Raw genomic sequence first — 127,116 nt, forward strand, 5'->3', positions numbered from 1 at the left:
AGTAGGACTACTTTACGCACGGGATTGGGAGTTCATATGAGAGCAAATTAACATTTGTTTGCATTTCCATTGTTTTATTAATTTAATATTGAGTTATTCACGTTGAGCGCAGGCTCAAAACTCTGTCTCTTGTTCCTGGTATTTGGTTCAGCCGGAGCCGGGGGTCTGTCTTGGCTCCAGTTGACGGGAATATTGACGGACGGATGCGGTGGGTACCAGCTAACAATAGCTCAATGAGCGGCTCTTAAGACTGTTGCCATTCCACTGATACGCGAGGAATGAGAACTGTCAACAGATGCTTCTAACACATGATGACGTCCTTGGGATTAGAATGAATGCTATATCTAATTTTAACTTCGAGACCAAAAGGCATTATAGTAGGTTAATCCAGTGTCCTTAGTGTGGAACTATTTTGTTTATAGAAACCACAAAATACTGTTCCAAGCATCTGAATATTAGGCCCCCAACTCAGTATCCGTCAACTGGTCTCAAACAAAAGGTTATTATGTCTTCCTTCGAAATGCTCATCGCAGCGGGAAGAAGGGGTGCTGAGGGTGCTGCAGCACCCCTGACAAATCACAATTTGTAACCTTTATTTAACTAGGCAAGTCAGTTAAGAACAAATTCGTATTTAAAATGACGGCCTACACCGGCCAAACCCAGACGATGCTGGGCCAATTATGTGCCGCCCTGTGGGACTCCCAATCACGAGTGGTGCAGTGCTCTAAGGCACTGCATATCAGTGCAAGAGGCGTCATATATGTGATATATATATACACACCTGCTCATTCAAGGGTTTTTCTTTATTTTGACTATTTTCTACATTGTAGAATAATAGTGAGGCATCAAAACTATGAAATAACACGTAGTAACCAAAAAAGTGTTAAACAAATCAAAATATATTTTAGATTTGAGATTCTTCAAAGTAGCCACCCTTTGCCTTGATGACAGCTTTGCACACTCTTGGCATTCTCTCAACCATCTTCACCTGGAATGCTTTTCCAAAAGTTGAAGGCGTTCCCACATATACTGAGCACTTGTTGGCTGCTTTTCCTTCACTCTGCGGTCCAACTCATCCCAAAACATCTCAATTGGGTTGAGGTCGGGTGACTGTGGATGCCAGGTCATCTAATGCAGCACTCCATCACTCTCCTTCTTGCTCAAACAGCCCTTACACAGCCTGGAGGTGTGTTGGGTCATTATCCTGTTGAAAAACAAATGATAGTCCACTAAGCGGACACCAGATGTGATGGCGTATCGCTGCAGAATGCTGTGGTAGCCATAATGGTTAAGTGTGCCTTGAATTCTAAATAAATGACCGACAGTGTCACCAGCAAACTCCCCGCACACCATCACACCTCCTCCTCCATGCTTCACGATGGGAACCACACATGCGGAGATCATCCGTTCACCTACACTGCGTCTCACAAAGATAGGGCGGTTGGAACCAAAAATCTCAAATTTGGACTCATCAGACCAAAGAACAGATTTCCACCGGTCTAATGTCCATTGCTCATGTTTCTTGGCCCAGGCAAGTCTCTTCTTATTATTGGTGGCCTTTAGTAGTGGTTTCTTTGCAGCATTTTCGACCATGAAGGCCTGATTCACGCAGTCTCCTCTGAACAGTTGATGTTGAGACGTGTCTTTTACTTGACCTCTGTAAAGCATTTATTTGGGCTGCAATTTCTGAGGCTGGTAACTCTAATGAACTTATCCTCTGCAGCAGAGGTAACTCTGGGTCTTCTTTTCCTGTGGCGATCCTCATGAGAGCCAGTTTCATCATAGTGATGGTTAGTTTTTGTGACTGTACTTGAAAACTTTAAAAGTTCTTGACATTTTCCGTATTGACTGACATTCATGTCTTAAATTAATGATGGACTGTCATTTTTCTTTGCAAATTTGAGCTGTTCTTGCAATAATATGGATTTGGTCTTTTACCAATTAGAGCTATCTTCTGTGTACCACCCCTACCTTGTCACCTCACAACTGATTGGCTCAAACGCATTAAGAAGGAAAGACATCCCACAAATAAACTTTTAACAAGACGGATCCCAGGTGACTACCTCATGAAGCTGGTTGAGAGAATGCCAAGAGTGTGCAAAGTTGTCATCAAGCCAAAGGTTGGCTACTTTGAAGAATCTCAAATATACTTTTTTGGTTACTACATGATTCCATATGTGTTATTTAATAGTTTTGATGTCGTCACTATTATTCTACAACGCAGAAAATAGTAAAAATAATGAAAAACCCTGGATAGAGTAGGTGTGTCCAAACTTTTGACTTGTAATGTATATACAAAAATAATAATATTTGTGCACTAGGCCTTTATTACTACTGTATGAGCGGGTTGAAAAATACTTGTCAGCAGAGCATTTCACCATTTCCCCAAACTTTATTGCTATGGAAGAGGTTGAACTGTTCCTCAAATATCTTGGTTTAATGAGGCAAAACAAATATTTATTTTAGCTGCATGCTAAAGAAGACCTACAGTTGAAGTCGGAAGTTTACATACACTTAGGTCGGAGTCATTAAAACTCGTTTTTCAACCACTCAACAAATTTCTTGTCAACAAACTGTAGTTTTGGCAAGTCGTTTAGGACATCTACTTTGTGCATGACACAAGTCATCTTTCCAACAATTGTTTACAAACAGATTATTTCACTTATAACTCACTGTATCACAATTCCAGTGGGTCAGAAGTTTACATACACTAAGTTGACTGTGTCTTTAAACTGCTTGGAAAATTCTAGAAAATGATGTCATGGTTTTAGAAGCTTCTGATAGGCTAATTGACATAATTTGAGTCAATTGGAGGTGTACCTGTGGATGTATTTCAAGGCCTACCTTGAAACTCAGTGCCTCTTTGCTTGACATCATGGGAAAATCAAAAGAAATCAGCCAAGACCTCAGAAAAAAATGTGTAGACCTCCACAAGTCTGGTTCATTCTTGGGAACAATTTCCAAATTCCAGAAGGTACCACGTTCATCTGTACAAACAATAGTACGCAAGTATAAACACCGAGACTACGCAGCCGTCATACCGCTCAGGAAGGAGACACGTTCTCTCCTAGAGATGAACGTACTTTGGTGTGAAAAGTGAAAATCAATCCCAGAACAACAGCAAAGGCCCTTGTGAAGATGCTGGAGGAAACAGGCACAAAAGTATCTACGTATATCCACAGTAAAACGAGACCTATATCGACATAACCTGAAAGGCCGCTCAGCAAGGAAGACTGCTTACTGCTCCAAAACCGGCATAAAAAAGCAAGACTACGGTCTGCAACTGCACATGGGGACAAAGATTGTACTTTTTGGAGAAATGTCCTCTAGTCTGATGAATCAAAAATAGAACTGTTTAGCCATAATGACCAGCGTTATGTTTGGAGGAAAAAGGGGGAGGCTTGCAAGCCGAAGAACACCATCCCAACCGTGAAGCACGGGGGTGGAGGCATCATGTTGTGGGGATGCTTTGTTGCAGGAGGGACTGGTCCACTTCACAAAATAGATGGCATCATGAGACAGGAAAATTATGTGGATATATTGAAGCAACATCTCAAGACATCAGTCAGGAAGTTAAAGCTTGGTCACAAATGCGTCTTCCAAATGGACAATGACCCCAAGCATACTTCCAAAGTTGTGGCAAAATGGCTTAAGGACAACAAAGTCAAGGAATTGGAGTGGCCATCACAAAGCCCTGACCTCATACCTATAGAACATTTGTGGGCAGAACTGAAAAAGTGTGCGCGAGCAAGGAGGCGTACAAACCTGACTCATTTACACCAGCTCTGTCAGGAGGAATGGGCCAAAATTCTTATTGTGGGAAGGCTACCCAAAACATTTGACTCAAGTTAAACAATTTAAAGGCAATGCTACCAAATACTAATTGAGTGTATGTAAACTTCTGACCCACTGGGAATGTGATGAAAGAAATAAAAGCTGAAATAAATCCTTCTCTCTACTATTATTCTGACATTTCACATTCTTAAAATAAAGTGGTGATCCTAACTGACCTAAGACAGGGAGTTTTTACTAGGATTAAATGTCAGAAATTGTGAAAAACTGAGTTTAAATGTATTTGGCTAAGGTGTATGTAAACTCCTGACTTCAACTGTATGTGCCTACTGAGGGCCTTCTGCCTGGTATAGTTGGATAGCAATTTTGAACACGTGGGATTTGTTTCAGTTCTCAGTATCTTCTCTGGCGTCTTAGGTAGGACTCTATATTAGCTTTCCCTAATAATTTCCCTTAACTTTAATCCTATTACCCAGTAAGAGCCACAGGGGAAGACAGGGCTGCCCTTGAATAAGACCTGCTGACACCCTGAACTGTTCTTACCTTTATCCTAACATGCCCATTAGGCTACAATGTTGTAGCACATGCTAGGTGTTCCACCTAACACAACCAGGTATGCCACCCACTGATTTGGCCTGGTGTCGTGAAAATAACCTTGGCACATAAGACATTCTTGGAATCAAGACTGAAAACAATGAAGAAACAGCCTCAGGTGTTTGAACAAGTTTGAAATGATCTAGTAAAATCACCTATTTTTCTTTTATATAAAAATAAATGTAGGATTCTTAGACACCTTACAAAACATTATTGAACTTAGATTCTTTACCTCCGGAACACACCCCATAAAGCCACAAAGGCTCAGCTACTTCAATGACGGGTGGTCCTCATTGGACATGATTCATAAATATATTTAGCTCTGATCGTCAGGGCTGATGGAGGGGGGAAAAGGGGTGGGGGGTCGACAACTCTGGCGGGATCGGGTCTGGAGGGCCAGCCATGTTCTAAAGAGGAGGCAGCCGTTCAATGTCACATACACTTTGGTCTCTTTTGTCATGTGGAATGCGGCCCTTATTTCAAAGCCTCTAATATTCCTAATTAGGACAGTCATTCCCCCGGGCAGCCTCTCCAGATGGGTGACATTAACCCACAGCCTCTGGGGGACCAGGCTATGTGCTATAAGAACTTAAGGGCCAGAGGATCACTCTCCCAGTCATGCTGTGTGAACTGGAATGGCTTGAAAACACAGCATGTCAATAAAGCCTACAAACATTCCCTGTGTTTACACACAGTACCGTCAACACTGTAGATGGAAGCTGGAGGCAGATTTAGAAATCACATTCCTGGTTGTTGTAAGGAGTCTAATTGAGGCTGATCCACTGAGGCCATTTGAGAAGAGATGTTCAAAGTATCCAATTCAATTTACTTTAGATCACTCCCAGTTCGTGACACATCCAAGAAATTACATATTTAGGTGTTTCAATTTAGTCCCATAGCCCTCCACCCGTTTTAGCCTCTGGCCTTTCGGTATTCACATACCTGGAAGGGCTGGATAGATTGGGAAAGCAATATGGCAATAGCTCCACTTAGCATTTTTTATTTACCCAACAGTAGTTAACATTTTAGTAAAAGTGTGTCTCTTTTCTTTGCAAAGAGAAACAAGTGAGAGAAGAATGCACTGTTTGCATGTGGCATTTTCATCTCATCTTGATATTCAGTGAAAATGTTTTCTCCCTGTCTCTTATCACTAGGACCACGAGAGCATGCTAAATTGAACACCTTATATCCTCTGGAAAGTGAGCTGGGGTCTGCTCAGGGCTTTCAACTGTACAGTGTTGATTGCCTTTGCGTTCTGGTTGCTGTTTTGAGAACTTAATATAAACATAGCAGGAGAGAGTGCTCATGTTGAAGTCTTGCATAATAATACAGTACAAAGCATGAACACATAATTCAAATCAAATTCCTGTGTATGTGGGAGCACAAATTATTTTATCCTTTACAATAGGCGCTAGGTTGGTTGGAGGGAAGGTGTTATTTTAAACCAAGGGGTTTGCTGACCATCAACAAATAGGTTCATCTCAATATGTGGCACTTGCCATAGGTACCAGAGTCATCACAATTTATGACCTCCGGCTAAGTCCTGCTAAGCTGTTCTCTTGTATGTTTACAACCAGGCTATATACTAGAGCTGGGCGATATGGACAAAAATCCATATTGTGATGAAAGAAATTGGGGAGGTAGCTACTTTCATAACGTTGGTTGGCAAACACTTTCAAATGGGAAGCGTATATGATCCTTCCAATTGGAAAAGGTCATGTCAAATTCACTGTTCAAGTTTTAAAACGTTGTGGAACATTCTACTTTAGATGAATAAGACCATTAATGGAAAACTCACTCAAGGTTCACTGATGAGCTCACAGGAAGTCTCTATCATCAATGCTCAACCCCATCCTAATTTGAAATCACTGCATCAAAGTTATGTGAAGATTAAATTGTACTATTTGTATTTTACTCACCAAAATAAAATTTCCTTTGTAGACCTTCACAGCTTGGTGTAACTCCCACCTGAGGAAAGCAGGAACACAGATTGAGAACATTGAGGACGACTTTAGGAATGGCCTCAAACTCATGCTTCTCTTGGAAGTTATTTCAGGTAATGTTTGTTGAATATATAGTTGAATACATTGATTGGTAGTCATTACACTGAGATTAAATGCTGTTTGTTTCTCCCAGGTGAGAGGTTACCCAAGCCTGACAGAGGGAAGATGCGTTTTCACAAGATTGCCAACGTCAACAAAGCCTTAGATTTCATCACCAGCAAAGGAGTGAAACTTGTCTCTATTGGAGCTGAAGGTGATGTTTTATTCAGGCAGTACTTCATGTTCAGGCAGCTCAGTATCTTTTGATTTATTTGATTGATCCATTCATTATTTTATATTTTAGTCATTTAGCAGACACTTTTATCCAGAGTAATTTACAGGAGCAATTAGGGTTAAGTGCCTTGCTCAAGGAGACAACGATAGATTTTTCACCTAGTTGGCTCATGGATTCGAACCAGCGACCTTTCAGTCACTAGCCCATCACGTTTAATCGCTAGCCTACCTGCCACCCCATTATCTTTTTGCAGTTCCCACTCTAATTATGTGATGGATCTGATGGTAATTGGATGTTTTCCCCTCAGAAATTGTGGATGGTAACATTAAGATGACACTTGGAATGATATGGACCATCATCCTCCGCTTTGCCATCCAGGACATCTCTGTAGAAGGTAAGATACAACAATTCAAACAAAATAGGATACTTAAAAATATGCCTTTATTACCATTGTATAATAGATTATGTCCTGCATATGGATTCACAGTGTTTTTATACTGTAGCTACCTTCTTGGCCAGGTCTCCCTTGAAAAGAGATGATCTGTATTGACTTCCTGGTTTAATTAAATAGAGATCTCACTGGGGAATAGCGCTGTTGAAGAACTATTTATCTCTCCTCTCAGAAACCTCTGCAAAGGAAGGCCTTCTCTTGTGGTGCCAGAGAAAGACTGCCCCCTACAGGAACGTCAATGTCCAGAACTTCCATGTTAGGTGAGAACACTTTTTAGGCTTTGACTAATATGTATTTTTTCTATTTTATTATATTCTGTACTAATGTGTTAGTACTAAGTGATAAGACAGGCAAAGCTTGCAAACACTGTAGCTCTCTAGGACCAGCACTGGTAAACTCTGCTTTACTCAGTTATCATACCACTCTGACTTCTGACCTCTGACCTGGTTATCTCTGCTGCCTGCTGGTGAAGCTGGAAGGACGGACTGGCCTTCTGTGCCCTGATTCACAGACACAGGCCTGACCTCATCGACTACGCTAAGCTCAACAAGGTCTCTTGTGTGCCCCAAACACTAACCATGATGGTGTCAAGTGCCTCCCACATACTAACAGAGAAGGAAAGGTTCCCTATGTCCAGAGTAATAACTCCAGTCTTTTCACACAGCGTGGATTAACAGAAAGTTATTGACTTTAGAGAATCAGATATTAGAGTGCTTTGTTATGTTTAACTCGCCCAATTTCTCCTCACTGATGTCTGCATTCACTGTCTTAATGACATGCTCACCTGGCCCACCATTGTATAAAGCTGGAAGGACGGTTTAGCCTTCTGTGCCCTGATACACAAACACAGGCCAGATCTAATCAACTATCACAATCTGAAGGTATCGTATGTGTAAATAAAAAGTAGACGATGTTGTGTGTAGAATTGCGTGTCCACTGTGTAGTTGTATGCTGTTCTAGGCTTATCCTTTGGTAGACTGGGTCACTGTAGTGCGTTCATTAGAGTTCAAGAGTATATTGGTGTATCGGTGTTCAGGTGTTGTGTATAGACACATTTTGTCAAATAAAATGTGTAAGTGTAAAGAGTAGGCCACAGTGTGGAATATACATGTTTCTCCTTACACCTTGTAAGCTGTGGTCTTTTTAATAGTGACTGACATTTACATCTCCATCCTGAACTGACTTAGTCCTGACTGGGAATAGACAGAGAAATGTGAGTCACATCCCAGGAGAGCCCAGGGTTGACCTCAGCTGTGGCTGGCAGATACCTGTGCCTGGTACTGCTCTTTATAGGGCAATCAATCTATTCACGGTTGTTTGGAAATAGACAGGAAAATGGATAGATCTGTGGAACCCAAATCTTTTGGAAAGCCAGAGGCTTTGGGTTTCAGTAGAGGTGTCCCCCCTCTCTCGTACATATGCACACACACACACACGCACGCACACACGCACACACCTATATCAGAATCACCTTTATATGCCCCTCTGCCCCCCCAACACTCCCACGCGTGCATTGAGCCTAGACAGACCCTGTCAGCTGTCATGTCTGGCTCCAGGTGAGCGGGCTCAGTAAGCCCTGAGTGTTAGCTTGCTGAAATGGCTCCATGTGGGGAACAGGCCCATGGGTATCTGCCCGCCCTGGATCTCTGCAGCTGCCACTGTCCTGTAACAGGCCTTTTCCCCTCGGCCGGCATCAGTGGAACAGACTTAGGACAATAGCAGCAGCATGAGCCCTCTCCTCCCACTAAACACACTGACTCACCCTACCCCATTAGTGAGGAGGCACTTACTGACTGTCTGTCACCTGTTTGGTTAATTCCATCACTGGATACACGACAGTTTGTAAACTGGTTTCAAATACTGTACACATGCACATGTTTTCTCATATAAAAAGTAAATGAGAAGATGACTTTGTTTATTAGTTTAATTGGAAAGTATGTTTCTATAATATTTATACTTTTCTAGGATGATCCTATGGGGAACCTGAACCTGGCATTTGACATAGCAGAGAAGCACCTGGATATTCCCAAGATGCTGGACGCAGAAGGTAATGTCTTCTAAGGAAACAACGTTTTGAAAATCGCCATTAGCTATAGGCATGTCATTCTGCTCATTATGAAAACATAAACCATCTTATCTGGTACTGTAATGGTGGGAGTCAGACTGTGGGTTTTGTTACAGGATTGCCTGGAAGAGATTGCCAGGAAGATTGTCTGTACTTGTATGCACATTGTAATGATGAAGTCCTATGTGCCTGGTCTCCCCACACAGATTTTATAAGCGCAGCCAGGCCAGACGACAGGACTGTTATGACCTATATGTCCAGTTTGTATCACACATTTGCAGTGGTACAGAAGGTGAGGGGACATTGATGCTGTGTAGTCCTAGTGTCAACGTGACCTGGTCCTTGTTTAGATCTCTTTGCCATAGACCCCCCCACCTTCCCTCCAGGATAGCCCTGCGCTACGATGTTCAGGTTTGGAGTCGATCTTTGGTCCTTTTCCTCTGTCAGTGTTCTTGTGTTTCCTGTTCACCACCTTCCCTATCTTCCTCCTTTTGTACTTGTTGTCTGTCACCCTCTTCTGTCCCTCCCTCCCTCTGTAGACATCTTTAACACCCCCAAGCCTGATGAGAGAGCTATCATGACCTATGTGTCCTGCTTCTATCATGCATTTGCTGGAGCCGAGCAGGTATACAGCTTGCACCATGAACAGTTTGAATTGCGTTTGTGAATGCAATGTGTTGTGGGTACAATACCTCCAAAACCAATTGATGATGATTACCATATGTCAATCACTCCTCTCTAGCCTACGAGTTGTTTGAGGTCATAATTCTATTAAGTTGGCAAATTGTGAGTTTCACTTTGAAATTAATGTTTTTGGAACGATGCACACAGATTGCGTTAAAAGTATGACTTAAATGGTGTGCGTGTTGGGGGTGGGGGGGTGTACTGTATGACGAATTGTATTGCATGAGGAATTGCATTAGATATGAGACAAGAACCACCTCACCTCTCTTTCCCCCCTCCCCTCCCCTAACCTCTCTTTCCCCCCTCCCCTCAACTCTTTCCCCCCTTCCCTTACTTCTCCCTCCTCCTCCCCTCACCACTCTTTCCCCCCTCCCCTCAAATCTATTTCCCACCTTCCCTCACTTCTCCTTCTCCCCTCCCCTTCCATCCCCTCACCTCTCTTTCTCCTCTCCACTCACCTCTCTTTCCTCCCTCCCCTTGGTAGGCTGAGACGGCGGCTAACAGGATCTGTAAAGTGCTGGGTGTGAACCAGGAGAATGAGAAACTGATGGAGGAATACGAGAGGCTGGCCAGCGAGGTAAAGCAACACAGAAGCATACATTTGGACATATGCTTTCATATTGGTAAACTTTCTTAGGAGAGCTACTTCTACCCCAATCTGAATACTCAAAAAGTCCATTGTCTTACACAAACTTGTAGGAATAGAATTTCCCAGTATTTAAATAAAATTCAATGTCGAATTCCTACTTAACTGAATTGAGAGGAATGACAACAAATGAACCGCAAATGAAGCTCCACCCCATCATCACCCACTGTGTTCCGTAGCTACTGGAGTGGATCCGCCGGACCACCCCATGGTTGGAGAACAGGACTGCAGAGAAGACCATGGTTGAGATGCAGAGAAAGCTGGAAGATTTCAGAGACTACCGCCGCATGCACAAGCCCCCCAAGGTGCAGGAGAAGTGCCAGCTGGAGATCAGCTTCAACACCCTGCAGACCAAGCTGCGCATCAGCAACCGTCCCGCTTTCATGCCCTCGGAGGGAAAGATGGTGTCTGTAAGTGTAAACACCCAGCATTCAATGATACATCATATCAAACTGATGAAACAGTCATCAGTCAAATCACAGTAGTTGTAGATAGCTATGGATATAGATCATCCAAAATACCAAGGTAAACACCAAGGCACTTTTGCCAAAACCCTGATAGAGTTAAAAGCCTTTTTAATAGCATATCTACTGAGCGTGGTGCTTTGCTGGTTTTGACCCGTGTCTTTGTGTCTCGATGTGGCTGTAGGACATAGCCAGTGCATGGCAGGGGCTGGAGGGGGCAGAGAAAGGCTACGAGGAGTGGCTTCTGACAGAGATCCGAAAGCTCGAGAGACTGGACCACCTGGCTGAAAAGTTCCGCCAGAAAGCCAGCACCCATGAGACCTGGGCTAATGGTATGTCTGGGATAGGATTGTCTGTCTGTCTGTGGAGGGTTCACTTATGTTTCTGGTTTTTCTAGAGTTTGAAGTTTGAATGTAATTGATTAGCTCCAAATCCTTAGAGATATGTCAATGGGAAAATGTCAGTAAATCTTCAACATTTGTTTTGGCTAATGTCTCAGTTTCTCTCGCTGTCTGTGTGTATGACCCAGGTAAAGAGCTGATTCTATCTCAGAAGGACTACGAGACGGCCACCCTGACAGAGGTGCGGGCGTTGCTACGGAAACACGAGTCGTTTGAGAGTGACCTGGCTGCTCATCAGGACAGGGTGGAGCAGATCGCTGCCATCGCACAGGAGCTCAAGTATGGATCCTTCCTTTAATCTTCAGGCTAGGCGTCCCGCTAGCGGGACAACTTCCGGTGAACCTGGAGGGCGCGCAATTCAAATAAATAATCATAAGAATGATGGATATTAAACATTTAGGTACATACAAGTGTCTTATATCGGTTGAAAGCTTAAATTATTGTTAGTTTAACTGCACTGTCCGATTTACAGTAGGATTTACAGCGAAAGCATGCCATGCGATTGTTTGAGGACGGCACCCCGCATCAAAATATTTTTCCACCGGCACAGGTTTCATAAATTCACAAATAGCGATTACATATTCACTTACTTTTTGAACATCATCCTCTGATTTGTCATCCAAAGGGTCCCAGCTATAACATGTAGTCATTTTGTTAGATAAAACCCTTCTTTATATCCCAAAAAGTCAGTTTAGTTGGCGCCATCGATTTGAGTAATCCACTCGTTCAATATGCCAAGATAGGAATCGGAAATCTACCCCTAACCTTTGTTTCAACAAGTCAAAATACATTTCTATTTAATCCTCAGATACCCTAAAATGTAATCAAACTATAATATTTCATACGGAAAGTAATATGTTCAATAGGAAACCAATATTAGCAGGTGCGTGTTCTCTTCATGGCGCGCTCACACACGGAATTCCAAGACTGTGTCCCTGTAGTTAAACTCAGTATTCTTACTCGTTTTGGAAGAAACAAGCCTGAAGCCTTGAACATTGAGTGCTGACACCTAGTGGAAGCCATAGGAATTGCATACTGGGAGCTAGATTTAATTATTTCCCTATACGTTCCATTGTAAGAGCATGGGCTCTCAAAAAAAAGAATTCTGGTTGGCTTTTCTTTGGATTTTCTCCCACCATATCTATGGTGTTATAGTCGCCTACATTATTTTAACATTTCTACAAACGTCAAAGTGTCTTCTTTCCAATGGTGCCAATTATATGCATATCCTGGCTTCAGGGCCTGAGCAACAGGCAGTTTACTTTGGGCACGTCAGTCAGGCGGAAATTGAGAAAAAAGGACCCTCTAACCCTCCTAACCATCATCCCAACCAAGTCCTATTCCTAAAATCATGGCTTTGACAAGGACTACGACTGGAATTCTTCTTAAATAATACCAAACAGTCTGAAGTTGCTCTTCATTGACCTGTATGCTTCCTGTGGTGTTGTGCAGTGAGCTGGACTATTATGATGTGGCTGCTGTCAACCAGAGGTGCCAGAGAATCTGTGACCTGTGGGATCAACTTGGTACACTGACCCAGAAGAGGAGAGAGGCTCTGGAGGTGAGTGAAGGGGGTTGAAGTTTGGGACATGACATGTTATATTCCCAGCTAAGGTAAACTGGCTAAACTGCTGTGCCAAGTGAAAAGTAAGCCAGCACAGTACAGCTTGGTAGTGTGGGAATAAGAACCAGTTCCATCAATCCAGAAGAGAGCTGAAGAGGTAAGGCCATGAATGACGTTACCTTGGGGTGGGGTGGATTGTTCACAGGACAACTTAACCCATAATAATTCTAAATCTCATGTATATTATATTGAGATAGCTAAGGGTGAGATATGAATACACAGCTGATTGAGGAGGGTGGGGTAATGTGTCCAATTAGTCTACTGATGGCACATTTACAGTGCCTTCAGAAAGTATTCACACCCCTTGACTTTTCCCACATGAAGTTGTGTTACAGCCTGAATTTAAATGATATTATATTGAGATTTATGGTCACTGGCCTAAACACACAATAACCCATAATGTCAAAGTGGAATTGTGTTTTTAGAACTGCTTACAAATAAATAAAACATGACAAGCTGTAATGTCTTGAGTCAATAAGTATTAAACCACTTTGTTGTGGCAATCCTAAATAAGTTCAGGAGTAAATCATTTTCTTATCAAGTCACATAATAAGTTGCATGAACTCAGTTTGTGTGCAATAATAGTGTTTAACAGGATTTTTGAATAACTACCTCATCTCTGTACCCCACACATTCAATTATCTGTAAGGTCCCTCAGTTGAGCAGTGAATTTCAAACACAGATTAAACCACAAAGACTAGGCCGGTTTTCCAATGCCTCTCAAAGAAGGGAACCTATTGGTAGATGGTTAAAAATGTAAATAGCAGATATTGAATATCCCTTTGAGCATGGTGAAGTTATTAATTACACTTGGGATGGTGTATCAATACTCCCAGTCATTGCAAAGATACAGCCTTCCTTCCTAACTCAGTTGCCATAAGGCCAATGGTGACTGTAGAACAGTTACAGAGTTTAATGGCTGAGGATGAATCAACAATATTGTAGTAACACAATATTAACCTAATTGACAGAGGGAAAAGAAGGAAACCAGTACAGAATAAAAACATTCCAAAACATGCATCCTGTTTACAACAAGGCGCTAAAGTAATACTGCAAAAATTGTGTCAAAGCAATTCACTTTTTGTTCTGAATACAAAGTGTTATATGTTTGTGGCAAATACAATACATTACTAAGTACCACTCTGCATATTTTCAAGAATAGTGGTGGCTGCATCATGTTATGGGTATGCTTATAATCGTTAAGGACTGGGTAGTATTTCAGGATAAAAAAGAAATGGAATAGAGATGAGCACAGGCAAAATCCTAGAGGAAAACCTGGTTCAGTCTGCTTTCCACCAGACACTGGGAGATGAATTCACCTTTCAGCAGGACAATAACGTAAAACACAAGGCCGAATCTACACTGGAGTTGTTTACCAAGAAGACAGTGAATGTTCCTGAGCGGCTCGACAACACATTTGACAGAGCTTGAAGAATTTTATAAAATAATGGACAAATGTTGCAAAAGCTAGGTGTGGATGGTTCTTAGAGACTTATGTAAATTAGGTATTTCTGTATTACATTTTCAATAAAACATGTTTTCACTTTGTCATTATGGGGTATTGTGTGTAGATGGGTGAATTCAGGCTGTAACACAACAAAATGTGGAATAAATCAAGGGGTATGAATAATTTCTGAAGGCACTGTATGTAGATATGGTTACCGGTCCAGCATCTGGCTGGCAGGATGCCCAGTCCTTTTCCTCTGATCCACACTGGGCACTCATGACCTACAAATGTGTCAAGAAAAACAGCCAGGCCTGGGATTAGGGTGACTGACATGGGCTGCTGTCTGCCCCCTCTCCCTGCCCAAAGGAAGGGGTCTAATATGGATTAGACCCCTTCCTTTGGGCAGGGAGACCACCTTGCCAATTCAGCGGTCAATTGGGTCATGTCAATGTGATGCATCCTGGGATTAGCAGTCCAAACAGGCAATGTTGATGAATTGTCAATGAGATTAATGACAAGTGTTTTTTTCTCTCCTATTTTCCAGAGGACAGAGAAGTTGCTGGAAACCATTGATCAGTTGTTCCTGGAGTTTGCCAAGAGATCAGCACCCTTCAACAACTGGATGGAAGGGGCCATGGAGGATCTGCAGGACATGTTTATTGTACACACTATCGATGAGGTTCAGGTACATAATTTTTATTTATTTAACTAGGCAAGTCAGTTAAGAACAAATTCTTATTTTCAATGACGGCCTAGGAACAGTGGGTTAACAGGCTTGTTCTGTGGCAGAACAACATATTTTGACCTTGTCAGCTCGGGGATTCGATCTTGCAACCTTTCGGTTACTAGTTCAACGCTCTAACCACTAGGCTACCTGCCACCCCATAATGCTCGCAATAAGTATTTTAATAATTCTATGGTTGTTACAACTGTTACGTCATTTTGACACAGTGCCCATTACTTGCCATGTTCTTGTAAGTACAAGCCAACACGGCAACTTCTCCTCTCCTCCTTCCCTGCAGAGCCTGATCTCTTCCCATGAGCAGTTCAAGGCCACCCTCCCAGAGGCAGATGGAGAGAGACAGGCCATCCTGGGGATCCACATGGAGGTGCAGAAGATCTCCCAGAGCTACGGCATCAAGGCCAACCTCATCAACCCCTACAGCACCATCACCACCGAGGAACTCCTCGCCAAGTGGGACAGGGTAGGACCTCGAAATTCACATACGTACACTTGAGACACGGATGCATATACTCAGTGACTTTCTATGTCAGGTTGATGTATGTGTTGTCGTCATGTTGCTGACCAGGTGAAGAAGCTGGTTCCCCAGAGAGAAGGCTCCCTCCAGGAAGAGCTAGCACGGCAGCATGCTAGCGAGAGGCTGAGACGGCAGTTTGCTGTCCAGGCTAACCTCATCGGACCATGGATACAGACAAGGATGGAGGTCAGAGAGTCAGCCATCTGTTTATTGTCCAGGGCAGGGGTCTCTAACACTGTTCCTGGAGAGCTACTCTCTGGTTGTAACCTACAGGATGGTAGCTCTTCAGGAACAGGGTTGGAGAGCCCTGGTCTAGGGGTATCTTTGGAACTGGAACAAAAACCTGAATTGCTCATATGTGTGGTTCTGACAGGAGATTGGCCGCTGCTCCCTGGAGGTGGGTGGTACCCTGGAGGACCAGATGACCCAGCTGAAGCAGTTTGAGCACGTCATCGTCACCTACAAGCCCAACATCGACAAGCTGGAGGGAGACCACCAGCTCATCCAGGAGTCTCTGGTGTTTGACAACAAGCACACCAACTACACTATGGAGGTACTGCAGAGCACCACAGAGATACGGTCTCTGCATGCAGTCTATTAAGATTAGATGTGGTCATGGGGATAATGATGATGGATGTCTTTGAGATTTCATTGGCAGCTGGTTAATCTGCCTGTGTGTCTATATCTGTCTTGTCATCATGGTAACAGCACATCCGTGTGGGCTGGGAGCTCCTCCTCACCACCATCGCCCGCACCATCAACGAGATCGAGACCCAGATCCTGACCCGTGATGCCAAGGGCATCAGCCAGGAACAGATGCACGAGTTCCGCTCTTCCTTCAACCACTTTGATCGGGTACAGTGCTCCTTCCGCTTCCTGTACTCCCGGTTCTCTGATTCATATATTAACATTTAACCTGAATGGCATAATGTATAGGTCTATAAAAATAAAAAAAGTATTTTGATATTGGTTCCACATTGTTGTAATGCTTCATGTTATAGACACTTGCATGTGTGTGAGAGAGAGACACTTCTGAGTGTGACTAACACCCCCTCTAACACCTGGCCCCAGGAGAACACAGGCAAACTGCGTTGTGAGGAGTTCAAGGCCTGTCTGATCAGCCTGGGTCATGTGGGCAATGACCATCAGGTACTCAACCCTACTGACCTCTAACCTTTCATGATCCCTGACTGACCTCTCGCTGATGACTTGGGCTTCTTCCCTCCCTTCTAGAGTAGACCACACCTGCTGCTACCTCTCATATGTTTTTAGTTGTATCGATATTTTGACAGTTGGGCTCTACAGCATGACAATGTTGGTGGCAGCAGCTTTGGCCTATTATGACAGTTCATTTAGAATTGACTACTAAAGTATTTATTGTCTCTCTCTCCATGTCTTCTAATGTTACTGTCTTTGTCACTGTGTCCATCTGTCTGGTTGTGTCTGTGTCCATTTCTCTGTGTTAGCTTTGGCCTTCTCCCATTCCTGATCTCCACTGCTCTGCCATCCACCTTCTCTTGGTCTCCCTTCTCCTCCCTGTCCCATCCCTTCTCCTCCCTGTGCGGTGATCCACTCCCAACCTCCACCCTACGACCCTTGACCTCTGACTACAGAAGAAACACGGGGCGATGGACACTGATGACTTTAGAGCCTGTCTGATCTCCATGGGTTATGATTTGGTAGGAGTCTCAATATGCTCATGCAGAATTACAGTATGCAAACAATGCATAATAATACCAAGAGCTATTGATAATATACTGTATGTGTAATGACGCAATGACGAATAAAGATATATGTTCTTTTCTCTGATTTCTCTCTCCCTGATCTCTGTCTCTCTTTGACTGTCAGGGTGAAGTGGAATTTGCCCGCATCATGATGCTGGTAGATCCCAGTGCCACTGGCATGGTGTCTTTCCAATCCTTTATCGATTTTATGACCAGAGAAACCACTGACACAGACACAGCCGACCAGGTCGTGGCATCCTTCAGGATCCTGGCAGCCGATAAGGTATGTGTGTGCGAGAGAAAGAGAAAGTGAATGGGAGTGTGGAAATTGAGTGGACCATGTCAATCACACAGAAGGGGTGAATTCAGTATAACAGTAAACAGGCATATTATTCTGTCAGATTAGGAAAATTTGGTAGAGCGGACTTCTCTAAATGAGCCCGTTCTCTCCCCCCTACCCCTTCTCCTCCCCCCTCCACAGCCCTACATCCTGGTTGAGGAGCTGAGGAGGGAGCTCCCCCCTGACCAGGCAGAGTACTGCATCTTGAGGATGGCCCCCTACAGTGGTCCAGGGGGACCCGTGGGGGCTCTAGACTACACTGCCTTTTCCACTGCCCTCTACGGAGAGAGTGACCTCTAACTCTGCAAGATGACCCCCAAGATTGACCTTTTGACCCCAGCCAAAATATCTGTATGAAATCCCCTTTAATCCACTGTAAAAGCAAGGATTATGATTATTTAAATTTTGGGATATCTGTTTGCTGATTTGAGAGAATAGATCTGGACTATTTTAGCAAAAGCTTGATTGAAATGACAGTAAAGTATGCAATTTAAGTATCATAATAGGTTCTATGATAGCACACTGATAACTGTGTAAGGTTATCAAGTGTGCCTCTCATACTCCATTCTAAAAAGTAATGACACACATGTTGTTTATGTCAACAAAATGTACTTGTGATATAATCCTAGCACATGGTGCCTGCTCTATGCTAACTTTTCTCGCAAGTTACCCAATATAAATGAAGAACAGTTTGGCTAAAGGCTATGAGTGATTGATTGAACAATACGTTACACAGTTCACACAAAATATATACATCTCAAACCCAAAGCTAAGAGCCTCTTCACACACTTACTAGACATTTTTCGTAAACATGTCGGCTACACGTTACTCAAATGTAAACCTCTGGAGGTAGTGCACAACACTCTCTCAACAGCTGCCCCCCTTGAATCAGTGTAAACAGAATTGTCTTGTTAATTGAGCCAACACACCTACAGTATAAATGGTAATAGTAGAGCAATGTTTTTCAAACAGTTGAAATGTATAGACATTTTCCTAATATTTGAGACTGAATATTGCAGTAACAGCCAGTTACATTCTGAAATTGTTGCAGTAGCTGTCGGCTGCACTGAGCCAGGTAAAATTATGGAAGCCCATCCTCACCACCAAAAACATGTCAAATGATGGCTATGTTTTTTTATTTGTAACATTGTGTGGTGATTTCAGAGGTGGCTCCACAGGTCCCAGAGTGGTGGGAGAATTTTTTTTCCTAGGGCCCGTTTTTCATAATCTGGCAGTAGGCTAACCTAACCAACTCTGTACCCTAGTTGTAGCATTTGACATAGTAATAAATCAGCTGTACAAAAAAAAGGTTTTATATGGGCTATGATGGCATCAGATAATTTTTCTAATCAAGTCATATGTGTTTTTTAAAAGCCCCTGGAAAACTCCTGGCCCTAGGGAGGATGGAAACATTAAAACCCTTTACACAGACAAAGAAAGAACAACTGCGATTGGACAAAAACAGACAAAAAATTAACAGATCTGAGCTCGCTGTATGCAGGATTGCATCATTTAGGCCTTTGCATCTGTAATTAAAAAGATACTCATACTGAATGTCATCACTATTGTGTTGATTCATTAATTCCAGTCAATACTTGTTTTTTTAAAAAGGCGTAGGTAGCCTAGCCACCCGAAGTGTGAATATAAACCAAATATGATCACATTCACATTTTCCCAAAAGACAAATAAATGGGCCTATTTTGGGCTATAAATACATGTCTTAGGCTATAAAATCATGATGTTAAGTTTTCCCTGGCCAGGCCCAGATAGGATCAGAGCACAAAGGCTGTTTCTCTAGGCTACCTGCAGCTGTCGTTGTTATCTGTAGGCTACAGTTGAACAGACGAAAGCACAGACTAATTGTGCATGTTGGCAAATCACGATTCATACAATTAAATACAATTGGTGGCGTTTATGGGCTTCCATATAAAACAGCTCATCACGGTAAATGATCTTATACCCACGTTTTCAGTCGCAATTATTTGCTTCTGACATGTAATGATTTGCATGATTTTTTATCAAAATTAAGCCTGGTTTGTTGTAATACTGTAAGGTAGTCCTTCTGTACTTTTATATTCGTGTGAGAAGGTTAATCGTTTGTTTTTGATAGGCTAACGTTACACTACTTGATGAAGACATGCCATTATAGCAACGCCGTGATTTTGTCTTGAAGCTAAAATGTAATGAGTGTAGCCTACAGACGAGAAAATAAAAATAAAAATAAAAAATTAAATTTTTGAATTATTCAAGATTGTAATATGATTTGGTTGCATTATTCAATCGTGTAATATGTTTTACAAGAAAGGTTTCTGTCATTGTTGAATAGTTTGTGCTTACCGGCTAATGGATACCGTGATATTTAAGGTCAATTTGAGCTGCGGTCTCGGACTAAGAATGTTCTGTTGCCAGCCACAAAAAAAGTAAGCAAAGATTATTGATATACTGACAAGACACTTGTCTCTCCTCCCTAACAATGAGAGTTTTTGTCCAGTGGCACATCGGGCTGTCTAGCTCCCGCCTATCCTTTTTTTGGATTGGTGCATACATCTAATTATTTTAATACTTAAAAAAATATTCGATGAGGGTTGTTGACGTCAACCACATGTACTCAATGGAGAGCGATGCTACGCTACTAGCTTTATTTCATGAATATGCATAGGCATCTCAAGACAACTCCAATATAAAGTGTTTTTTCTCAAAGTTACCATCACGTGTCCTACTTATCAATAGAGTAGTAACAAACTAAGCATGACGTAACTTCAATTTGATCAAATAAACCTCACTTAGCAAATAAGCCATACATTTCTTCCGACGCTCATTGACGTCCATACAAAAACTCATTGGTGGGTGAAAAAAACGCCACCTGCTGGAGGGAGACAGATTTTCAGCCGAGTTGGGCCTCTTTGCCTGCTCTCTGAGGTAAAGCAAGGATTTAATGTGAATTGAAAATTAGAATTCTCTTTGCCACACACCATTTTCTTATTTGCGGACAAAAGGAGTTTGGTCACACCAAAATTAATAGCTTTGCCTGTTTGATGATATTGCTTATTGCCTTAAACAATTGCTATCAAATTCCTACATACTTTGTATCAAACCTCAGTGGGTTTAGCCAACTGGATTTCCCAGTTGAAGATGGGGAGGGAGGAGATAATCACTGTACTAAATGTGTGACTGTTTGAGACACTGTAATGTTGACAAGAGTAGTATACTTTGCGCTTTGAAGTGAATCGATTATTCAATAAACCCTTATCACTTATGTTTATTTTACTTTACATATTAAGAGAGCACAGTTAAATACAACATTGTGTTTCTCTCTTTGGGGTAGAAGTGTGGAAACTAGACTTTTTGTAGGCCTAGACTGTAAAAGCCATATTTCCGTTTCTTACAGTTGATTAAAGTTGGCTACTGGTATAAGAAACTGAAACTGAAATTCACAATTCAAACATATGAATACAGATGTAGGATCTTAATTTGATCACCCAGTTGCAGGATAACTTTCCTGTGATGCAGGAAATGTCAAAAGTTTAAAAGTTTAAATAAGCTTCCACTTTGACATTTCAGACTTGATTTTTACCTACGAAAGATGTATCAACCCCTACAAAAATGTCAATTCATTGTAATCCACATAATAAATCACATTTCCTTTTGCTGCAGGATTGTTTTCCTGCTGTAGCAGACTGGCTCAAATTAAGATCCTACATCTGTATAATCAAATAAAAATTGTCTGTAAAATCCGATGTGAATATGTCCTACATTTGATAAGATTGGTAGGGCAAGGGCTGTCAATGGTAGCATTCTTGTAGGTAGGAGCTACTGTATGCTATGCAAATCAATCTAGGCCTAGATTTATGTGGTAGTGGAGTATGGGCCTGAGGGCACACACTTAGTGTGTTGTGAATTCTGTAATGAATGTATTGTAATGTTTTTTAAATTGTTTAACTGCCTTAATTTTTTACGGACCCCAGGAAGAGTAGCTGCCTTGGCAGCAGCTAATGGTGATCCATAATAAATACAAAATACAAAATACTGTATGAGTGTGATTATGAGCCCAAAGAGGGCCATCATCATCTGTGTAGTGGTGCACCATTTCCGCTACATACAAACTATTTAATGTTGCTAAATACAGTTAGACATTAACTATAAAAATATGTGACCCACACTGAAAAACATTTTCTTCAGCGTTTATTGATGCGAATGTCACGTACAGCGACAGTTGTTAACATATTAATATCTCAGACATATTCCCTGTAGCTCATTAAAATTGTTGTCAATATCTTCCTGCCTTTTGAGACATTTTTGTTGTCAATAAAGTATTCAAGAAAAAAAATTCTTACCTGTATCTTGTCTATGTTTCCCAGGGGAGGGGTATGTTGCTTATGTGTGCATGCGCCCAGTGGAGTGCAGGTAGTAGTTTATGAATAAGCGTATACATTGTCGTGTTGCGATGGGGTGTTTACTTTGTAAGACACATATTCATTTTTTGAGTACTTTTGTGCCAACATGGCAATGTCCCACTAGGCACAGACATCAATTCAACGTCTATTCCACGTTGATTCAACGTAATTTCATTGAAATTACATGAAAACAACATTGATTCAATCATTGTGTGCCCATTGGGGTAGGACAAAAATTGTGATAACGTGGTCTAGTTACCTGACGCCACATGTTTATACAGTGTATGGGGATAGTAGGCCTATATTCCACAAGCACATGCTTTCTGACAAAGAGGAGTATTTAAATCAGTTAATTGGTTTCATCTCTTCAGATGAGAAGGCCGGGAACAGACAGATGTATGGTACGATATGTCAAGTTTGGTCCAATTTATTTCGCTACAGGTTATTTGCAATGTCACACTGAGCCCAAGTGTCTTTCTTTGGAAAAATTTTTTTTCTCCTTTAGTATTGAGCACACGAATGCAATCTGAATGACTAGAAATGTAAGTTTACATTAAGTAAAATATTGTGACTTGCTTCAGCTCTTTAAAAGTATTTTTGTGTTAGTTGAAGAAGTTTAAAATGTTTTACTCAAGTGAAGCAGTGAAATATATAGTTAAAGTTAAATATATGAAAATATCTGGTCTGATTACTTTGACAGACTACTATATCAACCTTGGTGTCTCACCTAACTATCTTAAGTTGAATCCACTAATGTAAGCTCTGCTAAATGACTAAAATGTAAAAATGTAACCTTATAATTTTTGGAGTGTTGGGCAGTTAGATCACATATTTCATCACAAACAACTACACTCAGAATACTACACATTTAATCAAAAGGAATTAGAAAAGGGGCACTTACTCTGGTACAGTTTCATTGCCATGGCCATTCATACTGTACTGAATACTGAATATCCACTGTTAATGTGGATATATTCAATAACAACCCATTTGTACTCTTTCTCTGCTGCTGATTAATTTCCTAGTATTTTTCTCACTTCCCCTATGTCATATTGTTACAGTATTACTGCTGCTCTACTTACTGTATGGTTTGAAACTTAACGTATACATTTCTAATTATAATACACTAATTATTCTGTAATAATAACCAGCAACATACACAGTTAAATTATTCCCCAACTTTTTTTTTTAAAGGTCAAACTGACACAATTATCCCAAATAAAATATCATCATGGCTGCCTCTGCATGCATGCAATACATCCTCCAGACTTATGCTGCAATCATTTCATCAGAGATTATATATCAGTCCCCCCGAAATTTGGCAGGGATTTTTGTTATATTTGCGGGCAGAAATTCTTGATTTTGCTGCTGCAATTCTGAAATTTTGCATGGCAATATGCAATGATTTTATCCAATTGTTGCGAAAATGTGCTGACGAGGGAAATAGTTTGTTGATGTGTGGCTTGATTGAACCATATATGATTGAACCATTATTTTTGTACTGCGGTGATGGGTCAGTTTTGTGCAATAATATTGAGATGATTTGACTGTTTTATGCAGAAATAGTGTAAGATTGGTAAAAATTTGCAAGCCCTCGCATTGAGATCGCAGAATCGCAGAATCCTGGAGGCACTGATATATGATAATTCCGATTGATTCATACTATGACAAATCATCATTCTATGAACTCTATGGGTTTGGAGAGGCACTTCTCACTATCATGCCTGTTGGTTTGTGGGCTCTCTCTCTCTCCCTCTCTGCCTGTTTGTCTGTTCATGATAGCAACAAACAAAGTCTTAACACATGGAACACACCTTCATGACCCATAATTACTGTGATGAAGTTAAAGACCTTTAAAGCTGTTATGCTGGTGAATGAGGACCCAAAAGCGACGTAATAGAAACAGAATCTTTATTCCAGAATTAAACAAACAATGATTCTCCTGGATATTATCAAAGGTAAATCCAAAACAGGAAACTGAAATCCTCTCGTCAGTAGAGAGGAACGACTGGAGACGCGACCACAGACTGCAGGTCGCATCAGGAAGGCACAGGCCGTAGCTGACATAGACACCTGCTCACACGCAGCATCTGAAGAAGGCAAAAACACGACAGGGCGGAACAAGGAACCAGAATAGCAAACATCAAACAAGAATCCGACAAGGACAGAAGCGGAAAACAGAGGGAGAAATGGGACTCTAATCAGAGGGCAAAATAGGGGACAGGTGTGAAAGAGTAAATGAGGTCGTTAGGAGAATGAGAAACAGCTGGAGCAGGAACGGAACGATAGAGAGAGAGAGCGGAGAGGGAGAGAGGGGGAGGAGAGAGAGGGATAGAAAGGGAAAGAACCTAATAAGACCAGCAGAGGGAAGCACAGGGACAAGACATGATGATCAAAGACAAAACATGACAGTACCCCCCCACTCACCGAGCGCCTCCTGCGCGCACTCGAGGAGGAACCCTGGCGGCAACGAAGGAAATCATCAATCAACGAACGGTCCAGCACGTCCCGAGATGGAACCCAACTCCTCTCCTCAGGACCGTAACCCTCCCAATCCACTAAGTACTGGTGACCACGTCCCCGAGAACGCATGTCCATGATCTTCCGTACTTGTAAATAGGTCGCCCTCGACAAGGACGGGGGGGGGGGAGGGAAGACGAACGGGGCGCGAAGAAAAGGCTTGACACAAGAGACATGGAAGACAGGGTGGACGCGACGAAGATGTCGCGGAAGAAGCAGTCGCACAGCGACAGGATTGACGACCTGAGAGACACGGAACGGACCAATGAACCGCGGAGTCAACTTGCGAGAAGCTGTCGTAAGGGGAAGGTTACGAGTGGAAAGCCACACTCTCTGACCGCGACAATACCTAGGACTCTTAATCCTACGTTTATTGGCGGCTCTCACAGTCTGCTCCTGTAACGGCAAAGTGCAGACCTGACCCTCCTCCAGGTGCGCTCACAACGTTGGACAAAAGCCTGAGCGGAGGGAACGCTGGACTCGGCGAGCTGGGACGAGAACAGAGAGGCTGGTACCCAAGACTACTCTAATGGAGATAGCCCGGTAGCAGACGAAGGAAGCGAGTTGTGAGCGTACTCAGCCCAGGGGAGCTGTTCTGCCAAGACGCAGGGTTTCGAAACGAAAGGCTGCGTAATATGCGACAATCGACTGATTGGCCCTTTCTGCTTGACCGTTAGACTGGGATGAAACCCGGAAGAGAGACTGACGGAAGCACCAATCAAACGACAGAACTCCCTCCAAAACTGTGACGTGAATTGCGGGCCTCTGTCTGAAACGGCGTCTAACGGGAGACCATGAATTCTGAACACATTCTCAATGATGATTTGTGCCGTCTCCTTAGCGGAAGGAAGCTTAGCGAGGGGAATGAAATGTGCCGCCTTAGAGAACCTATCGATAACCGTAAGAACACAGTCTTCCCCGCAGACGAAGGCAGACCGGTAATAAAGTCTAAGGCGATGTGAGACCAAGGTCGAGAAGGAATGGGAAGCGGTCTGAGACGACCGGCAGGAGAGAGTTACCTGACTTAGTCTGCGCGCAGTCCGAACAAGCAGCCACGAAACGGCGCGTGTCCCGCTCCTGAGTAGGCCACCAAAACCGCTGGCGAATAGAAGCAAGCATACCCCGAATGCCGGGGTGGCCAGCTAACTTGGCAGAATGAGCCACTGAAGAACAGCCAGACGAGTAGAGACAGGAACGAACAGAAGGTTACTAGGACAAGCGCCGGCGACGCAGTGTGAGTGAGTGCTTGCTTTACCTGTCTCTCAATTCCCCAGACAGTCAACCCGACAACACGCCCTTCAGGGAGAATCCCCTCGGGGTCGGTAGAAGCCACAGAAGAACTAAAGAGACGGGATAAGGCATCAGGCTTGGTGTCTTATTTCCCGGGCGATAGGAAATCACGAACTCGAAACGAGCGAAAAACAACGCCAACGAGCTTGACGTTGCATTAAGTCGTTTGGCAGAACGGATGTACTCAAGGTTCTTATGGTCAGTCCAAACGACAAAAGGGACGGTCGCCCCCTCCAACCACTGTCGCCATTCGCCTATGGCTAAGCGGATGGCGAGCAGTTCGCGGTTACCCACATCATAGTTGCGTTCCGATGGCGACAGGCGATGAGAAAAGTAAGCGCAAGGATGGACCTTATCGTCAGACTGGAAGCGCTGGGACAGAATGGCTCCCACGCCCACCTCTGAAGCGTCAACCTCGACAATGAATTGTTTAGTGACGTCAGGAGTAACAAGGATAGGGCGGATGTAAAACGCTTCTTGAGGAGATCAAAAGCTCCCTGGGCGGAACCGGACCACTTAAAGCAAGTCTTGACAGAAGTCAGAGCTGTGAGAGGGCAGCCACTTGACCGAAATTACGAATGAAACGCCGATAGAAATTAGCGAAACCGGAAAAGCGCTGCAACTCGAACCGTGACTTAGGAACGGGCCAATCGCTGACAGCCTGGACCTTAGCGGATCCATCTGAATGCCTTCAGCGGAAATAACAGAACCGAGAAATGTGACAGAGGAGACATGAAGGCGCACTTCTCAGCCTTCACGTAGAGACAATTCTCTAAAAGGCGCTGGAGTACACGTCGAACGTGCTGAACATGAATCTCGAGTGACGGTGAAAAAATCAGGATATCGTCAAGGTAAACGAAAACAAAGATGTTCAGCATGTCTCTCAGTACATCATTAACTAATGCCTGAAAGACAGCTGGAGCATTAGCGAGACCGAACGGCAGAACCCGGTATTCAAAATGCCCTAACGGAGTGTTAAACGCCGTTTTCCACTCGTCCCCCTCTCTGATGCGTACGAGATGGTAAGCGTTACGAAGGTCCAACTTAGTAAAAAACCTGGCTCCCTGCAGAATCTCGAAGGCTGACGACATAAGGGGAAGCGGATAACGATTCTTAACCGTAATGTCATTCAGCCCTCGATAATCCACGCAGGGGCGCAGAGTACCGTCCTTCTTCTTAACAAAGAAAACCCCGCTCCGGCGGGGAGAGGAAGAAGGCACTACGGTACCGGCGTCGAGAGAAACAGACAGATAATCCTCGAGAGCCTTACGCTCGGGAGCCGACAGAGAGTATAGTCTACCCCGAGGGGGAGTGGTCCCCGGAAGGAGATCAATACAACAATCATACGACCGGTGAGGAGGAAGAGAGTTGGCTCTGGACGACTGAAGACCGTGCGTAGATCATGATATTCCTCCGGCACTCCTGTCAAATCACCAGGTTCTCCCTGAGTAGAGGGGACAGAAGAAACAGGAGGATAGCAGACATCAAACACTTCACATGACAAGAAACGTTCCAGGATAGGATAGAATTACTAGACCAATTAATAGAAGGATTATGACATACTAGCCAGGGATGACCCAAAACAACAGGTGTAAAAGGTGAACGAAAAATCAAAAAAGGAAATGGTCTCACTGTGGTTACCAGATACTGTGAGGGTTAAAGGTAGTGTCTCACATCTGATACTGGGAGAAGACTACCATCTAAGGCGAACATGGGCGTGGGCTTCCCTAACTGTCTGAGAGGAATGTCATGTTTCCGAGCCCATGCTTCGTCCATAAACAACCCTCAGCCCCAGAGTCTATCAAAGCACTGCAGGAAGCAGCCGAACCGGTCCAGCGTAGATGGACCACAGGTAGTACAGGATCTTGATGGAGAGACTTGAGTAGTAGCGCTCACCAGTAGCCCTCCGCTTACTGATGAGCTCTGGCTTTTACTGGACATGACATGACAAAATGTCCAGCAGAACCGCAATAGAGGCAAAGGCGGTTTGGTGATTCTCCGTTCCCTCTCCTTAGTCGAGATGCGAAATACCTCCCAGCTGCATGGGCTCAGTCTCTGAGCCGGTGGGAGGAGATGGTTGAGATGCGGAGAGGGAAGCACCGTTAACGCGAGCTCTCTTCCACGAGCTCGGTGACGAAGATCTATCCGTCGTTCTATGCGGATGGCGAGTGCAATCAAAGAGTCCACGCTGGAAGAAACCTCCCGGGAGAGAATCTCATCCTTAACCTCAGCGTGAAGTCCCTCCAGAAAACGAGCGAGCAACGCCGGCTCGTTCCAGTCACTGGAGGCAGCAAGAGTGCGAAACTCTATAGAGTAATCCGTTATGGATCGATCACCTTGACATAGGGAAGCCAGAGCCCTGGAAGCCTCCTTCCCAAAAACTGAACGATCAAAAACCCGAATCATCTCCTCTTTAAAGTTCTGATAATCGTTAGAACACTCAGCCCTTGCCTCCCAGATAGCTGTGCCCCACTCCCGAGCCCGACCAGTAAGGAGTGATATGAACGTAAGCGATCGCGAGCTCTCTCTCTTGAGTACGTGTTGGGCTGGAGAGAGAACACAATATCACACTGGGTGAGAAGGAGCGGACACTCAGTGGGCTGCCCAGAGTAACATGGTGGGTTATTAACCCTAGGTTCCGGAGACTCGGAAGACCAGGAAGTAGCTGGTGGCACGAGACGAAGACTCTGAAACTGTCCAGAGAGATCGGAGACCTGAGCGCCAGGGTCTCAACGGCATGACGAGCAACAAACAATTCCTGCTCGTGTCTGCCGAGCATTGCTCCCTGGAACTCGACGGCAGTGTTGAGAGAATCCATAGTCGCTGGGTCCATCTTGGTCGGATTCTTCTGTTATGCTGGTGAATGAGGACCCAAAAGCGACGTAATAGAAACAGAATCTTTATTCCAGAATTAAACAAACAATGATTCTCCTGGATATTATCAAAGGTAAATCCAAAACAGGAAACTGAAATCCTCTCGTCAGTAGAGAGGAACGACTGGAGACGCGACCACAGACTGCAGGTCGCATCAGGAAGGCACAGGCCGTAGCTGACATAGACACCTGCTCACACGCAGCATCTGAAGAAGGCAAAAACACGACAGGGCGGAACAAGGACACAGAACAGCAAACATCAAACAAGAATCCGACAAGGACAGAAGCGGAAAACAGAGGGAGAAATAGGGACTCTAATCAGAGGGCAAAATAGGGGACAGGTGTGAAAGAGTAAATGAGGTCGTTAGGAGAATGAGAAACAGCTGGGAGCAGGAACGGAACGATAGAGAGAGAGAGCGGGAGAGGGAGAGAGGGGGAGGAGAGAGAGGGATAGAAAGAGGGAAAGAACCTAATAAGACCAGCAGAGGGAAGCACAGGGACAAGACATGATGATCAAAGACAAAACATGACAAAAGCACTCAAATTATCCAGATAGTTTGCCAGGAGTGATGTGCAGGCAGTTTCCAAGAACCTTACTTACAGTCATTTGAACTTCTTTGAATAAAACTCTTGTGCCCTCTTTCTTTCTGTTCTTGACTGGTGGCACATTAATTAGACAGTGATTGTGCAATTAATTCTGTAGCTAGCAAGTATTATTGGCTTCAAAACATTCACTATCAGTTTTTCACACAGTCAGAACTACCCAGCGTTAGCGTTAGATGGCCATTGCTCTCTGTTCTATTGGTGAATGTGCAATCACTGGAGAACAAACTAGATGAGCTCCTGTTCGAGGCTATCCTATCAACGGGACCTGAAAAACTGTAATATATTATGTTTTTTGTGGCTGATCGAGGAAATGAATATACCAGTCAAAAGTTTGGACACACCTACTAATTCAAGGGTTTTTCTTTATTTTGACTATTGTCTACATTGTAGAATAGTAGTGAATACATCAGAACTATGAAATAACATATACATAATTATGTAGTAACCAAAAAAGTGTAAAACAAATCTAAATATATCTTATATTTGAGATTCTTCAAAGTAGCCACCCTTTGCCTTTATGACAGCTTTGCACACTCTTGGCGTTCTCTCAACCAGCTTCATGATGTAGTTACCAGGAATGCATTTCAATTAACAGGTGTGCCTTGTTAAAAGATAATTTGTGGAATTTCTTTCCTTCTTAATGCGTTTGAGCTAATCAGTTGTGACGATGTCTCGCTGGTTTTGCTATGCATTGTCAAGACCGAATGGAAGACTCTGGTAAGACGAAGGGAGGAGGGGCGTGTCTCTTTGTTATCAACAGCTGGTGTGTGATCTCTAATGTTTATAAGGAAGTTTAAAGTTTTTGCTTACCTGATTTAGAATACGTCATAATAAGCTGCAGACCATACTATTTACCATGAGAATTTTCATCTATATTTTTCATAGCTGTCTGTTTAACACTACAAACTGATGCTGGCACTAAGACCACACTCAAAGAGCTTTATAGGACCATAAGCAAACAAGAAAATGTACATTCAGAGGTCGCATTTCTCATGGCCGGTGATTTTAATGCAGGGAAACTGAAATCCATTTTACTACATTTTTACAAGTATGTCACCTGGTGAACTAAACAAAACCTACAGGGGACAATGACACAACATCCCCAAAATGTCCAAAAAACGTCCTCTGGGACCAATCAGTAACTAGACAAAACTTCTAGGGGACCATGACACAACGTCTTTAGGCAACCATTTTGTGATGTGCCAGGGACGTTGTAACGACTCATTATTGCTTGCAGGGTATCGCCTGTAGCACATGTTTATAGCTATGAAATTATTTGAAAGGCTGGTCATGGTTAGTGTTTATTGGCTTATTTCACTGTAGAGCCTCTAGCCCTGCTCACTATACCATATCCAACCTCACAGTTCCACCACCCACATATGCGATGACATCACCTGGTTTCAATGATGTTTCTAGAGACAATATCTCTCTCATCATCACTCAATACCTAGGTTTACCTCCACTGTATTCACATCCTACCATACCTTTGTCTGTACATTATTCCTTTAAGCTATTTTATCGCCCCCAGAAACTTCCTTTTACTCTCTGCTCTAGAAGTTCTAGACGACCAATTCTCATAGCTTTTAGCCGTACCCTTATCCTACTCCTCCTCTGTTCCTCTGGTGATGTAGTGAATCCAGGCCCTGCAGTACCTAGCTCCACTCCTATTCCCCAGGCGCTCTCTTTTGATGACTTCTGTAACCGTAATAGCCTTGGCTTCATGCATGTTAACATTAGAAGCCTCCTCCCTAAGTTTGTTTTGTTCACTGCTTTAGCACACTCTGCCAACCCGGATGTTTTAGCCGTGTCTGAATCCTGGCTTAGAAAGACCACCAAAAATTCTGACATTTTCATCCCCAACTACAAGATTTTCAGACAAGATAGAACGGCCAAGGGGGCGGTGTTGCAATCTATTGCAAAGATTGCCTGCAGAGTTCTGTTTTACTATCCAGGTCTGTTCCCAAACAATTTGAACTTCTACTTTTAAAAATCCACCTCTCTAAAAACAAGTCTCTCACCGTTGCCGCCTGCTATAGACCACCCTCTGCCCCCAGCTGTGCTCTGGACACTATATGTGAACTGATTGCCCCCCATCTATCTTCAGAGCTCGTGCTGCTAGGCGACCTAAATTTAACATGCTTAACACCCCAGCCACCCTACAATCTAAGCTGATGCCCTCAATCTCACACAAATTATCAATGAACCTACCAGGTACCACCCAATTCCGTAAACACGGGTACCTCATAGATATCATCCTAACAAACTTGCCCTCCAAATACACCTCTGCTGTTTTCAACCAAGATCTCAGCGATCACTGCCTCATTGCCTGCATCCGTAATGGGTCAGCGGTCAAACGACCTCCACTCATCACTGTCAAACGCTCCCTGAAAACACTTCAGCGAGCAGGCCTTTCTAACTTGACCTGGCCGAGGTATCCTGGAAGGATATTGATCTCATCCCGTCAGTAGAGGATGCCTGGACATTTAAAAAATGCCTTCCTCACCATCTTGAATAAGCATGCCCATTCAAGAAATTTAGAACCAGGAACAGATATAGCCTTGGTTCTCTCCTGACTGACTGCCCTTAACCAACAGAAAACATCCTATGGCGTTCTGCATTAGCATCGAACAGCCCCCGTGATATGCAACTTTTCAGGGAAGCTAAGAACCAGTATACACAGGCAGTTAGAAAAGCAAGGCTAGCTTTTTCAAGCAAAATTTGCTTCCTGCAACACAAATTCAAAAAAGTTCTGGGACACTGTAAAGTCCATGGAGAATAAGAACACCTCCTCCCAGCTTCCACTGCTCTGAAGATAGGAAACACTGTCATCACCGACAAATCCACTATAATTGAGAATTTCAATAAGCATTTTTCTACGGCTGGCCATGCTTTCCACCTGGCTACCCCTACCCGGACAACAGCACTGCCCTCCCTCTGCTACTCGCCCAAGCCTTCCCATTTCTCTTTCTCCAAATACAGTCAGCTGATGTTCTAAAAGAGCTGCAAAATCTGGACCCTTACAAATCAGCCGGGCTAGATAATCTGGACCCTTTCTTTCTAAAACTATCTGCTGAATGTGCCACCCCTATTACTAGCCTTTTCAACCTCTCTTTCGTGTCGTCTGAGATTCCCAAAGATTGGAAAGCAGCTGCGGTTATCCCCTCTTCAAAGGGGGACACTCTTGACCCTAACAGCTACAGACCTATATCTATCCTACCCTGCCTTTCTAAGGTCTTCGAAAGCCAAGTCAACAAACAGATTACCGACCATTTCGAATCCCACCATACCTTCTCCGCTATGCAATCTGGTTTCAGAGCTGGTCATGGGTGCACCTCAGCCACGCTCAAGGTCATAAACGATATCTTAACCGCCATCGATAGGAAACAATACTGTGCAGCCGTTCATTGACCTGGCCAAGGCTTTTGACTCTGTCAATCACCAATCCTCATCGGCAGACTCGACAGCCTTGGTTTCTCTAATGATTGCCTCGCCTGGTTCACCAACACTTCTCTGATCGATTTCGTGTTCAAATCGGAGGGTCTGTTGTCCGGGCCTCTGGCAGTCTCCATGGGGGTGCCACAGGGTTCAATTCTTGGACCGACTCTCTTCTCTGTATACATCAATGATGTCGCTCTTGCTGCTGGATTCTCTGATCCACCTCTACGCAGACGACACTATTCTGTATACTTCTGGCCCTTCTTTTGACACTGTGTTAACAACCCTCCAGGCGAGCTTCAATGCCATACAACTCTCCTTCCTTGGCCTCCAATTGCTCTTAAATACAAGTAAAACTAAATGCATGCTCTTCAACCGATCGCTGCGCACCTGCCCGCCTGTCCAACATCATACTCTGGACGGCTCTGACTTAGAATATGTGGACAACTCAAATACCTAGGTGTCTGGTTAGACTGTAAAACTCTCCTTCCAACTCACATCAAACATCTCTAATCCAAAGTTAATCTAGAATTGGCTTCCTATTCCGCAACAAAGCATCCTTCACTCATGCTGCCAAACATACCCTTGTAAAACTGACCATCCTACCAATCTCGACTTCGGTGATGTCATTTACAAAATAGCCTCCAAAACCCTACTCAATAATTGGATGCAGTCTATCACAGTGCCATCCGTTTTGTCACCAAAGCCCATAACTACCACCACTAGCGACTGTACACTCTCGTTGGCTGGCCTCGCTTCATACTCGTCGCCAACCCACTGGTTCCAGGTCACTACAAGACCCTGCTAGGTAAGTCCCCCTTATCTCAGCTCGCTGGCACCACAGCAACACCTACCTGTAGCACGCGCTCCAGCAGGTTTATCTCTCTGGTCACCCCCAAACCAATTCTTCCTTTGGCCGCTCTCTTCCATTCTCTGCTGCCAAGGATCTGGAACGAACTACAAAAATCTCGAAACTGGAAACACTTATCTCCCTCACTACTTTAAGCACCAGCTGTCAGAGCAGCTCATAGATTACTGCACCTGTACATAGCCCATCTATAATTAGCCAAACACTCCTCTTTACCTACTGTATTTATTATTTATTTTGCTCCTTTGCACCCCATTATTTCTGTCTCTACTTTGCGCTTTCTTCCACTGCAAACCAACCATTCCAGTGTTTTTAGTTTTTATTTTCTTGCGTGTTGTATTTACTTCGCCACCATGCCTTTTTATATTATTCATTATTGTTTGCATTATTTGTTTGCCTTCACCTCCCTTATCTCACCTCACTTGCTCACATTGTATATAGACTTATTTTTTTTCACTGTATCATTGACTATATGTTTGTTTTACTCCATGTGTAACTATGTGTTGTTGTATGTGTCGAACTGCTTTGCTTTATCTTGGCCAGGTCGCAATTGTAAATGAGAACGTGTTCTCAATTTGCCTACCTGGTTAAATAAAGGTTAAATAAAATAAATAAATAAATGGTTCACATCAACACCATCATCCCAGACACCCTGGACCCCCTCCAATTCGTATACCGTCCCAACAGATCCACAGATGATGCAATCACTATTGCACTCCACATTGCCATCGCCCACCTGGACAAAAGGAATACCTATGTAACATGCTGACCAGACCGGACACGTCGCGTGCGCGAGCGTCGCAAAATAAATGTAGAAATCCATGTTATTCAATTATTGCTCCCACACTGCTCGCGCGCGCCAACGAGCGTCTGCGACGCCAAGGGCTGAAATAGAACTCATTCCTATTTCTGACGCAGATCGCGCTGCAAGTCCTGCCTCTCCCTTCTCCTCATTGGTTTATAGAAGTAGGTACCCACGTGCCATCTCCTCATTGGTTTATAGAAGCAGGTACCCACGTGCCATCTCCTCATTGGTTATACCCACGTGGGTGATTGAAAGACAAACTGTTTTGCTGGTAGTCGTGGTAATACAATGAAAGTTTAGATGCGATCCCCATATAATTTAAACGATGAAAAAGCCTGGAAGGAGGAGAGATGACTAGAAATGATTCGGTTGGCCGTTTTATGTGTGGATTAATTGTCGGAGTAGAGATCCTTGTGCATTTCAGGTAAAATAACAACTCAATGTTTATATCCCAGGACAAATTAGCGAGCAACAGCAAGCTAGCTAAATAGTACAAATTAACGTTAGCTAGCAAGTGCAAGCTAACTAGCTAAATTACCATACATGTTTAATGCTTTTCGACCTGTCCKCAAATTAATGTCATTGGTTCAGAGTTTGTTTTGATATTTTAACCTGCGTGTCGTGATCGCGTTTGGTGTGGGGGGGCAAAATAAATTTATGCACGATAGCGCACGATGGCGCACGCGCGCAGCCGGTTTGGGCAAGGTGTAAGAATGGTGTTGAGCTCTCCCCGTAGATTTTGCGGTGACGTGGTGTCCCCATGAGTGACAGAACACTGAGCAAATCACTGAGCAACTAGAGAACATTACCAACTCTTACACTCTGTTTTTTCTGCTGGTTGCCCCACCACCACAGAAAGCACTGAGCTAGGCTGGAACACCTGCATTTTGAAGCTGCTTAACTCAAGAAAGCAAAAACGAGACCATATTTGTATGCGACTTTATTAACTCAAAAGATTTTTTTTTGTTTTTTTTGTTTACATTGTTTGCAAACTGATATGTGACATGTATTAATTCCAAAATAACATGCAAAACAGGCAACAACAAAAAAAAACGGTGGGGCTCAAACAGGTGAGGTCACCCTGAATGAAGGGTTGCTACTGATAACAATAAATCATTTTTACAATATTTAAAGTGGGAACTCTTGCTGTGGCAAGTCTTATTCATTAGGCCTACTCTGCACTATTCAATAAATCGTCTTGCCTCATGTGGTATATATAGGGCTACCTGTCCTATCACCTCCATTGGCTGCCTGTGAGATATTGTGCGCCTTGACAATGAGAGATGTGGGTGGCCAAACTATTGAGCAACAGTAAATTTAGCAGATTGCGTTTTTAATGCACGGAATTGCGCAGGTTGGTCGATGCACGTGCGTGGTCGTGGACAATGATAGACTGTAGCCTATTTTTACCTGCCAAGCGCGCGCTGGGTCAAAAATGATAAAGCGCCATCCAATGAGCGTTGGTCAATCTCACAGATTATTTTTCAACTAGGCCTTCTACAGACAGTGAACTGCTTTACATATTCGGACATGGCTGAATCAGGAGAAAGCGAAGATGAGATCCAATTTCTACGTACGGTAAGTAGGCTAATGCTACGGAGTATTTAACTCTGGTGGCGGCATTTGCGGCAGAATTGGAAGAAGGTTGGGTTATGCAGGGCATCGATACGGTAGCCAGAAATTGAAACATTTACAGGTGTATAATAATCACTGGTACATTCGGCCACAATTGTCAGGTGTAACGTTACATGCTTTTTTACTTGTTAACTTTTTCCCACGGTCACTCACTTGTTTGAAAACTTCTTAAACAAATAAGAAAAGCCAAACCTTTGTTTTCATGATAGAGTTTAGAGTAGAAACTGTTAATTTTTTGTCTATTTGAAAGTTACTAGGCTGTATTGAATGGCCATTACTTGTCTTTAAAACTAACTGTGTGTTGGCTACCATGACATGTTTTGTTTGCTAATGAAACAAGAGTTACAGAATTGTTACTCTCTCTATTGCTCTCTTCTCATTTGAGCGAATAACAACAACCATTTATTTCTTTTTTTTGTCACTGACAAATTAATTGCTAACCTTTACTCCAAATTCAAACTCATTAACCTATTTTTGTAGAAATATATTAGTTTATTTATTTTTTCTGTGCAACTACTTGGGCTACAGTAAATTGAGCTTAAGCATTTGTTCTATTTATAACTGTATTTTCAACCACAGAGAATGATGGAGGCCTATCATTCTCTGTGGTTGTGAGTCCTCTCAGGGCTTGGTATCTCAGCTCTCTGATAAAGAAATGTCACTAGTGGAGTGCTGGTTGATGCTGTGTGGGACAGTCACATGCTTCGGTTGACTGGTGAGGGCCGTGGTGACAGGTACTGGTTCAGGCATTATGGTCTCTCAGACCATACTAAAGGTTTCTGAAACTAAGTAACTTTATGCAGTTCATTTTCAGTGTTTCCCCTATGATTTTTTTCAGCAGTGGTGGCAAAGTTGAGAGAACATTTGCCAAGGGGCTGAAAGAACATGTGCAGTTTAAAGCTAATTTCCTGCAATTCTACACATTTTGTCATGGCTTACGCGGTGTTCTTTCAGTGCCTTCAAAGTATTCCAACCCCTTGACTTTTTACACATTTTGTTGTGTTACAGCCTGAATTTAAAATAGATTAAATTGAGATTTTTTGTCACTGGCCTACACAATACCCCATAATGTCAAAGTTGAATTAGGTTTTTATAAATTTGTACAAATTCATTAAAAATGAAAAGCTGAAATGTCTTGAGTCAATAAGTATTCACCCCTTTGTTATGGCAAGCCTAAATAAGTTCATCATTAAAATGTGCTTAACAAGTCACATAATAAGTTGCTTGGATTCACTCCCTGTGCAGTAATAGTGTTTAACATGATTTTTTAATTACTCCCTCATCTCTGTACCCCACATATACAATTATCTGTAACGTCTTCCAGTCGAGCAGTGAATTTCAAACAAAGATTCAACCACAAAGACCAGGGAGGTTTTCCAATGCCTCGCAAAGAAGGGCACCTATTGGTAGATGGGTACAAATAAAAAAGGCAGACATTGAATATACCTTTGAGCAGGGTGAAGTTATTAATTACAATTTGAATGGACTATCAATACACCCAGTCACCACAAAGAGACAGGCGTCCTTCCTAACATAGTTGCCGGAGAGGAAGGAAACTGCTCAGGGATTTCACCATGAGGCCAATGGTGACTTTAAAATGACTGTGATAGAAGAAAACTGAGGATGGATCAACAACATTGTAGTTACACCACAATATTAACCTAATTGACAGAGTGAAAAGAAGGAAGCCTGTACAGAATAAAAATATTCCAAAACATGCATCCTGTTTGCAACAAGGCACTAAAGTTATAATGCAAAAAATGTGGGAAGGCACTTTTTGCCCTGAATACAAAGTTATATGTTTGGGGCAAATCCAATACAACAGATTACTGAGTACCACTCTCCATAATTTCAAGCATAGTGTTAGCTGCGTATGCTTGTAATTGTTGGGGAGTTTTTCAGGATAAAAAATAAATGGAATGGAGGAGCTAAGCAACAGCAAAATCCTAGAGGAAAACCTGGTTCAGTCTTCTTTCCACCAGACACTGGGAAATGAATTCACCTTTCAGCAGGACAGTAACCTGAAACACAAGGCCAAATCTACATTGGAGTTGCTTACCAAGAAGACAGTGAATGTTCCTGAGTGTCTGAGTTACAGTTTTGACTTAAATCGACTTGAAAATCTGTGGCAAGACAGGAAAATGGTTGTCTAGCAATGATCAACAACCAATTTGACAGAGCTTGAAGAATTTAGAAAATAATAAATGGGCAAATGTTGCGCAATCCAGGTGTGGGAAAGCTCTAAGAGACTTACCCAGAAAAACTCACAGATGTAATCGCTGCCAAAGGTGCTTCAACAAATTATTGACTCAGGGGTGGGAATACTGTATTTCTGGTTTTAGTCATTTAAGTTTACACTGAACACATTTGACCAACTATTATATTTTTTTACAGTGTTTTTTGGAGTGGTGGCAATAATTTAGAAGTGGTGGCCCGCTGCTGTTAAATTAATATGGGGAAAACTGATTTGGCTGTGGCCCTTATCTCTGTTCGTAAAGAACTTGTGATGGGCCATGTTAGCCTCTCTGCCCTGACCTGACTGACTCTGCAATGCATGATTGAGGTCAGGATCCAATTCAGACCCTTTGAAAGCTTATGGGATATTGACCTTTTTTTATTTATGGCCTGAGTGGAAATGGCATTCTTGACCTCAGCCAGCTCTGAGCCCTATTCCTTATTCAGTTAGGTCCCTAAGTGGTTCTACTGTGCAGCGGGACTGATAAAGTCCAGAGGTTGCTGATAGTAGGGTGGAATGGAGTGTGAGGCAGGGGTCAGACAACAGTGACACCTCAGTGGTGGCATCATGCCCTGGGCACTGAGAGGTGTTCCAGTCTGGCTGCTAGTCCCTCCTCTCTCCACAGTCTCTCAGCTCTCCTTATATGGCTGTGACCTGATTCCCTTGGAGTGCACTTTAAAAAGGAGTTAACCACTCACTGTTATACAATGTTGAAGTACTGTCTAAGTTCATTTTACAGCATGAAATTATTTCTGTCAGTTTCATTGAATGTTTTTCAGGTGAAAACAACTAGCTCACAATATTTATTAACAGCAATGTGGTATACTATGTGCCCCTGCCTCTGTCAGAATGATGAGGTGGTGCTGCAGTGCATCTTCACATCCCAACAGGAGCATCTGAAACTGTGCCTGGCTGCAGAGGGCTTTGGCTGCAGACTCTGCTGTCTGGAGTCCACCTCCAACTGCAAGGTATAGCTTCATCCCACAGCATGGTCTTTGGAATCAGAGAATGCCAGATCAGAGGATTGATAAGAGTCTGATTAATCAGGAGTATGTGCACTGTGTTCCCCAGAATGTTCCTCCAGACCTGTCGGTGTGTTCCTTTGTGCTGGCCCAGTGTCTGTCTGTCAGAGCTCTGCAGGAGATGCTGGCTAACAGGGAGGACCAAGCAGCAGGGGTGAGCTAACAGCTTGGGTATCATTCTAGCCTAACTATAATGGATTTCTGTGAAGTCATGGTTCATGGTTGTGTTCTAATAAGAGCTGTAGTTATGTTGTGTTGTGCAGGCTGGTCAGGGAGGTGGTCATCGCACCCTCCTCTACGGTCATGCTGTACTGCTCATACACTCCTACAGCAGGATGGTGAGCTTTCTCAACCAATCACAGTATCTGTCTGGAGAACTAAGACTTCATTTTGGTTGTGTAAATCCCATGAGGAAACCTGTGTGTTTGATTATGCCGTTTATTCCAGTCATAAGGGGTTGTTCAAGGTTTAAATGGACCTTTCTACGTTTTCTTCTTCTTCAGTATCTTTGCTGTTTGTCCACATCCCAGTCTTCGACAGATAAGCTAGCGTTTGATGTTGGTCTGCAGGATGATAAAACAGGTATTTCACATCATTTTAAAGATGTGTTCCAGTGCTTGGTGGAACATCAGAAAGTGCCTGTTTTGATGATGTTTAGATATCAATTCAGTAGGCCTATGAGTAGTATGCCCTTTGTTCTGGCAATCAACCACATTCCATACAAATTACCTGTGTGTCCAGGTGAGGCATGCTGGTGGACCATTCACCCTGCATCCAAGCAGAGGTCAGAGGGGGAGAAGGTCCGTGTCGGGGACGACCTCATCCTGGTCAGTGTGTCATCTGAGAGATACCTGGTGAGTGACCAGAGAAGTGCATGTAGAGATATAATGAGATGGCAGACAAGGCAGGTACCCTTCAAAGAGGAGATAAATAGCTAACGTGCTAATGTTTGAATAAACTTCAATAGTGTCTGAAATAGACCCCAGAAAAATAGCAGCCACTTTATGGATGGTTTATTTAGAAACGGTTTCCATTATGTGAAATCCTTGTAAATCCTGATCTCTCTTGATTCTCCATAACTGTCATGATCTTGTTAAGGCTCTTGTCTTGGTTGTTTCCCTGCAGCATTTGTCCTATGGGAGTGTGATAGACAATACGAGTGAGAGTGGCAGCCTCATTGTGGACGCAGCCTTCCAGCAGACCCTCTGGAGGGTCGCCCCCATCTGTTCTGGGAGTGGAGTTGCTCAAGGCAGGTTGCCTCTTTCTGTCAATACAGAGAACACAACCTAAATGCACATTACAACCCTGCCATTTTGGGAGTGTACTGTATATTGGATATTATTACGTGTTATTTCTTGATTGTAATCCTTGACTTTCCTTTGTGTGCTAATCGTAGGGTATCTGAAGGGAGGGGACACGTTGAGGCTGCTGCATGGACACACAGACGAATGTCTGACTGTCCCATCTACAGACCAGGGGGAGGAGCTACGCAAGTAAGTCCCAGAGTCACACCCATACACACGACCAAGCATTTTGATTATTTAAATGCTCCCAATCATTCACTCATGCAAGCCTGTGCTCTCTCATCGCTCATTCTCTTGCTCTCTCTCATGTCCTTAGGGTGGTGCACTACGAGGGTGGAGCAGTGTCCAGTCATGCCCGCTCTCTCTGGAGGCTCGAGATCCTGCGTGTTGCGTAAGTCTCTCACATCTTTTTTCCATACCCTTCATACACTGATTTTCCAAATCCACCCCATAAGATGCAGGCATGTGTATCTGTGGTCGTTAAAGATACGCTCACTTGTATTTGGTCAGGTAGAGTGGTAACGGTAAGATGAGGCAAAAATAATCATAGGATTTGAGTAAGGACAGCATTCCTCCCTCTCCTTAACGCTGCTGCCATAGCTCCATGCACTTACTGCATACTGACTGAGCTCTAACTGACTGAGCATAACAACTATTTCCAACAGCTGGAGTAGTAGCCACACACGCTGGGGTCAGCCATTCCGGCTCCGCCATGTCACCACAGGGAGGTACCTGAGTCTGACCGAGGAGAGAGGCCTTCACCTGGTGGACAGGGAGAGGGCTGACGTGAAGTCCACATCCTTCTGCTTCCGACCCTCCAAGGTCTGAGGTCAAATGCCAAATTCATAGTTTTTTTGCCTACCCCAAATACATAGACCAAATCTGATAACCAGCGGTGTCAATTGTTGATGGTGATCAGAATTACATTTCCACATCACTCTTTAGGAGAAGCTAGAATGTGGCCCAAAGAAGGACATTGATGGTATGGGTGCCTCAGAGATCAAGTATGGAGACTCCATGTGCTACGTCCAGCATGTGGACTCTGGTCTGTGGCTCACCTATCAAGCAATTGATGCCAAGTGTGCCCGCTTGGGAGCAGTGCAGCGCAAGGTAATATAATGTATTTTTCCAGTACTCATTTCTGCTGAACTTCATCACACTGTAGGCTTACTCAGTATTTGAGTCATTGCTTGGACATATGCGTAGCTTTTAGTTGTTTACTTTTTTTCTGTTAAATGTGTACTGTATTGTGTTTTATTGTCACATTGTCCTATGACCTTTTCTCCAGGCCATTATGCACAGTGAGGGTCACATGGATGACGGTCTGAGCCTGTCCCGTTCTCAGTGGGAGGAGTCCCACACGGCCAGACTCATCCGCAGCACCGTCCTCCTCTTCACAGGCTTCATCAGGTAGGCCATCACACAGCCCTCTAGGAACCTGGCTAACTGGGTTCCCCAAGTGAGGGATTTAGCTGAGGTAACAGTGTGATTGGTTGAGAGTGCAGAGTGTAAATGATGGAGCCATTGTGTAGTTTGTGGACACTTGGGCTCGTACTAGCAAGGCCTGGACAAAAAATCTTGGAAAATCTTGGAAATGTTCTATCTTCTCTCAATCCCCTCTCTTGTTTTTAGGAGACTTGATGGTCTCAGTCAGCGAACGAACACCCCCTCCTTAAACCTGCCACTAGAGACAGTGGCCCTAAGTTTGCAGGATCTGATTGGCTACCTCCAGCCACCTGGGGAGGGGCTAGGACACGAGGCTAGGCAGAACAGTGTGCGAGCTCTGAAGAACAGACAGAATCTATTTCAAGAGGAGGTAATAGTGATTTCATTAGCCTTGGGGCCCTTGAATCTATTGTCCCCAGAAGTGGCATGACAAAATACGTTTTCTGCATCTGTATGGTTCAAGGATGTTTTTGTTCGGAAATGTGCTATTTTATCTCTTGATATCTCTTTCTCTTTCAGGGGGTCATCGGTTTAGTTCTTGACTGTATTGACCGTTTACACCTATACAGCAGTGCCTCTCATTTTGCTGCAGCTGCTGGGAAGGAGGCAGGAGATGACTGGGAGAACATCCTCAACTCCTTCTATGAACTACTGGGTGAGAATGACCCACTCAGCATTAAATACTCTGTGTATAAGAACTTCATGCACTACCACCCCACATTCGACTGACTATAAAAATGATGCATGGGAAATCTGTATAGATCTACAAGTAAAAAGTCATACTTAGTTTCATCTTTGTTTTCTATTCCCCTCCAGCTGCTCTTATCAGGGGAAATCGCAGGAACTGTGCCCAGTTCTCAGGCTCCCTGGACTGGCTGGTGAGCAGGCTGGAGGGACTGGAGGCCTCCACTGGTAAGTGCATCATTTTGGAGTTCTACTTTTACCCATGACCTCTTAGGACAAGAATGGTCCCTTTCAGAAAAACTCCATGATTTCACATGTGGAAAATCACATGATTTCACGTGAAAACATGTGTTTTTGGAACACTTCACATGTGATCACGTGAAATACATGTGGTTTTTCCGTAAAGGGGTGACACACATTAGATTTTACATGTAGATGCTGCGACTAAGTTGTGTCTGTTGTGTAGGTGTCCTGGAGGTTTTACACTGTGTCCTTGTGGAGAGTCCTGAGACTCTCAACTTTATAAGGGAAGGACACATTAAATCCATCATCTCTCTACTGGATAAGCATGGGCGGAACCATAAGGTACGTACACTCTCAGTACCTTTTCTCTGTTAAATAATTGTGTTTTATTGAAATATTAACCTGATTTCTTGACATATTAACCTGTGTATGGTTTTATCCCAGGTCCTGGATGTGCTGTGTTCTCTCTGTGTGTGTCATGGTATGGCAGTGCGTTCCAACCAGCATCTGATCTGTGATAACCTGCTACCAGAGCGAGACCTGCTTCTCCAGACTCGCCTCGTCAACCAGGTCACCAGGTACACAACCATTATTCACCCTCTGACTCACACTGACATTTCCATTCGTTAATACATACAGTTGAAGTCAGAAGTTTACATACACCTAGCCAAATACATTTAAACTCAGTTTTTCACAATTCCTGACATTTAATCCGAGTAAAAATTCCATGTCTTAGGTCAGATAGGATCACCACTTTATTTTAAGAATGCGAAATCTCAGAAAAATAGTAGAGAGAATGATTTATCTCAGCTTTTATTTCTTTCATCACATTCCCAGTGGGTCAGAAGTTTACATACACTCAATTAGTATTGGGTACCATTGCCTTTAAATTGTTTAACTTGAGTCAAATGTTTTGGGTAGCCTTCCCACAATAAGAATTTTGGCCCATTCCTCCTGACAGAGCTGGTGTAAATGAGTCAGGTTTGTAGGCCTCCATGCTCGCACACGCTTTTTCAGTTCTGCCCACAAATGTTCTATAGGATTAAGGTCAGGGCTTTGTAATGGCCACTCCAATACCTTGACTTTGTTATCCTTAAGCCATTTTGCCACAACTTTGGAAGTATGCTTGGGGTCATTGTCCATTTGGAAGACCCTTTGTGACCAAGCTTTAACTTTCCGACTGATGTCTTGAGATGTTGCTTCAATATATCCACATCATTTTCCTGCCTCATGATGCCATCTATTTTGTAAAGTGCATCAGTCCCTCCTGCAACAAAGCACCCCCACAACATGATGCTGCCACCTCCGTGCTTCACGGTTGGGATGGTGTTCTTCGGCTTGCAAGCATCCCCCTTTTTCCTCCAAACATAACGCTGGTCATTATGGCTAAACAGTTCTATTTTTGTTTCATCAGACCAGAGGACATTTCTCCAAAAGGTACGATCTTTGTCCTCATGTGCAGTTGCAAACCGTAGTCTGGCTTTTTTATGGCGGTTTTGGAGCAGTGGCTTCTTCCTTGCTGAGCGGCCTTTCAGGTTATGTCGATATAGGACTCGTTTTACTGTGGATATAGATACTTTTGTACCTGTTTCCTCCAGCATCTTCACGATGTCCTTTGCTGTTGTTCTGGGATTGATTTGCACTTTTCGCACTAAAGTACGTTCATCTCTAGGAGACGGAACGCTTCTCCTTCATGAGCGGTATGACGGCTGCGTGGTCCCATGGTGTTTATACTTGCGTACTTTGTTTGTACAGATGAACGTGGTACCTTCAGTTGTTTGGAAATTTTTCCCAAGGATGAACCAGACTTGTGGAGGTCTACAATTTTTCTTCTGAGGTATTGGTGGATTTTTTTTGATTTTCCCATGATGTCAAGCAAAGAGGCACTGAGTTTCAAGGTAGGCCTTGAAATACATCCACAGGTACACCTCCAATTGACTCAAATTATGTAAATTTGCCTATCAGAAGCTTCTAAAGCCATGACAATTATCTGGAATTTTCCAAGCTGTTTAAAGGCACAGTCAACTTAGTGCGTGTAAACTTCTGACCCACTTGAATTGTGATACTGTGAATTATAAGTGAAATAATCTGTCTGTAAACAATTGTTGGAAAAATTACTTGTGTCATGCACAAAGTAGATGTCCTAACCGACTTGCCTAAACTATAGTTTGTTAACAAGATATTTTTGGAGTGGTTGAAAAATGAGTTTTAATGACTCCAACCTAAGTGTATGTAAACTTCTGACTTCAACTGTACATTTTATTCCCAAGTATTGCCATTGTTATTTAAAGAAAAACAGCTTCTGTGAAAGTGTCACCAAAACATCTTAGTTCGTTACATGTAAATTGTGACTAGTAATTTGACAGGATCTCAGCTGTCAATGATTTATGGAGTTAGTGAAACCAAATCATGACATTCTGTTGATTAACCATTTATAATTCAGAAATTATAAGGGATGTTTTTGTGGTAGTAAACTACTTTATATTTTAAAATATATATATATATTTTTTTTTATTCCTTCTCACCACCCCTCTGTTTCTGTCAATTCACCATTACTTAGGAAACCACCTGGTGAAGATTTTCCCTTTCCCTTGATATTCTCGTTTTCCATTTCAACACTTGACTGCTCTTTATCTGCTGAGCTCTCAAAGGCAGATTCACGAGCAACGTCTCTGTCACTCCCACAGCTCTTTATATTTTCACCGCTCCCCTGCTTCTTCTCTCTGCTCTTAATGCTCCCACAGCACTTGTCAATCTTCCTCTCCTTAAATGTTGTCCTGCTTTGCTTGGTCCACCTATCTCCTCTCCTTCATTTTCATTACTTTTTCTCCATCCCTGCAAGGCTCAGATGCTCCCCCCATCTCTCTCACCATCACTTATTTCTCTAGAGGTCCCAGCCTCTTCTTCTCTCATCTCCTCTGCCATTTTCTCCATTTCCAACCTCCTTTTTTCTTCTTGTACCCTTTGATCGAGGGAACTCTACATCTCTTTCTGGAGATCATCCCTCTTCCTGCCCAACTCCCTCTTTATCTTCTTCTCTCTTTTTAGTTTCTCTCTCTCCATTTCTGCCCTCTGTCTCCCTGATCTCGGCAATAGTCTCCATTTCCATCATTCTCCTTTCTTCTCTCTGTCTCTTTTCCTCTACCTTCCTCTCTCGTTCTGTCACACTTTCCTCCTGTCCCACCAACTCCTTTCTCAGCTCGTCCACCATCTACAACCGTCAGGGAGCACTCACTCTCGTAGTGCTATTGCTTATATGTTTTCTAGTCTCTATAAAATTAGAATTACATTGTGATATTGCACTGGGTCATGTTGCCATAGACACTTTTATTCTACAGTTACTTTGTCAACAATCTCATGACGTCAGTCTGACATAATGTTTGATAACCATGACTATAGTTCTGTGCAGCGGTGTACACGTCATACAAATATTTAAGGGATAATCAACAATGGTCTATGCGTTCTCTGGAACATAATGAATGACGTGGAGTGGAGCCAACCTTCCACGGAGTTGTATTATTTTCCAGAGAACGCATAGAGCCCAGAGTTGATTAGCCCTTTTATACCATAGCTATAATTGAACACATTTGCCACTAGCAATGTGTTCAATTGCAGGTAGAAATGTGTTCAACATCCACTGAAGTAGCTAACAAGTTTCTAGATAGTGACAGTTGTTGCCTTGGTTACCAAACAAACAGACCTGCTAGTTTAGCTAACCATCAATCAAATGGCAATAATGTTTTCAGTTTTACTTTTGCTTTCAAAAGCAGCATAGAACATGTATGAACTATAGCCATTGAATTGTGCCGTGCAAATATACTGTGCGTTATAGGGAAATAATGCACGCTCCAAAATGCCTTCAAGCCAATGAGAAACGAGTATTCAACAATGCCATGTTATAAAATGATGATATTATATGGTACACATATCAGAGATGTCGTTAAAGTAATGATGACCATACCAATAAAACCAATGCCAGTGACCACATACTTACATCCTTCACCATCAAATATACAGAGAAGATGAGCATTTGATTGAAATTAGTTATCATATTTTTATGATCATTTCAATATGATAATATGAAACCACGTGGCTAAGGCAATAGAAAATGCCATCAGGAAGAGAGCAGAACTGCTGTTTTCCCGTGATTAGAAGAATTGTTGTACATTGAGTGCTTGTCAGAATGCATATTTCCCTCCCTATGGCACTCGTAACTTGAATGCACCTCGAGAGGAATATTTCTCTCATAGAACACACAACAAGCTGACTAGGTAAATAGATAAACTATTCTACAATGGGGTTGTCAGATTTCTTTTATTCATTACTCGTTTTGTTTGCAGAGGAAAGGTACATGTGGACTGTTGTACCCACTTCAAAGCGCCTCAGCAGAAATATTAGTTAATGTTCTATATTTTTTTGCCATGGTGTCAATGATTTTGCAATGGCGCAGCGCCACAGCTAAATGACTGCAGCGGAAACACTGATTTTAGTATTATTTCATACCAGTGTTTGATAGTTAAATACTTTTTCAGTACCAAGTTAAATACTTTTTCAGTACCAACATGGAGCGTCTCGCTAAATATTTAGGAATGAGTGCTTACTCTATTACTCTTTGTTGCTCTGTACTGGATATTGCTAGGCTATGATAATCAGGATACATAGCTATCTTTATGGTTTCTGCTCTCTGTTAAAAGAACTGACAGAATGCCGTTTCAACTGATGTTCTCCTGAATTAGAATCTTCATTCTCTTGTGATGGCATGGTTCTTTCTAACATCATCAACTGTAATGTCATAATCAGTTGATATTGAGGTAGTGATTAAAACAGCTTTATGGCCAACAGTATCACATTTAAAATGTAAGAAATAACTATTTGTATTTCATCATCAATAAGACCTGGCTCAGTATACAGGAATAAGAAGTACTAGCCTACCACATTCCACTACACATCAACATTAAATCATTCTGATTAAAAAATCTATCTAGTTTCATCTTGACATGTTTTTATTTAAGCCCTCCACATCTGATTGCTTTTCGTCTTTAAAGTTTTCAATTGTTTTAATGTTTATTGAATAGGGCGCTAACAGTATCCCCATTACCCCTTTATTCATCCCTCCTGAACAAAAAAACAAACAATTCCCTCTAGCAAAACAAACAAACAAAATAAGAAACAAACAAACGAATTATACTAATATCTGTTAGACCAGTCACTATAAGACAAACAAGTGCTCCAGTGTCATAAGTCTTTTGTCCAGTTGCTGAAAGTAATGAGGAACTTCAACAAGCATTTCTCAATGGCTGGCCATGAATTCCACCTGGCTACTCCAACCTCGGCCAAAAGCAACCTCCGCCACTTTTCTGCTCTTTTGCACACCAGTATCTCTACTTGCACATGATCATCTGATGATTTATCACTCCAGTGTTAATCTGCTAAATTGTAATTATTCGCTCCTATGGCCTATTTATTGCCTACCTCCTCATGCATTTTGCACTCAATGTATATACACTCATTTTTCCCCCTACTGTGTTAATGACTTGTTTATTGTTTACTCCATGTGTAACTCTGTGTTGTTGTCTGTTCACACTGCTATGCTTTATCTTGGCCAGGTCGCAGTTGTAAATGAGAACTTGTTCTCAACTAGCCTACCTGGTTAAATAAAGGTGAAATAAAAATAAATAAATAAATAAAATCTCCCCTCTCCTCTTTACCAAAGCATGAGGCCCAACATCTTCCTGGCCCTGGGTGATGACTCGGCCCAGTACAGGAGGTGGTACTATGAGATGACTGTAGACCAGGTGGAGCCCTTCCTCACGGCTGAGCCCACTCACCTGCGTGTGGGCTGGGCCAACACTGAGGGTTACAACCCCTATCTCACGGGTGGAGAGGCCTGGGGGGGCAACGGGGTAGGAGATGACCTAAGCTCCTATGGCTTTGACGGGCTGTACCTCTGGTCAGGTGAGGGAACACTACGAGAAGGGAAGATTAATGAATGTTCGCTGGTGTTATTATGTGCTGGATAGGAGCAGTTTCATTGAAAAAGTCTTCACAATCATGAAGCAAATGCATCTGTCATTTCTGCCATGAACTTTTTGTGATTAGTTTATTATGTTTTATTACATACTCAGGTTACAGGGGAAAGCATTTCATACAGAATCTACGTCTGCCAACTATGAATGTAAAGTCTGGCACTCTATCTGTCCTGTACATCAGGCTGTGTTGGCCGGAGAGTGAGCTCTCCCTATCACCACCTTCTGAGGGAGGACGATGTGGTCAGCTGCTGCATTGACCTCGTTGCCCCCTGCATCTCCTTCCGGGTCAACGGGCAGCCGGTCCAGGGCATGCTGGAAAACTTCAACACTGACGGACTGCTCTTCCCAGTGGTCAGCTTCTCTGCTGGTGTCAAGTGAGAGTATTACCTATGTGTTGTTGGCATACTTTCCGTTCTTTCAATGCATCTACCTATATTTCTGGAGTGCTTTTCTGAAAACACAATTTCCCATTTCTCTATGAATGTGATCTGATTCTGTTTCAATGTCCAGGTAATAAATGTGTGGCTCTGTCTGCTCAAATCTATCTGTCTGTCTGGACTGTGTGAGCACAGGGTGCGTTTTCTGCTGGGTGGGAGACATGGAGAGTTCCGTTTCCTGCCCCCTCCAGGCTTCGCCCCGTGTTCCGAGGCTCTGCTCCCCAGGGTGAAGCTGAGGGTGGAGCCGTGTCAGGACTTCACCCAGGAGCAATACCTTCTGGGCCCCACTGTACCCCTCACCCCAGCAACCTTTACCCCTAGTCCAGTAGACATCAGCCAGGTACCAAATCCAGTAGTACTTTGACCTCTGTACTGTCTTTGCACATTTGTCCATGGCCTTTAAAGCATGTCGGTGCATACAACCTACTTTAGCTAAGTGAAAACAGACCTATCTTTCTTCCATCTTTTATCATATACCCCAACCCATGTGGTTCCTTAGGTGGTGTTGCCTGTTCAACTGGAGCATATTCGTGAGAGACTAGCAGAAAACACCCATGAGCTGTGGGTCATGGACAAGATTGACCTTGGATGGACCCATGGAGCTGTGAGTGATGCAACTACTGAATGGGTTATGGCCTTGTATCCAAATCCCTTACATACATTCCGGGTTTCTTGGTCTACTGATTGTATGGTTTCCATAGCAAGCTGCTCACAGCTGTTCATGTCAACAGTGTATATGTATTTTGACAGATGTGTATTGTGATGTAGGTGAGAGATGACAGTAAGAAGCAGGACCCCTGTCTGGTGGAGTTCTCCAGGCTCCCAGAACAGGAGCGGAACCACAGCCTTCAGATGTCCCAGGATACTCTCCGGTAAGCCTCCTCTGCCATTCACACATTCACACATTCACATCAAAAGGACCTGTCAAGACACTTATTTTGTCTTTATTCTACTTCTTTGTGAAGGACTCTCGTTGCCCTTGGTTTGCATATTGGACTGGCAGATGGCCGTGCTGATGAGGGAGTGAGATACCTGAGGCTCTCCAACAAGTATGTAGCTCTACTCTTGAGACTCTTTATGAGTGAGTGTTCCTCCTGTCTTTTGTACTAAATTAACCTTTCCTCTCCTGTCTAGGTATGAGATGCCTAGTGGGTACAGACCAGCCCCGGTAGACCTGAGCCACATCATCCTGAGTCCTGCCCAGGAGGCGGTGGTGGAGCTGCTGGCTGAGAACGATCACAACGTGTGGGCCAGGGACCGGATCAGGCAGGGCTGGACCTACAGCTCACACCAGGTAGGCTTTGATACAAGGGTAGACCTAGCCAAACTACAGCAGCGGGATTAATTAAATATCTGCTTTACCAAGAGCCTTGAAATAGAAGTCCATAAAAATGTTAGCTGGTCTTTTGATAGTGGTAAGCCTTGTTTGTAGTTGTGGATGAGATGACCTTCCTGATATGTCTTGATGAAGGATTTGAAGTAGCAGACTAGTTTGGTCTGTACAGTGAGTGTACAAAACATTAAGAACACCTTCCTAATATTGAGTTGCACCACCTTTTGCCCTTAGTACAGCCTCAATTTGTCTGGGCATGGATTCTATAAGGTGTCGAAAGCATTCCACGGGGATGCTGGCCCATGTTGACTCCAATGCTTCCCACAATTGTGTCAAGTTGGCTGGATGTCCTTTGGGTGGTGGACTGTTGTTGATACACACAAGAAACTGTTATTTAAAAAACCCAGCAGCGTTGCAGTTCTTGACACACTCAAACCGGTGCGCCTGGCACCTACTACCATACCCCATTCAAAGGCACTTAAATATTTTGTTTTTCCCATTCACCCTCTGAATGGCACACATACACAATCCATGTCTCAATTGTCTCAAGGTTTGACATTTTTTTTGTCTCCTCCCCTTCATCTACACTGATTGAAGTGGATTTAACAAGTGACATCAATAAGGGATCATAGCTTTCTCCTGGATTCACCTGGTCAGTCTAATGTTTTGTACACTCAGTGTATGTGATAGTAATATAGCGGTAATGAGTGCTAATTCATTCTCTCTGTTTTTTCTAGGATGTGAAGGCCAAGCGGAGCCCCCACCTGGTGCCCTACAGCCTGCTGGATGAGAGGAGCAGACAATCTGGCAGAGACGGTGTGAGGGAGGCTGTGTGCACCCTGCTGGGCTACGGCTACAGTCTGGAGCCCCTGGACCAGGACAGAGGTATGGATGATTTCACGTTCCACTTTAGCAATCATTTTAATCATTATTATAATCTTGTGCACCTCTAATAATTATTCAAAGGTTATTTTAATGTGCTGTGTGGTGGAAAATTTGTCATGCTATCCCGTGTTTTACTGCTTAAAGTATTGTCTCTTGTTATATGCTAGTATTCCTGTGCTGTTACTCCTTTGGATTTCAGCTGTGATGCCAGACCCATGTCACACAGCGGCTGAGAAGTTCAGGGTCTTCAGGGCAGACAAGTTGTATGCTGTGACCAGGGGGAAGTGGTACTTTGAGTTTGAGGCGGTGACGGAAGGGGACATGAGGGTAGGCTGGGCTCGTCCCCACTGCACACCGAATGGGGAACTAGGATCAGACATGCAGGCTTTTGTGTTTGACGGCTCCAAGGTGAGAAGACTGAAATGACTACTGGTGACATGCTGTCATCAATAATATTATTTAGGATACATAGATAAGCTCCCACCGTTAGAAGCGAGTCATGGATTGGACATTACACACAGCTAAGCGTGTAGCCATTGGTAAGTTTTCTTGCAATTGCTCACTTCTGTCTCTCACACACAGGCCCAGTGGTGTCACCAGGGAGGTGAGCCCCTGGGTCGGCCCTGGCAGAGTGGTGATGTGGTGGGCTGTATGGTTGACATGGGTGAATGCACCATGATGGTCACTCTCAATGGAGAGGTGCTTTTGAACGACCGCGGATCAGAGCTGGCTGCCAAGGACTTTGACATCAACCAGGGTTTGTTAATTTGGTCAAACTCTTCTACCTCATAAACACCAACTTGATGTGTTAACCTGATGGTTTTCCCTCCTTCCCCTGTTCCTGTCATTGCTAGGCTTCCTCCCTGTGTGTTGTCTCGGGGTGAACCAGAAGGCCAGGCTGAATCTGGGTCGTGACGTGGCCTCACTGTGTTACTTCACAGAGTGTGGCCTACAGGAAGGTTATAAGCCATTTGCTGTAAACATGGCCAGAGACCCAGCCCTGTGGATGAGCTGGAGACAACCACAGTTCATCCCTGTACAGACAGACCATGATAGCATACAGGTTAGTCACCACACATCCACAAGCCAACCTGACCTGAACCAGGGGGTACACTACAAAGCAGGATCAATGAGTCAGCCAGCTAACTTTGGTAAACAACCAGAAATAACTATTGATTTGATTAGGGCTGACCCCATTTAGTCGACTGGTCGATTGTTTGGTCGATAGGCTGTTGGTCGACCCAGGTTTTTTTTTGTTGAGCAGTCTAAAATATCAGTTTTTTATGGCACATGAGACACCTGTCTTATTCACGCCTGTCTCAGTGGACTTTAAAACTTCTTATGGATCAAATCCCGTTAGCGGGATCGATTAGACAACATCCGGTGAAATGGCAGAGCGCGAAATTCAAAAAAATTTATTTGAAATATTTAATTCATACATTCACAAGTGCAATACACCAAATGAAAGCTTAACTTCTTGTTAATCTAGCCACTGTGTCAGATATCAAAAAGGCTTTACGGCGAAAGCAAATTATGCGATTATCTGAGGACAGCACCCCATCAAACAAACACATGACAATCATATTTCAACTCGCCAGGCGCGACACAAAACTCAGAAATAACGATATAATTCATGCCTTACCTTTGAAGAGCTTCTTCTGTTGGCACTCCAATATGTCCCATAAACATCACAAATGGTCCTTTTGTTCGATTAATTCCGTCGTTATATCCCCAAAAGGTCAATTTATTTGGCGCATTTGATTCAGAAAAACACTGGTTCCAATGACTACAAAATATCTAATAAGTTACCTGTAAACTTTGTCCAAACATTTCAAACAACTTTCCTAATCCAACTTTAAGTATTTTAAAAGTATTAAAAAAAAATTTTAAGACGGGATAAACTGTGTTCAATAGAGGATAAAATGAAAGTGGAGCGAGCTTCAGGTCACGCGCCCCAAACAAAAGAGTACACTTGGCTATACACCCAGAAAGGAAAGGGCTACTTCTTCACTACTCAAAGGAAAAACATCAACCAATTTCTAAAGACTGTTGACATCTGTTGGAAGCCATAGGAACTGCAAGCATATTTCTATTAAAACGGGCTTGACATAGGAAAACAATGGAAAACAGATTGACGTAAAAAAAGTTTTTCCCCTGGATGGATTGTGCTCTGGGTTTCCCCTGCCAAATCAGTTCTGTTATACTCACAGACATTATTCAAATAGTTTTAGAAACTTCAGAGCGTTTCCTATCCAAATCTACTAATGATATGCATATCCTTGCTTCTGGGCCTGAGTAGCAGGCAGTTTACTTTGGGCGCGCTTTTCATCCGGACGTGAAAATACCGCGCCCTATCCCAGAGAGGTTTTAAACCTTGCGCAAATGGCCTATAGCTGTGTCTGTCTGGAGCTCACTGGAAGAGAAACTCTGAGGGCACAGAATATTTTATACAATGTTGCAAGTTTGCTAGCAGGAGCTTCAGGCCTGACCAAAGTTAATAGTTGATACAATGTTTCAAGTTCCGTGCAGACAGTCCATGCGTAGCCAATGTGATTCATAGCATGTTTATTTTTATCAGGATATTTTCAACCTGCAGGCTGCAATGTTTTTTTTTGTTGGCTTTATGTAGGCTATTTTTACATAGATGGCAATAGAAGTTACTTTTAGAATTTTGATTAACCACATGTTAATGATGTTGAAATATGAAGACTATTATAAATGAAATGAAACTGTTCCACAAAAATGTTAATATAAAAGTCATAACTGGTACGCAGATCGGTAGAAATGGTAAGATAAATTGGCACTCCAAATGGAAAAGGTTGCCGTTCCCTGGTGTAGTTTATTAGGAGCGTAACAGCAGGAGCGTAACAGCAGAATCTGCAAAAGCCAGCAGCAGTGGGAGGAACAGGTTTTTTTTCTTCTGGTTAGGCTATCTTGATCTCTGGCTCCCTCGATTCATTTGTGTGTCTTAATTATTTAATCACAGTGTGCTTAAAGCATCAGACTTTCTCAGTAGCCTACATATAGTTGATTTTATTAAAACACATAGGGTTTGTCTATATAGGGAAAAATACACGTTTAAACATTTTGACCAATCGATTGGTTGAAAGAACAAATTACTCTAGGTCAACCAAGATTTTTGGGGGTTGGGGACAGCCCTAGATTTGATACCTACTTACTAAAGTTAAACTTAAATACTGTATGTGTTTGGTTTTTCAGTCAATTAGACCATGCCCATTTCAAGCTTATCTTTCTAAAAAATGTAAAGTTATTTCAGAATATTTATTCAAGTCATTGATCTTGCTTTGTAGTATACCCCTCAGTACTGTATGGGTCAATCTCTCGACTACAAGCATGTACAAGGGAGTTTAATCTTACCATTATATTTAGTAGCATAGGTCTTATTGAAGAAATGTGAGTATAATTCTATAAGTTGTCTTGTTTTACAAGGTGACAAGAATCACTGGGTCCACTGAGAGCCCACCGTGCCTAAAGGTAACACAGAGGTCATTGGGGCCCCAGAGTTGTGGCAGTGACATGGGGTTCTACAGACTCAGTATGCCTATAGAGTGTGCTGAGGCCTTCTCCAGACCAGTAGGGGCTACTCTACCTATCAGCAGCAGTGTCTCCACAGCCAGGAAAGACCTGCAGGAGTTTGAGGTGGACTCTGACTTTGAGATGCTGCTGAAATCAGCTCATGTTTACACTGGCTCCAGGGATGAGCTTAACCACAAGGACTACAGCCATGATAAAACATCCAAACTCAAACAACGGTATGGAGAAGAGACCAGGCTATGACAAACAATACATATACTGTATAATGGTTTGGGAACATTTTCAGAGGGAAAAATGCTCGCATTTCATGGTGTTGATATGCATTTTTAAATAAAAGTAAATCTGTGTATGTGTGCTCCTAGGTTCATGTTGAAGAAACCCAAACCAGAGTTGAACAAAAGCCACTCATCTGCCCGTCTACTGCAGGAGGTTCATGCTGACAAAGATGACTATGACCATCTGGCCCAGTCCACTACGGTAATACTCTTCAACAATTTTTTACCCATTTCAGACAAAATATGTGGTATATTACCTGTACAAAAATATAAGGCAATGTTTATATGATTCCCTTTCAAACAGCCCCTTATGAACCACTTTCTTGCAGGTATACCCCTTTAATAATAATAACTTTATTTGTGTAGCGCTTTTCAATACAGGTAACAAAGTGATTCACATCATAAAATAATACAATAAAATAAAAAATACGAACAAAGAAACAAAAACAAAAGGAGAAAAAAAAGATATGTAATTAAAATCATACATTGAAATCCAGCATCTTCATAAAAGTGTCTTCAGCAGGGAGATTAAAAGAGGCACTGAATCTGCAAGCCTGATCTCCTCTGGCAGACCATTTCAAAGTCTAGGGGCCCTAATGAAAAATGACAGGTCTCCTTTAGTTTTCACACAGGCCTAGAGGTGTCACCAGGTTGGTGAGCCCCTGGGTTGGCCCTGGCATAGTGGTGAAGTGGTGGGCTATATGGTTGACATGAGAGAATGCATCATGTCATGGTTAACAGTGTCCTGGCTCGTAGGGAGATAACAGATCTGAGATTTAGGATGGAGCTAAACCAAGGCTAGCCTTAAACGTGATTAATAACATTTTAAAATATATTCTAAAAGTGACTGGTAGTATAGAGCAGCTAAAATAGGTGTGATATGGTTAAATTACCTGGTGCCTGTTAAAAGCCGAGCAGCAGCGTTTTGAACTAATTGTAGACGTTGGAGTGAGTTTTGACTGAGACAGGTATACAAAGAGTTACAGTAATCCTGGCGTGAGGAAATCAGTGACTGAGTGACTTTTATACATATCAGTGGGTAATTGGCTATTTGGGAGGGGTGGGGGGTGTTGTTAAACCATGGAGTCTGTTTGCATTTAAAATTAGGGAGGTGTTAAACAATGAAAGTGTTAATGAATTTACCTGCAGAAAGCAGAGAACCATTCACACAACCCCAATAGCTGTATTTTGGTAACCGTGTCTGTGAAAATGAAGGAATCATGACTAGGTCTTTAGGTGGGTATTATTTTTCCATGTTTTTTACCCCCTACCACTTTCTGATGTACAAATGGTAAAAAGAAGCAGGCATGGTAAAATAGTTCGATTTTTGTCTGTGTATGGAAGGGGTAAAGATAGCAAAGTCAATCGAAGGCATTTGTTAAAGGAAAATCAGTAACTCCCTGTAATCTTCCACAGTACTATTACTCAGTGAGGGTGTTACCTGGTCAGGACCCCTCCACTGTCTGGGTGGGCTGGGTCACCTCTGACTTCCACCAGCACCAGCTGACCTTTGACCTGGAAAAGATCCGCACAGTGACCGTCACCCTCGGAAATGACATGGGCAAGGTCCATGAGAGGTCGGTTCAATAAGGGACAAAGCAACATCATTTTGTGTCTACATTTTCTCTAGACATGTTTTGCTCATAATGTAAAAGTGTTTTACAATCACTGTATTATTATTACAATAATGCTTTCAGACTAAAGTTCGATTTTGACATTCCCACCTTGTATTTCTGTATGTCAGTGTGAAACGTAGTAACTGCTACATGGTGTGCGCCGGAGAGAGCACGGGCCTGGGGCAGAGCAGGAGGAGTGCAGGCCTGGCCATAGGCTGTCTGATAGACACCACCACTGGACTGCTAACATTCAGCTCCAACGGCATGGAGCTGGGGACCTTCTTTCAGGTAAAGTCAACTGTTAAAGGCAACTAACAATGTTGCAAAGACAATGTTGCTGTGACAAAGAGAAGAAGGCTCCGAAAGCAAATACATATTAGTCATTAGTATTTCATGTGAATTTGTGTTTTTCTCAATAGGTTGATTTATAAAGAGAAGTTCCTACCAGTTGGGATATGATAGAATGTGTCTCTGAGCTATTCTTATTAACTGACCAAACTGCTATCAACCAGGTGGAGCCCAGCACTAGGCTGTTTCCTGCAGTCTTTGCCAAGGCCAACAGCTCCAATGTGTTCCAGTTTGAGCTAGGGCGCGTAAAGGTAACCTAAATGCTTTATTCATTGGTCACACTGTGATGACTCTCTCAGTTTGTCCAATTTCAAATGTGTTGTTTACAATACTATACAATCCCCAATGCATGTCCATACTGTTTAAAAATATATACATGTATATATTACCATAATGGCCCTGCTACCGCATCCACAGGGCTACTTAACATTGTCATGAATGAAAAGCCTTGTGTTATTCTCTGTTCAGAACATGCTGCCCCTGTCAGCGGGTCTGTTCAGGAGCCAGAGGAGGAATGCTATGCCCCAGTGTCCCCCCAGGCTGCAGGTTCAGGTGCTGTCACCCATCCTTTGGACCCGTGTACCAGACCACACCCTGAGGGTGCAGGCTGCCCACCCTGAAGACCGCCTCGGCTGGAGGGTCCAGTGCTTAGAGCCCCTGCAGGTCATGACCCTGCTCATCCCAGAGGAGAACAGGTCAGAGGTCAAAGGTCATATTTACTAATGCCTCAGAGCTTTCCAGGAGGAACGTATTGAGTCAGGAATTAATTTACTGTCAAAGCAAAGACACATTGTAACATTGCACTTAAAAAGAAATAAAGTTGCACACTCTAAATATGCTCCCAACAATTTAATGGGTAAACCTAAGCTTTTTTTACATTGCATTGCATCTCCCCCTGTAGGTGTGTGGACATCCTGGAACTCTCTGAGTTAGGTGACCTTCTGTCTTTCCATCACCACACCCTGCTCCTCTACTCTGCCCTCTGTGCTCTGGGCAATACTCGTGTGGGCCACGCCCTCTGCAGCCACCTGGACCAATCACAGCTCCTCTATGCCATCCAGAGCCCCCGCCTCCCCGGGCCGCTCCGCTCCGCCTTCTACCACCTCCTGGGCCAGGTGCACCTCAGCACCCACGCCACGGCCCGCCTCGCTATGAACCACGAGTACATCGTCCCCATGACGGAGCAGACCAGGGCCATCACCCTCTACCCCAGCCCCAGGGCTAGTCGAAGCCCCCAGTGGGTTCCCAGAATGGGCCTCAGCACCTCCCTCAGACCCCGGATGCACTTCACCTCCCCCTGCTTCGTCAGAGGAGATGGCATGGGAGTCAATGGGGATACTTGTGGTGATGGCGTGGTTCCGACTGGGGAAGGCATCCATATAGACAGCCCAGAGATCCCACTGGAACTTCTGAAGGACCTGACAGGGAATATGCTGACTGAGGCTGTGTGGGCTGTGGGGCAGGGTGTGAGGGATCCTGAAGGGGGCAGCATTGAGCTGCTGCTGGTGCCCCTAATTCGGCTGTTCCACACCCTGCTGGTGATGGGGTTGTTTGGGGACGAGGATCTAGGGAAAGTGCTGACACTGATCGAGCCTGGGGTCTTCTCCCGACCTGCAGATTGTTCCCAAGAAGAGGAGCAGGAGGAGGAAGAGGAAGAGCAGGAGGATGAAAATGTGCCAGATAGTGATAGGGAAAGTGTGATGGAGAGGGAGGGGGATAAAAGGAGGAAAATTCCAAAGCTTCCAACAAAAGGACTGCTTCAGATGAAGCTACCAGAAGCTGTCAAACTTGAGGTACACTTTAGGAAGAAATACCTTGATTTTGGATATGATGTTTTCCTTTGTGGTACATGACTTGTCTTCTTTGTCAATAGAAAAATTGACTGACTTGACATGAGCTCACCCCCCTAACCTGGATGTTCCTGTCCCTCTCTGTCCAGATCTGCCACCTGTTCCAATACCTGTGTGACTGTCAGGTGCGTCACAGGGTGGAGGCGGTGGTGGCCTTCTCAGACACTTTCGTGGGGTACCTGCAGGAGAACCAGCGCTTCCGCTACAATGAGGTGATACAGGCTCTCCACATGTCTGCTGCCCTCACCGCCCGCAAGACCAAGGAGTTCCGCTCCCCGCCACAAGAACAGGTCAGGGGTCAGAGAGGAGACTGCTAAGGGAAATGTACACATCTGGTCTAAGTGGCTAGGATTATTGGAGGGATTAAATAACTTGAATATAAAATAGACACAGAGAGAGACTTTTTGTTCAAATAAAATCACATTTTATTTGTCACATGCGCTGAATACCGTGAAATGCTTACTTACAAGCCCTTAACCAACAATGCAGTTCAAGAAATAGAGTTAAGAAAATATTTACTAAATAAAATAAAAAAGTAACACAATAAAATTACATATACAGGGGGTACCGGTACCGAGTCAATGTGTGGAGGTACAGGTTAGTTGAGGTAATTTGTACATGTAGGTAGGGGTAAAGTGACTATGCATAGATAATAAACAGTGAGGAGCAGCAGTGTAAAAACAAGGGGGGGGGGTGCTAATGTAAATAGTTGGGGTGGCCATTTGATTAATTGTTCAGCAGTCTTATAGCTTGGGGGTAGAAGCTGTTAAGTAGCCTTTTGGACCTAGACTTGGCGCTCCTGTACCACTTGCTGTGCGGTAGCAGAGAGAACTGTCTGACTGGGTGACTGGAGTCTGGAGTCTTTGACACATTTTTTGGGACTTCTTCTGACACCGCCTAGTATAGAGGTCCTGGATGGCAGGAAGCTTGGCCCCAGTGATGTACTGGGCCATACGCACTACCCTCTGTAGCGCGTTACGGTCGGTTGCCGAGCAGTTGCCATACCAGGCAGTGATGCAACCGGTCAGGATGCTCTCGATGGTGTAGCTGTAGAACCTTTTGAGGGTCTGAGGACCCATGCAAAATCTTTTCAGTCTCTTGAGGGGGAAAAGGTGTTGTTGTGCCCTCTTCGCGACTGTCTTGGTGTGTTTGGACCATGATAGTTTGTTGGTGATGTGGACACCAAGCAACTTGAAACTCTCGACCCGCTCCACTACAGGCCCCTCGATGTTAATGGGGGCCTGTTTAGCCCTCCTTTTCCTATAATCCACGATCAGCTCCTTTGTCTTGCTCACATTGAGGGAGAGGTTGTTTATCTGGCACCACACTGACAGGTCTCTGATCTCCTCCCTATAGGCTGTCTTATCGTTGTTGGTGATCAGGCCTACCACTGTTGTGTCGTCAGCAAACTTAATGATGGTGTTGGAGTCGTGCTTGGCCACGCAGTCATGGGTGAGCAGGGAGTACAGGAGGGGACTGAGCACGCACCCCTGAGTGGCTCCAGTGTTGAGGATCGGCATGGCAGGTGTGTTGTTGCCTACCCTCACCACCTGGGGGCGGCCCTTCTGGAAGTCCAGGAACCATTTGCAGAGGGAGGTGTTTAGTCCCAGGGTCCTTAGCTTATTGATGAACTTTGTGGGCACTATGGTGTTGAACACTGAGCTGTAGTCAATGAAGAGCATTCTCACATACAGTAGGTGTTCCTTTTGTCCAGGTAGGAAAGGGCAGTGTGGAGTGCGATTGAGATTGCGTTATCTGCAGATCTGTTAGAGCGGTATGTGAATTGGAGTGGGTCTAGGGTTTCCGGGATGATGGTGTTGATGTGAACCATGACCAACCTTTTCAAAGCACTTCATGGCTACTGACGTGAGTGCCACAGGGCGGTAATCATTTAGGCCGTTTACCTTCGCATTCTTGGGCACAGGGACTATGGTGGTCTGCTTGAAACATGTAGATATTACATACTCGGTCAGGGAGAGATTGAAAATGTCAGTGAAGACACTTGCCAGTCCTGGTAATCCGTCTGGCCCTGCGGCCTTGTGAATGTTGACCTGTTTAAAGGTCTTGCTCACGTCGGCTACGGAGCGCGTGATCACACAGTCGTCCAGAAGAGCTGGTGCTCTCATGCAGGGGGGCATTTGTAGTTCATAGTTGTATCTATGTCCATAAAGTGTAAAATTATATAATAAGATCTTTATCTACTGGAGCATTACTGTATCTCCTCTACTCCCATCCACGCAGATCAACATGTTACTGGGCTTCAGAGAGGAGCAGGGGGACTGTCCATGTCCAGAGGACATCAGAGAGCAGCTGCTGGACTTCCACCAGGACCTCATGACTCACTGTGGTAGGTACCAGATCAATCTAGACTACTGTACTCCTGTCCTCATGACTCACTGTGGTAGGTCATAGAGAATAACCTGAACAAGTGGGGTGTCATACAACAGCGTAAGCTCGTGTAAGAGAGCATACAGTTACTAACTTATCCTACTATGCTTTCTAGAGACTTTGAAAGGGCATGGTATGGTACCTGGAATTGTACGTCCTGGGTTTTTGTTTTTTTACATGTATTTCTCCAATGCCTTATACAATGATCTGTTGGTTGGCTTACTACAGTGGCAAGAAAAAGCATGTGAACCCTTTGGAATTACCTGGATTTCTGCATAAATTGGTCATAAAATTTGATCTGATCTTCATCTAAGTCACAACAGTAGACAAAGGCAGTGTGAATAAATTATTAACACACAAATTCTTGGATTTTTCTTGTCTATATTGAATACATAATTTAAACTTTCACAGTGTAGGTTGGAAAAATTATGTGAACCCCTAGGCTAATGACTTTTCCAAAAGCTAATTGGAGTCAGGAGTCAGCTAACCTGGAGTCCAATCAATGAGACGAGATTGTAGATGTTGGTTAGAGCTGCCCTGCCCTATAAAAAACACTCACAAATTTTTTATTTGTTATTCAGAAGAAGCATTGCCTGTTGTGAACCATGCCTTTAAGAAAAGAGATATCAAAAGACCTAAGATTAAGAATTGTTGACTTGCATAATGATGGAAATGGTTACAAAAGTATCTCTAAACGCTTGATGTTCATCAGTCCACGGTAAGACAAATTATCTATAAATGGAGAAAGTTCAGCACTGTTGCTACTCTCCCTAGGAGTGGCCGTCCTGCAAAGACGACTGCAAGAGCACAGTGCAGAATGCTCAATGAGGTTAAGAAGAATCCTAGAATGTCAGCTAAAGACTTACAGAAATCTCTGGGACATGCTAACACCTCTGTTGACGAGTATACGATACGTAAAGCACTAAACAAGAATGATGATCATGGGAGGACACCACGGAAGAAGCCACTGCTGTCCAAAAAAACCATTGCGGTACATTTGAAGTTCGCAAAAGAGCACCTGGATGTTCCACAGCGCTACTGGAAAAATATTCTGTGGACAGACGAAACTACAGTTGAGTTGTTTGGAAGGAACACACAACACTATGTGAGTAGAAAAAAAAGGCACAGCACACCAACATCAAAACCTCATCCCCACTGTAAAGTATGGTGGCGGGAGCATCATGGTTTGGGGCTGCTTTGCTGCCGCAGGGCCTGGACAGCTTGCAATCATCGATGGAAAAATGTATTCCCAAGTTTATCAAGACATTTTGCAGGATAATGTAAGGCTATCTGTCCGGCAATTGAAGCTCAACAGAAGTTGGGTGATGCAACAGGACAATGACAAAAAACACAGAAGTAAATGAACAACAGTAGGCTTCAACAGAAGAAAATACGCTTTCTGGAGTGGCCCAGTCAGAGTCCTGATCTCAACCCGATTGAGATGATGTAGCAAGACCTCAAAAGAGCGGTTAAATAACTTAACCAATACAGAGGAATGGCCCAAAATTCCTCCTGACCGTTGTGCAGGTTTGATCCACAACTACAAAAAATTTTTGGTTCACGTTATTGCTGCAAAAAGGAGGGTCAACCAGTTATTAAATCTAAAGGTTCACATACTTTTCCCACCCTGCACTGTGAATGTTTACACAGTGTGTTCAATAAAGACATGAAAACGTCTAATTGTTATTTCTTTTAATTTTCTTTTTGGGGGTGGATCAGCTTAATATTGCAGAAAGATTGTTGCTTCCATCAATGTAATTATCTGCATAATTTCCAATCCCCCATATATATAGACATACATACTTTTTTTTGGAATATACCTTTATTATTCCCCGCAAACCCTACCACCCTTCCCCCAATTGGAGTAAACTAATAAACAATAAGACTTAGGCTTCTACCTTCAGTATATACATCTTATACACATTTTACAGACACAATCTATTTTACAATAGTTATATTTTGTTTGTTTTTAGTCCTTCCTCTATTTCTGATGTCCATCCAGTTTGATTTCTATTTGTAACTGTGCTATTTCACAAAATTTCTGAACCTATATACATTTTACAGACCCCGTATGTTTTACATTGGTTATCTTGTTATTAGTCCCACCCTTCAGCTCCATTCAACCCCTCCCATCTATCTCAACATCATCCATTTTGGATTTCTATTTGCCATGTATTTTTCAACTGTGCTGTGATGCTTGACAAAACTACTGAACCTTTCTATTCTCACAGCTTCTACAGATTGTAAATTAAAAATAAACATTTTTGCTAAAATAATTATTATATAATTGAGTGATTGACTATGACTTTTCAAATCACCCAGTATTGCTATCTGCAGCGTTAGTTCTAGGCAAATGTTGCAATTCTTCAGCCATTCCTGGACCTGTGACCAAAAACGAGCTACATATGGACAATATAAAAATAAATTATCTAATGACTCTGCCTCCTCACAGCAAAATCTGCAGAGCTGGGAAGATTGTATCCCCCATATATATAACATTCTATTGGTTACAAGAATTTAGTAATAATAATTTCAATGTAAAAATTTGAAGTTTTGAATCCGGCGTTGTTTTGCTTATCAATTCATAAACCATGTGCCATGGAATGGGTACATCGAAAATCTCTTCCCAACTATTTTGCAATTTATATGGTATGGCACAGCTGTCAGTTTTTTGGTCCTTAAATTAAATTGATATATGTTTTTATTTATCAAACTTTTTATCACAACGAATAATTCTTTGTGTGTTATTAGTTTAAGCAGAGTGTGTTTGTCTATTGTTGTGACTTAGATGAAGATAACATTTTATGACAAATCTATGCAGAAATCCAGGTAATTCCAAAGGGTTCACATATTGTTTCTTGCCACTCTATGTGCAGGAATTGAAGTTGACCATGACACAGAGGTTGTGGAGGATTCCAATCGCTCCATCAAAGATCGTCTCTTCAGCTTGGTTGGGAGAGTAATCAGCTTGAAGAGGAGATCTGCAGATCCTGAAGAGGAAGACAGAGCACAGAATACCAGTAAGCCAAACTCTACAACGGGGGGGTGGATCTTACGACACAACATTAAGGATGATTTTTTATATTGTCAAGCTAGAAGTAGGCTACTAACAGTGGTCTTTGTGTCTCCCCCGTAGTGACTCTTCAGCAGCTCATCTCTGACACGGTGGTGCGCTGGGCCCAGGAGTGTGTGATAGAGAACCCAGCTCTGGTCAGGGCCATGTTCTCTCTGTTGCACCGGCAGTACGAGGGCTTGGGGGGCCAGATGGGCACTCCCCTCCACAAGGCCTACACCATCAGCCAGGTGTCAGTGGAGGACACCATGGCCTTGCTGGCCTCTCTGGTGCAGATTCGCTCTCTGCTCAGCGTCCGCATGGGCAAGGAGGAGGAGAGACTCATGATCCGGGGACTGGGGTACGAATGGAGAACTACTGCTAGTTCTCTGCTAGCTCTACTCTTGCCTCTACATAAATGCCAAGCTAACCCATGTCTTGATTCATAATACAAGCTCTGTTCTGTGGAAATGTTCAAATGTAATTGAATTTACTTCTAAAAATGTGATCGCAACATTGAGCCCAAAAACACATTCATAATATCTGTTCACCAATCTTCAGCCCTGGCGCTGAACCCCTCCATTGTTTATTTCCTGTGCAGAGACATAATGAACAATAAGGTGTTCTACCAGCACCCCAACCTGATGAGGGCTCTGGGGATGCACGAGACGGTCATGGAGGTGATGGTGAACGTCCTGGGGGAGGGAGAGTCCAAGGTGAGACTGATGTGATATGTATCGAAAAAGAATGAACGTGTCCATTGTGAGAAAAGTGAATTAAGTGTGAGTTGTTCTCTCTGCTTCTTTAGGAGATCACCTTTCCTAAGATGGTGGCCCATTGCTGTCGCTTCCTTTGTTACTTCTGTCGCATCAGTAGGCACAATCAGGGATCCATGTTCGAGCACCTCAGCTACCTGTTGGATAATAGCAGTGTTGGCCTAGGTGAGCTGTGGAAGACTATGATTACTATCAACAGTAACTTGAAATGCCATTCTCTCTGTATGTTTCCCAGTGTCAGCAACAGCAAATCAGCAACACTGTAAGCCTTATACTTATTATTCTTTTTAATTATCCCAGTGAGGATTTAAATATGTTTAGTACTCTCCTTAGCATCTCCGTCCATGCGTGGAGCAACCCCTCTGGATGTGGCAGCTGCCTCTGTCATGGACAACAATGAGCTGGCCCTGGCCCTGAGGGAACCAGACCTGGAAAAAGTGAGAAAGATCTGTCCCTCCTTCTTTATCTCCCTCAATCTTTTTTCTGTCCCTGACTGCATACAGTATGTTATCCTCTTTTGTCTGTTCAGCTCTCTCCTTTAACTTTATTCTCTCTCTCTCTCTGTCCTCTGTGTCTCTCTGTAGGTGGTGCAGTACTTGGCAGGCTGTGGTCTACAGAGTTGTCCCATGCTGGTGTCTAAAGGCTACCCTGACATTGGTTGGAACCCTGTGGAGGGGGAACGCTACCTGGACTTCCTACGCTTTGCTGTCTTTTGCAACGGTAACCTGTTACAACTGACTATACAGATACTCTAACTGTAGATGTAGTTCATGACTGATAACAGCTAGACTACAGAGTAGAAATTAGGCTAATAATCATTCGATTCCTGACAGGGGAGAGTGTGGAGGAGAATGCCTACTCGGTAGTGAGGCTGCTGATTCGCCGTCCGGAGTGTTTTGGCCCCGCCCTGCGAGGTGAGGGTGGCGATGGTCTCCTGGCAGCCATGGAGGAAGCCATCAGGATCTCAGAGGACCTGACTATGGACGGACCCTCCACGACCTACGAGTCCAACAGAACACTGTGAGTTAGAAAGGGAACACTGGAAGAACAAGTCTTTTGCCCTAGTAAACCAGTGATTTTTGGTTTTTCCTACTGGTCAGCCAGAAGATAGGCTTCCCCACACACAATTAGAAGACAAATACTATATATATATTTATGTATATATATATACACTATATTGTGTGTACTGTAATTCTATGACCGTCCCCTCTTCAGCTTGATTCAATAAGGCATCTAGTTATGTCAACTGACCTTTAAACATGAGTAAAATCATTATGTTGCACAGCACCTGAGTCATGTAAACGCTTCTCTCTTCCCGCCCACATAGGAACGTGCTGCAGGATGAGGAGGATGACATAATCCACATGGGCCACTCCATCATGACCTTCTACTCCGCCCTCATCGACCTGCTGGGCCGCTGTGCCCCGGAGATGCACGTTAGTCTGTTTCACCTCCTGATGGGACCCTGTCAATAGTCCAATATACTAGTGCTCTAATGTAGGACTAGAAAAAGCTCCCCTGGGGCTACATTGATTGGCCATGCAGTGATTGACACTGCAGAATAATCCAAACCTTATGGGTTAATAAGCTTTATTTGTGTCTGTGTCATATGTGTACCTTTGGCAACTGTGTCATTTGTGTCATGTGTCTGTCATATGCTGCACATTACCTGACAGCTAGATCATTTGACGTTGGCTGTTTCTCTAAAGTCTTTGAAGACATTGGAATGAATGGCAAAGCTTAAGAATAAAAGACCAATAAAGCTGATCACTTTGACTTGATTATGTTTGTCCAGCTGATCCATGCTGGGAAGGGCGAGGCCATCCGTATCCGGGCCATCCTGAGGTCCCTCATCCCCATCCAGGACCTGGAGGGAGTCATCGGCATCCCCTTCCAAATCCCCTCTCTAGCAAAAGGTCAGTCCTCTGTGAGAAGTCACTATAGTCTTATGTGGTTGTCAACCCAATCTTTGCAGCTTGTACAGTACTGTTTACATTTTTTTTTACAGATATGTTTGTTCTAGTCTCATCCTCCCACTGGTGCTTTCTCTGTTATATGGTAGCAATTAGCCTGGGGTTAAGTTGGCTCAAGTTTTGAGACGGCTCGCCAAGCATGTATTACAGAACCACCATCATTTAAAATTAGCCAAAATATAATGTGGTGAAATGATTGTCCAAATCTCCTTCTGTGCTTGTCATTTATCCAGATGGCACCATAGTCGAACCAGACCCATCCACTGTGTTCTGCCCGGACCACAAGGCAGCCATGGTGCTGTTCCTGGACCGTGTGTACGGCATCGAGGACCAGAACTTCCTGCTCCACCTGTTGGAAGTGGGCTTCCTGCCAGACCTGCAGGCTGTGGCCTCTTTGGACACAGTGAGGGAGACATTGACCATACTGACACAGCACCACTGGAATGATCCACTGGACTTGAGGGACCTACAGGAATGCCCACTGGAGTGATTCACTATAACCCCATTGGAGTGTTCAGCCACTGCACATTGTGGGACACAGAGTGAGACTATCACATCACAAGGATTACCCTGTAACGCAAATGACGTGCACCATTAATACATTCATGAGATTTGAGTTAGGGTTAGTGTTGGAGATCTAGGCTTTGTAGTGTCTACTAAAGAACACGGTGGGGCAGTGTTACCTTACTCACTGCATCTTTCCTCACTCACTCACTCACTCATTCACTCCCCCTTCCACTCATTCTTACTAGTCTTCAATGTCCTATCCCTCTCCATTTTTGACTCTGTCAGACTTTTATGGATCAAATCCTTTTTTCTCTCTGTCTCTTTTGCCTCCCCTAGGCTAAAACTGCCCCTCTCTTTTTGGTTCTGACACTTCTGTAAACAAAATTTCACCTGGCTGCTCCTCTCCCTGCAGACTGATCTGAGTGCCACAGACATGGCCCTGGCACTGAACAGGTACCTGTGTACGGCTGTGCTGCCCCTGCTCACTAAGTGCTCCAGCCTGTTGTCTGGGACAGAGGGCCAGGGGCCGCTGGTGGATGCTCTCCTCCAGGCCGTCTACCGCCTGTCCAGGGCCCTCAGCCTCACCAAGGCCCAGAGAGACGCCATCGAGGACTGCATGCTGGCCATATGCAGGTGGGGACATGGAGGAACTAATATTATTATAGTCACTCCACACAGCTCACTTCTCTCCTCTATCACTTGCACACCTTCACACCATAAAGGCAGAACGGGAGCAGTTATTTAGAATCAGATATAATTCAAAGGGAATTGTCGGTGCATACTCTATTTCTGTGTATGTGTTCTGCTTGTGTCCTCAGTAAGCTCAGGCCGTCCATGATGCAACCTCTACTCCGACGGCTTGTTTTTGATGTGCCCCTTCTGACAAATCACACTAAAATACCACTCAAGGTTAGTTATATAATAGTAGTCACACACATACACAGGTCATGTAATGTAGGTGTGTATTTGGACATATACGACATTTCTGAAGAAATTGACTTTCGCCACTCCCTCCTTCCAGCTGTTGACCAATCACTATGAGCAGAGCTGGAAGTACTACTGTCTGATTGGAGGTTTGGGGCACCTGGGCTCTGCCTCAGAGGAGGAGCTTCACCTCTGCAGGAAGCTGTTCTGGGGAGTGTTCAATGCTCTGTCCAGGAAGGTACAGTTGGACCAACTCTTCAGCCTGTCTCAAAACAACCATTTGATGTTAACAGAGCTAATGGGATGAGTGTAAGCAATAGCCTGCAATGGGAACTCCCAAAAGCCTATTTGAAGGATAAGTCATATTGTAATTGGATCCCTTCACATCTATAAACATCTATTGGATAGGGCATGGGGTTTGTTTTCAGACCAAGCGTTAATGCTACTGCCCACACTAACCCACCCAGTCTATGATTTATATTACGTATGTCTTTTCCTATGTAGCCCCAAGGCATGTGTTTGTTCATCTCCCTGTCTCCTCTCCTAAACAGCACTATGACACTGAGCTCTCCAAGCTGGCTCTGCAGTGTCTGGCAGCTGCAGCTGGAGCCCTCCCTCCTGACCACATGGACCCTGGCTGTGTAGCCTGGATTAAGAGACACCCCTCCATGGACGCACAGGGACACTTTGACCCCCAGCCTGTAGACACCTCCAAGTGAGCCTGTGGCTAGAACCTTAGTGATACCATTATTCATCTCCTCTCTTGTGGAAATGCTCTTTAAATGGATATATATATATAATAATTAAGTGGGTGCTTACATTTGTCCTATTTCACACATGTGAATTGGACATTTGCATATCTTACTTCTCCTGAGAGTGGGGTCAGAGCCAGGGATCAGCCATTATTGATGGCGACCCTGGAGCAATTAGGGTTAAGTGCCTTGCTCAAGAACACATCGACCGATTTTTCACCTAGTCGGCTTGGGGATTTGAACCAGCGACCTTTCGGTTACTGGCCCAGCGCTCCTAACTGCTAGGCTACCTGTCGCCCTCTATATATATTATAAAATATATATGTCCATTTAAAGAGCATTTTATATATTATATTGTTCTGATATGTGTTATAAAGTTATTATTTTTTCCCGTTATTAGTGTGTCAGTACCAGAGAAACTGGAATTTGTGGTGAATAAATATGCAGAACACACCCATGAGAAGTGGTCAATGGACAAGGTAACTGAGCTTTGAGTTTACTATGAGTATATTAGTTTTGAGTTTAAAATATGTACTGTACAAGAACTCTGTGGACACTGTCATTCTATGTAATGTGTGAACTGCTGTGTATGAAGAAGATTATGCTGTGTGTGTATAGGAATATCATACTGTATATGATTAATTATGTATGTTTGTCTTTCCTATGTCTCAGTTTGCCAATGGCTGGGTCCATGGGGAGCTCTGTGAAAAGACCAAAGTACACCCTCTCCTGAAGCCTTACAGAGCTCTGGCTGAGAGGGTAGGTCTAAGCTACAACAGAGTACTGTTTGTTTTAGGATTTGATTGATATTTCGAATAAAATATCGATTTGTCTGTCGTGAACATATTGCAGTTCAAAAGTTTTATCATCCTGCTACTGTCACATTGGTTTTCCTCAGGACAAAGAGGCATATCGCTGGTCTGTAAAGGAGACCGTGCGAAGTATGTTGGCCTTTGGCTGGACCATAGAGAGAACTAAAGAGGGAGATGGCCTTGGCCTACTCACCTGCTCACGCCGCTTCTCCCAGGCTGGACAGGTAAAGTACTACAGTATTATAGGACCTGGATCCATAAGACCTCACACAGTACTGTTGGCATGATCTTGTTTAAGTCCTGCTCTGATATGAACCTGTTGACTTTTTCCCATTTTTTGCATTTCTTCCTTCCTTGCTTTCTTCTTTGAAACTGACCAGCTGTACTGTCCATATTGTTGTTGTAGATGTTGTTCCCATTTGTTGTTGCTGTTGCTTTCATTCACACTGAATTTACTGAACTATTGCAATGGATGCATAAAAATATGTAAATGAATGCATGTCTCTGTCTCTGAGGTTTAGCTGTCGTTTGAAGGAGCATCAACTTTCACCCCCAAGCCAATGGACATGAGCAGTGTGACACTCTCATGGGACCAGTGTGTAAGTCAGGACATAGACATACTGTATTCATATACAATTAGGATTGTTATTGACTGTATTGACTGATTGTTTTATACTTTCCTTCAGTCTGTGACTGAATTGCTGGCTGAGAACTACCATAACACCTGGTCCAGGAAGAAGAAGCAGGAAGTGGATGCTAAAGGTAGCATTTCATCACAAACCATGATGAATTAAGCTCTAACAGGGTTTTTGCCTCTACTATAGATGATTTCGTGTACCTCTGGCAACTTGAAACCAGGCCAAAAAGTTACTCAGTGGTTCTGAAGCAAAGTGCTGTGCAGAATGATTCATCTACATAATGACTTTTCATCTCAAATAAATGCTTATGTGAAAAAGATTGGTAAATTCTCTTAAATGCGCTGGCTATCCTTTCTGAATTTCATATACGTTAATCTATTATACTTTGATCTAATTTGTTACTCCAGGGGGAGGGGGTCATTCTACGCTGGTGCCCTATGATACCCTCCCTACCAAGGAGAAAGCCAAACTGAGAGAGAAAGCCCAGGATGTCTTGAAGTTCTTCCAGCTGAACGGCTACACAGTGTGGAGGTGAGGAACTGGCTGTCAATGACTATGACAACTGATGCTAGTGGTCATTGTTCTGTAGCCCTTTACACTTGTACCTGTATACAGGTTGATAATGGCAGATTTGGACACTGTTGGAGCTAGAAACACAAGCATTTCGTTACACCTGCAATAACATCTGCTAAACACGTGTATGTGACCAATAAAATGTGATTTGATTTGATAAGCGCCTAAATTGGAACACAGTGGATGTACAGTAACATGCTATACATGACATCAGAGCTCTGGGTCTGCACTTCACAGTGCTGAATGGGTTTTGACTGACAGCCGTTCTGAACTTGAGCACTGCAAGCATCGAGAAGTTGCCCCTATCCTTCCTGCTAATTGTGCAACTTTTGCAAAAATAATTGCTGTCATTTATTTTCAAAGATGAGACGTTGAGGATTATAATGCATTCCGCTTTGATGTCATACAAGCAAGCCAAACACCCGTGAATCTGAATGTGCACTTCATATTTCCATATCATAAACCTCATAATGTTTGATGTACAGTTTCAAGATGACATGACGTTATACCCTGGGTTGTTCTGACCATGAATGAGCCTATGTTTGTTGTATTGTGAAGAAAATCTTCTGCGGACCGCGCATCTGAATGCACTCATGACTCCATTCTATGCATATGAATTGCTTAGTGAAAGCCTAACACTATAAGGTCGTATTTTATAATTTAGCTATTCACGTTGGCAATAGAGGAAGCTTTCAAATTAGGCCCACCTGACCCAGATTGCAATTTATAATGGACCGTTTTTGGATTGCGTAAACAACAACACTAATTTTGTGAAGGTGGGGATGCAGAGTTATGTTCCAAAGAAAATAACTACAAGTGTTTCTGCTCTAGTTCCTCAACGGCACAGCTAGGAGTGCTTAGAAAAGCACCATATAGTTGAAGACTCTTCTTTGAGTCATAAAAGTGCAGCGAAATTACGTAGGAACTGTTCACACTTTGGAGAGGTGTGTGGCCACTTGGAAATACCAGTTAGACCTCGCACTCAAACCCTTGTCATTTTTTGGTCTTATGTTGCGCCTACCCCAAATTTTTCAAGAATATTCTTATGTTACTGAATGTATCCAGAGTATTTTCAGATTTTGTTGTCAACAAATGCGGCGAAAAGAACAGTAATGCACATGAAATCAACAGTGTAACGTTTGGATTCAGTCTTGTGTCAGGTGAACTGTTGTGTCCTCACCTTTTAGTCTAATCATTTTCCCATAATCTCCAAACTGTTACTTTTTAATTGCTACAATATGTATGCATATGCTATCCATATTGTTTCAATGTAGCCATATCCATATAGTCCAATTCCCACCAGTGTAAGGGGTTAATCATTGTCGTGCATCCTTAACCTAAAACGTTCATTAAATATCGAACTGTTATGTGCCTTACTCAAATGTATACAGTAAACCTCTATTAGCCTCAGTGTCCAGACAATCTGTCTTCCTGACTTCTTGACGACATCACTGTACTGCATCTCTGCACAGGGACAGAAAGGCAGCAGAGATGGACTCACCAGCCATAGCAAACCGTTTTGCCTACACTTTCCTACAGCAGCTCCTCTCATACACAGAGGAGACCCAAGAATACATGCAGGAGCTGGGTAAGGATGGTAGCCATACATCATCAGACATCTTTCCTTTTATAAGTGACGTCAGAAGTTTCACTCATCTCTTACAACACATAGCATGTAATTGGATATGTTGTGTTTTTCCTCAGAGCTTATGCAGGCAAGAGGTCAGATGCCAATAGAGGCTCCCCACCAACAGCAGGTTGACTTTTTCAGCAAGGTTTGTAAATGTAAAACCACTTTTATTTTCCAGTCCAACAACTGAGATGTGCATGTACTGTAGGTGGATGTGAAAGAACAGTTTCCACTCTGTTGTCCTGCTTGATTTGTCCCTGGCTATTATTCATTTCTTTACAACCACACACTGATATAAGCTAATTCGTTTTGTTGGGAGGTTGCCATGGGCAACTCAGTAAGTGAAAGCTATTGTGGGCTCCAGGAATTGATACAGCCATTTTGGAAACCCATGTGGGCGTGTCGATTGCCATCAGACCGTTGATTAAGCCTCCCACGCTCCCTGTAAAGAGACAGAAAATAAAAGGGTCTAATTCCCACTGATGGGACGGCTGATTCATGCTGCAGCCAGACATGTATCTCTGCAGTCTCCACACAGAGAACAATGCTAAGACATAGCAACAAATACAGCACAACAACTATGACTTTTCCATAGGAAATAACTCAAAACAGACACAATGGGTAAAAACAGGGTCAATTTACCAAACTACAATGATAAAGTGATATGAATAGTCCATATTGGTGTGCTGACACAAATAAATAGTGTGTTAGGTTTATTGGGTTAGATTTGCCTAAAAACACGTCTCCCACAGGTGGCGTTACCCCTTCTGGAGCAGTACCTGAAGAACCATCGCCTCTACTTCCTTTCCACCGCAGCCAGATCACGAGGCAACGGAGGTCATGCCTCCAATAAGGAGAAGGAGATGGTCACCAGGTATCGGTCATTAACATATTACAATAATAACATGTTAGCAGCATTTAGCTTTTAAGTGTTTTTGTCATAACTGTCTATGCACTTTAAAATGGGCATTTAAACCAACTTGGCTTTAAATGTGCCCAGGAACATAGAGGTGTCCTCTGTCTTCTCTACCTTTTACATTCTCATCATATTTCATTTTATTTTCCTCTTCTCTCCATCCCTCTCTCTTGTCCCATCTTCAGCCTGTTCTGCAAATTGGGAGCTCTTGTCAGACAAAGGATCTCTCTGTTTGGTAAGGATGGTGTAAAGTTAACATGAAGCTTATTTACTCAAGATCTGTTTACATCTCATGTTCATGTTTTCATATTGCTACTGTTTGCGTTCATCTGCATATACAATAGAAAATGATTTGGGAAGGGTGTAACACGACTCAGGAGATGGGCGACACCTGGAGGGGGGTGGAGACTAGCACAAGACAGGTGAAACGGATCAGGGTGATGGTTTTATGTGGAATCATACTGCCCCACAGAACCCTTCCAGCCCTTCAATGGTTCTTTGCAGTTCAAAAAATGTTTCTTTCCTCTTTTAGTAATAATTATAATGTAGGGCCGGTGGCTTATTCAGATATATGTCTTTTTATGCAACAATGAATGAGAGTGTCAGTTCAGTTTATCTAATCTATTGTGTTATGCTATTGCATGTTAAATATAACTATGGCCAGTGACGGTGTCTTGTGAAAGACTCACGTATGGCCTTGTGTAATTTGAGAACTGTTGACTAAGTCAGTAGTTCTCAATTCTCTCCTCAGGGACTCCCAGCTGTTCCAGAGCTAGCACACCTAATTCAACGTGTTAATACACACACCTATAAACACAACCTGTAATTGTAATTATTTAATATGGCTATTACAAAAGAATAAAAAACCTTGAATGGTTCAACAAAGAACCTTTGAGATTGAGCAAGGTTCTTTATTGAACCATTCTCCATAAAGGTTATATAAAGAACCATAAAAATGGGTTCTATATAGCCCTAAAAAGGGTTGTAACTAGTGGAATCCTTTTTTGGTTCTTTTTTAGCACCATACATGGGTTCTTTGTAGCACCATACATGTTCCATTTAGAACCTTGAGCATGGTTCTTTATAGAACCTTCAAAAAAAGGTTCCATATAGCACCAAAAAGGGTTCCGCTATGGTTACAAGCCAAATAAGCCTTATTTGGCACTATATAGAACCATTTGTTCTTAGTGTGTACAAAGACACATAACCTATCCGTCTCCACACACCTAAGCCCCAGATCCTATTAGCAGTTTATGAGATTGTGATCCCTATGATTTTGATTTCCCCTGTGTGTGTTTCCTCAGGGAGCGATGCACCTTCCATCGTCAGCTGTCTTCTCATACTGGCCCAGTCTCTTGATGTCAGGTAGATAACACCGTCTCACTGTTACCCAGATCGGCTGAGCTGTTGTCACTCAGGCACTTGATGTTATCTGATATCTGTTGGTATCGCTGTTGGTGGCAGGGCTGCATTGTAAGATTGCGATCTCAATGGAACTCACCTGCTTAGATAAAGGATTCAGTTGATACATTAACAAATAGTGTTGCCAATAGCTAGAGGACTCATGTGTAGTAGTCGTTCTTTAGTGAGCAGATATATTTGATGAGGAAAAAGACTATATAAAAATGCTCTTCATTCATGTTTGCAAATTACACTCTTTGACATTATAAACAGTGTATTGCTAATTTAGACCAGATGTTATATATGAGCCAATAATGGCATTCAATTCATTCAATAATATGGGTAACCTCCTTCAGGACTTTGATGAAGACTGCTCCAGAATCAGCCAGGGTCTCACTACGGTCCTTCTTCGAGGCTGCAGCGGTGGACCTGGAGATGACCGTGGAGAACCTCTCTATGACCCAGAGCTGGACCCAGTCCAGAGGGGTGGCCCAGATCCTGGACTACACCAATACCACCCTGCTGCCGACTCTCACCTCCATTTTTGAACACCTCAGCCACAATCAGTATGGAGAGGACCTCTTGGGTATGTGTGGCTCTGTATCCTGGGAGGTAGAATAATATGTGTGGTGTTATTATGAGAGTTTGTCAGTTTGGGGAGGCCCTACATCAGAATAATCATTCATCCTCTCAAAGTTGAGTAAGGTATTTATGGTTACTGGTGGGATAAATGGATGTCTTGTGTATTTTCCAGGTTGACGTTTATTGGAATGAGTCTTGTGCTGGAGGCAGAACTGAGTGATTTCTACTACATAGGCCAGCTGGAAAATTGGCAATATTGTAAAAATGTATGAAAACTAAAATGAGCTTTTTGGTCTTAATTTAAGGTTAGGGTTAGGCATTAGGGTTAGCAGTGTGGTTAGGGTAAGGTTTAAAATCAGATTTTATGACTTTGTGGCTGTGCCAGCTAGTGACAACTGCAGAGCTGACTCCAGAACAAGATTCATGACGAAAAATGCTAATCTGCTGGCTGTATGAGTCACTCTCAAAACCCACAGTATCAATAGTGTAAATACAATCATCCAAGTCAATCTGTAATCACAACCTCTTGTCTTCCAACCACGTTGTCCACAAGAGCCCATCTTCCATCATACCGTACATTGTCAATGTCCTCCATATGTCTGGTAGCGGGTGAGACGCCAGTGAGCAGCTGGATTTAAGACCTCTTAAATCATTCAGAGATGCCCTCCCCTCTCAGCCAGCTTCCATTCCTCATCTCATTAAATCTCAGTCATTTACATGGCGAGGTGGCACATTCTCTCTGCCAGTGATCACGATTGCTATTCACTAATTATTTATTACATTAATCAAATCTCACCCACTGTGAGCCCTCGTTGTCTCTACATATCAACTTCCCTCTAGCCTTCACACTGTAGCCACTAGCCAACACTCAGGAAGTTGTCTGGAAATCTTAAGCTTCAGAGGGATTTATACAGCGAGTCTCACCTTCTCCTTTACAGTGGACAGTGTCCAGGTGTCCTGTTATAAGATCCTCAACAGCCTCCACTCACTTGGCATCAGCAAAAGTTTCTACGTGGAGGGGTACTTTTTGTCATTTAGCTTTGTGTGATGTAGCATTCCAGTATTTGACAGTTAATGTATATGTTTGTAAATGCTCCAGATTAATACAGTCGTAAAGTATGCACGACTTTGTACACATCAATATTCCTCTCTCTCCGTGGCTTAATATGGCTGTGTTGTCATGCACATGGCGTATTGTGTGGGAGACAGAGGGGTCAGCAATCTGTGCGTGTGTTTGTAGGCAGAGGCCGTCAGCAGGAGCGTGTCTGGCAGCGCTGTCAGGGGCTTTCCCTGTGTGTTTCCTGGAGCCAGCTCTGAATGAGGACAACCCGTACTCCATCTACAACACCATGAGCCCCAGAGAGCGAGAGGGTAACCGTACACACACCTACTACTCTGTTTAGTTACACTCTAAGAGAAAAAGTTGCTATCTAGAACCTAAAAGGGTTATTTGGCTGTCCCCATAGGGGAACCTTTTGAAGAAACCTTTTTGGTTCCAGGTAGAAGAACTCTTTTGGGTTTCTTGTAGAGCCCTTTCCACAAATAACCCTTTTTTTCTTGGAGTGTAGCTGAGGTGTTTGAATCTGTCCCTTCTCCTTTGTTTCAGATGTGGGAGTTCCGGACGAGGTGGAGGAGGTGTGTCCTCTCTTGCCATCTCTGCAGCAGCTTCTGGGGGAGGTGGAGGAGCTGGCAGGGGCAGGCTCAGGGGCACGCCAAGCCCAGTACAGCCATGTCACCGAGATCACCCTACCCTTGCTCTGCAGCTACGTGTCCCGTTGGTGGCAGCACGGTCCCGAGGGCCAGCTGGAGAGCCCGGTCTGCACCTCACTCACCTCCCAGCATGCAAGCACACTGCTGGGCAACATCCTCCGCATCATCCACAACCACTTGGGAACAGGCCAGGGAGACTGGATGAAGCGCCTGGCAGGTAGCCCTATACTGCTCTCTTTTCCATCTGCATCTTCTGTCCACCCTAAGGATGATATATTAGTTGTCATCACAGCCCTGCACAGGATCCAGTTGTCTTCAGTCCATATGTTTGCCTCATAGCCTCAATCACTCACTATTACTCATTGTTTGTGGCACCATGAAACAGTGTTCATTTAAACACTTTCAGGCCTAATTTCCCAGTTGTTTCATCTAGACATGCCTTCCACTCATGTCATGATTGTATCAATCAGTTCTCTCATTCTAAAGCACTAATTGTCAGTCTCTCTGAATAAAAGCGTCTGCTGAATGACTAAATTAATTAGACTAAATGAATCCTTCCTTTCAGTTTTCTCTCAGCCAATCATCTGCCAGGCCCACCCCCAGTTGCTGAGGAGCCACTTCCTGCCTCTGATGGAGAAACTGAAGAAGAGGGCAGAATCAGTGCTTCAGGAGGAGGAGCAGATAAAGGCTGAGGGGAGGGCCGATGCGTCTGAGGCGGAGCTACAGATTCAGGAGAAATTCATTGTGCTGGTGCGAGACCTCTACGCCTTTTACCCTGTCCTCATCCCATTCGTGGACTACAATAGGTAAGGCATCCTGCCCAGGGGATGGGGATATGGGAGGGAAAATGATAATGTTCACTGATCATTATTGAATACATAACAAACCAGTAATATATCAACATGTGACTAACAGTCAAGGTTATATTTTGACAACATGGAAAGTGGTGTTTTCTTATAATTTTTACATCTGAGATTCTGACAATATTATACTGAACATAAATATAAACACAACATGCAACAATTTCAAAGATTTTACTGAGTTACAGTTCATGTAAGGAAATCAGTCAGTTAAAATAAATGAATTATGCCCTAATATATGGATTTCACATGACTGGAATACAGATATGCATCTACTGGTCACAGATACCTTAAAAAAAACAGGTAGGGGTGTGGATCAGAAAACCAGTCAGTATGTGGTGTGACCACCATTTGCCTCATGCAGCGCAACATCTCCTTCGCATAGAGTTAGTCAGGCTGTTTGTGGCCTGTGGAATGTTGTCCCACTCCTCTTCAATGGCTGTGCAAAGTTACGGGAACTGGAACACGCTGTCGTACACTTTGATCCAGAGCATCCCAAACATGCTCAATGGGTGACATGTCTGGTGAGTATGCAGGCCATGGAAGAACTGGGATATTTTCAGATTCCAGGAATTGTGTACAAATCCTTGTGATATGGGGCTGTGCATTATGCTGAAACATGAGGTGATGGCGGCGGATGAATGGCACAACAATGGGCCTCAGGATCGCGCCACAGTATCTCTGTGCATTCAAATTGCCATCGATAAAATGCAATTGTGTTTGTTGTCTGTAGCTTATGCCTGCACATACCATAACTCCACCGCCACCATGAGGTACTCTGTTCACATCGTTGACATCAGCAAACCCCTCGCCCACACAACGCCATACATGTGGTCTACGATTGTTAGGACGGTTGGACGTACTGCCAAATTCTCTAAAACAACGTTGGAGGCGGCTTATGGTATAGAAATTAACATTAGATTCTCCGGCAACAGCTCTGGTGGACATTCCTGCATTCAGCACGCTAATTGCACGCTCCCTCAAAACTTGAGACATCTGTGGCATTATGCTGTGTGACAAAGCTGTCACACTCACTACCAGGGATGTAAACAAATTTGTTTACAAAACTTGAGAGAAATAAGCTTTTTGTGCATACGGAACATTTCTGGGATATTTTATTTCAGCTCATGAAACATGGAACCAACACTTTACATGTTGTGTTTATATTTTTGTTCAGTGTAGAATGTGTTGATGCATTTTGTTTACAGCTGTCACATATTGTTGTTTCAGAGCAAGTTGGCTACGGGAACCGAACCATGAGGCTGAGAAGATGTTCGGCATGGTGGCAGAGATCTTCATATTCTGGGCCAAGTCTCACGTGTGTGAAATAACAAAGATTTGGATGTTGCCTCGCATCTTAATGATGTTCTCACTTGTAACCCGTCTGATTTGCTATTGCAGAACTTCAAATGGGAGGAACAGAACTATGTGGTCCAGAATGAGATCAACAACATGGCTTTCTTGGTCAATAATAACAATCACAAAATGTCCAAGGTGAGAACCTTACAGATTTGTTTCTTAACTACCACAAACAGCACTGGGTGTCCATTATGTGTGCTTTGTGGTTGCGTAAAACATATGAATAAATAATTTACATTCTAACCATGCAAAGTGAATGATTGAAGTATAAGTCAACTATGTATTTCTATTCATGGTTTTTAATGAGCAGGTGTCAGACCAGGAGAGGAGGAAGATGAAGCGGAAAGGGGATCGCTACTCCACACAGACCTCTCTCATCGTAGCCTCCCTGAAGAGATTGCTTCCTGTGGGACTGAGTGCGTGTTCCCCAGCAGACCGCGGCCTTATCACACTGGCCAAGAGCCGCTTCACTCAGGTATGGAATTTGGTATTTTATTAGGATCCCCAATAGCTGTTGCAAAAGCAGCAGCTACTCTTCCTGGGGTCCACACAAAACATGAAACATAATACAGAATGACATAATACAGAACATCAATAGACAAGAACAGCTCAGACAGAACTACATAAAAAAAAAAGTGAAAGGCACACGTAGCCTACATATCAATCCTTTGTTTAATCCCAGTGGCAGGTCATTGGTAAAAATAGAAAGAGAGCTGCCCTGTGCTACACCACACTTTACATGTTTGACATTAGAGAAGCTTCTATTAAAGAAAACCCTTTGTTCTATTAGATAGATAGCATTGAATCCACGATATGGCAGAGGTTGAAAAGCCATAACACATATCTGTTTATTCAACAACACGTATGTGTTATGGCTTTTCAACCTCTGCCGTATTGTGGATTCAGAGCTATGTGGAGTACTAAACACACACCTTCATCTTTCACTGCACAATGAACTACAATGGAATTTTTTGTTTCACCTTTATTTATACAGGTAAGTCAGTTAAGAACAAATTCTTATTTACAATGACGGCCTGTCAGGGAGCGAGTGCAGCACGTAAATTACATGTCTATACCTGATACTGCTCAAAGATGTTTTGTCACTGTATGTCATGTAACGGCAATGTGCAAACCCCATGTTTTGTGTCTCCAATCTGCTATCGTTAATAATGACAGCTCACTGCTTTTCACAGAAGGACACAGAGGACGAGATTCGAGAGAGCATTCATAATGGCCTGCTACGTCTTCAGAGCAAAGTAATTGCAATCATAGTACATATGATTTAAACCCCATGGTTTTCCTTGTCGTACTCATAGCATACAGAATACACAGGAACCATAGGTCCAAACCATCTATTAACTTGCCCACATCTTATGTAGCTATTACAACGATTCTTATTTTGCAACTTCAATTCTCATATGACATAAATGAACTGAATATATCCATGTATGAAACACACATGATCAGCTCCAGTAATCTAACCCCACTAACTAGAACTGCCAATGATGTCTTTTGAGCATCATGTGAATTGAAAATTGTAATATCTCTGCCATTTTTCAAGTCATGCCCCCCCCGTCCTTGACTTTTCCTAAATAGTCCATTTAACACACTGATGTTGTCCTGCGGGGGGGCAGTGGATGGGGCCTCCCTGGGGCATACATTAACACTTCATTATAATTACATTCATAAAACATTTTTGCAGTGGAGCTGTTAAATGCATATATGGGAAACACTGAATGTGTAAGTGCCAAGTCCCAGCGACGCTTGTGCTAACAGTCTGCTCTCTGTGTTGTACCAGCGGGAGGCCCCAGGGGCTCGGTGGCAGGATGTCCTGTTCAGGGACTTCCCAGGCCCCACACGGGACACCTCTGACCCTCTGAGGACAGTAGAAAGGGTCCTGGACATTGCTTGCGTGCTTTACCACCTGGACCAGGTGGGCTTAGAGAATGCTGCTCTCTTACCCTATGATATACTATTAGTAGAGCTTTTAGTAAAGCCTTGAATCACAGAAGTTAGCTACTCTCTGGCTCCCAAAGCTATTTAGACTTGGCTATGGTTGTGTAACAAAATACCTTTTGAAAAGTAGCTAAAAACACAATTTGATTGTTATCTGAATCTGAACATTTGCCTTTGTCTGTAGGTAGAGCATCCCCAGAGGAAGAAGGCAGTGTGTCACAAGGTGTTATCCAAACAGAGGAAGAGAGCTGTGGTGGCCTGCCTTAGAATGGCTCCTCTCTACAACCTACCCAGGTATCCCAGAAACCTCAGCTAGTGGATGATTGGTGTCAGGTTTTATTACCTTTCTGAACCACCCATCCCGGTATCGGGATAATTGTCATCAGCAACGCTGAATAGCATAGCGCCACAGTCAAATAATATTACTAAAAAATATTCATATTCATGAAATCACAAGTGCAATATTGCAAAACACAGCTTAGCCTTTTGTTAATCCAGCTGTCGTCTCAGATGTTGAAATGATGCTTTACAGCGAAAGCAATACAAGCGTTTGTGTAAGTTTATCGATCGCTCGACAAAACATTAAGTACACTTAGCATCAGGTAACTTGGTCACGAAAATCAGAAAAGCAATCCAGTTAATCGTTTACCTTTGATGATCTTCGGATGTTTTCACTCACGAGACTCCCAGTTAGACAACAAATGTTCCTTTTGTTCCATAAAGATTATTTTTATATTCAAATACCGTTCGTTTTGCGCGTTATCCTCAGAAATCCACAGGAAAGAGCGGTCACGACAACGCAGAGGAAAATTCCAGATAATATCCATAATGTCCACAGAAACATGTCAAACGTTTTTTATAATCAATCCTCAGGTTGATTTTCAAATATCTATTCGCTAATATATCATCCGGGAGTGTTGGTTTTTCAATAGGACCGGGAGAAACAATGGCCGCCTTTCTCTGTTGCGCAAAACTCACTCTGAGAGCCCCCACCTATCCACATACGCAATGTGATCGTTCTCGCTAATTTTTCAAAATAAAAGCCTGAAACTATGTCTAAAGGCTGTTGAAACCTTAGGGAAGCCACAGAAAAAGGAATCTGGTTGATATCCCTTTAAATGGGTGATAGGGATGCATAAGAACAGAGAGGTTTCAAAAAAAGAGGCACTTCCTGATTGGATTTTCCTCAGGTTTTCGCTTGCAATATCAGTTCTGTTAAACTCACAGACAATATTTTGACAGTTTTGAAAGCTTTAGAGTGTTTTCTATCCTAATCTGACAATTATATACATATTCTAGTTTCGGGGGCTGAGAAATAGGCAGTTTCAAATGGGTACGTTTTTTAGCCAAAAACTAAAATACTGCCCCCTATACTTAAGAAGTTAATAGAAAAGACATGGCTGTTGATCTCATGTTTCCGATGCGTACAGGAACTGAGCACAGTTTCATTTACCAATAGACCACAGTAAACAGTGGTCCATTTGGTAAGTACAGTGAGAATATGAAACGGCAGAGCAGGATATTGTAGTAGTGTGGTGATTGGGATGCACTGTAAAACCCAGAGATGACCCACTGGGCACAAACTGTTTGAATCAACATTGTTTCAGTGTAATTTGTCAATGTATTGTGACGTGGAAACTATGTGTAAAATGCATTTGATTTGAAAAAAGTAATCAAAAGTAATCAACCCTCAACTGTTGTTTTGATGGTGAAATTTCAACCACAAGATTGTCATCCTGGTAACCAAATTTCAACATAGACAAACCCTTTAGAAAATATGTCAGATCTTCAATGTTATATCCACTATCAGAAAAAAAACAATAGGCTGGACAGTACCTCCTACTGGACAATTGATTTACAGCTACCTTTTGGTCTCCCGTCCAGGGTTTTAACCAAGCCCAGTTTAGCTATGTTTGTCACTGGCTATTACCAATGTGCTATTGTGAGAATGATTGTAAAGAGATCTCCACTTAAGAACTAAATAGATTCATTGTTGTTATCAAAGTCATTCCAAAGAGTAGATTTAGCAGAGACAATCAAATGTGACCAGACTTTATCACTCAAATATCATCAATGATGCTATTTATGCCTACAGTATATAGCATCTGCAAAGTAATCAACAGCTATTGTTTCAATTCAACCCATAATTAAACTAAAAATAGACAATATAATAGGCCTAGTGTTTCAAGCTCTGGTTGATTTCAAATGTAATGATATTTTGTGATATTGAATTGTGTTTGGTTGTCAACGCAACCAAATATCAACATTTGAAGGAGATGTACAGTATATTTTGCTTGGATAGTTCCATCTGTGCCACTGACTTAGTCTGGCTTTAATTTCAGTTTGTCTGCAAATTAATAATTGATATGTTGGATTCACATCTCCATCTCAACCAGAAATCTAAGCTAAACAATAGGACTAAATCAAATCAAACATTATTTAAAGTATGTTTAAGGTTTGATTTGATTTAGTCATATTCTTGATGGGATTCCAGCATATCAATTATTAAAAGTAATATTAAATTGTAATAATGAAAAGTGATATTGTGTTTGGGTGACAATGCAACCAAATATCAACATTAAAAGAGATGTATCTACTGCTTGAATAGTTCCATTTGAGCCACTGGCATAATCCCATTCTTGAACTTTTTTGAAATACCTTTTAAAAGCATATTAACTTGTTAACAAATTATATGTTGGATTCACATCTCCAACTCAACCAAAAAAGTTAAAGAATGGGATTATGCCAGTGGCTCAGATGGAATAATCCAACAATCTCTTTTAAATATTACTTTGTAATACAATAAATATCCCTAAGCTAAGTCTATTTTACAAACTAATGTAACATTAAACCTTAAAATGAGTAACATCCATGGCCACATTTTGAGGTTACTGTAACTATTAATGTCTTATGTAATTATATAAAACATGAATGTTCAAGATAGCATGCATAGGTCATCGCAGGTCTCTGGAGATCTTCACAATTTCTACGTCTGTGCAGATTCTCCAACAGCATTGATCACTTGCACCATGTACTTTTAATGTAATCTCAACCTTAATCCAGGTCATTTGGTTCTGCTATTAGTTGAAGCACAGTGGTAAGACATTGATCTGTTGTATAAATAAACAAATATATATCTGACATTGTATTTTGAACTTTCCTGTTCTTTTAAATTGTTGAAAGTGCAGTGAAAGACATTTGGGTGACAACTAAACCAAAGATCTGACATTGTTTTCCATTGGAATTTTGTTGTGCTTTAAGATGGTTGAAAGCATAGTGATAACACATTGTAAATTCAACAACATTTTGGCTGTCTTCTTGAGTGGGTGAATATAGGTTGTAATCTCATTGATCAACGTCTCAACCAAATATTACCCAATTATCCACGTTGAAATGGCGTGGTGTTCTCAGTGGGAAGTCCATATAACCATACCCCTGTCAGGCAGGTTATATGAACACAGCAATGTTAGCATAGTAAAAGGCTTGTGGGTTTGTACAGTGATATAACTTCTAGATTTACATACAAGATTAACATATAAACTAGCAACCCCAAGACAGTTCTCCACCATCTGTCCAATGTAAAGAGATCCTGAGTTAGATTAAATAAGAAGCCTTGAATTCATGAGTCTAATCACAACTCATTCCTATACGCTATTCCTTCCTGTGTCTCGATTCTCCCTCTCTCCCTCCCTCCCCCGCTTCACTTACCTCCTCTATAGGCACCGGGCTGTCAACCTCTTTCTACAGGGCTATGATAAGTGCTGGATATCTGCTGAGGATCACTCCTTTGAGGAAAAGTTGGTTGACGATTTGGCTGTAAGTGTCAGTGTGAGCATTCTCAACCGACAACAGTGTGAAAGTTTAATTCAACTCATTACTTCATCTTTGTACGTCTCTTTCACACGGTCTTATTATAGCTATCCATTCATTCATGTTTTCTGGTGTTTCTGGTGTTTCATTACTACTTCATTCATTGTTTGATTGGACACATTTGCCATTGAGTTTTACCTAGTGATTATTTGTGAGGGCTCTTATATTTGGGTTGTCACCCTTACGTAAAAAACACGTGATTTTCAACATTTAAAATCATGTTGTTTTTCTGTGAGGGAATTGTTACTCTGGGTTCAATTAGAACTTTGTTTCTCTCCATGGAAGTCGGATTGAGGGAAATAACATGGCAAAGCTCAATTCCCAGACACTTCCGGCACTCAGTGGGCTTAACAACTAAATAGAGTGCTAAAAAGGGTGTTAACTCTATCAGTCCCAAGGCCCCAGCAAAAATTGGCTTTTCATTTATCTGACTTTCATTTATCTGCATGTCCAGCTCTTATATTTAGCCTCACAATAAAGTGTTTTACCATTTTATTTTCAGGACAACCAGAGCACAAAACAATTTGACATTAACAGTTGCATTCATAAGTTTAAAGGTCCACCAAAGCAAAAAGCCTTTTATGTTAATGCTGTAAGTACAGACATGGTTTACTCAGTGGGAAATTAATATCCAACTAGTCAGGGATAACTGTGTGGAGTTTGGGGTTTGTGACAGCAAACTTCAGAAAGTATTCATACCCCTTGACTTATTCCACATTTTGATGTGTTACAGACGGAATTCAAATTGTATTAAATAAAACATTCTCACCCATCTACACACAATACCCCATATTGACAAAATGGTTATTGTCCTGCTGAAAGGTGAATTTGTATCCCAGTGTCTGTTGGAAAGCAGACTGAAAAAGGTTATCTAGGATTTATTCAATTTATTTTTATCCATATAAACTCCCTAGTCCTTACCGATGACAAGCATACCCATAACATGATTCACCATGCTAGAAAATATGAAGAGTGGTACTCAGTACTCAGTGTTGTGTTGGATTTGCCCCAAACACAACGCTTTGTATTCAGGATATAAAGTTCATTTCTTTGTCACAATTCTGTAACCATTTAAAGTCATTGGCCTCATGGTGAAATCCCTAAGCGGTTTCCTTCCTCTCTGGCAACTGAGTTAGGAAGGACACTTCTATCTTTGTAGTGACTGGGTGTTATTGACACACCATCCAAAGTGTAATTAATAACTTCATGCTCAAAGAGATATTCAATGTCAGTTTTTTTTACCCATCTACCAATAGATTCCCTTCTTTGCGAGGCATTGGAAAACCTCCCTGGTCTTTGTGGTTGAATCTGTGTTTGAAATTCACTGCTCGACTGAGGGGCCTTACAGATAATTGTATGTGTGGCGTACAGAAATTACGTAGTCATTCAAAAATCATGTTATACACTATTGCTGAGTCCATGCAACTTATTATATGACTTGTTAAGCTCATTTTACTCCTGAACTTATTTAGGCTTGCCATAACAAAGGGGATGAATACCTACTGACTCAAGACATTTCAGCTATTCATTTTTTATTAATTTATAAACATTTCTAAAAACATCATTTCACTTTGACATTATGGGGTATTGTGTGTAGTTGGCCAAGTCCTAAATCTCGTCAGCGTTACGGTGGGACTCATTGGGTTAAGGGATGGGTGACTGAATTTATGTATATGACATTGGGTCTGAGGGGGGGTCAGGCATGGGCGCCTATACTGTAGATAGACGGTCAGTGTGACTCACATGTACAGAGTGGGTGTTGTGGGTGTTGAGCCAAAAGGCTCCTTAACAGCTTATACCTCCAAGCCATGAGACTGCTGAACAATTAATCAAATGGCCACCCGGACTATTTGCATTGACACCCTCCCCTTTGTTTTTACACTGCTGTTTATTATCTACGCATAGTCACTTTACGCCTACCTATATGTACAAATTACCTCGACTAACTTGTACCCCCGCACACTGACTCGGTACCCCCTGAATATAGCCTCATTATTGATATTTTAGTGTGTTACTTTTTTTATTTTATTATTTTTTACTTTAGTTGATTTAGTCAATATTTTCTTAACTCTATTTTCTTAAAACTGCATTGTTGGTTAAGGGCTTGTAAGTAAGCATTTCACAGTAAGGTCTCTACACCTGTATTCGGCGCTTGTGACAAATACAATTATATTTGATTAGTGGTGTGTTTACGTTGCAGAGAGCTGGAAAGCAGGAGCGTTCTGAGAGAGAGGAGGAAGGAGAGGACGATGACGAACAGATTGATCCGCTCCTGCAGCTCATCACACTGTTCAGTCGGAGTGCTCTGACCGAGAGGTGTGTGTGTGTGTGTGTGTGTGTGTGTGTGTGTGTGTGTGTGTGTGTGTGTGTGTGTGTGTGTGTGTGTGTGTGTGTGTGTGTGTGTGTGTGTGTGTGTGTGTGTGCACATGCCAGTGTTATTCCTGTATTAAGACAATCAGAGGTAAAACATCAGAATATTGGGCCTCCCAAGTGGGGCAGCAGTCTAAGACACTGCATCGCAGTGATTGAAGCATCACTACAGACCCGGGTTCGATCCCAGGCTGTGTCACAACCGGCTGTGACTGGGAGTCCCATAGGGCGGCGCACAATTGGCCCAGCGTCGTTCGTGTTAGGGGAGGTTTTTGCTGGGGGGGCTTTACTTGGCTCATCAAGCTCTAGCGACTCCTTGTGGCGGGCCAGGCACCTGTGGGTGTGTCCTCCGACACATTGGTGCGGCTGGCTTCTTGGTTAAGCCGAGCGGGTGTTAAGAAGCGCGGTTTTGCGTGTCATGTTTCGGAGGACGCATGACTCGACCTTCGCCTCTCCTGAGCCCGTTGGGGAGTTGCAGCGATGAGAAAAGATCTTAATTGGATTGCAATTGGATATCACAAAATTGGGGAGAAAAAGGGAGTAAATAAAAAATAAACATCAGATTATTAAACTTTCTAGTTTTATTGAATTAGAAACATTTGCCTTATCTGTTTTTTATACGGGGCAATATAGTTTAATCAGCTGTGCAATGAGTCATTATCTTTTCCTATACTTAGTTGCAAAGGAAAGTTAATTGAAATGTTTATTCAAATTCTAAAGCAATTAGCCTTGCCTGCGCTGACATTTCTCTGCCACTTCCCATGTCCACAGTAAGCTTGGCGATGACAGTCTTTACATGTCCTATGCTGCCATAATGGCAAAGGTAAGACAGAGTATACAGTAGCAGTGTGTATTTCTATACTTGGGAATGTTCTTATTCATCACTGTACATCTGAGATTCTTAACTTCTGCTCAATCCATCTTTCTGTCCAATCAAATATCCCCAGAGTTGCTGTGGTGAAGAGGATGAGGAGGTGAAAAGCTTTGAAGTAAGTGACTCAATTCCGCCTTTCAATACAATCTCATGATGGAAATACAATCTCATTATGGAAAGATAGGCACTTACACTACAGAGGAAGAGAAGGTGAAAAGCTTTGAAGTAATTGACTCATTTCTCTCCTATGTAGTATGTTTTTATATATTTCATTTATTTTGATCATTTTTATCATGAGATTGTATTGGTTTATTAATGAGTTGATAATTAGTTCATTGAGTGGTCTGTTGCTTTGTTTGCAATTGGGTCATTCAGTCCAATATTGATTAACTGACTGACATCAGATTGATTTGATTATTTTGTTGGATGGATCTATGAATGATCAGGAGAAGGAGATGGAGAAACAGAAGCTGTTGTATCAGCAGGCCAGGCTGCATGACCGTGGAGCTGCTCAGATGGTCCTCCAGACTATCAGTGCTAGTAAAGGTAACCAGAGTACCAACTGTTTTTGAATGTGGCTTTTTAGATATCACTAAAGTATTCTAAGTTACCTATAATCCAAAATACAGTAATGTTTAAACATTGTAAGTAAATTGAAAAATGGCTTGATTGTTGCAATTTGTGACATTGAGTTGATGTAATTATTTATTTCACAAAGGTGACATGGGGTCCATGGTGGCCTCCACTCTGAAGCTTGGTATTTCTATTCTGAATGGAGGAAATACCACTGTTCAGCAGGTACGGGCAGTCTTTGATAACATAATTAGTTATCGGTTTTAGCTACAGATGAGGACACTTTGTTCTGAATGCTGGTTCAGGTAAACACCGTTCAGGCTAAGAATAAACTGTATTTGTTACTTTTCCACACTTTCTCCAAGCATTTTTTTCACTCTATATAAATGTAGGATCTTAATTTGAGCCAGTTTGTAACAGCAGGAAAATAATCCTCCAGCAATAAGAAATGTGAATTATTATGTGGATTATAATTAATGGCCATTTTTGTAGGGGTTGATACAAAAAAATGTAAGGGAAAATCTAGTCTGAAATTTCTAAATGGAAATTACAAACTTCAGAAACCTCAAATACACTACAAGTTTTACATCTCCTGCATTGCAGGACAGTTATCCTGCAACAGGGTGATCAAATTAAGATCCTGCATCTGTACTGCAAGTTACATGGCTGTTACATACATGGTACAACATCATGGTGATATTCACAACAAGAGGAATATCCTTTCTCTTTGTCATGCAATATGGTCTCCTCATCCTATATACAGCTAATTGTTTGATGTTTTGTTTCACAGAAAATGTTGGATTACCTGAAAGAGAAGAGGGACGTGGGTTTCTTCCAGAGTGTGGCAGGACTCATGCAGTCTTGTAGGTGGGTACATACGGGGCCGGCTCCAGGCATAAGTGACCTAAGCTGTTGAAGTCGAAAGTTTACATACACTTAGGTTGGAGTCATTAAAACTCGTTTTTTTAACCACCACACATTTCTTGTTAACAAACTATAGTTTTGGCAAGTCGGTTAGGACATCTACTTTGTGCATGACACAAGTAATTTTTCCAGCAATTGTTTACAGACAGATTATTTAACTTATAATTCACTGTATCACAATTCCAGTGGGTCAGAAGTTTACATGCACTAAGTTGACTGTGCCTTTAAACAGCTTGGAAAATTCCAGAAAATGATGTCATGGCTTTAGAAGCTTCTGATAGGCTAATTGACATAATTTGAGTCAATTGGAGGTGTACCTGTGGATGTATTTCAAGGCCTACCTTCAAACTCTGTGCTTGACATCATGGGAAAATCCAAAGAAATCAGCCAAGACCTCAGAAAAAACAATTGTAGACCTCCACAAGTCTGGTTCATCCTTGGGAGCAATTTCCAAACTCCTGAAGGTACCACGTTCATCTGTACAAACAATAGTACGCAAGTATAAACACCATGGGACCACGCTGCCGTCATACTGTTCAGGAAGGAGATGCGTTCTGTCTCCTAGAGATGAACGTACTTGGTGCGAAAAGTGCAAATCAATCCAGAACAACAGCAAAGGACTTTGTAAGATGCTGAAGGAAACAGGTACAAAAGTATCTATATCCACAGTAAAACGAGTCCTATATCGACATAACCTGAAAGCCACTCAGCAAGGAAGAAGCCACTGCTCCAAAACGACATAAAAAAGCCAGACTACGGTTGCAACTGCACATGGGACAAAGATCGTACTTTTTGGAGAAATTTCCTCTGGTCTGTTGAAACAAAAATAGAATTGTTTGGCCATAATGACCATTGTTATGTTGGAGGAAAAAGGGGGAGGCTTGAAAGCCGAAGAACACCATTCCAATCGTGAAACACGGGGGTGGCAGCATTATGTTGTGGGGGTGCTTTGCTGCAGGAGGGACTGGTGCACTTCACAAAATAGATGGCATCATGAGATTGGAAAATGATGTGGATATATTGAAGCAACATCTCAAGACATCAGTCAGGAAGGTAAAGCTTGGTCGCAAATGGGTCTTCCAAATGGACAATGACCCCAAGCATACTTCCAAAGTTGTGGCAAAATGGCTTAAGGACAACAAAGTCAAGGTATTGGAGTGGCCATCACAAAGCGCTGACCTCAATCCTATAGAACATTTCTGGGCAGGACTTTTAGAAAGTTTTAGAACATTCAAAGGTTTTTCTTTATTTTGTTGCATTACAACCTGTAATTTAAATTGATTTTTATTTGGATTTCATGTAATGGACATACACAAAATAGTCCAAATTGGTGAAGTGAAGTTAAAAAAATACCCCTAAATAAGATCTGGTGCAACCAATTACCTTCAGAAGTCACATAATTAGTTAAATAAAGTCCACCTGTGTACAATCTAAGTGTCACATGATCTCAGTATATGTACACGTGTTCTGAAAGGCCCCAGAGTCTGGGGGCACCACCAAGCAAGGGGCACCACCAAGCAAGCGGCACTATGAAGACCAAGGAGCTCTCCAAACAGGTCAGGGACAAAGTTGTGGAGAAGTACAGATCATGGTTGGGTTATAAAAAATACCTGAAACTTTGAACATCCCACAGGCACCATTAAATCCATTATTAAAACATGGAAAGAATATGGCACCACAACAAACCTGCCAAGAGAGGGCTGCCCACCAAAACTCACAGACCAGGCAAGGAGGGCATTAATCAGAGGGGCAACAAAGAGACCAAAGATAACCCTGAAGGAGCTGCAAAGCTCTACAGCGGAGATTGGCGTGTCTGCCCATAGGACCACTTTAGCCGTACACTCCACAGAGTTGGGCTTTACGGAAGAGTGGCCAGAAAAAAGCCATTGCTTAAACAAAAAATAAGCAAACACATTTGGTGTTTGCCAAAAGGCGTATGGGAGACTCCCCAAACATATAGAAGAAGGTACTCTGGTCAGATGAGACTAAAATTGTGCTTTTTGGCCACCAAGGAAAGAGCTATCTGGTTCACACCCAATACCTCTCATCACACCAAGAATAACATCCCCACAGTGAAGCAGGGTGGTGGCAGCATCTTGCTGTGGGCATGTTTTTCATCGGCAGGGACTGGGAAACTGGTCAGAATTGAAGGAATGATGGATGGCGCTAAATACAGGGAAAATCTTGAGGGAAACCTGTTCAGTCTTCCAGAGATTTGAGACTGGGACGGATATTCACCTTCCAGCAGGACAATGGCCCTAAGCATACTGCTAATGCAACACTCGAGTGGTTTAAGGGGAAACATTTAAATGTCTTGGAATGGCTTAGTTAATGCCCAGACCTCAATCCAATTGAGAATCTGTGGTATGACTTAAAGATTGCTGTACACCAGCGGAACCCATCCATCTTGAAGGAGCTGGAGCAGTTTTGCCTTGAAGAATGGGCAAAAATCCCAGTGGCTAGATGTGCCAAGTTTATAGAGACATACCCCAAGAGACTTACAGCTGTAATTGCTGCAAAAGGTGGCTCTACAAAGTAGTATTGACTTTGGGGAGGTGAATAGTTATGCACGCTTAAGTTTTCTGTTTTTTTTGTCTTATTTCTTGTTTGTTTCACAATAAAAAATATTTTGCATCGCCATAAATCCATTTTAATTGCAGGTTGTAAGGCAACAAAATAGGAAGTATGCCAAGGTGGGTGAATACTTTCGCAAGCCATTGTATATACAGTGGGGCAAAAAAGTATTTAGTCAGCCACCAATTGTGCAAGTTCTCCCACTTAAAAAGATGAGAGAGCCCTGTAATTTTCATCATAGGTACACTTCAACTATGACAGACAAAATTAGTTTTTTTTTCTCCAGAAAATCACATTGTAGGATTTTTAATGAATTTATTTGCAAATTATGGTGGAAAATAAGTATTTGGTCACCTACAAACAAGCAAGATTTCTGGCTCTCACAGATTTCTGGCTCAAACAACTGATTGGCTCAAACGCATTAAGAAGGAAAGAAATTCCACAAATGAGCTTTTAAGAAGCCACACTTTTTACTTGAAATGCATTCCAGGTGACTACCTCATGAAGCTGGTTGAGAGAATGCCAAGAGTGTGCAAAGCTGTCATCAAGGCAAAGGGTGGCTACTTTGAAGAATCTCAAACATAAAATAATTTTTAGATTCGTTTATTTAAACACTTTTCCCTTTGGTTACTACATGATATCCCATAGTGTTATTTCATAGTTTATGTCTTCACTATTATTGTACATTGGTAAAAATAAAGAAAAACCCTTGATGAGTAGTGTGGTTCCAAACACTATACTTATTTACTATATATGTATAAAATATCGTCAGTTTTTTCTTATGTCAGCCACGACAGCCCACTCAATTAGCCATGTCAGCTACAATTTTTTGATTTGATTGTGTTTTAGTCTTGCCAGCTATCTAAACTGTTAATAATCAAGTCGAAACTGACCCAGGACAAGGCCATGACCTCCAGGTGGCCCCCATTTGATTTGGTAGTCATTCTACATTGAGTAATCATATTAACATGGCATAAATGTCATAGCGAAAATGTGTAGAAATTGCACAAAAAAATGAAAATGTGTTTTGTAAAATTGCTAAATTGCTCTACACCCCATGGCAAAATGTGTAGAACGAAGCAAATGAACATAACATTTTCAGTGCCACAAAAAATGTTTGCCGCAAGGTGTGGGACCCACACAAAGGCTAGGCGTGTCCCTGTGTACATGGTAACATAATCCTCAATATCATTGTCACAGAGCTACTATTTGTACATCGACAGGATGACATGCAGGCATCCCTTTACGTCTTTGTTTGTCTTTTCTGACTCAGTGTGCTGGATTGAATTTTGCGTTTAGGCAGACAAGACCGAAGGATTAGCGATGTCATCCAGGAGAGCTCAGGTACTATGGAAATGAAAAAAATCCACTGACCCGCTAAGATCTGACTGCTGAGTCTTGTTAAATTGAATGTAAAGAACCTTGGCTCTGATACCGTACTCATGATCTTTCATTTCTGTACATATCTATTCTCTCTCCTCTCTCCTCCTCATCTCTCTCTCTCTCTCTCTCATCTCTCTCTCTCTCGTCTCTCTGTCCTCTCCTCTCTCTTCTCTCTCTCTCTCTCCTCTCCTCTCGTCTCTCTCTCTCTCTCTCTCTCTTCTCTCTCTCTCTCTGCCTCTCTCTCTCTCTCTCTCTCTTCTCTCTCTCTCTCTCTCTCTCTCTCTCTCTCTCTCTCTCTCTCTCTCTCTTCTCATCGTCTCTGTCTCTGTCTCTGTCTCTGTCTCTCTCTCTCTCTGCTCTCTGTCTCTGTCTCTGTCTCTGTCTCTGTCTCTCTCTCTCTCTCTGCTCTGTCTCCTGCTCCTTTCTCTCTCTTCTGCTCACTCTGTTTCTCTGCTTCTGCTCTTTCTCTGTACTTCTCTGTCTCTCTCTCTCTCTCTCTGTCACTCTGTTTCTCTGTCTCTGTTGCTCTCTCTCTCTCTCTCTCTCTCTCAGGGGAGAAGGTTATGCCTGATGAGAAGTTGACCTGTGATCTTTTTCGCTTCCTACAGCTCCTCTGTGAAGGACACAACTCAGGTGCTCACCCTTAACCGTTTTAACCAAAGTGCACTTCTCTCTGTGTGTTATGGCAGAGGCGTGTTATTGGGCTGTTAAAAACTGATTACGCTTGCAAATTGTCCCATAGATTTTCAGAATTATTTGAGAACACAAACAGGAAACAACACGACTGTGAACATCATTATATCCACTGTGGACTACCTTCTCAGAGTACAGGTTAACAATTTGATCTACGAGACATTATCTGTATGATACATTTTGATTGATTTGGCCTGTAACCTGATTCAATATAATTTACAAGCCTTTTAAATATTTTGGTACTATCATGATTTGAATCTCCTTCCTACTAATATGTCTCCAGGAGTCGATAAGTGATTTCTACTGGTATTACTCTGGGAAGGATGTGATTGACGAACATGGCCAGCGTAACTTCTCCAAGGCCATCAATGTGGCCAAACAGGTCTTCAACTCTCTCACAGAGTACATCCAGGTTGGTTGAGCCCTAGGTGCTGATTCATCCCACTGGGCACACACTGTTGAATCAACATTGTTTCAACGTCCCTAGGTGCTGATTCATCCCACTGGGCACACACTGTTGAATCAACATTGTTTCAACGTCATTTCAAGGAAATGACGTTGAACCAATGTGGAATAGACGTTGAATTGACATCTATGCCCAGTGGGTGTCATTTTCTCCACAGAGGTTGACCCATTTCAAATGGTATTTCATGTATTTAACTATTGTGAATTATGTTATGTGTGTTTTTACAGTATGTGTGTTTGTCTCAGTTCTGGCTATTGACAGTTTACCCAGCTGGGAAGCTAACTGGCTCATTGTATTACTGTCCTCTCCAGGGGCCGTGTACTGGTAACCAGCAGAGTCTGGCCCACAGTCGTCTATGGGATGCAGTGGTGGGCTTTCTCCATGTCTTTGCTCACATGCAGATGAAGCTGTCTCAGGTCAGTGTGGTGTAGAACTCAAGAGGTGGAGGACCAGGGTCAATAAGACCCATGAATATTCCAGTCATGTAAAGAATGCGTGTAGAGCTTAACAAGCTTTCCCTTTTTCCCAATGGGCCGTTTCATTGTTTAGGTTTTACACTTAATCAAACTAGTTGTTACATGTTTTGTTTTGGTGTTTTGTCATTTATAGGATTCCAGCCAAATTGAAATTCTGAAAGAATTGATGGATTTGCAAAAGGACATGGTTGTTATGTTGTTGTCCATGTTAGAAGGTAAGATTCAAACTAGTTGAGTTGTTTACATGGTGAATATATTTGTGAATTGCAATAGACAAAGCTAAACTTGTGAACTCATCTCACTTTCTTCTCTAGGTAATGTGGTAAATGGAACAATTGGCAAGCAGATGGTGGACATGTTGGTGGAATCATCTAGCAATGTTGAGATGATCCTAAAGTTCTTCGACATGTTCCTCAAACTCAAAGACCTGACATCCTCTGACGCATTCAAAGAGTATGATCACGACGGCAAAGGTCGCATCTCCAAAAAGGACTTCCAGAAGGCCATGGAGGCCTACAAGCGCTACTCTCAATCCGAGACCCAGTTCCTCCTCTCCTGCACGGAGACGGATGAAAGCGAGCTCCTGGATTATGAGGCCTTCGTGGATCGCTTCCACGAGCCAGCCAAAGACATTGGCTTCAACATTGCTGTTCTCCTAACCAACCTGTCCGAGCACATGCCTCACGATTCACGTCTTGGTACCTTTCTGCAGCTTGCAGAGTGTGTTCTGAGCTACTTCCAGCCCTACCTGGGCCGTATTGAGATCCTTGGCAGTGGCAAGCGCATCGAGAGGGTCTACTTTGAGATCAGCGAGTCCAGCCGCACGCAGTGGGAGAAGCCTCAGGTCAAAGAGTCCAAGAGACAGTTCATATTTGACGTGGTCAATGAGGGCGACGGGAAAGAGAAGATGGAGATGTTTGTCAACTTCTGCGAAGACACCATCTTTGAGATGCAGCTGGCTGCCCAGATATCAGGGACAGACACTGGGGAGAGGACCGCAGGCAAAGAGGCTGAAGAAGAGGAAGAAAAAGACAGGGGGAAGAATGACGGGGAGGAGTTGGAAAGATCCAAAATGGGATTTTTCTCCATGTCCACAATATGGCTCATCGTCTTCGCTCTACCTTATGGCTTGATGATGCTGATGTCTATGCTCTCTGTGAAAAACCTGAAGAAGCATATTAAGAAGACAACTCTGAGGAATTTAGTCATGGTATTTGCTTCCTTCTTCCAGGCCATGATCATGGGTCTGGTTCACTTTGTCTGTTCTGTAGTTCGCTTCTTCTTATATGTACTGTACATTGTTTTTGTAAGTGGAGGACTCATAGAGGGGGCCAAGAAGATAAGGGTGTTCGACCTTTTTGGAGGCATCCTTGACCCCACACTCGATGAGGTCACAGGGGGGTCAGGGGGTTACAGGGAGAGGAGATACAGCACAAGGTCCTCCCGGGACGAGCTGAGGGGGCTGGGCCAGTCAACAGTTTCCTCCAGTGACACCAATGTCCTGTCAGACATTTTCGGTCTGCGAGTGAGGAGAGAAGGAGGTCAATACAGACTAATGACTCATGACTTAACAGCCAGTCTGACTGACCTGTTCAACACAGCCACTGGCCAACAATCCCCTGCTGAGCCCAATGGGAAACAACAGGTATTATTGCAGTATTTTTATGACTGTTGTCCTTCGTGAGCTAGATATGGCATGCTTGGTTTGTTGGTGCCGTAGAACCATACTGTATTTATTCCATAAAATCTTTCCCTTCAACATTTTGCTCAGTTTAGGTCGAAACCTGTTGACAGTTTGTCCAAACACTATTGTGTGTGATCGAGGTTAGTAATGTACTCTTGGGTCATGTTTAATGCATATCCTATTAATGGCTTCAGGTTGAGGGTGCCAGAGAAGAAGATGGTAAAGAAGGAGAAGAGAAAGAGTCTGAGTTGGAGAAAGCAGAGTGAGTATTTTTCAAATTCACCTTTAAAGACCTGATTACATTCTGACCGTAATCCTGACTCAGAATAACTACAGGCAAATTGAAACTAAGAAAATGACTGAATATTTTGTTGTGTTAGCGTAATTTGTTTCCATCACAGGATGGAAACAAATTAATATAATACAGTTTAGGTTGACTTTGAGCTGAAGTTTAAAACTGACTTTGCAGAAGGGAAGATTCTGAGAAGGAGGCGGCGAAGGCTAAACTGAGAGTTAGGATATGCTCCAGCAAACCTGAGGAGCCAGAGCCTCAGGAATCAGCCTTCTGGGAAATGATAACCACTCACCAGAAGAGACTGTTGGTTAGAAACTCTCTATCACACACACACACACACACACACACACACACACACACACACACACACACACACACACACACACACACACACACACACACACACACACACACAAACAAGTATTTTCTCCCTCTGAATTTGACCATATCTCATTTCTCAGAATTACTTTGCGAGGAATTTCTACAACATGCGGATGCTGGCTTTGTTTGTTGCCTTCTCTATCAACTTCATTCTCCTTTTCTACAAGGTGAGTTACTGTGTGACTGCCAGTGCAAATATTTAAATTGACATTTCCGGCTGGTCTGTGAAATTGAATGATTGTCTCACTGTCCTTAACTGTCTCATTGTTACTGTGTCCCAGGTGTCATCATCCTCTTCTGTAACTGAGGAAGACGAGAAGGTGCCAGTGCTTTACGACAGCTCAGGGGACCTGGATGAAGAAGGCACCTTGGTCAATGACAACACCTCAGGCATTATGCAGTTTGTCCTGGAGGAGAGCACTGGTTACATGGAGCCCTCTCTCCGCTTCCTGTCCATCGCTCACACCCTCATCTCTTTCTGCTCTATCATTGGCTACTACTGCTTGAAGGTACGACAGCTCACAGGGAACAGACAGCCAATCAGTCCACTGTGACAGTGCATACCAATGAGTGTTGCGGCAATAGTCTTTAGTTTATAGTAGCTAGTAATTAGATCCATTGAGGGCTACACATCTTTGGTTTTCCAGCACCAACTACACTCTTAGAAAAAAGGGGTCATAAAGGGTTCTTTGGCTGTCCCCATAAGAGAACACTTTTTGGTTGCAGGTAGACCCCTTTTGGGTTCCATGTAGAACCTTTTCTACAGAGGGTTCGACCTGGAATCCAAAAGGGTTTTCCTATGGGGAACGTTTTGGTTCCAGGTAGAAAAAAAGTTCAAGGGTTCTCCTGTGAGGTCAGCCGGGGTACCCTTTAAGGTTCTAGATAGCATATTTTTTCTAAGAGTGTAAGGAGCAAATGTAGTGCATTTGAAATGCGAACTTTATAAGTAATAGTGTTTTTTCTACTTACTGCATCACTTTGTTGTTTGTGATTGGCTGCTACTGTAGGTCCCGCTGGTTATTTTTAAGCGGGAGAAAGACGTGGCGAGGAAGATGGAGTTTGACGGCCTCTATGTCACTGAGCAGCCACCTGATGAGGACATCAAAGGCCAATGGGACAGGCTTGTCATCACCACACAGTCAGTCCTCTCATAGGGCCTTTATAGCTGCTTAATAAACCCTGTCTATCGGCTACTTTGGTTGAACTACAACACTTTAAAGTCCTACATTCCTCTGATCTACAGTTCCGTGTAGTTCAGTGAGGAGCAGGCTGAATTCTGTAATGACATACAGAACCAGTGTGTCAGTGCATCACTGTGCATGCTCAGATCTCTCTCATAGACTCTCATAGACCGTTACAACTTTTAATTGTGGAACTCTTTTTGATTTATTCTACAAAACAAGAAGTTGTGTTTTATGATGCTCGATTATGTTTTTTGTTTCAGATCATTTCCCAGTAATTACTGGGATAAATTTGTGAAAAGGAAGGTAGGTACAGTAGCCCTATTCACCTCACATGATTCTCTGTGTATAGTTGCGTCAGCGTCTACACATATCACAGCACAGTCTAGTGTAATAAAAAGAGACTGGAGATCTATGAACCATGTAATGGCTTAAGCAATTATTCTCTCTCCATAGCATTGCCGTTAAAGTCAATCACCCTCAACCTTTCTCTTCAGGTGATGGACAAGTATGGGAAGTTTTATGGTTGTGACCGCATCAGTGAGCTGCTGGGGCTGGATAAGGCTGCTCTCGACTTCAGCTCCGAGGGACAGGAGAGGAGAAGGCCCAGGAGAGAGGGAGCCTGGACTGCTCTGTGAGTGGATATGTGTGATCCCTTAAATCCATGTACTGTTTACTGTACTATACTGTTCTGTACTGTACATACCTCCTGTGTGAGGCTAGAGTCTAGGTCTATCAGTCACTAACTTACATCGCTGAACTAAGTCGGCTGTAGCCACACCCTTCACTAGCCAGGAATAGATAGACGGGTTGGTTGTTTAGCATCAAAACCGACGCGTGCATAATTGTGGGGCAAAACAGACAGGGTTGGCTTAGATTGTTGACAACATGTAAACTATATTTCGTCTCCAATGTTTATTGAAAACATAAATTTGCACAATGAGCACTTGTTGTCTCTCAAATACATTGTTTCAGTTGTTGGTTAGCTAGCTAGCAAATGTTTTGCCATATTAGCATAGATGTGATATGACTCAAAATATCTCCAAACAAGACATGGTATCAATAAGAAGATAAAACTATCTGAAACAAGCCACCTACGATTCCCCACATGGCAGCTTCTTGTCGTTGTTGCTAGCTATCTGACCGTTCAGAATCATAACACTACACGGACTTCTGCCTCAACAGTGCGCACCCATCATTTTCGTGACATTGCCAGCCAACCCATCTATAGAATCCCCACAAATGTTTGTCTCTAAATAGAATATGTCATTCAATGACAGTGTGAAAGGTACTTTACAAAGAAAACATGATCTTGTATTCAGCAGCACTTTGAGCACTATCGGCTAAAGCGACAGCACTGATGTCAGGCGTGGGTGTGTCTGTGTCTTACTTGAAGAAATGAGAATAAAACAGAATGTGCAGTACTTTACATTCTGAAGTGTCTTGACAGAAGGTGGCAGTAATGTGCAGTTTGAATCAGGTTGTATTGCAATAATCCAATGTGTTTTGTAAATGGTTATGACAAATTATAAAACGGGACGTGTGAGTCCTTTTGGTTACATATCTGAGTAATATGTGGTTATTCAAACTCAAGGAGTTCTATGTTCAGTACAATATACAGGTAACTGCCTAAATAAAGAAAACACTAACATAAAGGGCGTTGGGCCACCACGAGCCGCCAGAACAGCTTCAATGAACCTTGGCATATATTCTACAAGTGTCTAGAACTCTATTGGAGGTATGCGACACCATTATTTCACGAGAAATTCCATAATTTGGTGTTTTGTTGATGGTAAAGAAGAACACTGTCTCAGGCGCCACTCCAGAATCTCCCATAAGTATTCAATTGGGTTGCGATCTAGTGACTGAGACATACACACACCCTTTAAACCCCTTATGCTCCTTTGAGACCCCTCTGATCTCTTCTAGCCATGGTAGAAATAATGGGCAACTGGGTATTGGGCAACTGGGTATTTTTATACATGACCCTAAGCATGATGGGATGTTAATTGCTTAATTAACTCAGGAACCACGTGTGTGGAAGCACCTGCTTTCAATATACTTTGTATCCCTCATTTACTCAAGTGTTCCTTTTATTATGGCAGTTACCCGCATGAAGAAAGCTAGTGTAAGGGTTTGTGCTCAGGCTGGAATGAAAGGCGGCCGTTGCGTGGGAGAGAAAATATGTGTAGAGTTAATAAAGTATTCACTCTCAAAACCATGAAAAGGAATAACCCAAGGAGGCCGATATGCTCCATTCCTTTTGAATTTTTATATAGCACCTTGCACTTTCACTTTTTGTATTCTTTTGAGCATGAATTAAATCAGTGATATTATTTTTGCATTTCGGCCTCCTTGGGTTATTCCTTTTCATGGTTTTGAGAGTGAGTACTTTTTGAACTCTACAGTTACCTGTATGACTCTCTTATTTGTATTGAGGGTGTCCCCTTAACTGAAGAGACCAGACAGGGATGTATCCATGCCTAAGAAGACTGACTAGATATGTCTGTTTCAGATTAAACTCAATTGATGTCAAGTATCAGGTGTGGAAACTAGGAGTAGTGTTCACTGACAACGTAAGTAAAGCAGCCGTTTACTTTATCGTCCTACTGTGTTCTATATATGATGATGACTCATCCTTACATATGTGTTTTATAGTCATTGTTTTCCATAGATAATAATGTAGATCATATGATGATAGCTGCTATAGTGTCTGTGATGTACCCAAGCTGTCTTCCTGTCTTATCTCGTGTGTGTACACAGTCCTTCCTGTACCTGGCATGGTATATGACCATGTCTGTCCTGGGCCACTATAATAACTTCTTCTTCGCTGCTCACCTGTTGGATATTGCCATGGGCTTTAAGACCCTTAGAACCATCCTGACCTCTGTTACCCACAATGGCAAACAGGTACAGTATAGACAACTATAAAACCCTGTTGCCATGTGGGGTGGGGGGGGGGCTTTAGAGAATATTACATTTCCATAATGCTGTATATGTTTGTCAGTTGGTCCTGACTTTAGGGCTGCTGGCAGTGGTGGTGTATCTCTACACCGTGGTGGCCTTCAACTTCTTCCGCAAGTTCTACAACAAGAGTGAAGATGGAGTAGCTCTGGACATGAAATGTGACGACATGCTCACTGTGAGTTCAGCACATGTAGTAGCACATGCATGCAGACACACTGACACATAGTCTAAACTAGCCACGGAGTCTGAGAAGCCAAAGAGAAGGATTTCTGACAGTGATGCCCATAGTTGAGGTGAACATAGCCTTTGCCTTAATGCCCCTCTATATCCACCCTAGATTGATGGACACTTGGATTAAGATAACCCTCTCCAGCCTGAGCTGGGCTCTTTGTCTCACTGGGAATGAATTCTCCACTTTAATATGGTCTTGTCTGTTTTATTCCAATATGGATTTCACTGTCACTCACTCAGGACAGACAGACTTGTTATGCTTTAGAAATGCATTGCATTACAATACAATACACCAGACTTGAAGGTTCACCGGTAATGTTAGTATGGCACGTAGATATGTACATGCATGCAATATCTCAGCAACAACATGTTTAGTTAAAGAATAAGATTGCTCAACTCGTTCATAATAAGAGTTGTGAATGCCCCATGGACTACCCCAGCAATGTTAAGTAGCAAAGTCAATTGGCTACTCCTCCTTGTTCTCCAGTGCTATATGTTCCACATGTATGTGGGCGTGAGAGCGGGGGGTGGCATCGGTGATGAGATTGAGGACCCGGCCGGGGACGAGTTTGAGGTGGTCAGGATCATCTTTGACATCACCTTCTTCTTCTTCGTCATCGTCATCCTCCTGGCCATCATTCAGGGTGAGACAGAATGTAGACGCTACACACACACACATTTTTCTCCATTGTTCACCAGTGAGTCAGATAGATTTGTCGGTCTTTATGAATATTTCATATGTGATTGAGAATAGAGCAATGCTAATGTATCGGTTTATCCCTCCAGTGTCTTAAAGTTCTCCTGTAACCTGTCAGTTAATCATGCACAAATACTTGTGACACCAACACTCAAGTCTGTGTTTCCTGTAGGTTTGATAATTGATGCCTTTGGGGAGCTCCGTGACCAGCAGGAGCAGGTGAAAGAGGACATGGAGGTGAGATAAGTTTTGTGCTTTCTTTAAAGCATTCACACACACCTATGTAATTATTTGAAGAACCTACCGCACCTGTAATTCTCTCTTTCAAACATTTCCTAAAACATTATCTGTAAAAGTGACTTATCAAAGGAAGTTATCCTTACCCTACCATAGCGCACTTTTGGGTGCAGTAACAATATTGGTTTTGCCATATGGACTATCTTGAGGTCAACTCTAATCAGTGTGTAAATTGATGAGACTGTGGCTCATGTTTTAAGCCGATTCAGAGAGTGTTGTCAGAGCGTGTTATTCAATCAGTAGTCTTAATGAGGATACACTTATCTCTAATGAGATGGAGATAATTAGACCATGTTTTGGAAAAAAGGTTGTAAATTGCATATGCAGATAACCTGGGCTGTGGTTTATCAGAAAATACATATTTGCATCCCTATACATCTTTAAATTGAAGTAGATGGGAACCTTTTAGAGACAACACTCAGATGCATGTGCACGTGCACACACCACTTTAAGGAATAATGTGTTCTGAAAGTCGGAGAGTGTATTTGCGGCATAATGAATTGATCTTGTGAAATGCAAATGTGGTCATTTCTTCATTTGATTACTAGGGCTGTCAAATGAAGAAAATAAATGTAGGCAAGTCCCGTGTGGCTCAGATGGTACAGCATGGCACTTGCAACACCAGAGTTGTGGGTTCGATTCCCATGGGGGACCAGTACAAACAAAAAAAATATGAAACTGTATCCACTCGCTACTATGTTGCTCTGGATAAGTGTGTCTCGTAAAATGTTAATTGTCAGATGGGCTGTGATTAATCGCGTTGTTGTGAAGCACACTTTAACCTCAATGTCAATTTGTTTTTACATCACATTGTAGATTTTAGGTATATACAGTGCCTTCGGAAAGTATTCAGACCCCTTGACTTTTTCCACTTTTTGTTACGTTAGAGCCTTGTACTAAAATTGATTAAATCGTTTTTCCCCTCATCAATCTACACACAATACCCCATAATGATAAAGCAAAAACAGGTTTTTATACATTTTTGTATTCAGACCCTTGACTCAGTATTTTATTGAAGCACCTTTGGCAGCAATTACAGAATCGAGTCTTCTTGGGTATGATGCTACAAGCTTGGCACACCTATATTTGGGGAGTTTCTCCCATTCTTCTCTGCAGATCCTCTAAAGCTTTGTCAAGTTGGATGGGGAGTGTCGCTGCACAGCTATTTTCAGATATCTCCAGAGATGTTCGAACGGGTTCAAGTCCGGGCTTTGGCTGGGCCACTCAAGGACATTGAGACTTGTTCCGAAGCCACTCCTGCGTCGTCTTGGCTGTGTGCTTAGGGTCGTTGTCCTGTTGGAAGGTCCACTCTGGAGCAGGTTTTCATCAAGGATCTCTCTATACTTTGCGCTGTTCATCTCCCTCGATCCTGACTAGTCTCCCAGTCCTTGCCGCTGAAAAACATCCCCACAGCATGATGGTGCCACCACCATGCTTCACCGTAGGGATGGTGCCAGGTTTCCTCCAGACGCTACTCTTGGCATTCAGGCCAAAGAGTTCAATCTTGGTTTCATCAGAACAGAGAATCTTGTTTCTCATTGTCTGAGAGTCTTTAGGTGCCTTTTGGCAAACTCAAAACAGGCTGTCATGTGCCTTTTACTGAGGAGTGGCTTCCGTCTGGCCACTCTACCATAAAGGCCTGATTGGTGGAATGCTGCAGTGATGGTTGTCCTTCTCGAGGGTTCTCCCATCTCCACAGAGGAATTCTAGAGCTCTGTCAGAGTGACACCTCCCTGACCAAGGCCCTTCTCACCCGATTGCTCAGTTTGGCCGGGTGGCCAGCTCTAGGAAGAGTCTTGGTGGTTCCAAACTTCTTCCATTTAAACTTCTTCGGGATCAGTGTCCCTTCCACGGGACGGTTGAGCTAATGTAGGCTAATGCGATTAGCATTAGGTTGTAAGTAACAAGAACATTTCCCAGGACATAGACATATCTGATATTTGCAGAAAGCTTAAATTCTTGTTAATCTAACTGCACTGTCCAATTTACAGTAGCTATTACAGTGAAATAATACCATGCTAWTGWTTGAGGAGAGTGCACKATTTTGAACATGWAAAGTTATTAATAAACAWATTAGGCACATTTGGGCAGTCTTGATASAAAATMTTGAACAGAAATGCAARGGTTCATTGGATCAYTCTAAAACTTTGCACATACAGTGATGCCATCTAGTGGCCAAAATCTAAATTGCACCTGTGCTGGAATAATACATTATGGCATTTCTCTTGCATTTCAAAGATGATGGTACGAAAAAAATACAAAACAACGGTTGTTTTTTTCTTTGTATTATCTTTTACCAGATCTATTGTGTTATATTCTCATACATTCTTTTCACATTTCCACAAACTTCAAAGTGTTTCCTTTCAAAGGGTACCAAGAAAATACATATCCTTGCTTCAGGGCCTGAGCTACAGGCAGTTAGAATTGGGTATGTCATTTTAGGCGAAAATTTAAAAAAATGGGGCGGATTCTTCTGGAAGGTTCTCCCATCTCCACAGTGGAACTCGGCGGGTTCTTGGCCCAGGCCCTTCTCCGCTGATTGCTCAGTTTGGCCGGGTGGCCAGCTCTAGGAAGAGTCTTGGTGGTTCCAAACTTCTTCCATTTAAACTTCTTCGGGATCAGTGTCCCTTCCACGGGACGGTTGAGCTAATGTAGGCTAATGCGATTAGCATTAGGTTGTAAGTAACAAGAACATTTCCCAGGACATAGACATATCTGATATTTGCAGAAAGCTTAAATTCTTGTTAATCTAACTGCACTGTCCAATTTACAGTAGCTATTACAGTGAAATAATACCATGCTAWTGWTTGAGGAGAGTGCACKATTTTGAACATGWAAAGTTATTAATAAACAWATTAGGCACATTTGGGCAGTCTTGATASAAAATMTTGAACAGAAATGCAARGGTTCATTGGATCAYTCTAAAACTTTGCACATACASTGKTGCCATCTAGTGGCCAAAATCTAAATTGCACCTGTGCTGGAATAATACATTATGGCATTTCTCTTGCATTTCAAAGATGATGGTACGAAAAAAATACAAAACAACGGTTGTTTTTTTCTTTGTATTATACCTGTCTCTTATACACATCTAGATGTGTATAAGAGACAGGAAATGTATTGTCAATCAGTGTTGCTTCCTAAGTGGACAGTTTGATTTCACAGAAGTGTGATTAACTTGGAGTTACATTGTGTTGTTTAAGTGTTCCCTTTATTTTTTTGAGCAGTGTATATACAGGTGTGTGCCTTTCCAAATCATGTCCAATCAATTGAATTTACCACAGGTGGACTCCAATCCAGTTGTATAAACATCTCAAGGATGATCAATGGAAAGAGGATGCGCCTGAGCTCAATTTCGAGTCTCATATCAAAGGGTCTGAATACTTATTTATATAAGGTATTTCTGTTATGTATTTTTAATACATTTGCAAACCTTTCTAAAAACCTGTTTTTGCTTTGTCGTTATGGGGTATTGTGTGTCGATTTAATTAGGATGTTTTTTGTATTTAATCCATTTTAGAATAAGGCTGTAATGTAACAAAATGTAGAAAAATACTCTGAAAACTTTCCAAAGGCACTGCAGATGATGTATTTTGGATGTATTCAGTGTATTTTCAATTCTTTCAAAAAATTGTGCACTAAAATTACAAAAAAGTTAACTCGAGTTAACTGATTAACAGCCCTAATGATTACCCAGTCTACAATGAATGACCTTTTACAATATTTCAAATTACTTCTAGAATACAGTACGCATGAAAACAACTAAAGCAGAGTTAGAATTAGGGGAATGCATTCACTATCTTTAACACAATAAGTACTTGTCGTGTTGGTTGTCTCTTTATGTTATTCACATGGAACAATATGCATGTGCTATAAATGTGTTATGTAAATGTGAGATACCTCTCTCTTCCTTCCCTGCAGACCAAGTGTTTCATCTGTGGAATCGGGAATGACTACTTGGACAATGTGCCCCATGGATTCGAAACACACACTCTGCAGGAACACAACCTGGCCAACTATCTGTGAGTTGATACCTGCGGTCTAGTTTCACTGATATGTAACACTTTACTTAAATAAACCTGCCATCTGTAGCCTCGTGTGCCTGATGTCTAGGCTTTGGACTAACATGCTCTCAACACTGACATCCCACAATCACAGGAATGACATGCCTGTCATACGATGATTGCTGACATATCATACCTCTGCCTTACAAGACTTGTTAAGCAGAACATTTTCTTATAGTCATTTAAAAAAAACTTTTGTGTGAAATGAGGTAATTGCTTGTCATGTACTTCCATCAGATATTTTTACAGGTGTAATGTAGTTTTGTAGGCAGTAATATGACCATGATTAGGTATAGCCATTTATAAGATCTGCTCTGTGATTAGTCAATGATTGAAGGAATCATTATCATGTCCACATTTGATTGCATCTCAATTCATGTGGAGCTTCACTTGTCCAACAGGAAATGTATATAGATGTCAATATACAGTGGGGAGAACAAGTATTTGATACACTGCCGATTTTGCAGATTTTCCTACTTAAAAAGCATGTAGAGGTCTGTAATTTTTATCAAGGTACACTTCAACTGTGAGAGACGGAATCTAAAACAAAAATCCCGAAAATCACATTGTATGATTTTAAGTAATTAATTAGCATTTTATTGCATGACATAAGTATTTGATACATCAGAAAAGCAGAACTTAATATTTGGTACAGAATCCTTTGTTTGCAATTACAGAGATCATACGTTTCCTGTAGTTCTTGACCAGGTTTGCACACACTGCAGCAGGGATTTTGGCCCACTCCTCCATACAGACCTTCTCCAGATCCTTCAGGTTTCGGGGCTGTCGCTGGGCAATACGGACTTTCAGCTCCCTCCAAAAGATTTTCTATTGGGTTCAGGTCTGGAGACTGGCTAGGCCACTTCAGGACCTTGAGATACTTCTTACGGAGCCACTCCTTAGTTGCCCTGGCTGTGGTGTTTCGGGTCGTTGTCATGCTGGAAGACCCAGCCACGACCCATCATCAATGCTCTTACTGAGGGAAGGAGGTTGTTGGCTAAGATTCCGCAATACATGGCCCCATCCATCTCCCCTCAATACGGTGCAGTCGTCCTGTCCCCTTTGCAGAAAAAGCACCCAAAGAATTATGTTTCCACCTCCATGCTTCACGGTTGGGATGGTGTTCTTGGGGTTGTACTCATCCTTCTTCTTCCTCCAAACACGGCGAGTGGAGTTTAGACCAAAAAGCTCTATTTTTGAATCATCAGACCACATGACCTTCTCCCATTCCTCCTCTGGATCATCCAGATGGTCATTGGCAAACTTCAGACGGGCCTGGACATGCGCCTGCTTGAGCAGGGGGACCTTGTGTGCGCTGCAGGATTTTAATCCATGACGGCGTAGTGTGTTACTAATGGTTTTCTTTGAGACTGTGGTCCCAGCTCTCTTCAGGTCATTGACCAGGTCCTGCCGTGTAGTTCTGGGCTGATCCCTCACCTTCCTCATGATCATTGATGCCCCACGAGGTGAGATCTTGCATGGAGCCCCAGACCGAGGATGATTGACCATCATCTTGAACTTCTTCTATTTTCTTCTATTCTCTAATAATTGCGCCAACAGTTGTTGCCTTCTCACCAAGCTGCTTGCCTATTGTCCTGTAGCCCATCCCAGCCTTGTGCAGGTCTACAATTTTATCCCTGATGTCCTTACACAGCTTCTCGGTCTTGGCCATTGTGGAGAGGTTGGAGTCTGTTGATTGAGTGTGTGGACAGGTGTCTTTTATACAGTAACGAGTTCAAACAGGTGCAGTTAATACAGGTAATGAGTGGAGAACAGGAGGGCTTCTTAAAGAAAAACTAACAGGTCTGTGAGAGCCGGAATTCTTACTGGTTGGTAGGTGATCAAATACTTATGTCATGCAATAAAATGCAAATGAATTACTTAAAAATCATACAATGTGATTTTCTGGCTTTGTAGTAGGAAAACCTGCAAAATCGGCAGTGTATCAAATACTTGTTCTCCCCACTGTATACTATTACATTAAATGTGGTGCTCAATGCTTAAATGGCCACTCTTAGCTCTCTTCAACAGTTTATTACTAATGTCAATATTAATGACCCGTTTCAATATTTAGGGTGTTTTATTTAGCACTATTGGTTGATATGCATCTCTAATCATGTAAGCTGAGACTTATTATTTTATTATGAGTTGGAAATCACTGACATCGTTATAATTGGCGAGTCAATTATACCGGCCTCCCCATCAAAATTAGACGATACGTCCACAATAGTTTACTAAGGCCAGCTAACATTGCATGTGGTTATGTAACAGTCGTCACTGTGCTGCTTAGCAGTATTGCTTCCTTGCTCACAATATCCTTACCAGTACTTGTGCTCACGCTAGTAATGCACGGGTTGACTCCTAAAGTTAACGTCAATCCACAGAGGCAAAAAGGACAATGTCGGAGTTTCGTTCAATAGGAGAAAGCTGTGAAATGGAAAGTGAAAATAAAGAGAAGGGAGGGCCAGAAAAGTAATGTTTGGGAAAGATTTTGTGAAGTGGTAAAAGAGGATGATACTGTGCAAATGAATGGCGCTGATGGGTACCCTACCCAACTTGCTAACGGCCTTCACTAATGGCCTGGCAGTCCCTCTAATCACTCTAAACACTTCATGATTGCGAAGGATTTTTTTTATTTAATCCATTTTAGAATAAGGCTATAACGTAACAACTTGGAAAAAGTCAAGGGTTCGAATACTTTCCGAAGGCACTGTACACTCTTAGAAAAAAAGGTGCTATCTAGAACCTTGTCACGCCCTGACCTTAGAGATCCTTGTTATTCTCTATGTTTGGTTAGGTCAGGGTGTGATTTGGGTGGGCATTCTATGTTCTCTATTTCTTTGTGTTTGGCCGAGTATGGTTCCCAATCAGAGGCAGCTGTCTTTCATTGTTCTCTATTGGTCATACTTAGGCAGCCCTTTTTCCCTCCTTCAGTGTGGGATCTTGTCTTTGTTTGAGTGCATGTAGTTTGCACGACGAAGCTTTTCGTTCGTTGTATTGTTTTTTTCCTTGGTGGAACATTTAAATAAAAGAATGTACGCCTACCACGCTGCACCTTGGTCTCCTTCCGACGACAAACGTTACAAATCTATAATGGTTATTTGGCTGTCCCTTTGAAAACCCCTTTTTGTTTCCAGGTAGAACCATTTTGGATTACATGTAAAACCATTTTAACAGATGGTTCTACATGGAACCCAAAATAGTTTTACCTACAATTAAAAAGGGTTCTACCTGGAACCAAAAGTGGTTCTCCTATTGGGATAGCCGAATAACCATTTTGGAACCTTTTTTTCAAAGAGTGTAGAGGTGCTATCTTTTTAGCTGATAATATTTCAACTCCATAAAATATGCATCCAAGCCAAACTGAAACCTAATCAGAAACATGTTAGGTTTTCCTAGCTTTTTATTTCGTTACATTTGGTCAAACTGATGTAATTTGGGAATTTTGTAAAGAAAAGTTATTGCATTTTCTCCACGGTCCCTAAATGTCTTTGCTCCTCAAAAAAAACAGAGATGACAGAACTTTACCGTTGTCAATTAGATTTAAGCATTCATTCTATCATTTCTGACATTATTCTGGTGAGCAACAGTTTATTTAGTGTTCTAGGACAACATATAATGACAGAAAGGAAGCTGCATGTATCTAATTATAGACAAATAGCCTACCAACATGTATAAACATGAACTAAATCAGACAAAAAAAATCCTGCACCCCATCACATATAGTCGGGCGGATGGGTTATTAGCAATTGCAGGCGGTTGCAGGTGAACAAACAGCTGACCCGCGCACCACTAGCTCAAGCCTTCTGCCTAGCCAACACGTGACTGTGCTGCTTTAGAACGTACTAACTATTTGCCCACTAAAAATGATTAAATTCATTGGAGCCATTTCAAGCTGTGGGGTGAGTTTATCCGGTACGATCTGACTCCATTACACTTACTGTTATTGTGTACTGTAACTTTCAACATGTGTTTTGCTACGAATACCATACATTTTCAATAGAGTAGAATGAGATTCCATTTTTTTGTTGTGAAAGCCCTCAACCCTGTTTCCAAATCGACCATGTTCTACTGCCTGTATCAGTCACATGTTGGTAGGAGTTTCTCAATGTGTCTCTCAACCTGTTCTTTCCTGACAGATTCTTTGTGATGTACCTCATTAACAAAGATGAAACGGAACACACGGGCCAGGTAATACTGCTGATATCCACCTATTCTGTGCATCAAGTTACGTGAAAGATCATGATGTAGCCTAATATATGAATTCCTGTTGCCCTTGACACTGTTGACTTGTCCTTGACAGGAATCCTACGTATGGAAAATGTACCAGGAGCGATGCTGGGAATTCTTTCCTGTCGGTGACTGTTTCCGTAAACAGTATGAAGACCAGCTCTGCTGAAGGGATGAGGGATATCTGATGTGTGTCATGATAACATCATCATATAGGATGACACGGTGCCTTCAGAAAGTATTCACACCCCTTGACTTTTTCCACATTTTGTTGTCACAGCCCAAATGTTATATTGATTATTTTGTGTCACTGGCCTATACACACTACCCCATAATGTAGAAGTCTAATTATGTTTTCAACATTTTTACACATTAATTACAAATGAAAAGCTAAAATGTCTTGAGTCAATAAGTATTCAACCCCTTTCTTAAGGCAAGCCTAAATAAGTTCAGGAGTGAAAATGTGCTTAACAAGTCACATAGAGCGAGTCCATGGAACTTATTATGTGCAACAAAAGTGTTTAACATGATTTTTGAATGACTACCTCAGCTCTGTACCAAACACATACAATAATCTGTAAGGTCCCTCAGTCGGGCAGTGAATTTCAAGCACAGATTCAACCACAAAGACCAGGGAGGTTTTCCAATGCCTCGCAAAGAAGGGCACCTATTGCTAGATGGATAAAAATGCACTAAAAAGCAGACATTGAATATCCTTTTGAGCAGGGTGAAGTCATTATTACCGTTTGGATTGTGTATCAATACACCCAGTCACAAAAAATATACAGGCATCCTTCCTAACTCATTTGCCAGAGAGGAAGGAAACCGCTCAGGGATTTCACCATGAGGCCAATGGTGACTTTAAAACAGTTACAGAATTATGGCAAGAAAATTTACTTTATGTCCAGAAAACAAAGTGTTATGTTTGGGGCAAGTCCAACATAACACATCACTGAGTACCACTCTTTATATTTTCAAGCATGTTGGTGGCTGCCTCATGTTATGGGTATGCAAGGACTAAGGAGTTTTTTATGATACAAATAAATGGAATAGAGCTAAGCAAAGGCAAAATCCTAGGTTTTTGTCCTGTTATTGACCTAGTTACAGTTTTGACTTAAAAGATCTATGGCAAGACCTGAAAATGGTTGTCTAGCAATGATCAACAACCAATTTGACAGCTTGAGGAATTTAAAAAATAGTAAATGGCAAATATTGCACAATCCAGGTGTGGAAAGGTCTTAGAGGCTTACCCAGAAAGATTCACAGCTGTAATCGATGCCAAAGGTGACTCAGGAGTGTGAATTCTTATGTAAATTAGATATTTCTGTATGGATTTTTCAAAACATTTGCTAACATTAAAAAAAATACATGTTTTCACTTTGTCATTATGGATTATTGTGTGTACATGTGTGAGAAAAATATATTTAATCAATTTTGAATTCAGGCTGTAACACAACAAAATGTGGAATAAGTCAAGGGGTATGAATACTTTCTGAAGGCACTTTGGAATGAGGCTCAAACTCACCTTAAATATGGTATGCACTGAAGTCAACTACTGAATATTATCAACTGGGTGGTTCGAGCCCTGAATGCTGATTGGCTGACAGCCATGGTATATTTTTATTTAACCTTCATTTAACTAGGCAAGTCAGTTAAGAACAACTTCTTATTTACAATTACGGCCTACCAAAAGGCAAAAGGCCTCCTGTGAGGACAGTGGGCTGGGATTAAAAATAAAACAAATATAAGACAAAACACGCATCAAGACTAGAGAGACAACACTGCATAAAGAGATACCTAAGACAACAACAGCATGGCAGCAATACATGACAACACAGCATGGAAGCAACACAACATGACAACAACATGGTACTGTAGCAACACAACATGGTAGCAGAAATGGTTCAAACATTATTGGGCACAGACAACAGCACAAAGGGCAAGAAAGGTAGAGACAACAATACATCACGTGAAGCAGCCGCAACTGTCAGTAAGAGTGTCCGTGATTGAGTCTTTAAATGAAGAGATGGAGATAAAACTGTCCAGTTTGAGTGTTTGTTACAGCTCGTTCCAGTCGCTAGCTGCAGCAAACTGAAAAGAGTAGCAACCCAGGGATGTGTGCGCTTTGGGGACCTTTAACAGAATGTGACTGGCAGAACAGGTGTTGTATGTGGAGGATGAGGGCTGCAGTAGGTATCTCAGATAGGGGGGAGTGAGGCCTAAGAGGGTTTTATAATAAGCATCAACCAGTGGGTCTTGCGACGGGTATACATAGATGAACAGTTCACAGAGGAGTATAGAGTGCAGTGATGTGTCCTATAGGAAACATTGGTGGAAAATCTGATGGCCGAATGGCCAAAAACATCTAGCCCTTCGAGAGCACCCTTACCTGCCGATCTATAAATTACGTCTCCGTAATCTAGCATGGGTAGGATGGTCATCTGAATCAGGGTTAGTTTGGCAGCTGGGGTGAATCAAATCAAAAAAGAGGAGCAATTACGATAGAGAAAACCAAGTCTAGATTTAACCTTACAGGGAACCCAAACTAGATGCGCGCCATAGTGCATAAATGTATTTTGTCCCCCCCCACACCGAATGCGATCACGACACGCAGGTTAAAATATCACAACAAACTCTGAACCAATTACATTAATTTGGGGACAGGTCGAAAAGCATTAAACATTCATGGCAATTTAGCTAGCTAGCTTGCACTTGCTAGCTAATTTGTCCTATTTACTAGCTTGCTGTTGCTAGCTAATTTGTCCTGGGATATAAACATTGAGTTGTTATTTTACCTGAAATGCACAAGGTCCTCTACTCCGACAATTAATCCACACATAAAACGGTGAACTGAATCGTTTCTAGTCATTTCTCCTAGGCTTCTTCTTCTCTTGACTTTATATTGCGATTGGCAACTTTCATAAATTAGGTGCATTACCGCCACTGACCTCGTTCGTCTTTCAGTCACCCACGTGGGTATAACCAATGAGGAGATGGCACGTGGGTACCTGCTTCTATAAGCCAATGAGGAGATGGGAGAGGCAGAACTTGCAGCGCGATCTGCGTCACAAATAGAACTGACTTCTATTTTAGCCCTTGGCAACGCAGACGCTCGTTGGCACGCGTGAGCAGTGTGGGTGCAATAATTGAATAATATAGATTTCTACATTTATTTTGCAACGCGAGTGGTGTAGTCTTCCTGTTAGCCTGCAGCTTTGATATGTGCTGATATGATATATATCAGACAGTATACCACGGGTATGACCAAACATTTATTTTTACTGCTCTAATTACATTGGTAACCAGTTTATAATAGCAATAAGGCACCTTGGGGGTTTGTGGTTTATGGCCAATATACCACGGCTAAGGGCTATGTCCAGGCACTCCGCAATGCGTCGTGCGTAAGAACAGCCCATAGCTGTGGTTTATTGGCCATATACCACACCCCCTCAGGCCTTATAGCTTAATGATCTATATATTTTTTGTCACACTGCATCTGTTAACAGTTTACCACTCATTTAGTAGATTTCCTATCTTCCTATGTATAATCCAGAGTGACGAATGTGGACTGTCAAATGGAGAAGGATGATATCCACGTTTATCCCTGGTCTGAAAGCATAATGTATGTGTTTTGTGTGGAGAGAATTAGTCACTTAAATACACCAGCTCTGGTTGTTCTGAGATGACTGCCCTTACAAAAAAAAATTGGAAAAAGATGTGGTTTTCGGGCACGTGTGTGAACACGTGTAAACAAATCATGGAAAAATGTTCACGTGATGAAAAAATATTTTTAAAATCTTCACATGAGTCAGACAAATAGGTTTTTTGAGTTCACATGTTATTTTTCATCACTCCCAGCTACATCTGGTTTCCCATCCAGGCACCAACCACGACCAACCTTGCTTAGCCTCAGTGGCAAACCATCAGTGGGATGCAGGGTGCTATGTTGCTGGAATGAATGTGCCAAAACCTACAACTGGAAAAAAGGCAGGAAAGGCAAAGGCCAGGGTAACATCCAAAGATAGGGAAAATTGCAGGAAAGAAGGACGTGTTTATTTTAAAATCGTGTTACCATAAAAACAATTTGACTGAAAAATTTAAAAATAAACATCCATTTCGAAATTATTTCCTTGCAATGATTTCATAAGTTTGGCTTGATATTAACAGCACAAAAGTAACTCACTCACTAGAGGATTGCACCATATATAATAACACTATTACTCTTATTAAAGGTGTTTAAAGCAGCAATCCTTAATTGAAACATTAACAAAGTTGACTCCCTGCCACAGTTGTGGTAAAAAGCTGAGGGACGGGGCTGGAGAAATGCAACCCCTCTGAAATCTATAGACGACACTATGGATTACATTTAACATTTTAGTTATTTAGCAGATGCTCTTATCCAGAGCGATTTACAGTTAGTGCAGTCATCTTAAGACAGCTAGGTGGGACAAACACACATCACAGTCATAGTAAGTACACTTTTCCTCAATAAAGTAGCTGTCAGCAAAGTCTGATAGCTACTAATGGTTGAGATAAGGAGGGGTATTATTTATGATACTCTTTGAAGAGGTAGGGTTTCAGGTGATTTCGGAAGAGGGATAGGGACTGCTGTCCTGAATAAGTTGCAGGGGTTTGATGGCACAGCTGACTGTCCATGATATCAAAACTATAATTTTAACCATGTTTTGAGGCTATGCAGTAGTTGGTTACAAACATTGCAGGAAAACAAGGTCATATTTTGGGTATTGATGGGTTACAACAGCTGAACTAAGCTCATGAGGCATTTATACGTTATATTCTTTAAGAATCAATGGGTATATATAATTTATATGTCAAAAAATGGATGTAGCAACTAAGGATTGACCCTTTAACAGGCAGTTACCGTCATACAGTAGAACTATGTCGCCATTTGAACGTGATCCATTAACCTGCTCCCCAAAAACTGTTCTGCGAATGTCCCGCAAAATCCTTCCCTTGTTCCGCATTTCAGATGTGATCACCCTAATTCCACCGGTGGAACATTGCTAGTGCAACATGTTAACACAATCTTTTCTCATGTGAGGAGAATATAACATTACTTAAACTCCACGTCAAATTCGATTTTCCCTTTCACATGTGGAATTGCAAGTTCACGGGAAAAACAATCACATGTAAAAAAAACAAATGAGCATTTTCATATGTGAAAAACTTTCATGTGAAAATCTCACTTTCACCAGTGGAATTGTAAATTCACATGTGAAAAACAATCACGTGAATGTTTTTCACATGTGAAACTGAATATCCAATTTTCACATGAAACCACAAATTTGAAACTTCAATTCACATGTGAGGTGACAACATGTTATCCTCCTTACATGTGAAAAGGTGGTGTTAACATGTGAACTCTAAATTAAATACATGTGAAAATATAGTTTCACGTGTAAAATTTAAAACAGCTATTTCACATATAAAACTGCAAATTTACATGTAATAAATGTCACATTAATTCAAGTGCATTAACTGTACATCAGTAGTTTTTCTTCCATTCATATTTTTATAAGCATTTTGGATGCTACTACTTGAGTATTACCAAGAAGAAGTAGCAAACAAAAGTTGTGTGAATATAAGTCTGGGAGCATGTCAAATCTTCAGTCAGTCTCCAATCTGTCCATTCAGAGCCATGTCTCTCTGGTATGCCTCTCTTACACAGAGATAAACACTTTAGCTCTCACATCTGTTCCTCTCACCCTTCTACTATCAGGCTGACTCTCCAGTCTGAACAACGTTCGGAGCGGTGCAGGGCCAAACCCTCACCATGACTGTGAAATGAATCGCCCATGCTTAACAGCATGATGGACCACTGCTTCAGAGGGCCCTCGCGCGTTCTTAGAGGCTCTAAGCGCAACAAAATGATTACAGGACCGCGGTGAGGACAGTTAACCATTAAATGCTGTGTGTAGGAGATTGGCAGGAGTGAGACGGGGTCCTGCGTGCCACCTGCATATATCGTCCTCATTATGCTGAGGTCGATTAGCAAGCAGGGTATTACTGTGGCTTTGTTTTGATTTGTCTCATAAGACCTAGCAGGAAATTAGTGTTGCTTTGTTTTACTCCAGTTGATTGAACAAAGACAGGTTGAATACGTTCCCTGTTCATCATTGTGATCTCAATGAACTCGTTCAAGGGTCTTTTCATAAAATCATAAATGGGCCTGGATTATGTTCATTGTAACAACAACAATAAAAACTCCATTGCTGGGTCCTTTGCACATAACGTGGCAATTGTTCCATTGGAAATGTGCTACTTGGGGAAAATTAATGTCTCTAACATATTGAACATAAAGGAGGCCACCCAGATTTACCTACAGTAAAACAGACTATCCCAGGGCATGGATGGTTGAGATTATCTATGGTTGTCACATCCTTCCTCCTCCAGAGCAAGGACATGAAACCCCTCTCTCATCGAAACCCTCTCCCCGTTGAAAGGTATCCCATTCCAAAATGAATGAAGAACAGATGCCCAACTTGCCTTGTGGTTCCCTCGATGAACAGAAGCTAGCTGTTGAACCAGCTGAGCAGCCTTCTAAACGATTGTTACAGGAACACAGTGTGCTGAACCTTAGACACTCGTCCTTAAACCAACCCAAATAAAACATGTTGTGTTTAGTGGCTACCGGCCACCGAGCCTTGATCAAAGGCACCCAGGACAAGATGGATGATAGGAAAGCAGACAGCAATGCTATTTCCACGTAGCAGAGCAGACGGCGCCGTTTCCCAACATCCTTAAACAGTAGTTGAGTCATGTTGAGGACAGCTGGTCCTGGCTCTGCAGTCTGCAGCACGTCTGTGCCTGGCTGCTGCGGTGGAGTATGGACTAGAGGGCCACATGTGATCAGCCTCATTACTGGGGCTAACGGAGAAGTGTGGACAGCAGCACAGCCCGGGCTATCTGATAGCAACGCCGACCACAGCCCAGTTAGTAGAGAGCTGCAGCTATCTGTAGCAGCTGCCGACTACACAAGAATGGCTTATGTACAGACATACTGTATATATTGTATTAGGCAGGCACATTATACCCCATACAAAGAAGAACACCATGCAAATACTGGAGAATAGAAATAGAGTTTACATAAGGTCTCATATCTCCTTGGTGAAATCCCCACTGGGTTTTCTGTCTGACATAAACCAATAATATAGAATATAGGGTGGCAGGTAGCCTAGCCGTTAGAGGTCGCTGGTTTGAATCCCTGAGCCGACTAAGTGAAAGGTGATTAACTCTAATTCTTTAAATTGCTTTGGATAATAAAACTGAAAGCACGAAACACCACATTTAACCATGGTAAGGTGACTGGGAATATACAAACAGTGTAGTTATTCCCTCCATTAGGCAATCAAACAGGCAAATGTCAGTACAGAGACAAAGTGGAGTCGCAATTCAACGGCTCAGACACGAGACGTATGTGGCAGAGACTACAGACAAACACGGATTACAAAGGGAAAAGCACTCATGTCGTCTTCTTCCCGGACAATCTAAAAACCTTCGCCCGCTTTGAGGATAATACAGTGCCACCGACGGTGGGCCCGCTCCCAAGGACAGGGATCTCTTGTTCTCAGTGGCAGATGTAAGACATTTAAGCGTGTTAACCCTCGCAAGGCTGCCGGCCCAGACGGCATCCCTAGACGCTTTTTTCAGAGCATGCGCAGACCAGCTGGTTGGAGTGTTTATGGTCATATTCAATCTCTCCCTATCCCAGTTTGCTGTCCCCACTTGCTTCAAGATGTCCACCATTGTTCATGTTCCCAAGAAAGCAAAGGTAACTGAACTAAATGACTATCGCCCCGTAGCACTCACTTCTGTCATCATGAAGTGCTTTGAGAGGCTAGTTAAGGATCATATCACCTCTACCTTACCTAACACCCTAGACCCACTTCAATTTGCATACCGCCCCAATAGATAAACAAATGATGCAATCGCCATCGCACTGCACACTACCCTATCCCATATGGACAAGATCTGGACAAGATGAATACCTATGTAAGAATGATGTTCATTGACTATACAGTAGCTCAGCCTTCAACACCATAGTACCCTCCAAGCTCATCATAAAGCTTGGGGCCCTGGGTCTCAACCCTTCCCTGTGCAACTGGGTCCTGGATCCTGACAGCCATCCCCAGGTGGTGACGGTAGGAAACAAAATCTCCACTTCGCTGATCCTCAGCACAGGGACCCCACAAGGGTGTTTGCTCAGCTCCGTCCTGTACTCTCTGTTGGCCCATGACTGCGTGACCAGATGGCACAACAGTAGTAGGCCTGATTACCAACAATGACGAGACAGCCTACAGGGAGGAGGTAAGGGCCCTGGCGGAGTGGTGCCAGGAAAATAACCTAACGCAACAGTGCCTCTTCAACCTCAGGAGGCTGAAGAAATGTGGCTTGGCCCCTAAGACCCTCACAAACTTTTACAGATGCACATTTGAGAGCATCCTGTCAGGCTGTATCACCACCTGGTACGGCAACTGCACCGCCCGCAACCGCAAGGCTCTCCAGAGGGTGGTACGGTCTGCCCAACGCATCACTGGGGGCACACTGCCTGCCCTCCATGACACCTACAGCACCCAATGTCACAGGAAGGCCAAAAATATAATCAAGGACATCAACCACCTGAGCCACGGCCTGTTCACCCCGCTACAATCCAGAAGGCGAAATCAGTACAGGTGCATCAAAGCTGGGACTGAGAGACTGAAAAACAGCTTCTATCTCAAGGCCTTCAGACTGTTAAATAGCCATCACTAGCCAGTTACCACCCGGTTACTCATCCGCGCACCTTAGAGGCTGCTGCCCTATATATATATAGACATGGACCTGTCACTTGAATAATGTTTACATACTGCTTTACTCATTACATATGTATATACTGTATTCTATTCTCCTGCATTTTAGTCAATGCCACTCCGACGTTGCTCGTCCTAATATTTACATATTCTTAATTCTATTATTTTACTTTTAGATTTGTGTGTATTGTTGTGAATTGTTACGTACTGCACTGTTGGAGCTAGAAACACAAGCATTTCGCTACACCCGCAATAACATCTGCTAAATATGTGTTTGTGACCAATACAATTTGATTTGATAAGAGTGTCTGCTAAATGATTCAACTTTAAATGTAAAAATGTGACATAAAGGAAATTGTAATTATTAGAACCAGTTGTCAGGCTTCAATGTGAATGGATCCATCAACTCTGCCCAAAGGTCCAAATTATACAAAAGCATTCAGATAATGTGCGTGTGGCTGGGAGTCAGGAATATGATTTTTTTTTTTATAGTCATGAACAGATAGATGGCTGTAGAACATCTGTGTATGCATCAAGGCAAGGTAGATACTGTTGGATCACTCAAGAAATCATCCTAATACTTCTTTCTTCAGAAACACCAGCAGAATATATGAAAATATAATACCGGCCATAAATCAATAAAAGATGACAAAAGGAAAGAAATGGGTGTAAACAGCAGAGGGAAGGAATACTAAAGCCACATCTCTACCATTGCCATTCTAAGGAAGTTCAGTTGACTAATTGGGTCAGATTATTTACCATTGCCTATGTCTGTCTTTCCGTATTTATGACTCAACAAAAATATATATGAAAAACTCCTATCCCTTCAGACTAACTTGGTCTCAAATACCATGACTTGTATTTTGATGTTTTTAGTTTGCTTTCAAAGCAACACAGTACAGTACTGTTATTCGTCATACTTGAATGACTTATTATAATTCCCACCGCTACTCCTCTTACAGCAGTTTGTAACTTTCGTCGTTGGGAGAAAGAGTGGAGGACCAAGGTGCAGCGTGGTAAGTATTCATTATCTCTTTTAATGAAAACGAATACTCGAACAAAAACAACAAAACACGAGAACGAAACGAAACAGTCCTGAACGGTGAAAATACAAAACACAGAACAGAAAATAATCACCCACGAAACACAGGTGTAAAAAGGCTACTTAAGTATGATTCTCAATCAGAGACAACTAACAACACCTGCCTCTGATTGAGAACCATACCAGGCCAAACGCAAAACACAACATAGAAAAACGAACATAGACAACCCACCCAACTCACGCCCTGACCATACTAAAACAAAGACAGAACGTGACAATGTTATGCAAAACAAACCATTTCAACTTTATAAGGTGCAGAGAGTTCTAATTTGAGTTGCCTATATGTTTATTTTTGCTACTCAACATTACACTTTTAAACCATTTAACATGGACGTCGATGGTGACCAAAATAGGACATTTTTGGAACACTGCTGTTCATACACCTTTTAAGATGCACACTCCAAACCTCGTAAAAATACATCTAAACTATTATACCTTATACAATATTCAACTTTTTGTAACTCCAAAAACTCCTATTAGTTAACATGGTGTTTCAAAACAAAACTGAATTGCCTAGCAACCCAGCAACCAGGTTTATATGAACAGGTAACTCATGTTATCAGAATCATTTACCAAGTACATTTACAAATACTCAGAATTGTACTTGGTGATATGGTGCTGCTAGTTCTAGACAACATCTAGAGACAGAATACAGGCAAAAGAGTTTAAACAAAGTTGACATACATTATATACAACTAGGCAGAGTGAGCATAGAGCTGTAAGAGAATGAGCAGATGTACAAATGTACAGTTTGTGTATGGTTGATATACAAATTTACAGTATCAGTATGAGTATATCTAAATGCAGAGAGATGCACAGAGTTCAATGCAGTTTAGTGCATTTATTTAGTGTACAGTTAAGAGATGCCTTGATGTGGTGTGCAGGATAGAGTGCATAGTCCTTTAGTCTCTATGGGCCAGATGGCCAGTTGGTGAGGGCCACAGCCAGGGGGAAGAAACTGTTCAGGTGGTGGGAGGTTTTGGTCATGGGTGACATGAACCGCCTGCCAGGGGTGACCAAGGTGGGAGGGGTGGCGATGATCTTTCCTGCACGGCCCTGGAGTTGTTGCAATTCTACATATTATCACATAGCTTAAGCCAGGGATATCATCAACTAGATTCAGCCGGGGTCCGTTTTCTTCTTGAGCGCTTGGTCAGGCGGCCGGAACAAATATTTTGTAGACTGCAAATTGACCGCAAGAAGCCCAAAGAGATATAATATTTGCTACCTGGGGGATATTGTATGGTATTTTTTGGTTAGAAAATGCCCATATTAATGTTTGGTGGCAGTGACTAACCATATGATGGATTGCAGTCTCTCCTTGTCCATAAGAAACCAACATGTAAATATGTAATTCATTTGGGTGAACTATCCCTCTAAAATAGGACGGTAGAAAATCCTACCTAGAAGTAGCTCTCCAAGAGGGTTGGCTGCCAAGCCCTGATCTACAGTACCTGTCAAAAAAATTGGACACACCTACTTATTCCAGGGTTTTTCTTTATTTTTACTATTTTCTACATTGTAAAATAATAGTGAAGACATCAAAACTATGTAATAACACATTTGGAATGATGTAGTAACTAAACAAATCAAAATATATTTTATATTTGAAATTCTTCAAAGTTGCCACCCTTCGCCTTGATGACAGCTTTGCACACTCTTGGCATTCTCTCAACCAGCTTCATGAGGTAGTCACTTGGACTGCATTTCAATTAAGAGGCGAGCCTTGTTAAAAGTTCATTTGTGGAATTTATTTCCTTCTTAATGCATTTGAGCCAATCAGTTGTGTTGTGACAAGGTAGGGGTGGTATACAGAAGATAGCCCTATTTGGGAAAAGACCAAGACCATATTATGGCAAGAACAGCTCAAATAAGCAAAGAGAATCGACAGTCCATCATTACTTTAAGACATGAATATCAGTCAATCTGGAAAATTTGTGCAGTTGCAAAAACCATCAAGCGCTATGATGAAACTGGCTCTCATGAGGACTGCTGCAGGGGATAAGTTCATTAGAGTTAACTGCACCTCAGATTGCAGCCCAAATAAATTCTTCACAGAGTTCAATTAACAGACCCATCTCAACATCAACTGTTCAGTGGAGACTGCATGAATCAGGCCTTCGAATTGCTGTAAAGAAACTACTACTAAAGGACACCAATAATAAGAATAGACTTGCTTGGGCCAAGAAACACGACCAATGGACATTAGACTGGTAGAAATCTGTCCTTTGGTCTGATGAGTCCAAATTTGATATTTTTGGTTCCAACTGCTGTGTCATTGTGAGACGCAGAGTAGGTGAACGGACGATCTCCACATGTGTGGTTCCCACCGTAAAGCATGGAGGAGGAGGTGTGATGGTGTGGGGGTGCTTTTCTGGTGACACTGTCTGTGATGGATTTAGAGTTCAAGGCACACTTAACCAGCATGGCTACCACAGCATTCTGCAGCGATACGCCATCCCATCTGGTGTGCGCTTAGTGGGACTATCATTTGGTTTTTAACAGGACAATGACCCAATACACCTCCAGGCTGTGTAAGGGCTATTTGACCAAGTAGGAGAGCGATGGAGTGCTGCATCAGATGACCTGGCATCAACAATCACCCGACCTCAACCCAATTGAGATAGTTTGGGATGAGTTGAACCGCAGAGTGAAGGAAAAGCAGCCAAGTGCTCAGCATATGTGGGAACTCCTTCAAGACTGTTGGAAAAGCATTCCTCATGAAGCTGGTTGAGAGAATGCAGAGAGTGTGCAAAGCTGTCATCAAGGCAAAGAGTGGCTACCTTGAAGAATCTCAAATATAAAATATATTTTTATTTGTTTAACACTTTTTTGCTTACTACATGTTTCCATATGTGTTATTTCATAGTGTTGATGCCTTCACTATATTTCTACAATTTAGATAATAGTAAAAAAATATATAGAAATCCTTGAATGAGTAGGTGTGTCCAAACTTTTGTCTGGTACTGTATTTCATTATATAATTTCACTTACTCCTTTCTTCTCTGTAAATGCCGTCATGGCTGTATTTTTACTGTAGGACTAACACGGAACCCAAATCAGCTGCGCGCGTGCGCCATCGTGCATATATGTATTTTGTCCCCTTACACCAAACGCGATCACGACACGCAGGTTAAAATATCAAAACAAACTCCGAACCAATGACATTAATTTGGGGACAGGTCGAAAAGCATTAAACATGTATGGCAATTTAGCTAGTTAGCTTGCACTCGCTAGCTAATTTGTCCTATTTAGCTAGCTTGCTGTTGCTAGCTAATTTGTCCTGGGATATAAACATTGAGTTGTTATTTTACCTGAAATGCACAAGGTCCTCTACTCCGACAATTAATCCACACATAAAACAGCTAACCGAATCGTTTCTAGTCATCTCTCCTCCTTCCAGGCTTTTTCATCTTTGAACTTATATGGTGATCCATCTAAACTTTCATAGTATTACCACGACAACCGACGAAACAGTTCGTCTTTCAATCACCCACGTGGGTATAACCAATGAGGAGATGGCACGTGGGTACCTGCTTCTATAAACCAATGAGGAGATGGGAGAGGCAGGACTTGCAGCGCGATCTGCGTCAGAAATAGTAAGGAGTTCTATTTTAGCCTTTGGCATCGCAGACGCTCGTTGGTGCGCGCGAGCAGTGTGGGTGAAATAATTGAGTAACATGGATTTCTAAATGTATTTTGCGACGCTCGCGCACGCGACGTGTCCGGTCTGGTCAGCATGTTACACGGAACCCAAACCGGCTGCGCGCGTGCGCCATCGTGCATACATTTATTTTGCCCCTACCACACCAAACGCGATCACGACACGCAGGTTAAAATATCAAAACAAACTCTGAACCAATGACATTAATTTGGGGACAGGTCGAAAAGCATGAACCATGTATGGCAATTTAGCTAGCTAGTTTGCACTTGCTAGCTAACGTTAATTTGTCCAATTTAGCTAGCTTGCTGTTGCTAGCTAATTTGGTGATCGCATCTAAACTTTCATTGTATTACCACGACAACCCGCAACAAAGTTTGTCTTTCAGTCACCCACGTGGGTATAACCAATGAGGAGATGGCACGTGGGTACCTATCTTTCCGATTTGGTCCTGCCGTACATACCTACACGTACGCTACGGTCAAGACGCAGGCCTCCTAATTGTCCCTAGAATTTCTAAGCAAACAGCTGGAGGCAGGGCTTTCTCCTATAGATCTCAATTTTTATGGAATGGTCTGCCTACCCATGTGAGAGACGCAGACTCGGTCTCAACTTTTAAGTCTTTACTGAAGACTCATCTCTTCAGTGTGTCATATTATTGAGTGTAGTCTGGCCCAGGAGTGTGAAGGTGAACGGAAAGGCTCTGGAGCAACGAACCACCCTTGCTGTCTCTACCTGGCCGGTTCCCCTCTCTCCACTGGGATTCTCTGCATCTAACCCTATTACAGGGGCTGAGTCACTGGCTTACTGGTGCTCTTTCATGATCTTCCTGTCTGGGTTGGCGCCCTCCCTTGGGTTGTGCCGTGGCGGAGATCTTTGTGGGCTATACTCGGCCTTGTCTCAGGATGGTAAGTTGGTGGTTGAAGATATCCCTCTAGTGGTGTGGGGGCTGTGCTTTGGCAAAGTGGGTGGGGTTATATCCTTCCTGTTTGGACCTGTCCGGGGGTATCATCGGATGGGGCCACAGTGTCTCCTGACCCCTCCTGT

The 127,116-nt window shown here is 42.5% G+C and overlaps 2 protein-coding genes across 4 annotated transcripts in view; both read left to right on the forward strand.

Annotated features, from left to right (window-relative positions):
* LOC111952021 (alpha-actinin-2) overlaps positions 1-19,327 on the forward strand; it is a 19,725-nt gene extending 398 nt beyond the window's left edge. The window contains exons 2-22 of one of the 3 annotated variants that reach the window (XM_023970433.3): positions 6,328-6,442; positions 6,523-6,642; positions 6,971-7,057; positions 7,287-7,374; positions 7,587-7,665; positions 9,080-9,161; positions 9,719-9,804; positions 10,348-10,440; positions 10,689-10,919; positions 11,158-11,305; positions 11,503-11,653; positions 12,827-12,935; positions 14,990-15,130; positions 15,468-15,650; positions 15,756-15,890; positions 16,078-16,257; positions 16,413-16,559; positions 16,776-16,853; positions 17,318-17,383; positions 17,553-17,711; positions 17,910-19,327. In XM_023970433.3, the coding sequence (XP_023826201.1) occupies positions 6,328-6,442; positions 6,523-6,642; positions 6,971-7,057; positions 7,287-7,374; positions 7,587-7,665; positions 9,080-9,161; positions 9,719-9,804; positions 10,348-10,440; positions 10,689-10,919; positions 11,158-11,305; positions 11,503-11,653; positions 12,827-12,935; positions 14,990-15,130; positions 15,468-15,650; positions 15,756-15,890; positions 16,078-16,257; positions 16,413-16,559; positions 16,776-16,853; positions 17,318-17,383; positions 17,553-17,711; positions 17,910-18,068 (2,637 nt within the window). In that variant the 3' untranslated portion in view covers positions 18,069-19,327. The other 2 variants (XM_023970431.3, XM_023970432.1) reach the window with 2 other exon arrangements.
* A 16,732-nt stretch (positions 19,328-36,059) lies between these two features.
* On the forward strand, positions 36,060-118,748 carry LOC111951725 (ryanodine receptor 2-like). Its single transcript, XM_070434974.1, is given in 102 exon segments — positions 36,060-36,137; positions 39,279-39,398; positions 39,502-39,606; positions 39,716-39,790; positions 39,956-40,034; positions 40,194-40,306; positions 40,578-40,709; positions 40,830-40,945; positions 41,073-41,147; positions 41,422-41,578; positions 41,702-41,866; positions 42,045-42,166; positions 42,389-42,572; positions 42,722-42,857; positions 43,019-43,114; positions 43,353-43,471; positions 43,574-43,707; positions 48,843-49,084; positions 49,340-49,532; positions 49,731-49,935; positions 50,095-50,199; positions 50,364-50,467; positions 50,561-50,644; positions 50,730-50,889; positions 51,666-51,813; positions 52,013-52,221; positions 52,396-52,570; positions 52,668-52,876; positions 55,264-55,586; positions 55,731-55,845; positions 57,060-57,220; positions 57,388-57,547; positions 57,772-57,858; positions 58,076-58,302; positions 58,509-59,400; positions 59,547-59,747; positions 61,699-61,804; positions 64,722-64,865; positions 64,982-65,258; positions 65,499-65,613; positions 65,706-65,838; positions 66,007-66,110; positions 66,258-66,393; positions 66,507-66,693; positions 67,001-67,109; positions 67,469-67,589; positions 67,880-68,049; positions 68,566-68,786; positions 68,972-69,062; positions 69,175-69,315; positions 69,629-69,792; positions 70,230-70,308; positions 70,502-70,588; positions 70,728-70,865; positions 71,163-71,240; positions 71,328-71,403; positions 71,687-71,810; positions 73,325-73,440; positions 73,557-73,627; positions 74,235-74,356; positions 74,584-74,633; positions 75,703-75,763; positions 76,156-76,385; positions 77,320-77,401; positions 77,622-77,752; positions 77,988-78,308; positions 78,657-78,897; positions 80,182-80,269; positions 80,353-80,445; positions 80,621-80,785; positions 81,504-81,566; positions 82,109-82,243; positions 82,451-82,560; positions 85,986-86,082; positions 88,337-88,452; positions 89,278-89,329; positions 89,454-89,495; positions 89,827-89,926; positions 90,099-90,178; positions 90,744-90,820; positions 94,725-94,795; positions 95,387-95,467; positions 95,577-95,665; positions 95,811-95,939; positions 96,305-96,409; positions 96,603-96,684; positions 96,784-98,114; positions 98,348-98,415; positions 98,623-98,755; positions 98,910-98,996; positions 99,111-99,338; positions 99,837-99,967; positions 100,274-100,316; positions 100,508-100,644; positions 102,526-102,586; positions 102,774-102,920; positions 103,018-103,152; positions 103,696-103,852; positions 104,078-104,142; positions 108,124-108,224; positions 112,406-112,457; positions 112,570-118,748. Coding segments are annotated over 102 exon segments (14,949 nt in total). The 5' UTR covers positions 36,060-36,089; the 3' UTR covers positions 112,666-118,748.
* The last annotated feature ends 8,368 nt before the right edge of the window (positions 118,749-127,116 follow it).

This window comes from Salvelinus sp. IW2-2015, linkage group LG25 (genome assembly GCF_002910315.2).
Source record: "Salvelinus sp. IW2-2015 linkage group LG25, ASM291031v2, whole genome shotgun sequence".
NCBI lineage: Eukaryota > Metazoa > Chordata > Actinopteri > Salmoniformes > Salmonidae > Salvelinus > Salvelinus sp. IW2-2015.